Here is a 144,179-nt window from a genome sequence, read left to right as displayed (position 1 = left end):
TGAAAATGTCTTTATCCTGTGACTGTGCAAAGCTCAACTGTGCAAGCACTCAAGCGACCGCGGCCACTCCACTACCAATTTGTTTTCTTCAGCTCTCCTTTTTAATACTTCAATGCGTTTCATATAGATTTTGTCGTAAAGCACAATCAATACCTTCATGGAAAATTTGCGCTTAATGCTTGAGTTTTGCAATCTGCCAGGAAAACAAAATGGGGCAGAAGAAATTAATAGCTGTGTGGGGATAAAAAATTTACTTATGGCAGACTAATTATTTCTAGACTCACTTAACTGATTTTATTTAATAAAATGCCATATGGACAAGGTAATGGTAAATTTAATGTTTAAGCATTAGATGGATTTAATATGGAAAGTTGTATCCATCTTGGAAAAAAAAATGAAGTTATAAAATAATTTCAATACGGGGAACAAAGAGCATATGGTGCAATATTTTTGCTCCTTTATTTACATTTACATTCCATATTATCCCATCAGTACCATATTGATTAGCAAAATATTGATCTGCTGTTTCATGAGTTACCATGTCCCACTTGTACCACAAATGTTGCACACCATCTGTGTTTCTACCACCATGAATCTGCTCTTCCATTTCCGCTCATCCATGTCCGTTTCCCCCGTTTGCACTAAAAATAAAATCGCAAGAAGGTGTAAGCTTTTCCTTGACTCACTCACACCCCAATTACCTGCCGGCACTGTCAGGCTGAGATCCTTGTAGTGTCCTTGGGTTGTGACATTTTCCTATTTTAGTTCCCTCTTAGATTTAGTAGACTGGAGAAAGGGGGCTGCTGAGCGGAGCACTTTATAAATACATCTCCTAGCCGGTTGTGGTGACCATTCTCTTTGAGCGGGAGGTTTGAGAGTAGGCGTGATGGCTTCATCCCTTGAGACACTAGATCAGGCTCCAACTGACTGTTCTAACTTACACTATCAATCTGGGTTATTGCCAGATGCTTTAGAGAGTTAGAGGCGTGATGTCGCGTAATCAGTGCGTTGCCAATGACTGCCTGGTAAACACATAAATTGTCACTCTGTGCTTACAAGAAGACGCATTACAAATTTGGGGAAATACACTACCGTTCAAAAGTTTGGGGTCACAAAATTGTTTGGGTGACCCCAAACTTTTGAACGGTAGTGTATATATTTATTTAGATAATTATTTATAGGTTATACACACTACCGTTCAAAAGTTTGGGGTCACAAAATTGTTTGGGTGACCCCAAACTTTTGAATGGTAGTGTAAATATTATTATAATAACATATTATGAATTAAATATTATAAATTATATCTTATATTGTATAAGATTATAAATAATCAATGAATATTAGTATACATATATATTATAAGATTTTTTACACAGAAAATTATATATATAATCTATAAATAATTATCTAAATAAATATATACACTACCTTTCAAAAGTTTGGGGTCACCCAAACAATTTTGTGACCCCAACCTTTTGAACGGTAGTGTATATAATCTTCTGTGTAAAAAATCTTAAAATATATATGTATACTTATATTCATAGATTATATATAATCGTATACAAATATAAGATATAATTTATAATATTTAATTCATAATATTTTATTATAATAATATTTACACTACCGTTCAAAAGTTTGGGGTCACCCAAACAATTTTGCAACCCCAAACTTTTGAACGGTAGTGTAAAGTGAAATTGTAATGGAGTATTATTAGACGTCAAATTAGATTGTGAAAACAGTTTAGATCTCATACTGGGATCTCAAAATACAATTTTGATAAAATAGAACTCAACTTCCGGTGACACAGTGCATAGTGGGGAGGAAGGCTTTTAGATGTTTTTTTTTCTTCCTGTTCCCGTAATAAAATGCGTCGTTGCTTCGCACTACAATAAGGTCGGAATGAGCCAAGCAAGTGATTGGCCCGGTTAAAATAAACAGTGCATATGGGTGCACAGATGGGCACACTGGCTATCGGAACAATAAAGGTACTTGGCAAGAAAGCCGTGTGTAGGTTCGAAACGAGCGCTAGCATCTGGGTTTTAAAAGTTGTAACAACTCGTGCATTTCATATCTCTTTCGTTTAGATTGCATGAAGGTTTAAATAAAGTTTGCTGAATCGGAATTCCCTGACAAGCTGTTTGGACAGATTGGTGGTTACCGTCACGAGCAAACGCTTGAATTGTTTTCAAAGGTCTTTTTTCAGCGGCGGAATGTTAAGCACAGTTGAAATCATAAAAAGTTGAAATAAACCATTTGAATAATTGCCAACGTTCCTGACTACCTTTAAGGGATAAATAAATTCTCTCCTCAACATTAAAATGTATAAATATGCTGCTGGGTGCACATGTTTATATTTGCATAAATAGCTCTAAAATAACTTCAGGGAAGTTACACTCGCAAAGTAATTCATTTTTATTCTCACTTGCCTCGCAGCAATGTAAGTGATATTTACAGGGCGATGCAACACGGGTTTCATTCATTGACCTGTGGCTGTTCTTGTCACTAATCATTGATGTTCTGACTGAGTGCTTGAAATATGAGCCGAAAATGAATATTTTCTACATTATATTGGAGGAATATGTAAAGATGCAGTAGTGCCTTGCGATACAACTTTAAACCGTATGTGACCAAGTTCAAAGCGCGAGAATTGAAAAGAATAGAAATGTCATTAATCTGTTTCAACCTGCTCCGGATAAAAAACAAAACAAAAATACTTGTGGGATGTTTTTTTTTAATAAACTATAATAAAGTATAATCATTACGTAAAAGGCAAAGAATTCCCTTTTGTGCAGTCATGCAGAGGCCAAAGAAGAGTTTCACAACTACTGCTAGTGACTCAATAATATTAGTTGTTTTTTTCGCAGAGAATACATAATATATGCTTGTGAGTCTGTCTACCGTATTTTTGGACTATAAGGCGCACTTAAAACCTTTTATTTTTCAGTGCACCTTATAATCAGGTGCGATTTATGTCAAATTGAAGTTGAATAAAGTACGACTCATTTGCTGTACTGGTTTGTTTCCTGTAATGTGCTGTGACGCACCTTATAATGTGCATCCCATATATGGAAATATCCCAATTTTCAATAAGACTGCGCCTTATAATCTGGTTCGTATGTACTATTTGTCTTATTTCTGAACCATGAGAGGGGGAATTGGCTTTTACAGGCAGCAATGGTGCAAGGGATATTAACCACAGCGTAAAACATTGCAGCTGTTGCTTCACTCCCCAGTTAGAAAAGATGCATTGGAGAAATAAGCAAAAGGTCATCCAGCGTGATTACCTTTTTTTGGAATACAAATCACGTTTTGTTTTCCTTTATAGCAAATCATCATGAGTATCATCAAAGCCTGCGTTAACCTTTTCATCTGTTCTTTCAAGCTTCCACAAGGGATGGCCATTCATTAACATACAATAGCACCCCATTCACATTTATTTCACTGAGACAGTACAGTTCATTTATTTATTAAATCTAGACCAGCACGGGTTCACTGGATGTCTGATCACCAGTGGTGAGAGGATACCTACTGGTTCTTTGATGGTTTATGGCAATGCAAAGTCAAGGTTGTCTTTGAAGGGTATTTTATCGGATCACCTAATAATCGCTACAATTGCACATGGAGGCGTCACATTTCTCCACTATTACAAGTCGCTATCCTTTTATCATTTGAGAAAAGCAGACTGTTGGATTCTTCTTCATCCGTTCCTCACGATTGACCTCCCCAATGATACCGCTTAGTTATTATCCGGAGAATGAAAGCCAGCTTGATGCCACTCTATTCTGTGATTAAAAACAGTACGCTGGTGCTCTGCCAGAAATCCTCTTGTGCTTTTTTTGCCTTCAACAAACAGAAGAAGGTCTCTAAACAAGGCGCTTTTCCTATAAAATATAACCAAATAAAGCCTCTGCCGCTATAAAGGGAATAGAGTCTGTAAACGAGGCTTGCAATAACACGACACATTGTTGGTATAGATTGTATTTTTTTTGTTGCCGGTTTAGCTGTAGACATTAACAACCTCTATTTGCTAATCACTGCGGAATGTTATAATATTGCTTTGTGGACTACTTCGGTGGTTTGTTGGTGTGCGCCCGAGACTCCTGTGCTACTTTCACATTCGTGGGGAGAACTATAAGAACATTGTGAAATGCTAAAATAAGTGATGTGATGGTCTGCTCTTCCCAAAATTGAAAGTGGTCCTTTTAGTCATAGTAAAAGACAGAGCTCAATAATGACTAATGGTGCCTCTAACACAGCATGTTCCAAAACAAACGAAAAGCGAGCTATAGGTACCATGGATAGACATCTTCAGTCCTGAGATTTGCTAGGTTTGCAGTTCAGTCGAAGGAAACCTGCCGTTTAGGATCATGACCTGAAGAGGGACTCTCCCTTGGGTACGTGAGGATCTTTTGTAGGGATTGAAACATTGCTGTTCTAAGAGAAATCCTCCCAGCCCTCTGAAGCCAAAACAGACAATGTAATCCTTGTTCACTAGCCATTGAGCTAATCTACTCCTTTGGGTCTTTAACCACTGGGACATTTCAGTGGGAGCTCAGAGACAGGGAGGGTATATAGAATATTTTCCAGCAGAGAAAAACAGGTCTAAATTTAGCCTCAATTCTGCCATGGGTATTGATCGCACCATTGCTACAATACTTTTTTTTGTCCTTGTAGACAAGCGGAAACACCATCTGTATTTTTTTCTTCATTAAATCCAATTCCTACAAATGTGGTGCCATGATTGTGAATTTTCATTTTTATTATTCATTTTTTTATTTATTTATTGTTGAGATTGTGGTCAGGGTTTACAGCACAGGTGTCAAACTCAAGGCCCAGGCGCCAGATACGGCCCACCACTTCATTTTATGTGGCCCGCGAAGACAAATCGTGCATCAAATTACTAGAATTGCAAATTGTCTTTACTTTTAATAATATCTTTTTTTTAAATATTTGACCAGTTTTTACTCATCCGATTTGAAAATGTTATTTGCCAATTTGTTTTGTACCTTTTACTGTATGAGGTGCTCGTACATTTATTTGGGTTGACAGTCATAATGAAAGAAGCTATGATTACAATGCGGCCCACGAAAAAAAACAGTTTGACATCCCTGTGTCAATATTTGAACATCAAAAGTCGGAATGGGATGTGGCTCAGGTCATTAACGCTGAGCCAGCATGTTGCCGTCAAAATGTCCCAAACATTATCGCAGATGTCAAAAGGTGGCTAAAACAAGCACTGTGGCCAAGAAATGATGTGCACACTAGAGTCTACTAAGCTTCACAGACTCGAGAATACAAAGCAGGATAGCATATAAGGCCTCAAGACTCATTAACTCTCTCTGCATGGCGCTATCATTTGTTTTTAGATGATGCAGAGCTACATCTTGCGATTAGCATATAGGCACTGCAGATTGGATCATATTACAAACGTGCTATTATAAAAATAGCAATGCACTCTAACTCAGATTTGAGATCACACGCCGTGTTTTTTGATTGCACCTTGATTGCTTTTCTACATGGGGATTTTGGAACTAAAAATACTAGGTCACTTTGACTTTTTGATGAAGGCAATGTGAATTTTGAGTTATCTGCAGGAAAAATGTTTGTTTTTTTATTCATTTTTATCCAAATTTTTGTTGTAGCTCCTCGACTTGCTCGCTCCCAAACACGTTTAAGTGCTTAATTACTGTTTGGGTGGATAAAAACTTTTTTGGGGGTTTCAAGCCAAAAGAATGCATTATTCATAATACTGCTCAAACAAAACAAATGTTACTTTTATTTGCAAGGGATGTATTATGTGTTTGCTGGATTTTAGTGAGTTCAAGCTTATTTTCTATTCACTCTCTGCACTATAATTTGTAATTCACAACAATTATGTTCCTGGACCATGGATGTGTTTGGAACTTGCACATTTTGGGATCGTTTTATTGAAACTACTCCAAATTGGACCTTCAACTTTCCAAAGGCTTTTTGAGTCCACATTATAGTGGTATATTTATCTTGATCAAGGGTGTGAAAGACCTTTTTAAGAACTTATTTTAAAACTAAGGTCACATAAGCTCTTTGTGTGATACACCTCGATGGGTAATGATTTATTTGAGCATGCACATAGCCTACACGTTTCAAATAGCCTGTGAACAGATAACCGAGTCTGCAAACCGTAGCGGTGTACCGATAATTCATCATTAGTCTGACAAGAACGGAAAATAATGCGGTAAAGGCAAGGTTGATGGAAAAAAAACTTTAATTTAATTTTAGCATCTGTAATCAAAACGTAGATTTTCAATGTGTATATTTGCTCTTGGAAACGTTATTATGTATGCATCCCAGGCAAGATAATCGATTTTTTTCCCACATTTCCACCAGTTGCTCATAAAGAAAACATAATCGATCTTTTTCAGCATTTTTGGTAGAATTTTACGGATTTGTATAAGTTTATTTTTATTTTTGTGGGTCATCACAACTGAGCTATCTAGGTAAAAAAAAAAAATCCCTGCTCCCCCAGTGTTTTCTTGTACGTGTTTAAAATACACAAATAATTAAATGATTTATATTAAATACAAATCAGAGCTAGTCAAAGACTTGCATTCATAATTCAAGATTTCTCTGCATTGCTAATATAAAAATAATGAGCACATTTGTCGACATGCCATACTGTTTGATACTGTACAGGCCACATAGGGGAAATTCATTGGAGTTGTGCGAGGTCTATATAATGGATTTAATTAATAGGCCTGCTCTGAAATTCAGCTGGCTACTCTAAATTCGCATCTCATCAAATGTTTTCTTCCAGTAATTGGCGAGAAAAAATACGATTCTTCGTGTAGCATTGCAATTAACCATTGATCTTTGGTTTTGTGAATGAGCGTATGTAAGTCAATTTTCATACATCTGGTAGGTCAGTTGCTGTGCGACCAATTTAATTCAGGGGCGAACTATTCCGACATTTCAAGTCGTCTTCAATAACTTTGATAAAAGGGATATAATTGAGATTAAATAGGTCAACTCAGCCAGCCTTGGGGAAATGATACTGTCTGGGTATTTTATATTGCCAGAGAAGCCCATGTCAGGGATGCCAGGGTTCATTTGTCAATGGTATAATAGTACATGTGTCCAGTTTATTAAATGGCCTGATATTGCAGAAAAGTTTGAAACAGTTTTGAAAGACACCTGTAATAGATTGGAAATCATTTGTGAGTAGGAAAAACATACCGGAATTTTCGGGCTATAAACCGCACCGGACTATAAGCCGCACCAGCTAAAATTCGTGATTCAGGGTTTTAAATTCGAGGGAAAAGTAGAAGCTTATAGTCTGAAATTTATGGTACATCTCATCTAAAAATGAATCAATTAATACACTTTAATTTTTTCGTCATACATGATTGAGAAATGTCAGTCAAATTCCCTACACCTGATTCAAATGGTCAGAGGTCTGCAGAAGCTGAGACATAGAAAGACATTGAGGACCGGGAGTTGGCTCCCCACGTCTGTCTATCCATCTGTCCAATTTCATAATAATAAAAAATATGGAGGACGATGGGGTCAGACGCTTTCAAACTAGTAAATCTAAATCATTGAAATGGTTCAAGCCGCTATGCTCATTTTTCAGACTGCTTTGCACATTCGCATTCATCACTCACATTGTGCTACAGAAATAGTCTTTTTCCACTGTCTGACCCTGTGTGATGAAGCAGACTGATTTCATGTGCAGCTAAAATAGTTCCCTCAGCATAATCACTTGGCCTGTGACTGTGCTATGAATGTGGATTATCAACCCCCCCCCCCCTTTTACTTTTCCCTTTTAGCTATAAAAGTGACTATTTGGACCAAGTCATTAAATTTCATTTTTCTTTACACAGCGCCGAAGATTGGCGTTGACCATACAGAGCCGACACACTTAAACAATGACTCGCCCAGAAGATATTTTGGCAATTTTAGGGAATAATAGGTAGGGCTAATATGAAGTAAAATTCAATCAGACTCAATTTATATATTCAGCGATAAAAATCAAGGTGTGCTTTTAGCAGAGCAGTGCTCGCGTGTCTCACACAGCGTCCCAAAACTACATTATAAAGGCATGACTGTTTTTAATCTTGACTCAAATGAATAAACACAACATTTGTTCCAGGGGTCCAACTTTCCCATTTACTGGATTGCAGTTCTTATATAGTATATTTGTTTTTTGCGGTATTCATCATACACGCTGTGTCGACATTTATTTTATGAACCACTTACTTTAGATTAAACATTAAAGTACATTTGTGGAATTCCAATTTGTATTTATTAGAAGCAAACTCACCGTGCCGGTCAGGCATTGCGCTTGGAAGTTTTCTATACTTTCCTATCACCATAAAAGAAAAACAGCATTCCGTGTCGATGAGCGGTGATGTCATATGGCTCGGAAGCTACCATCCTTTAAATTTACCGATGTTGTTTGGAAGCGATATGACAAACGGAAGAAGAAAGATGATAGGGGCGAGTGAGGGCTCCGGTCATCATATATTTCAAAAGAAACAAATGCCTCCTGGGAGACATTTGTTCGTAAAAAACAGTTACTTCACTCTGTGCAACCACATCACGCAAGACTCGGGTAGAAAAATGATAGCGAGGAAAAGGGGAAAGAAAAACTATGAGTCACATCGCCCTAGGTCACAACAACCCTACTGCAATACCAACCTTGGACCCTCAGAGCATATTGGATACATAATATGATGTAAAAATCACACCAGGATGTGACACGTTTGATGTTGAAACAACGTGGGTCATGTTTTCCGAGAAGACGGAGAGCATTTCACCGAGGCGCCGATTCCGTAATCCGACGGTTGGGTGCATTCATAAAGGTTATCCTTCATGACATTTTCTCAAAATTGACCATTGTTGTGGGGTGCAATATTTTTAAGCAACCTCGAATGACGGTTGGAAAAGCGAAATAATAATTTACCGCTTCTCCTGGGTTTTCACCTGTGAAATATTGGAAGTAAAACTTGTAAGAAGTTTCGACAAGAATACAAACAACAAGGGGAGCCCAAAAATAGAAATATCTTTCTATCGCTTCCGCAAGCCGGGCCAGATTGCCCAAGATCCCCTTAGAGCCCGTCTCATCTCTTGCCTTCCCGTTAGGTGGACTGGGAACAATTTGTCAAGTCATTTTTCCATGTCATGGCTATAATTCGGCTCGACGGTGGGAGCGGTGTGCCGTGGTTTGTCCAGGTCTTGTGCTTTTCCATCGTGCCAAGTCAAAGATGTTCTATCTTATGAATTTCTTACAACGGGATAATTCCAAGCACCTAACAGCTATGACACAGTTTTATGACACAGCCAACCCCACCTCTGTGTTTCTTTACAAAAGAAAAATGTCTAGTTTGCCAAAGGCCTGTAAACAGGCCTCTTGGTCCTGCAAACTCCTTTTATGGATTATAAAATTTGTGCTATCAGTAGTTTGGAGCACCTGGAGCCTCACCGTCTTTGCACTACCGAGAGTGTGTGGGTAGGAACAGGCATCATAGCTTGCGGCTTGCACAGATAGATGGCTGAGGTATATCTAGCAATTACCCAATGGCGCGTATACAAGTCAAGGCGACTGTATTTATTGTAGGAAAGAATAACAATGTATTTTTGTTCAACCACGGAGATTACGAAATAACGTAACATGACAAAACTAAGATTCTGGGAAATTCTAAGTTTTTGCTTTATTATGTTTTCTTTCAATTGAGTGTTATCGTACTTACACTACCGTTCAAAAGTTTGGGCTCACAAAATTGTTTGGGTGACCCCGAACTTTTGAACGGTAGTGTATATATTTATTTAGATAATTATTTATAGATTATATATATAATCTTCTGTGTAAAAAATCTTATAATATATATGTATACTAATATTCATAGATTATATATAATCTTATTAAAATATAAAATATAATTTATAATATATAATTCATAATATTTTATTATAATAATATTTACACTACCGTTCAAAAGTTACGGTAGTGTATATTATGAAAGTTTGGTGGTTGCAAAAGAGGAGGCAGGTTGTTCTTACTGCAGTGCAACAACAGCCAAGCAGGGACTCAAAACATTATTAAAGAAATCAAAAACCACAGACGAAAAGTAAAAACACTTAAAAATCTCAGTGGATACTGATTAAGGTCATAATTGTTAATAGGAAACAGAAGCAGAAACTAAACATGAGACCGCTGAGAAAGATACAAGGGAAGCCTGTTAGCGGATTGGCTAAGGTAAAACGAACAATCCAATCGGAAAAAAAGCAAAACTTAAAACATCACTAAGAAAAATACAGTCCCAGCTCCAAAAAATTAATACTCTCAAAAGGGTCAAGGCACGGGCTTGTATCAGGATGACTTGTAGAACTTTCAAATCTATCCTGAACTAGAAGTCTTTGAAACTGGACTTACGTGCGCAATTGTAAAAAACACCTCAACAGCTCAAAGGGCAACTGATTTTTTGGAAGGTCCAGTTAAAATACTGTTACAGAAACCAAAAGACGTAAAAGCAACACAAATGCTTCACAAAAGCTCTTGTGTTAGCTAATGCAGGCAATTGTGAACATTGCTGCAGTTTATATTTAGTAACATTGTTGAGCTGTCTCCCTTCAGCCGACCGACCTCATGCATTATTGGACTAAAAGCCACAGGAAGCGTTTGCCTCTTAGCGTCACCGCACATATGGCAGAGTTCGGAACCATTCGGTGTACTTGACACGCGTAATCGTCAAACACCGCGCCCTTTCCTCTCCGTGCTTAATATTTCAAAGGGCACAATCTCATGTTATGGGACAGGGGCCAGGCTCAGCGGCAGAGTGCAGACCCCGAGCTCAGATTTGAGCGATGGCTGACACCCCGGAGCTGCCAGCTGCACTGCTTCCCTGCCGCCCAGAGCAGATCCATCACAACTTGCCATACTCCACTGGCACTGGCAATATTACAAAACACAGGTAAGGGGGGGGGGGGGTAGATCATTCCGGCCCAATGCCATTTCTATGACAAATTGATTCCTGCTCGTATTTCCTTCAGTTTCTTTATATTGGCACCTTGTATTTGAATATTTTGATATATATTTCATTATAATGTACACTACCGTTCAAAAGTTTGGGGTCACAAAATTGTTTGGGTGACCCCAAACCTTTGAACGGTAGTGTTTATATTTATTTAGATAATTATTTATAGACTATATAATTAATCTTCTGTGTATATAATCTTATAATTTATATGTATACTTATATTCATAGATTATATATAATCTTATACAAATATAAAATATAATTTATAATATTTAATTCATAATATTTTATTATAATAATATTTGCACTACCGTTCAAAAGTTTGGGGTCACAAAATTGTTTGGGTGACCCCAAACTTTTGAACGGTAGTGTACATATATATGCTCGTATTTTCTTCATTTAGTTTATATTGGCACATTGCATTTGAATATTTGAAATATATTTTATAAAGTGATGGGTGTGATTTTTGATTACTGTTTAGAAAATAAGCTTTGATTGAAAAAAAAAATCCAAATTGCTTATAAAACACGTTAAGTTTAGCGTTCGCGTCTCACGGGCCTTTGATGTCAAATGAAAAATGTTCCCCCCAAAATATTACGTTGAGGTTGTTCCCCTGGACGTTTGTGTGATTAGTTTCCATCCTTTTTGTTGCCTTCAGATCCAAATTCTCCCAAGCTCGGACTCATGAGACTTGCGCAGAGTAAACAAAGCTTAAGAAAAAAAAATTCTCATATGATTTCGTTTTTTAAAGATATCCGCAAAAATTCTTCCAATCGGTCATCGATCAAAAAAAGAATGAAAATACTATTTTATGAGGCCATCAAACCAAACATAGCGCCTCTTCCCAAATCCCCCATCGTCCAAATTTATTGACAGCCTGGAGTGTTGTATTGTAAGATCACAACCTATAATGCTGTAAAATCCACAACAAAGTCAAAGGTCACAGAAGTCGAGTGTTTTTCCATCAATAACTGATTTCCCAGAGGAGCTTGAGTTCATTATTTCAAATTTAGTTCAGTTGGACATGTGATCATGACGGGTTCAAGTCATCATGATTCAAATTTTGAAGTGTATTTCTTTAAATGTTCACAGTTGAAACAAAAAATAATCATATGAATCGCAATTTTATTGTGAATAAGCAGTAAATTAAAGGAAAAGAAATATAACAATTAGACGGGTATTCCCCGTGGTAGAGTGCTGTTCACCATTTTCCACAAATCAATACTTTTAATCAGCAAATGTGCATATGTGTACTCAGACCGAGAATCAATAGAGTGTTCTTCACTTTATTCCTTTTCAAACATTAAAGTTGCTCCATTTAACATTTACACCCTTCGCATCCAGTCCGCAGTTTGTCTCGAGTATTCCGTAGTGGTTAGAAAAACAAAAACAACAACACCCATGGGCAGGATTCCATGCATAAAAACATGTATGATAAATTATGGACTATTCCTGAATAATTAAAAAGAAAACGAATTCGAGGTGAAGGCGATGTGAGATGTATAAATCAATACAAGAAAGGAGAAATACAACTGACTTAAATACTGTAAATACTTTTTTTATTTTTTATTTGCTGCACTTTGAATTGAATTTGTTAGTGTAGAGGGAAATGTACCAGCAGATGAAATCGGCTGAACAGGCAATAAAAAAAAACACAAAATATCGATTTCTGGACTCCCTCTTAATAAGACGGAGTCACAAGGATGAATTAATTCACAAATGAGCGAAATTTGGTAGGGATAGTGAAACACTCAAACGTATTTTTATTTTCAACATCATATGGACCGTATCGAGTCTGCCATGTTTTTAGACGGCAGCCATGGTCTGAAAAAATCAGATTTTGAAAGTTGGCCCGTACTCAACTTCCGTCCTCTTCCCTCCATCCAATTGCCGGTAATATTTCAACACACATAATCCATCACTGCTGGCCTCATTAGTTTAGAAGGAAAGTCTCTCTTCAGAAAATACTTCAAAAGATAATTACACATTGTCGCTGCTTTTGCGAGCGACTGCTGTTATTAGGTGGAGGGGTAACACCGACTCAGCTGAACCAGACCGTGTAAAACACTCGAGGGGAAGATGGAGGTTTTAGTACGATAATGGCTCCGGCGTAATGCTGTCTAACACCTAACGCTCCATTGGGTGTTTTGAGACAGGCCCTCCCAGGTAGTGGCCATATTTAATTGTCAGTCTTACACATCTCATTATAACTAATATATATATTTATTATATATTTTTTAATTCATATATATATATATATATATTTTTTAATTGAGATTTCATCAGTTATGATAAATGTGACATTTCATAAAATGAAAAAAAAACCATCTCATTATAACTAATATATATATATTTATTATATATTTTTTAAATCACATACACTACCGTTCAAAAGTTTGGGGTCACAAAATTGTTTGGGTGACCCCAAACTTTTGAACGGTAGTGTAAATATTATTATAATAAAATATTATGAATCAAATATTATAAATATCTATAAATAATTATCTAAATAAATATATACACTACCGTTCAAAAGTTTGGGGTCACCCAAACAATTTTGTGACCCCAAACTTTTGAACGGTAGTGTATATATATTTTTTTATTTATTTAAATTTCATCAGTTATGGTAAATGTGCCATTTCATAAAATGAGCAGTTGTTGGACTGGTGTCACTCGTCATTGTATTTTTTTTCAAATGCTCAGTATTTACATTATACATGGTGACAGTTTCTTCCTGGAATTAATTATTTATCTCATTTGCATAGTTACGGAACAAAATGTACAAAAATCCAAACAAAGAGGTTGACCCTTTTCCTAACCTACCAAAAAAACATAACAATGTATGATGATTAGCATTTTGTTTGGTGCATAATTCAATATAACAGTAATAAGCTATCCGAAGATGATTTAAATGTAAATTGCAGGAATCTGGAGTTAGCGTGTTTAGGTATACATCTTAATTATTCTCCAGCAGTACATTTTCTAATATTTATAAGTCGCTTCCGTCGTGTTTTTTAACATCAAGTAGTTGCAGTAAATTATGTGTTGTTGTTTTTTTGTACAGGCAATCCATAAAGACTGACATTTATCATTAGTATTCATTTCCAAGATATTTATGAAGATTTGCCTGCACAGCTGAGTAGATTTGCATTTTTTTTTCCCCATGAAGGGCAGAATGATTTATTTTAAAGCTCAAGACATCCTTCAAATATTTGTTTAATGGAATATGAATCACATTTGCACCTGGGAGATGAATGGGAGCAGTGTTGACATTTGCAGTTTGTTGTAAGAGCATCATTTGCAATTGATGAATGACGCAGAGTTGGAACGGGGTCAATAACAACTTGAACATCAGCTCATCAACGACTAGTTTGTTTATTTGTCACACGCAGCTTTTTAAATGATTGGTGTCACTCGGTAATTTTCTTGGTCTTCCTTAATATTTAAAAATGTTGGAAATAGCTCAATAGCAGCTCACATAATTGAACTCAAATGGGAGAATTAAAAGATAGTGGCACATTAACACGAGGATGAAACGGTGCGTGACATTTCGCCCATCATTTATAGGCTGAGCAATTTATGTAACCGGGGTGACGATTAAAATAGCTCCATTTTCTCCGACGGGAATGAAATACACTACAATTTAGAAATGATTGTTGGTTTGGGTTTTATTGGACAGAAATTAACTTTATAGTGTTGTTCTCCATTTCAATTTAGAGCATTAATAATATTATACTTTGCAGGTCTCACATTTCAGTTGGTAAAAGTCGTGGACACCAAAATGATTATCATGGTGTCTAATGGAACATTAAGGAGAAAAGACAAAATGTCAGGAATACCAAAAGAGTTTAAAGCAATGCTGTCATTTCTAAAGGACAGTAGGCTGGACTAAATTGAATTAAATGACGAGAAGGGGAAGGGGGGCGTCTCAATTACACTCCGCAGAGAGTAAATCAAAAAATCTGCTATGCCTAAGGATCACATCTGACAGATGGAATTAATAATTTAACCAGATCACATTGTGCACTTCTGCCTTATAATACTGACATTAATAGCTCTGTTTTGTACTCGGAGTAAAATGGATAGCACCGGACTACGATGCTTTTCTTTTAAATTACCGTATTTTCCGCACTATAAGGCGCACCGGATTATAAGGCGCACCTTCAATGAATGACCCATTTTAAAACTTTGTCCATATATAAGGCGCACCGGATTATAAAGCGCACCTTCAATGAATGGCCCATTATAAAACTTTGTTCATATATATGATATATACATTTGGCCCGCGGACCAGACTTTGGACACGCCTGCTGTAGTGGCTCAATATTAGTCCATATATAAGGCGCACCTGATTATAAGGCGGCTTTTGAGAAAACTGGAAGTTTTTAGGTGCGCCTTATAGTGCGGTAAATACGGTAAATTAAAGGTTTGTTTTATTGGGGGGGGAAAGAAGCACACATACAAATTGTAGATTTGATTCATTAGTGAAACATATCTAATGTATTCTGCAGTGTCAAAGTCTGATAATTGCATTTCTTAAAAACAGAGTAATCTGGCGGCCAATGAAATGAAATGGGATTGTTGCGGATTATGCCGGAAATAAAGAAGAGGGGGTAGAACGCATTATATGCAGATTACACTAAACCCTATAATCTGTTTGTCCTAAATGAGCTTTGTTCTTTATAAGCAAAAATCCATCTGTCCCTCAGGAGACAATGTCTCACTGATGCCATCTCCTAATTGTAGTTTATTGAAAATGTTGGCGACACTGCAAACATGAGGAATGACACTGTTGCATCCAGCACAAAAAGGAAGAAATATGCTTTACAGGCAGCATTCAAAAGCTAAATTGGGAATAACAAGGAGCTTTCTTTTCTTTTTTTTTTTACCAGCCTATCTTCTTCTTTGCGGATTGACACATCAATCTGATAGTAAAACTTGTATTGTTGCGGTCGTGCGAGTCCAAGAGAAATTGTTTCACTCGGATTCTTGTATTCCCACCTGTCTCCTATTGATAAACTAAAAAAAATAAATCCATGACTCCCTTATCTTTTTATTTTTACAGACTAAGTATTTACACTTCCATGGCAACACGGAAATCCAGCCAGGCAAAAGGTGCTATAATGGCGCTCATTTACCAAGTTAAGGTTTTGCAGCACTCGGGTTGGATGACAGTTTAGTCGATAACTGCGACATTCACATTTAATGACTTTTTTTTTTTTGCTGTTGTGTGCACAATCAACATATTCGACTGTGTTCTGTCATCATATTCGATATATCTGTCCTTTTTTAGGGTAAATTTGGACAAACAACCAAATGGATTTATTTTTTTTGTGTTGCTGATAAGACTGTCGAAACAGGCACCGTTCAAAATATTGCCGTGTGATGAACGTGTGGTTGTAAATGCAAGTTTGAAAAGAGACTTTTTGAAGATTGCACACGTTTCCTGTTGGCATTCACAAGAAAGTTTTTTTTATTTTCTTCTTTTTATGTAGCTGCTTTTGGTAAAATGTTCAAGTGTTGAGTCAGGTGTGATGCACTAAGGTGTAATTTGCACAGTGGAATCTGTGTGTACAATATGCTTGTCGCTTCTAAAAGGTTTTACTTAAAATGTATGGCTGCATCATTTGTATAAAAGGCTTTTTCAAGTGCTAAAAAAAAAAAAAGCGCAGTACGTCTGCAGAATTTGGTATTATAGACACTCATCTTTATTTTATGAATCAGTCAGTGGAATTTATGGGAAATGCACTTGACTATAAAACATCACAGTAGACTCACTCCAGAATTGAAGGACATTTTGTCCATCAATACATGCACATAAATAAATGAATAAATAAATACAATTTTTAAAAAATATCCGTGTGCTCTTGTGTTGGGAGTTTGATATTTCGAGACAGTCGCATTGAGGTCAGAGGTCATGAAGGGAGCAACATAATGAGAATGAATGGTTCCGTGTCTCTCTGGTTGGTCGTTCAAGTTCTGAGGGGCCACGTACCCCACCGCCACAATTAATGACCACCTCAGTCCTTCAATCTTTGAACAAATGCTCTTTAAAGGTCATTGTAAAAAATGCCCCAGAGAAAAAAATGAAAAGCAGGCTGACTTGACTTGTGCTTAACACCAATGCAATGACATGTAAGGAAAGTAAAATCGCCTATTTAAATAACCTTGCTTAAAATAGTGGAGGGTGTCATTAATCTTCATGTCATTGCCAAGGATAGAAGAGCAACTTAATCAGTGCTAATAGGAATTTCATCTCCCACTATACCCCAACCCGTCATTTGGTGATGATGAGTCACTTTGTCTGTGCTGCATGGGGGGAAAAAAGAAAAGCCCAAAAAGTTCATCTAACAGTTGTTGCTGAAATTTAGAATATGATAGAACTGGAGTTTATTTAGACCCTGATTTTGGAATGTAAATCACGGATCGCAAAGTTGGCCTTGAGCTTCAAATGTAAACCTCGGCTTCTGAAAAGGAGCCACCAAGCAGCGTGCGGCTTTAAAAGGCTGCTTTTTGGTGTCTTTTGGTGTGGGTGGGAAAATTCTCGACACTATATATTGAATATACAATTAGGAATTAGCTTTAAATTCAACGACACAGGCCCAGATTTCACACTAGTAAGTCTATTTGTGTATTTATTTATTTATTACTTTATTTATTTATTACTTTTTTAAATTAATGTATCTATTTATAAATGTAAAATATGTGCATCTTTTTTTATAGAAAATGTGACAATATTCATTCTGGGTAGCCCTGTTGGAGGAAAGATTGAAATGTTGAGACATAAAGCAAGTGCTTGAACTGCAAAAATGCATTGAGCACAATCATCTATCATTCCCCGGAACCTATTGGACTTGGTCCTTCAGTGTTGGATTTGCCTTTTTCCATTCTTTGTCTGTGAGATCTTGAGCAATTTCAGGGATGGCTGGCTCGGAACACATGTTTTGCCTGAGGGGATTGAGTTATGGGGGACAAGTGCAACTCTACAGCTACAGTAAGTAAGACCTCCGAAATATTTCTGACGGCGTCAAGTCGTGTTTGTGTGGTGCAACATGTAGTTAGTCATACATAACCAATGTTATGTCATCAATCAGTTTTTTTTTTTTTTTCAATCAGGAACAAAGCTGCAGGTTTGTCTTCAGTTTGTGAGTTTAGTATCGAGATAAAAGTGCGAAGCCACAGTGATGTCGTACTGCCAAAGAATTTATGGGAAATCAACACGAAATTAAGAAGTGAAGAATATACACCTTCTGCTATTGTTAAGCATTGAGGTTATTTTTATAAAGAATGAACACTTCTGTAATAATTGAGAGGTGTTGGAAAAAAGTGAGATCCACAAGGGTACATTGTTGGGCGCCGGCTAATTGCTTTTGTTGCAACAGTTGATTCTCCTATTTGGATATGACCTGTTTTAAAGTGGAGTTTGCATTTAAAACCAAAAATAAGCTCCCACTTTTCTCCTATTTATTAAAATTATTTGACAGCTTGACTTGGGAACAAGGAATTTCAGTGTATTGGATTATATTCACCTTGGATGTCCACTGTACGTATATTTGAAAGTATTTCAAATGCATGAAGGCATTCCGCAATGAAGTGCACAGATGTGACAGAGCACAGCTCAAAAGCCTTTTCACGGGAGCAAAGTCCAATTCTTTGACCATGCAACCAACTGCAATGTTTTCATCTCAAGATAGCGTGTCTGCCAGGTGACCAAAACCAGTGAAGGGATCCATTGTGAGCTGAAAATTGGCTGCTTGACTCTTTGACTGTCCTTTTGTATCGTCTTAGACAATGTCAATAGAGCGGTTTTCTTTTCTTTTGTGTTGTGCCAAATCTGTACGCCTTCCCAAATGCCGGCTTACTTATAGGCCATTGGTAATAACCAAAGAGAAAAGAATATAATCTTTTCCATGGAACAGCTTTGGTCCACTCCAGCTATCCGTTGCAGTCCATATTTTCCTCCAAATATTCTCTGGTTGCCCCCCTTCTCTTCATGGAATGCTGGAGTCAACTAAAAAGTTATAAATAAATGATTAACTAACACCGAACAACTTTGACTATTCATCTTTAGTTGCTGCTGTTCTCCATATTATAAAATGACAAAAAGACAGGCAAGTATAACATTAACTTTATCTAGTCAGTGTTTTTGACTTTAAAATAAAACATCTGATGCAGTCTAATGAATAATGCATTATTGTCTCAGGAACTAAGCCCCGAAGAAATGAATGCCTTTCCTACCTGTGTGACTAAGTGTGAGAAAAAATTGTTCGTGCGCTCTAATTAACTGTATCATAGCTCTGCCAAAAAAAATGATCTTCAGATAGAACACCCAAGTCTGCGGGGAGAGAGGTGAGAAGCGCTGAGATTCTGCATAAATTACTACAGTACATTGTACAGCCAAGCCTCTCAATAACATGACCTCATTTTTCTATACGTAGGGGATTTGCCAGCACCATCTCTTTTAATGTCATATTTCCGTGAGAAGGGAAAGAATACGGAAACAAAGCACGTAAAGACAACAAGGTAAAAGGCAGGTCATCGGTGATCCAAATCTGCCGAGTGAGGTGTCATTAAGTCTCTTCTTCAGAAGATTCCGTGCACTAGACAGAATGTCTGAGTGATTAACTGGCTGTGTGATATCCTACTTGTCTCCCACATTAAAGAGATTTCAGGATATATCCGGAAATAAGCCGTAAGAAATTAGGTTATGTGTGATGTTGGATTCTCTTCGGTGATTTAATGGAAGCGTACAGTCAGTGCGCTGTAAATCGTGACGACAATGAATGTTGCTTGATTAAAAAATAAAATAAAAAGGACTTTGTTGTTGTGTCGGTTTTATTTGATGTTATGTTGATCATTTTGATACGCAGATCTTATATTTACCGTATTTTCCGGACTATAAGGCGCACCTAAAAACCTCAAATTTTCTCAAAGGCCGACAGTGCGGCTTATAGTCCGGTGCGCCTTATATATAGACCAAATAGAGAATGATAGATGGATGGAACTTCACCTTTTTAAGCTAACTGATCTATCTGACTATTTTGTACTTATTAAAGTAAGCTTTACATGTTTATTTTGTGTGTTGTGTGATATTAACATGATTGATATATTGTTATTGTTTTCACTATTTCAAGTTATTATATTGTGATTGCATTAATGGTGCGCCTTATAGTCCGGTGTGCCTTATATATGGACAAAGTTTTAAAATGGGCCATTCATTGAATATAGTCCGGAAAATACGGTACTCTGGTCAAGGACAAAAATGTCAACGGGAGAGTTATTCTTTTGACTCAGCTTGGTTGTTTTGTGTTAATGTGCTACTCCAGTACCGGGATTTGACATACCTTGTATTTTTTTATATAATAAAGATGATAATAATGTGTGTTGTCATATTTCTGAATGAAATTCATCCATTATCTTTCTGCCTGCACCTTGATCACATTTACCAAATTCCAACACGTGCGCCACAACTTTGACCTGCTCCAAACTGCTCTAAAGTCTAGTCTACTTTTCATCACCAAATTGTCAGGTACATCAGGGTCGTATAAAAAAGAAAATACTGTGCATCGGAACGGCTAGCATGACGCAGCGCGGTCTGCCAAATTGATGTCCTCTGATCAAATCAGTGCAATCGCACTGTGAAAGGCTTTCCCTGCGGTCTAGTTAGAGAGCCCGGGTATCGTTACAGTCAGCGGCCCCACTTTTACCAATTCCAGTTACCTCCATGTTGTTTCTGAACCGTAACAAGATTTCAGTCCTAGGCCCTGTGGAGACACAGATACATAGCTGGTTGATCTACTGTTATTTCTCTACAGACTCATTCCGGCTTGAGCCATTTTATTAAGCGCAAGTGGATGTTCTTTCTGGGGTCACTCAAGAGCCACAAAAGGGATCAAATCCAGGTGTGGTTGATCAATCAGCAAAACCAACAGAAAGCACTTCAGCTTACAGAGAAGAATATTTCTTTTCTCCAGAAAACTTTCTTACTCAACTCTTTACTTGTTTGTCCCCAAGAAACTCTCCAATCAACAAGCAAATGTATGAAATGCAATACTTCTATGAGAGTCAAGTAGAAGTTAATTAAAATTGTTGTAATTAGCCCTGGAGTAGAATAAGCGGAAAAATGAACAGTTTGTAATGTCAAGCTTTGAATTCGGAGAACAATTGTCATGCCTAAAGCAAGGAGTGCGTCTCAGATAGACAATTGCAAACTTTTTGAGCTAAGGTCTTAATATCCAAACACGTGTGACCTGGCAACAGTAAGCAATAAACACGCTAATTCCGGAGAGGCTAACTGACAATTACGTGGAACCAAAGGAGAGTCAGTGCCTTATAATGTGCACACCATAGCAGCAGGCAATGAAGTTGAGTCCTGCAGCCGCAGTTTTTTTATGCCTACTCCCACCCACAACTTATAAAATATTAAAAGCCTATTTTGATTACAATAATTCTCACTTCTCGCATTTACATATAAAGTGTTTGGAGTCATGTATGCCACCGCTTAAAGGCAGTGTTGTGTATTACGGCTTTGGGCCGTGTTTTCAAAAGAAAAAATGGAAAAGTTTTCAATAGAAAAATAATGACATTGTGATCTTGAATACTTAGCCTATAAATTATACGATGTGTGTGATACGCAGTACGAATATGGAAGGCTGGCATTTCTAAAGTAAGAAAAGTTTTGATTATATATGCAACTTTAAAATTTGTTTATAATCAGGAAAAGATGACATTCCGCTTCCATCTGGATGCTTCCGTGTTGTCATTGTAACGGTACAGACATAGACTTGATTAGTATTCCTTCCCCTGTCAGTATAAGCCTCTGGCGGTTTTCCTAATGCGACTGTAATGTTATGCCGGCATGCGTTAATTGATACATCTTGATGGGAAATATGTTTTCCACAATGACAATGACCCCTGAGATTTCAAGAAATGTAATCAACAAGTTGAAATAATGTTGGCTGATTTGTTCGACATCACCAAGCATTAGCGTCGATGCAGCTAACATGTACTCGAATCACAATGTGACTATTTAATATAATAATATTTCATTCTAAATCAATCTTTCCAGTCATATTTTTTTTAAAGTCATCAAATCCAAATTTTCATTAGTCTCAGGCAGATTTATTCTTCTCTTAAATATTTGTAGGTGACTTTTTGTGGCAGTGAAAGCTGCGGGGTGTCCCAAAATCTAACTTGTGTGGGAGCATGCAGTCGTATCTATTGGACTTCCAGCAAAGTTATTATTTCATCAAAAGTCTCCTGGTGATTTCATTTCCATTTGAAACAATCTTAGATCATAGTAGTAAATATAATTTGAGCATCGATCGCTAGCTAACTCCAACAGTGCAGGCATATTTAGAAACTTTATAGCAAGTACAACACAATGCACTATAAATTTATTGTGACCTCGTCGGTCATATATACAACGAGTAAAACTGGATGTACTACCCCAACACTGTTTTTACGTGCGCCACTGTGTACGCACGGTAGGACAAGCCAGCCAGTTGTATATTCAAATAGACTCAGTGAAGGGCAGCTTTTGTGTAGGTATCGTCTCGCTGGCATTGAAAGTATTATAAATATGAGAGTGTCTGGCGTTCCATGACAAAAGACAAATAGGATGCGTAAAAAGTCAGGCATGAAATATTAACGGCAGCTACTGGTAGAAGAAAGCCTTCAACGTTAAAGATGGACAACTACAAACACCAACACATCAAACAACAACGGAACAATATATATATATTTTTTAAATATAATTTGAATAGTCTTACTTCATGACAATAATATAATGGTTATTATAAATGACATCCAGCAGATATACCGTATTTTCCGGACTATAAGGCGCACCGGACTATAAGGCGCACCTTCAATAAATGGCCCATTTTAAAACTTTGTCCTTATATAAGGCGCACCGGACGATAAGGCGCACCATTAATGCATCATGTCAGATTTTTAATCCAAATCAAATCATTCTCCGATTTATCTTTTTTACTTCAACTTCAGACGCAACAAATTACTTTAACACCACAAAATAATGATCCATAGTCTTTTTGATTCATAATTTTCAGCGGGCCACTTATGATTGATTTCATGACACAATGCTTCGGGCCATTTTAAATTTAGGAATTTGGTCCATATATTAGGCGCACCGGACTATAAGGCGCACTGTCGGCTTTTGAGAAAATTTTAGGTTTTTAGGTGCGCCTTATAGTCCGGAAAATACGGTATTCAATGAACAAATTTAATCGTTTCAAAGTGGTATTTTGTAACTAGGGTTACGGTTTGAAAGTTTCATAATTTACGACGTTTATAACTGTAGTCAATGTTCTGGATGATGGATGCACCTGTCAGAATGTGTGACACCAGCTTTCAAAGTAGCACATTAACAACAGCATGGTAGCGGCAAATAAAAAGCTACCTCAGACTGAGGCGCTGCTTCTTGCAGCACGTGGCCAATTTCCCTGCCATAACGTACCTCCACTCCTATGGACTATATTTAGTTTTAAATCCCGTGCAACCAGGGAGTCTTTCCTTACCACTGGAGAGGATTTGCCGCTCCTCTCAATATATAAAGAGGTTTTGCAAGTGCGACTGCATCTGTAAAAGGCCACCAGACAAGTCGTGTAGTCCTTTGCCACTGTATAAATATAATTGAACGGAATTGAATTGCAAATCGGAGGCTGTGCCGCACACGGTGCCTGTCCGTAGCGTTACTGCGGTAACATTTAGGTCACATACTAACAATGGAAGGCACTGGTGGTCTCGTTGTTTGCTTTTGACATTTTTTTTTCCTCTTTATGAAAAACACCCTCACATGCCTTCTGCGAAGAAAAATGAATAAATCATAACAGACTGTATATTTATATAACGTACACACGGACATGCAGACATCTTCCTTTTTCCACTTTTTTGGATGCTAAGGCCGTGTTTTAACACAATCTCGTTCGGCCACATTGACAAAAGTGCGTAGAAAAATAATGTGCTTAAATTGTACAAACAAACATTTAAGTATATTACATAACAGTCCGAAATCTTACAAGGACAGCGATGCCTTAATCCTCCTCTTCTTTAACAATTGCATAAATATGCTTCTATTTGTTTTATTTATTTCAGTTAATCACATTTAATGAGCAATCTTGCATCCTTAATGTGAATCATTACAGGAACAATGTACTGTGTCTGACCCTGCACCGGTTTGAATTTAAAACAAGGCGTAGTTGTCATGGTACAAATATATTTTGTTCCCCGCTGCAGTTCTCTTTGATATATATCCATGCACCCTGCATATGCATGTACACTACGGTACATAAAACATTTAGTTTTCCTGCCTATTTTAGCAACTCAGCTCATTTTCCCCATCTGGACTCTTTTTCATCTTGACCGCATGACACCTTCCAGTCAATCATAGTCGGTAGCTTGTTACACACAAAATACATCCGCAGGGAAACATTCTTATTTTCCAGAAGGCGACCTGCTGTAAATACGTGATTTTGTTATACCATCTCTATAAAATGTGCCTGCCAGTTTACTTACCGTAATTTTAGGACTATAAGTCGTACCGGAGTATAAGTCGCACCAGCCATAAAATGCCCAAAAAAAGTGAAAAAAAACAACATACATATGTATATAAGTTGCTCCTGAGTATAAGTCGACCCCCCCCCACCCAAACTATGAAAAAAATGCGATTTATAGTCCGAAAATTACGGTACTACTTTACTGTGATTGAGGATTCGACAGACTGAGATGACGTTTTGCATTTCTTCTGACAGTTTGCTGACAGAAAGTTGACTTAGACCAGCTAAAAGCAGGTTGAAGTTATGGCGCAGGTTGTTTAACATGGTTTTGATCAAGCAGATTAAAGTCAACTTGATTTTAAGGCACGGACATGTTGTTATTTGAAGCATTCCTAAATGTTCATATCATGCTCCTTCATTTAGCACCAAATGATGCATGAAGCCCCAAAGACATCAGGTTGTAACTTGAACTTCAAAATGCGTTCTGCTCCAAAGTTTTACACGATGATACAGTTGTATCATTTAAAGATGTAATTTTGAAGTCTCTCTGAAAAGAAGCGCCTGCGCCAGTTGGCAAGCTAATTCCCTCGAAACATGCCAGCACCTTTTCATAAGAAGCCCCCCTCTCTTCTTCATCCAACACACCCAAGCGTCTTCCCATGTGATATCTGGAGACCTCACAGCATTACGCAAGACTCATTTGCATGTCCCACATCTCTTTGCAAGACTCTCATTCATCATTAAAGACATCACCATTTTTTTTTTCTAATAGATGAGTGATTTTAATCAAGCGTCGCTCCAGCAGAAATCAGAAACTGCATTCTCGTGTCTGCGACTAGGAAGCTTGCGTTCCGTGTAAATATTAGGTGCGGATAAAGTGTGACCGTAAGCAGAAAAAAAGGCAAAGCAGGTTTCTGCGAGTCAGCACTTTGATTTTGCTTGATGTGCTTCATTTTGCGGAATACTGTAAGCGTGAGAGAGAGAGAGATACATTTGCAAGTGACAATGTCGATTTTCTTTGGGGACATTGAACTCTACAAATAGAATCATCGGGGCTCTCATCTGTGATGGTAGGAAGAAAAAATGCGTGTCTAGGTGGCAGGAACGTCAATTGTTCGATTGTGACTTCATTTGAAGTGGAAATGAAAAGTTTTCTACAGCGTTTTCCTCACTAAGGGTCACAAGTACCATATTTTCCGCACTATAAGGCTCACTGGATTATAAGGCGCACCTTCAATGAATGGCCCATTTTAAAACTTTGTCCATATATAGGATATATACATTTGGCCCGCGGACCAGACTTTGGACACGCCCGTTGTAGAGCTCAATATTGGTCCATATATAAGGCGCACCTGATTATAAGGCGCACTGTCGGCTTTTGAGAAAATTGGAGGTTATTAGGTGCGCCTTATAGTATGGAAAATACGGTACTAGTTGGAAACTTGTGTCTAAATGAATCTGCTTTTGAGAGAATTGGAGGTTTTCTAGGTGCGCCTTGTAGTGCGGAAAATGCGGTAAGATCTGATTTTGGGCAAGTGGCGACGTACTACACCCCGAACTGTTCGCCACAGATCGGAAAGTAGAAATCACACACTATTGATTTTCCCTTCGCGCTACATACAGACGTCAGAATTACACAAAAGAAAAGAAAACTACGATCGATCCCAATCTTCAAGGTTATGAGCAAAGAATCTTTTTTTTCATTTACCCATTCAACAATGTGCTATTTATCCGTCAAGAAACGATGTGACAACAAGGTTAAAGTGTGACATTGACTTTTTCGTAGGATTTGCTTCACTACTGCATTTCGCCGCCTTTACTAGAAACCCAGTGGGATTTAAACAACTCAAATTCTACAACTTTCGTTGGGAACCATTTCAAAACAGAATAAGTGATGGAATTCTACAATTTAGATTGATACGATCAAATGCTAGTGGCTTTAGCATCTTTTCTAAGGCTACTAATCACATGAGAGCAAGCTTCATATATGTTCTCAAGAAAGATTGCTGTAAAATGGCACACAGTTGTTTTTATCTCCAAGCAACCGAGCACTTTGAGTTCTGATTGGACATATCTTGAAAGGTCAGTTCCAAAAAGTTTTTTTTATTTTTGGTGGTGATGGCTTTATTTTACAATACTGAAGCATCAGTCAAGAGTGACATTTGATTTGATTTTACAACAGCGGATGGAATTCGGTCGAATATGTGGACCGTGCTTAAATATACAGACCATATCGGGAAAGCGACTGATTGAAATGAAATCAATGAAATAAAAATGACATCGTCAACATTGTTTTCTACTTCACTCCACATTGCTACAAGCGGAGAGGAAAGCAAATGGAGCCATAAAAATGAAGCTGTCACCGATAGCTATCACTTCTCCAAGTTGAGCGTGTCAGTGTAAAACAATTGGAGTACATCGTAGAGCACAATAATGAAATGCGATCTGATTCTCTTACATTTGTTGTAATAAAATAAAAGCTGTTGTTTAATTCTTCTGGAAAAAAACAAAACAAACATGTGCTTTGTCGACTCCAGCAGCAAGTCCTGCATCAACCAGATGGCTGTGAAATTTTGGATGGGCACCCACACCCCCCCAGTCTCGTCATTGAAATGCATACGAGTGATTAAACGTAACAAGGCGCCACCGCTGAATCGCAAACAGTCGACCTAACATGGTCGGAGCATTTCAAGCAGTCCCAACCAACACGGTGATCAAGCATAGGTCACGTTAGCATGTGCTCAGCATTCCTTATTACAGCAGCATCTAGATTGGCCGTTGGGAGTTCTTCGCTACTGCAGGAGACATTCTCTGCGGTGTTTATCAACAACCCCCACACACACCCTGCATGCAGATGTAACAATGTGGAAGGCACGGAACGCACTCGACTTCATACCGCAGCCTTAAGTAGACAGCGTTCACACTCATTCGATACCAATGACGACTATAGACGTTACGTATGCGTTAGAAATGTGATGTTGGTATGAATGAGTAGGTTGTTGAAATGATTTGGGTTGTGCTGGATTGATTTAAAAAATATATATGTGCTGTCATGTTTACATCAGCATATTTGACATCAATTTTCATGCTTGTACTGATCAAATGTTTTCAAAGCACAGTGTAATTGTAAAACGGAATTTATTAATGCAATTTTGAAGGTTCTGGAAACATTCATTCTATCTAATGAGGTACTTATTATAGTGTATGAATTAAGTGTCAGCATTTTTGCCAATCCTGCATATACTTTACAGCCATGGGGAGTTTTCTTGGTTAAACCTTTAAGGCAGCTGCGTTTTAGGCTGTCAAGTGATCCCAACATGTTCACAGCATGAAACTAAGTGGTGTGAGACTTTTAGGCTAAGATGGAAGCCTGGTATCAAGACCAGGGAAAAAAAGTGTGACTAAAGCAACCTGCTCTATGTTAACAATTTCAGCTTAACTACTAAATGTCATTTTCTGCTAACGTCTTTTTTGCAATGAAGGAATTGGCGACACTAGTCACACTTCTGCATGTATTCTTTGATTTCCACGAAATATTTTAAGTTTTGCTTGTCACTAACACTAACCAGTACTTTCAATCAAGGAAAAGAAAATGTTTATCCTCAACTGACCCATGATGACCCGGGGTGGTGTTTCGAGACCCAAAAGAGAACCAAAATATGGTGTCCTGCAAGAATAAAAAACACTTCTGAAAGAAACCAAAATGCATCCATGACAGGATCTTGAAGGATTGCCTTGATTTCCTCATTCTTATGTGAGAGAGCCAAGGAGAGACAGAAGATCAATAAAACTACAGAGCAGGATGGCATGAGCAAAAATCTTTCTCCAAATGAAAGTCTAAAAAAAAAAAATCATATCCGAGAAAAACTTCAACACGTTAAAGGTGACGTGAAAAATCTAAGAATGTTATTATAATTCAATTCAAACAACAGAGCTGTCCCAATTGTTTAAGTAATTGAATTAAAAAGACACTGAGAAGCAGACAGTCTCTGTTGTCATACTAAAAAAATAAAATAAAAAACAATCAAGCCATCTTTCACATCAGGCATATGTAAACTAGAAGACGCCGGTAAATTAGGTTTTTTTTTGGTTTAACATGCCAAGCATGACGACAGCAGGAGCTTTTTGTTTGTCTGGTTACTGATACTTGCACGCCCCCAGAGATTTATCGTTTCCATGGCTACGGACGTGGGTGATGCTGTTGGGGACTCGAGGGAGACCTTGCACTTATGCGGGTTCTGTTCCACCCAGGGCCCACATTCCCCATTACATCTGGTGTTCTTGGAAATTGTCATCATTTACAGCCAAAAGATCATATTTACAACTGCTGCTGCATGGCTTTTTTTCTTTTTTTTTTTTAACATATTTTGAATGAGTGTCTTTTGTTATCTTGTCATTTTGAAAGTGCAGTCTGTACAATTGAAACCAATTGATGACACCATTAGCATCAAATGTGATTTTTTTTTCTCTAAAGGTAATTATGGAACTACAATATGATGCACTTAGCTTTGTGTAAAATAGCAATATGGCGATAAGTATATACTGAACTTGAAATTTTGCTGGATCTTGCTAAAGAAAAGCAGCACTACCTGGCCATAAGGGCTTTTACCACTTGTTGTTTGAATACTAGTACCGTATTTTCTGCACTATAAGGCGCACCTAAAAACTCCAATTTTCTCAAAAGCCGACAATGCGCCTTATAATCAGGTGCGCCTTATATATGGACCAATATTGAGCCACTAAAGCAGGCGTGTCCAAAGTCTGGCCCGCGGGCCAAATGTATATATATGGAGAAAGTTTTGAAATGGGCCATTCATTGAAGGTGCGCCTTACAATCCGGTGCGCCTTATAGTGCGGAAAATACGGTACGTATATGCAAGGACACAACCATTTCAAGTATCTGCATGATTCAATATTTTCCAAACAGTTTGAGTGGAATTTGACCTAATTTAGCACATGACGGCAATAAAAAAAAATAATTAAATGTCATTTTTGCACCCTATAAGGAAATTCAATACACAAATAAAAACAATTATAGATAATCATATTTTTTACCATCACTGTCACATCCGCAAAATTTGCGAAATATACTGGAGCACCTTACCACAATTACTGCGGAAGGAACGTGACGGAAAAAAAAGAAACCTCTTCATTTTCATGTTGAAAAGTTAAATGAAAGTAAAATGATCTTGTCATTGCCTTTCATAACCACAGTAAATCATTCACACTCCACTCAGTTTGTAGTTAAGGAAGTGGTTAATTCAATATAATTTTCCATTATTATGGTCGTGCAGACCAATCTAAATCGGCAACACGTCGGCTGACGCATCTGAGGAAGACTGGAGACACGGTCCAAACAGGTAACATCTAAAAACGTTTCGCTTGTCTAAACAAAAGAAATATAATCTAAGTCCAATTTGAAAAAAAAAAACATGTTCTTTCAAAGCATCAACTGTAGTTTACTTTTTTGGCATGGAAACTTGGCGCAAGGGTCGACTACTCTACCACGCTTGCCAGTGTCTGCGGGTGCCTCGGTTTTGATCCATTATCCATTATCAACATTTCTTCGCACGTTCACTTTCAATTCACTGGAAATTTATGACACACTTTGTAGGTAATCCAGTTTTTTTTTTTTTTCTTTCAAAAAAAGAAACGTCATTCATACTGTCATTGTGGAGAACCACAGAGAAAATGCGTGAATTACAAAATGGTGCACTTTATAAATACCCTTAATCACAAATATGTGTATGTTCCACTTTCTCAAAACCAGATTAAAAAAACATGTGATTTGATCTTTTCAGCAGCAAAAAAAAGACTAGACAATCCAAATGGAAACCCAACTCACCCGAAAAAATGTAAAAAAAAAAGTGAGCCATTGTCATATTTGAGCCATCACTATAATTAAGTTGTATCCAACTTTTTATGTCATCGGAATTGACACATAGCTACAAAGAAGAGTAAAATGAACGACTCAGTGTTTCCAGACACACATTAAAAATTTCCAGATTTTGAGGCGACCGACAAATTCTTGACTTTGTCACGGTGGTGGTGGAAACACAGTATGGGTTACACGGAACCGTATTACGCTTGCATCCTGGGACCACATTCTGGAAAGTGTTGAAGACCAAGACGCCTTTTTGAATATCGCCCAAAAACTATGAGATGATGAAAAGTCATTGTATCTTTCTTTCAAAGATGAAACTCCCGCCAGCCATGGTTTAACGAGAGGCCGGCAAAGATGTTTGCTGACGAAAGTGTGAGACGTCTCCACTGATGCCAAGCAGCCAGCTCAGTGGTCTGGGATGGAGGAGGAGGAGAGGAGAGAGAAATCGAGCCGCTTACAGTGGGTAATATAACTCCAGTGCTGATGGGGAAAATATGACACAATGCAATATTCTCTTTGGAATTAATTCAATGTCTTTCCTCCAAGAGCGTCTAATTTAGTGCCGCTTGCCTTCCTTACCACCTCCCACACTCTCTCTCTCTCTCTCTTCTGTTTCCATCCTGCTCCTTCCCACCACCACCACCACCACCACCACCAGAAGGAAGCGGCGCACATTTTCTCTGCCTTGGGCTTTTGTTAGATTCTCTTTGTGGAGAGTGCAAAGAGAGGGAGAGACACAAGACTCGAGCCTAGAAGTCTGATTGAGAGGAACGAGAACTTGGAGAGCGAGATGGAGTGGTTATGGACTTCAAGTCCAGTGAGTGGTGGATGGGGGGGAGGCTGATAGAAAGGCTGTTTTGAAGAGGTTAACCTCATTAATTTCGTGCTTATGGAAATGTTCAGGGCGTGACATACTATAATAAAGCTTTGTGCTAATGGTACATACTCAGTCAAAACGCTTACTCGTCACATTTTAATTTGAGGCTATTTTCTGCATCACGGACGCTCCCCCGTGTTTTTCCCCCGGTTGAGAGAATAAAATCTTTGTATCCTTCAAAAGGGGAAGCATTGCTGTCAGGCAAGCCGCCCTGTCAACGCTCCAATTTTGGAAGCAATGAAAACATGGCGCTTCATCTCAATGGCAAAAAATAATCGGAAAAAAAAATAAAATATGAGAAGGTCACCGCGTTTTCCAGTCATCCTAAACGGGTCCCCGTAGATCTTAATGAGGATGGATGTGAGCTGTGCGGGACTGAGTGGTCTGAGTTCAGCCACTCCAAAAAAAAAAAAAAAAAGCCAGCGAAGGGCAAACAAGGCGAGGAAAGTTGAGTTAGAGGAGGGAACGATGTTTCGGATAAAAAGGATTTAGCTGAGGGAATATCGTCAGTGCGTAAGCTGGAAGCAGGTTAAAGGTCAAACATCCAGTGAGGAGTATTTTATTGCTTGTAACTGCAGAGTCCAATCCCATTAAATTATTTGGGGAAAGTTATTTGTCATTAGTGAGAGTAACGGATCTTGTTTTCTGTAAAAATAATACGATTATAAGGACAGACGGCGGTATCGCATGAAGGTGTCGGGGAACATAACTGGCCACCTGGGATGATTTATTGGACTTGACTAAGTGCATAAAGTTAGAGGTCTATATCTGCATGGAACAAAAGGACACTCCGTATCTTTCATGATTCATGAAGCAGAGATTGCGAAACACTCAAGGTCACGTTGATAACTATGCAATGTTGGCTGATGAGGTAAAAGTAAGAGTTGGAGGATGTTTCCCTCAACTTAACCGATTTCACAAAATGATTAAGTGTCGCCCTGCAACGTATACTTTTTCCAGACGTCTTCATCTTAGTGTAAATAATACATCGGACGGAAAATGAATCATAATAAATACATGCAAATTATCTCGGTAATTACTCTGCATGATCTAAACTTTAATTACAGTACCCGCTGCAGGTTAATGGCCTTGTAAATTTCCAACGGCCAAGGTGTGAAATCATTTAAGCCCTGGTTCTACATTATTACAATGGCCTGTGAAGAAACAAAGGAAAATTGTAATGAAAGCTTAAGACGTATTTAAAAATGAATCCAAAGCAGACAACTGAATAAATAAATCGACCCCTTCCATGTAATTCTGAACACAGCCTGTTATTGGAATTTTATAAACTACACGATAGAATCCTAAATATTGTTTGAGTGCTATCCAGTTTGCAGCGACATGACAGGTAGCAAATAAGTCAACGTGGATGATTGGGGTGCTAACTTTAGAGTAAGTGAGGGAGGTTTCGAGGGAAAAATAAAAACCCAATGATCCAGGCTCCTTGAGCTTGAACGTGTTACGACAGGAGAGAGTGGAGAAGTCGTTTCCATCATTGAGACATTTACCCTTCTGTACTGATGTTTCCCCTCTGGGAGTTACAGAGCTGCTGTTTGGTCTTGCTGTGATGTATAGACTGCACACACATGGAAGGATGCAACAGACGCCAATGAGACGATAGTAAAGGTAGTAACATCTCAACATGGATGGAATGGGAGCTCACTCCGCTCCTTCAAAATGTTGACATGATACTGTTGGACTGAACATTGGAGCAGGATCTGAATTCTCCTATAATTACATGAACGCCGTTCACCCCATACAAATAATAAAATCGGTGATGCCACGTTTGTTTTAGTATTGCAAGAAGTTCTGAATGATAGAAAAAAAAAAAAAAGCCCCACAGATTTGGAACCTAAAGCTGTATGTTGTAAATTGATAGGATGGGTGACTTTAAAATACCTCTAATATTAAATGAGTATTCAAATAAACAAAAATGCTATCTTTAATAATTTGTAAAAACGAAATATAGATGTACTGGACAAAGGATCTTTTTCTGGACTACTGAGAAAAATGAAGGGACAAACAATTAAATAAATAAATAAATCCATGAATGGTCCATTTGATTATTTTCTTCCTTTGGTAATATTTTGGTGTCTACCCTGATCTTCAAAAATCAAGAATGACCCACAACAAATGAACCAAATACGCCATAGTACTTATAAAAGATATCCAGAATATCAACTAAATAAATAAATCCATGAATAGTCCATTTGAATATTTTCTTCCTTCGGTAATATTTTGGTGTCTAACCTGATCTTCAAAAATCTAGAATGACCCACAACAAATAAACCAAATACGCCATAGTACTTATAAAAGATATCCAGAATCTCAACCAAATATGCCATTGTTGTGACCACGTTTCTCGAATTTATTTTGTAGGGCCAAACCGGAAATGCTTTTTCACAGTATACCACCTAACTTGACAGTGCTCTTGGTGAGTTGCGCGCAAGTACGCGCACCTCTGTCTCCACTCACTGCGGTAGTACCGGGCCAAGCAGCACCAAGCAACCTCGCAACCACTCCACTCCAGCGCAGAGGAGGACTTTATCACACAGGACCTATTCTTCCGCTCTACTGTTCTCCTGGGGGTGACGGAAGGATAACTTTGAATTGATCTCGTCGTGATCCCCCCCCCCATCCTTCTCTTCCATCTCTAACGAAGAAGCACGTCTCTTCTGAGAGGATGGGACCGCTCCTCCTCTCCATCGCCCTGTGCGTGAGCGCCGCTGTCCCGCAGCATGCGATGGGTAAGTGGGGGAGAAATCTTTCCACTTGTTATTGCATGAAGTGATATTTGTTGCAGAATCAGTTTTTGTGCGTAAATAAAATTTGCAACCCGTGCGTAATTGGAATAAGACCAGCGGTTATTTTTAAAGTGAGTCTCGTCAACGCAATAACACGGTTGTTCTTTTTCAGCCGAGGGGCGTTTGGAAAGCATATGTCAGGTGGAATGCGCTCTCATCCCGAGCTGGGTTAGGTGTCACTGGATAACAACCTGATCAGACACAGAGATGTCACTTTTAATTCCCCCTCAAACTAAATTGTCTGGAAGAGCGGGCTTTGGGTTGATTTGATTTTTATTCATCTCATAAAACAGGGTGAACAAAAATAGATCGCTCAATGAAATCACATGACTTGTATCTAACAATAAAACGGGGAAAATATGATACATTATGACCCTTTTTATCGTAGCCCCTTTTAGAATGACTTGAAGTGAAACGTGACAGCTGCAAGTTGTGTTTTTTCAAAATATTTTTGTTTTTCCAAATTTCCCCGTTCTTATTTCCTCTATTTGTTTTTCCAAATTTCCCTGTTCTATATCTCGTTTACATCTGGGCACCTTTTGTTCCACATTTCCAACACTCCCAATTTTCCCAGAAAAAAAAAATCTTTCTCGAACGATTACAACTTGGCTCTTGCAGAAAACATCGGCAATTATTCCCATTCCCGCATTTTCACAAAACGATCTTATTTCATTTACCTTTAAACCTCCTTCCCAATTTTTTTTAACCTGTAGCAACTGTTCAGCTCATCCGAGGCATCTCATCAGCATTCGGTTTCTACAGGAATAGCATTTTCTACTTGGTTATACAGTAGAGCTGGAGATAAAACATCCTCCTCCATCTTTGCCCTCCAGTTGTGTTGTGACAGGACCGCGTAAGCGTTTCCAGAGTGAATATTTTTCAGTCAGTCAGAGTCAGGGCAGGGCAGGCCTACCTGTGGGATTGCTGTAGAAAGCAAGCGTATCTCTCTATGGAAGTGGGTCATGACAGCCTCTGTGTCTGTGCTCATTTAGTAACATGCACGCCTCGGGAGTCACACATGTTAGACAGATCGAGTTCCGGAGGCTTCCCGAGTCTCTCGGTGTCAAACGTGCGGTCGACTCTTCTGATGAATGTTGACTTGTTTCAGGAAAAAAAAAAAAAAAAAAAGCCCAATTAATTACCGTTGTCTTACGCCAAAAGGGAGGAAAACACAGAAGCAGCTGGAGGATACTTCCAAGCAGAAATCCCACCACATGGAACTTGGTCTCATTAGGCATTCTCTTTGTTGACACCCTGCACAGACTTTATTCTTTGCTTGAGGTGACAAGTGTCCTCTGAGAGACAGACGCTAGCAAACACCCTTTGGAGGATATCACCGAGTGTTTTTGTCCTCCAGAGCAAATTGATGGGGTGGAAGCGCTTCGCCTTCAGGTAAAACAGACTGCATTGTTTTAGAGGAGCATCGCAATACGTCTCTTTCTCCGCTTGGTTACTGGTGCCGAGTCGCACGCATTGTTTAGGAGCACGACGGCGCCCGTGACCCCCCTTCCCCCCCGCCGGTCCGTGAATGCAATGATGCTTTGTTTCGAAAGGCTGTTTTAATGAATATTATGCATCTTGTTTTGGGGTTCTGTCCTCACATAATGGCTCTGAAATTAGAGTCTCTTAGGCAAATGGACGGCCATCTGGAAAAGCGATGTTGTGGTTGTTTGTTATTGATGAGTCATGACAAGTGGTGTTGCTTATGCAAGCGTTAGCCAATAGAGGCTTGTTAAACACAGCATGACATGTTTGGTGATCATTGGCCTTTTAAGTGCATGGGCAGAATTAGTTGCTCACATTTTCAAACGCTAAAAAAACAAAACAAATGGCTAGCGGGTACCACACACAGAGTAAATTCATCTGTATGGTAAGCATTCTTCACACTGTACTATAAATATAGCAGAATCATGCACTAAAATATTCTGACGGTATGATCAGAGGGGGAGATTTTTTTGACACTTCTAGACGACGATCCACTGGTAAGCTTCAGCAATGGTTGCTCTTGTAAGCGCTGCATGTTTCAGATGCGGACCGTTTTGGGAAGAGAGTTTGACATCCAAGCTTCCCACTGAAATACGCAAATAGATATGGATATTCAGTAGACGTGTATTTGTAAATGTATTGGTCACATTTAAAATGAAAAGGTGAGGTAAACCGGTAATCGATGATGTCACAAATGAAAACGACAATAACCGAGGAAACGCTGTATATAAACTCGGTGTCAAACTCAAGGCCCGGGGGCCAGATCCGGCCCGTCACATCATTTTATGTGGCCCGCAAAAGCAAAATTCAATGTTTCTTATTACAATACCAACACTGAGATATTGCAGCATTTTTTTGTGATGATCCCAATTTCAAAATAAGTGGTTGAACTTTTCTGTTGCGTCTTGTGATAATATCCTCCCATTTATTTCTATTGAAGTCTTTAATGGCCCCACGAGGGAAAACATAACTCCGATGAGTTATGACACTCTTGGCGTAGTGTAAGCACAAAATTGTCTCCACTAGCAGCATTTTTGGTCAGCAAGCCATGGTACCCTTCCAAAAATTCCAAAAAAAGCCAATTAAGCCCGTTTTAGCATATTCCAAAACAAGGTATACCGTAAAACCGGGAATTGACCCTGTCTTGGCTTGGACTTTGAGTTGCAACCATGAATTAAAAAAAAAAAAAAAGATTAAATGTATAGCAGATGATAGCCATCTTTTTAAAAGCTCATTATATTCAGGCTAGGGAAGGTAGTCCAGGTGACTTTGAATAACAACGGTTCGTGGCCGACCTCTACGATGTCCTCCGCTCCATTTTTAAAAGTCACGGTCTTCAATCAGTCGAGAGAGGTCATCCCCAGTGCCAAGGTTACTTTTGCCATAATGATCAAAAGGAGTCAAAGTCACTCATTGGAGGACAAGTCGTACTTAATGCTTGATCGGGATTTATGAGTCAATCTTCATAATGCCATCCCTCATCATTGGTCAGTGGCTTCACTTTTGATCAGGACTTGAGTCCCATTAGGATTTGAAGGAGATGTTATTTGTCTGTGATGCTGACAAGTTAATGGATACACTGCTATTTGTCTTCATGCTGCTCTTTTTTTTTCTTTTTTTTTGTGCCGCCCACATTTCAAGCTTGACTGATTAGAAGGACAGTAGAGGGACAGATTTGGAGAGTGCAAGGACACATGCTGAGGAGGTGCTTATCCCAAAACTTTATTAGGATCTGAGAGAAGGACGGCTATAATAAGATATTGGAGTGAGCAAAATTTGGACTTTTTTTGATTTGAAGTTTTTCACTAGAATTTAGCACTGCATGTTTTGTTTCCTTGGATCGCATAAATAATTACCGAGACAAAATTTGGACTTTTTCAACCCAAAAATAAACGCTCGTTGCATAGTCTTAAACACTGCATGTTTTGTTTCCTTAGATTGCATCAATAATTACAAAAGAAAGAGAGGAAGTGAACTTGAAAAGTTATTTCAATTAACGTATAAAACTTCAAATAAAAGGGGAAAAAATGAAATCAAATCAAGGAAAATAATCATCATGGCTACTTATCACACTCCATTATCAAGTAAAAGGCCAAGGGTTCCAACAAGCCATGGGGACTATTAAACACGGAGATAAAAGGGCTAAATGGACTAGCGCCCGGTAACTTTCGCTCTATTAAATTAAACACACATCGTAGCAAAGTGAGGTCAGGGCAGGACTTGCTCAGGCCAACTTGTCTCTCCTGACGTGAATCAAAGATCTTTGGTTGAAATAAATTCTATTTCTTTGTGCTCCTGTTGAGTATTGACATGTTTGTTGCGTTAAACGACATCAATCTGCCATCACATTTTCTGTCGCTCCTTTTGTTAAATGTCTTTGGGATGAAGTGGCAAACACACAAACCACTTGCCCAACAATTCTTTGGATCGGCACCAGATACATATCTGGAGCCAGTTTGGCTCATACAGAAGCCACGGATAAAATGTTTTCTGTGCGTTTCTGATTCATGCTGGTCAGAAAAAAGCAATTAATTTTTTTTCCCGTTCTTTCTGTCTTGGTTTCAGTTCTTTGTGATCATTTGTAGAAGAACTTCCATCTCTTTAAGGTTCTTCTGGGGAAACTCCAATGCATGCTTGTCTGGTAGGAAGGTACAAACGATGGGAGGTGTCCAAGTTTGTAATGAGGCTAAAAAGACTCTCCTGGCTCATGAGCAAACTAGGGCATCTGTAATGAGCTTTGGGGGTGGTTGTTGGGGGGCTTAGAAGTAGAGTGACGTGTTGTGAACCTGCCACAAGCTGCAATTCGACAACACTTTGGAGAGAGAGGAGCTGCGCAAATCAATTTATATTTCCAGTCATTTAAAAAAATAAAATAAAATAAGGTTGCAGACCTGGACTGGTAGGGTTAGGATTACCATGAGTCTTTCTACAATGTAAATCCCAAACTAAAATGATACATTGTTATCCAAATACTCGTACTAGGCAGTGCCACACTTTGTTAGTTTATATAAACTTTATTTTAAGTTGTCATATTATGACAAAAAGGAAGTTTTGCCGTCGGAAAATAACATCGGGGGGAATTAAATGACTAACAATTCTGTTTGAAATCATTATTAGGTTTTTGGATGTGGCATGTTTTTCTATTAAATTCACTCTACTTGTCGCATTTAATAAGGATGAAAAACATAGCGCCTTTTGCTTGGCAGGATCAATAACTGATACAGACAACAAACATGTCAATCTAAATTCATATCACCCAAAATGTTTCAAGTACACTACCGTTCAAAAGTTTGGGGTCACAAAATTGTTTGGGTGACCCCAAACTTTTGAACGGAAGTGTATATATTTATTTAGATAATTATTTATAGATTATATATATAATCTTCTTTGTAAAAAATCGTATAATATATATGTATATTTATATTCATAGATTATATATAATCTTATACAAATATAAGATATAATTTATAATATTTAATTCATAATATTTTATTATAATAATATTTACACTACCGTTCAAAGGTTTGGGGTCACCCAAACAATTTTGTGACCCCAAACTTTTGAACGGTAGTGTACATTTGTGGACGGTCATTGTTGGCTGTCATTCATCTTTTCCACATGGTACATCTAAGCTGTCTTTAATCTTCAACTTGACTTTAGACCTCATTAATGATTCATTCATCTTTTTTATAAAATGCGTTTTAACTTGACCCTATTTCTTCATTTCACCTTTAATCAAAGTGCTCCTCACAAAGTTCCTTTTCACGAGAGACTCTGAGACCAAAATGTATTGAGACCAAAACAGGAGGTAACTATGACACGCAAGCGTTTTACGCTACATTTAAATCCTATTTGGGTTCCTCTCACACCGTCCACCATTTCAATATTCCAACTGCTCTGTTATATTTAGCTGCTTCTTAAACATTTTGTAGCTTGTCGTATTAGATGCAACATGCTCGAGTTGCCCGAAGATCAATGGTGCAACTCTAATTACTAACATCAGAGATTGCGTTTTATTGACATTTGTTATAATGTCAAGTTTTTTAATTGTCTATTCTTCATCTAGCCTCATTTAAGATACACGTGCCATCGATCCAAATAGATGTCGTGTAGTGTTTACAAGCATGCTCTGGAACTTTCAAATAATCTGTGCCTTTCAATATCGGTCAACTGGGGGGGAAACAAATGGATGACAGTTTTTAGGTTCAGGTCGTTTTTCTAAAAAGCTGAAAATACTCCCGAGCTCACACTCGAATGCTTCTCTTCTGACACGGACGGATGAGCTATTCACATTCAAAATGGTGTCTGCTGTGTTCTATTCACTTATTTAGTGAAGCATCAACAATGTCTTTCTAATTATTGTTGCTATTGTTTTGTGTGCGTGTGTGTGAGTCATTTCACAGCCAGCCAGCCACCCACTCCAAACCGAGATGATTTAATGTTAATAAGCACTGGCGTGATGCTACAAACACCTCGAAGGGTGACATTATGTGGGAGATGGATGTGCTATGAGCATCTGCTTTGGACTATTTGTGTGTGTGTGAGTGTGTAGCTTCTGTACACAAAAGTGACAACTGTTGCCGTACGTTAAACTAAATTGTCAATATATGCAGATTCATTTAGACACAAGTTTCCAACTAGTACTGTATTTTCCACACTATAAGGCGCACCTAATAACCTCCAATTTTCTCAAAAGCCGACAGTGCGCCTTATAATCAGGTGCGCCTTATATATGGACCAATATTGAGCCACTACAGCAGGCGTGTCCAAAGTCCAGCCCGCGGGCCCAATGTATATATCTTATATATGGACAAAGCTTTAAAATGGGCCATTCGTTGAAGGTGCGCCTTATAATCCGGTGCGCCTTATAGTGCGGAAAATACGGTAAATGATGAAAAGCACCCTATCAATTTAATGAAAACAAGTCTGTTTGTAAATATGCATATAAATAAAAACGAGTTGTATAGAAAAAATGTTGATTCGATCGTGCAGGCCAATTCAATGAGTCCGTGCCTGAGTAACATTACAGACGTTAAAGAGTACAAGCAGATGCTTAACTATGTCGCCACAATCAATAGACGCTATTGAGTTTTTAAAACGACCTTTGTTATTTTCCGTCTGACACCGCCCGCCGCTGCCTTTAATTTATGTAGGTGGAATTATTGCAAATGAAAAAAAAATTCAGACATGTCAAAGTAAAACTTGATCCAGTAATTATAGTCTTAATCAGGCAATTTAGATGATTACACATAATTGCTTCATTTCTAAATATGAGTGAGACTTGAAATAAAAGCATCCTAATTATGTTTTTTGTGATAGGAGCCGTCATTTGGCAGATTTTTTTGCTTGCAAGTAAAAGACTTGAAATTGAATTTACACGCAGCGATAATGCTTCAAACTAGATTCGATTTTTGGGGGGATTTGGTAAAAGGCACACTTTGAGATACTCCCTTATTGGGCTCCCATGCCGTGAAGAATTTAGTTAAAAAGTTTGACTGCTTTAGATTCAGGACAAGAACGACTTGGACTTGACAGACACAAACAGGATTTGTCTGCCCCAGTGAGCGCTGTCTAGGCTGCCAGCATTAGCAGTGACAGCCGACTGTCAGTCGTCTCAATACGGCTACGATCCATTAGCCGGATTGTTTTTGACATGGCCATGTGGTAAGTTGCCATGAAGGTGCAAGTCATGAGCTTTATAGCGTCTCGGGACCTCAAAGTCAGTCAAATCCAGTCATCAGTGATGGGTTCGTCGCTTCTGTCCAAGCAAGAGGAAAACCTTAGAAGTGAGGTTGTATGTCATAATAATGATAATACTAATAAAACTCAATAATAATGAACTAAAATCTGCTGTTTTACTTTGATTCAACAGAAAGATGATGAATGTGCTTGTAAAAATCTGAAAATAGTTAAATTCTGAGGATCTGGACAAATATACACACTTAATGATGAATCAAATATTATATAATATATATTATAGTAATAACAAATAATTGCTAATTTAGCGATTCATCTTTGCACCTCTGTGATATGACTTGACTCCTTACTTTTTCTCACCGCACATTTTATTTTTCATGTCTTTTTTCTAACGGTGGATATTTTCTTCTTACGTTGTTTGGCAGTTAAGTATTTCAGCTTTTTATTTGCCTGTACCGATCATACAGTTTATCAAAGTGATCATCAGACTCATGATGAATTATTTCCTATGGTGAGGATTGTTTTGATATACACTACCGTTCAAAAGTTTGGGGTCGCAAAATTGTTTGGGTGACCCCAAACTTATGAACGGTAGTGTAAATATTATTATAATAAAATATTATGAATTAATTATAAATTATATCTTATATTTGTATAAGATTATATATAATCTATGAATATAAGCATACATATATATTATAAGATTTTTTTACACAGAAGATTATATATATAATCTATAAATAATTATCTAAATAAATATATACACTACCGTTCAAAGGTTTGGGGTCACCCAAACAATTTTGTGACCCCAAACCTTTGAACGGTAGTCTATATTCTAAATAAATTAAAGTTCCACTGCAGTTTCACCCGAGCCCCTAAAAAAGCCCAAACCTTGACGCAACAAGTGTCTATATTTTTTTTGTTTTAACATCTTCGTCATTGAGTCCATGCAAATGTAGCATTCTGTATCATGTTCCCTGGACACAGACCTTCCTATCTCCACTCAACACATTGGAAGACGTAGTATCAGCGCCATGTTGGACGGACTGGCTGGTCCCATTTAGATTACGGATGTTGTTCCTGCCTTCTGGCTATCAGTCAGATAAAACCAATATGTCCCAGGATGGACTGGTCTCGTGCTTGAAAATGGATCCTCTCCGCTCATTGAAGTCATTCGTCTCTTTCTTTGTTTCGTTTATTTCTTAAGCACAACGTATGTTGGCATGGTTCGCACAATTGAGCCATTTGTAAGCCTCACTCGATCAACTGTAGCTTTGGGTCCGATAAAAGCTCATCTGCCAACTAACTAAGCTCACCCAGAATTGTGCCTGCCAAATGGACACCGTTTCAGTGCAGTTCATTTTGTGCACTTGAAATACTGAGAGGAATAGATGCAATTCAGCTCTATGATTTATCAAGGCTGAGACAATTTGCTAAGGCCGTTGTATTTTTTTTTCTCTCTCTAAATGCAGTCTGAAAGGTATAAACCGGTAAATCTGCATAACGGTCATTTGGGTGAAAAGGAGGTTAAAGTTAGAAATGCCAGAAATAAACAAATATTGTCACGTTGGGTTATTTCATTTCATGCATTTTTGCTTTCAAATGCCATCCCCGAATGTATCTCCAGGACCTTTTATCTACCGTATGAGGTAAAGTATTGTAAAATAAGTCATGCAATGCCCTCCTCATGGGAAAAAAAATACAAAATTAAGATTTCAAGGCAGATAATGGGTCCGCTGTGTGGAATATAATGCATCCTTGTGATTCACCACTTTTATTAGTCGGTAAAAGGGATGAAGCAAACGTATTTATCTTTCCTCCGTCTTTCCATTTACTGTATAAATCTCATTTGCACTCCGAGGTGCCATTATATTGGTTTTATCTTCACAAAGAGTAGCTGCGCAGGGTTGTGTGTGTTTCTGTGCGTGTCCTCTTGACCCCTGTGGAAAGAGCCGAGCAGGAATGTCAGAGAGAAAACCACACTAATATTTACCAGTTTTATCCGGACATATGTAAGGTTTCGTTTTTTTTTTTTTAATGGAGATCTCGTGTGTTTTGATTCACCACCCCACCACTGATCTGTCATCCCATTTGTCAGATTCCCTTGTTTTTTCACGAGCGTCCAGTTTTCTGGCCCATTTCGGAGCAGTTTTATGAGCGATGATAGAGATAGAGGACTGCGGTAATGATTGTCGATAGGCCAAATCTCAGCCACTGGGCTGGAGTGGTGCCGAGCAAGTCGGCGGCTACAGCTTTGGAGCGAGCTCATGTGCCACAGGGGTTAATCTGACATTGGTCCAGAATGATGGGTACATATTAGTCCAAGGCCTCCAACCAGGACATGGGATAATTGCTTGGTGTAAGTGGGGCATGGAAAAATTTGGCAGGATTTTGAACGTGGGAACCAGGTGTGTCCTTTTTAAAGTATGCACGTTCTCAGATTGCATGCAAACTGTTACTCCCCATATGTGAGTACATATTGTAATTAATGTTGGCTCAGTAGTAGTCAGATTAGTGCATAGTGCAACATAGCTGAGATGCTGGATTTTCCATCTTCCCATCCTCTCACCATCCGTAGCAGCAGATGGCGAGGAACCAACTTCAGCAGGTGGGGGGATTTTTATGCTTGATAACATGATTTCCATTGATTTGTGTCTTGTGGGCATGCACAACAGTGTCTTACAGTGAGTTTGTAAATCTCGGCTGAGCTTCATCCTTCTTTCTTTATAGTGCCAATCATAGTGTAGCAATATTCTCTGATGCTTCCTTTCAATTGAATTGTAGATAGGATAGGATAATGATAACGTGAATATCACCATATTGTCGGTCTACATGTGTTGCACCTCTGTTAGCGTATTTTCAGGACTATAAGGCGCACCGAACTATAAGGCGCACCTTCAACGAATGGCCCATTTTAAAACTTTGTCCATATATAAGGCGCACCGGACTATAAGGCGCACCATTAATTCAGTCACAATATAATAACTTGAAATAGTGAAAACAATAATATATTGATAATGTTAATTTCACACAACACATTTGGCCCGCGGGTCAGAATTTGGTCCATATATAAGGCGCACTGGACTATAAGGCGCACTGTTTGCTTTTGAGAAAATCTGAGGTTTCTAGGTGCGCCTTATAGTCCGGAAAATACAGTAGATGCTATATGCTACCCTCAGTAATTCTCTTTCGTTTTACAATTAGTTTGACAAATATTAATTGAGCCTTGCTTGAAACAGCTTGACGCCTCTTTTTTGAAGTTTTGTTTACTATCTGCTCCGAAGTGTGTCGAGTCCTCACGGAGCACGAATATCTAAACTGAGTCGGATCACTTGTATGGTAAAACATCACTGTTGAACATAATGATCTCGTTTGGAACTATTTTGAAATCCAAAGTAATGGCAGAAATATCTCAAAGGATCATCTTGTTTGTTTGTTATTAGTCTAACAGCATTCAATACGACAAGCACCGGCTAAAGGTTTCCACGTTTGACATGACAGGCAGAATGAGAAGAACAGCCGGAGAAACAATTATCCGACTTCATATCGACCCAAATTAGGTGTGACTCGCGACCACTGACCTGGAACTGGACTTGAAGAGAAAATAGGACAGTATGATGAGGAAAGTCACGCATGAGACCACACAGCTTGTCATTGCTCATGACACAATTTGCATATCATCTGTATGTCGAGCTATATCTAATCTACATATTCTTGTCCTCTTGTCTCAGTAAAAGGAATATTTGTCACAATAGAATATTTGTTAGCTTTCTTAGGCACTTTGTACCTGAAATCTTTTTATCCATCCAATCTACATTTGCATTGAAAGTTGACAGTAGCGGGAATATAATGTGCCGAGTCGGCTAACCCTTTCATTTTATTTTCAACAGCAATGCATCAGATAAATGGGCTCTATTTCAACTTTTCTTTATGTTCGAATGCCTACTCGCCAATTTACAAATAGACAATTCCTTGCTACTGTGACCCACTTTGAATTTAGCTACAAAACTTTGAAAGGGGGGAAAATAGCTTGGCTGAATGTGGAACATGAATACAATGAGAACAAATGGCCCTCACCTTTTTGTGTTGAATTCACTGTTGGTTTAATACACAAATTCAATGTGATTACTGAATGCCGTCTCATTTTGTATGAAACCAAATCTGGATAGGTATTATCAAACCCATCTTGGGCTAATAACGTCTGATTATAAAAGATGCCAGTCTTCCATTATGTACCAAGAGGCTCTACTGTTCAAATTTCCAAAACCTCTTCAGTATCAATGCAGTGTAATTTATTACATGCTCTCATGGGTGCCAATCTGGCATCTCACAAAAAATGAGAAACCAAAGAAGAACACGCGCCTGAGTCATTTAGTTACTTAACTCAAATTCCACTCCGTGAAATACAATTTAAATGTCTTATTTTATTTTATACATACACTACCGTTCAAAAGTTTGGGGTCACAAAATTGTTTGGGTGACCCCAAACTTTTGAACCGTAGTGTAAATATTATTATAAAATATTATGAATTAAATATTCTAAATTATATCTTAGATATTATTATAATAAAATATTATGAATTAAATATTCTAAATTATATCTTAAATATTATTATAATAAAATATTATGAATTAAATATTCTAAACTATATTTTATATTTGTATAAGATTATATATAATCTATGAATGTATACATATATATTATAAGATTTTTTTACACAGAAGATTATATATATAATCTATAAATAATTATCTAAATAAATATATACACTACCGTTCAAAAGTTTGGGGTCACCCAAACAATTTTGTGACCCCAAACTTTTGAACGGTAGTGTATATTGCATTACCTTTGACTGAAAAGCATGTACGGTACATTATTATATACGTGCCGAATAAGCCAAAAAAAAAAGTTTTTTGTTACAAGAAGTTTTGAACTCACATTTATTCGCTCTTTGACAAAGACTTGAAAACTTTCTGACTAGAACTGTAATCAACTTAAACTTTACTCAAGACTCTGATTATCGAAAAAAGAAAAAAAAAGTCCACAAGGTAATTCATGTTATTATCGGCAATTTTTTGTCGCTCACGATCAGAATCAAAGGGAAAAAAAACACACCTTGTTTTGAAGAGACCTTTAAGAGTGGTGCTGTGACATTTCGGTGACATTTTGTCTCTGACAAGACTCGGAGAACGATGCCGATCTTCAGCGTGACCCACGGCTTTTATTACGCTTTGACATATTCCGAACCGTTTTTGCCTTTTCGTGCATCTTAATCCGATCAACTCTAAGTGCTTTTGTCTGACTTTGTCAAACGTTGATGGGCTGAAATGACAAAATGGGAGACGCTCACAGCTTGAGCACTTTGCAGCCCCTGCTGGGAGTACTGATGTCATTTTGGTGCTTCGGTGCCAACGTTGATCAGTGGAGGTCAAGGATGGGTTCACTGAGCTTCTGAACCGCAACTGTACAAAAAGGCGGACTTAAACCGGATTTGACACATTTAGGCCATGTTGCATTTGACTGAGACGAGGCCGATGTCTCCCAAGGCCCGTTAAACGTTTGTTACGTTTAGCATAGAACAATGTGGTCGATGCGTCGGCCCTATGGAACCAGAGCTGATCCGCCGATGTAAGTGTCGGTTTTTCAAGACGCCGGTTACGGTCGGTTAAATCGAAGCCTTGTGAGACGCGCTTGTTTGTCAAGCATTAAATTAAAACCGCTGCTTGTGTATTTGCTCCTCTAGCTCAATCCATAACTTGACCTATATTTCACCGGGATCAGGAGAAGTCAGCCATCCAGTTGGCAATATTTTGTCTGACCGTTCTGTGACCCACCATAACGATGTACAGTTGGAGGAAACAGAATTTAGTAACAGAATCAGTGAAGCTGTTGGGGAATTTTACACCAAGTCTTAGTTAGGAATGAGAAAAAAATGATATGACAATATTGGTCAATATTTTAATACACTGGAGGTCAAGCTATACTATCAGAACCTATATACAGTAATTTTCAGATTATAAAACGCTATTATTGCACAAGCTTTGAAGCCTGTGGTCCAGTGCGGTTTGTCTATGGATTATTCGTGATATTTGTAATATCGTAAGAGTATTTGTTTTGGTAAAACAGGTAATAGAAATGAGGATGTTGCATTTAAAACACCTGCGGCTTATAGTCCAGGGCGGTTTATACACTACCGTTCAAAAGTTTGGGATCACAAAATTGTTTGGGTGACCCCAAACCTTTGAACGGTAGTGTAAATATTATTATAATAAAATATTATAAATTAAATATTATAAATTATATTTTATATTTGTATAAAATTATATATAATCTATGAATATAAGTATACATATACATTATAAGATTATGTACACAGAAGATTATATATATATAATCTATAAATAATTATCTAAATAAATATATACACTACCGTTCAAAAGTTTGGGGTCACCCAAACAATTTTGTGACCCCAAACTTTTGAACGGTCGTGTAGATGAACAAAACAGGATTTTCCCCTCCTTTTAGCTGGTGCGCCTTATATTCAGGTGCGGTTTATAGTCCAGAAATTACAGTAATTCACCTTGAATGTCTGTATTGTAATCGCTATAGTGTGATTGAATTAGAAAGGCAGTTTTTAGAAATGAGCCCGTCCATGACAGCTGTCAGCGAAGATGTACGAGCGCCTAACCCATTGTTTAAACCCGAAAGCGTCTGGTGGCATATCTCCGAAAGGAAACAAATATTATTTTTCTGCATTAAACCACCTGACATGTTCTGGCGCCTGATTGATTGAACTCTCTTTTCAGCCGTGGAAAAAAAATCACAACGCTCTCGCTGGACCGTGCGCCAAGTCACATCAATCACAGGGCGCGCGATGGCTGGAGTAGTTGACATTCAAACAGGAAAGCTGCCTCCGTTTGCCTTCAGACATGCATCACATGGTCCAACATCACACAAGGAACATGGAGCAGTGAAGGAAAAGATTACTGACTTCCTGTGGAGATGTTGTGGGACGACATACATTGTGGTTACGACGCTATAATAGGATATGTTTTTTGTATTTATATTTTTAAACCAGAAGTATGAGTGGGTTCGGCACTTATGGGTATCGGGTATGTGTATCGGTGATTAATCACTGAGTTGAGTTAACTTTTATTATTAATGTAGAGTATAGGAGAATTGTAAATGTTCAAATTAAATAAGTTGCAGTGGGTAACGATAATATTTGTACAGTGCCTCTGCCTCGTTTTTGATGAACACTTAGGCCTGCTATACCGCTGGAATGTTGCCTAGAGTGGTGGTACTTGGTGAGCCAAGTCTTTATTTAGGGTGGCACTTGCTGTTGAAAATATGCAAACCGTTATATTAGAGCGTAACAAAAATAACACAAATTATAAACCACAAAGGCAAAATATGTCATGTCGGCTGGTTATCATTCCTGGACAAGGCAGTAAATTAGAAGTGAACTTGTATGTTTTTTCAATTATGGAAAATTGGGGAAGATTTTGTTGTCACAACAGTCCAAGGAACGGTCGGAAATACGTTTTCGGATATTTTGGGGTGAGACCCTTTTCATGCTTTTCACGTTGGCCTGAAGGTGTCATTTCTTTTCTGTGATCCAGATTACACCTGTGGCTCAAATAGACCCCAAATATTCTTGATGTCGAGATGTCTACGCCTTCACATTTCCATGAGTAAAAAACAGAAAGGACTTCAATTCAGTCATTTTATCATTTTTATCATTACATTTTCCGGCTCATGTTGCCATCCACTTCCATAAATCAAAGTGTCAGCAGATCAATCATTGTTGCTATTTACTATTGGTTTTCTCTTTAAAACCCTTAAAAACATCTTGGCCATTCAGAGCATCTGTCAGACGGACAGACACCAATGTGCCCTCCCAGCCCTTTCCTATTTTTTTCTGCTTTATGCATTCTCCATTAGCGAGGTGTCAGCACGCTTTGGTGGCGCTATAGATCGTCACGTCAAAACATGGCAGAAAGCTGTCAAGCAGACTCCCTCGGCAGGCCGAGCGAGCCTCCGTGATGGCTCTTACACAGTTGATTTGCTGCCACTCTCATTATTAGTAACACTTGGAAATGGAACCACTTGGCTGGGATTACCTTGTTTGGAATTCTTATTCAAGAGCTAATTCCCAAAGGAGAACAATAATCTGCTTATTTGTGATGTTAAATTGTATGTTTTGAGGTTTCTTTTTTCGGTGGAAGACGTATCGTGAATGACTGGTTCATATTACATTTTTTGCTTTCTGATCCTGAAAGGGAAACCCTCAAGGTATTGTCGTGTATGCCTTCATCGCCAAGCAGATGAGAATTCTGTATTTCCTTTTGACGATTTGGACAGTATTTGATGAACAGATTTAGTTTTTTTTTTAAATTGTGTTCAATCGGTTTGCACGTCTACCTTATACCGTAATTTTCGGACTATAAGTCGCGGTTTTTTTTCATAGTTTGGGTGGGGGGGGCGACTTATATACATATATATGGTTTTTTTTTCACTTTTTTGGGCATTTTATGGCTGTTGCGACTTATACTCCGGTGCGATTTATAGTCCGAAAATTACGGTAGTTCTGATGTTTGGGGTTCAATTCTCGACTGTGGCCTTATTTTGATGATGAAGCAATCTATATACTTCCAAAGCATATTTTTGTATGACATGATTTGGATTCTTCTGTTCTATAACCAATAAGTTGCTTTTTCTTTTTGAACGCACTCAACTACAAGTCAGCCATTTGCATCGCATTGATTTATAAAAGGAATAACCCTCACTCAAGACCTTGTCATAAAACAGATGCTGCACATTTGCTCGGATTGTAATATAAAGTAGCTCGGAGCTAATTCATGTATCATATGCTCCGCTTTCAATAAGTTGTAAAAGTCTCAATGTCTTGATCATCACCATTAGCGATAAGAGGAAGGAGGGGGTGTTAAATATGAATTATCAGTCTCAGCCCGAGTTGTTAATCATCTTTAGCTTTCCATGTTTCCATTCTTTCGAGCTCTCCAAAGCACAGATGATTAAGAGCTACCGAGCGTTCTCGACATCGAAAACGCTGAATTGAAACAATGGTGGTGCAAAATGTGGAACAGCACGCTGTTGTTTTACGACATGCTTTTGCAGTAATTCATTCTTTGAAAAATGTGGATGTGACACACATTCAACACACAATTCTGCACACATTCGTAATGTCTTTTGCTTTTAGATGTTTTACTTATAATTTAGTTACCGTATTTTCCGCACTATAAGGCGCACCTAAAAACCTCCAATTCTCTCAGTGCGCCTTATAATCTGGTGCGCCTTATATATGGACCAATATGGATTCGTGGATGAGGACTAATTTATTGAAGTAATCTTTAGGTGTTTATTTTGTGTGTTGTGTGATATTAACGTTTGAGCAACGTTGAGTTATTGATCTATTGTGATTGTTTTCAATATTTCGAGTGTTACTATAATGTGATTGCATTCACGTTTGAGCAACGTTGAGTTATTTATTCTATGCGCTTTATAATCCGGTGTGCTTTATATATGGACAAAGTTTTAAAATGGGCCATTCATTCAAGGTGTGCCTTATAATCCGGTGCACCTTATAGTGCGGAAAATACGGTAGTTCAAAGTTTTAGAGAAGGTTAAATTAAGTCTACATGTAAAAGGTTTTAGTGGATTTTAGGTTGATCCTGAAATGGTCTTAACTGCACCAATTTTTTATTTTATTTTTTGCATGTAGGTCCTTGCCACCCAAACCCTTGCCACAACAGAGGGGCGTGTGAGATGAGTGAGACCTACAGGGGGGACACCTTCATTGGATATGTCTGCAAGTGTCCACCAGGCTTCAGCGGGGTTCACTGCCAACACAGTAAGTTGAAAAAAAAAAATCATTCCATCAAGTCAATGGGTTTGGGTTAGTAAATATGTAACATGCCAATGAGCAAGCTCTCAATTATTCCATCCTGATCTCTAATGATCATAGAAGAACATTGATATCAGATAAGTTGTCATCATGTTTTGATTAAAAGACATATCCCCACAAAAGGGAAACGGGTAAAGTCAACATATGGGTATCACGTTATTGTATTTGTCTCCAGCCAAAACAAAACTCATCATCATTCAGTTATTGTTCTCTTTTAAGCCCTCAAGGTTGCGGGAAGCTGATTTGAAACGGGCTGAATGCACTAATGGCTGTCAATTTTCCTCGCAGTCATTACACTTCAATGGGAGAAAATGAGTGAGCGAGAGAGTGACAATACTTCATCTGGAGAGACAAATAATCAAATCTACAGCTCTATGGCAATTAAATGATAAACAGACGTGAATAATTGCTACTTGGTCGTCTAACTTAATGCTGAGGGATATTATCAGACTTAAAAAAAAAAAAGATTCCCAGATTGAGATTTATCTGATGTAGAAATGTAACATATGATTTTGTGAGAATCTGCTCAACATTTTAAATCAACTATACACTCGATCATTTTTTGGGGGACATACACTACCGTTCAAAAGTTTGGGGTCACAAAATTGTTTGGGTGACCCCAAACTTTTGTAAGGTAGTGTATATATTTATTTAGATAATTATTTATAGATTATATTTCTAATCTTCTGTGTAAAAAATCTTATACTATATATGTATACTAATATTCATAGATTATATATAATCTTATACAAATATAAAATATAATTTATAATATTTAATTCATAATATTTTATTATAATAATATTTACACTACCGTTCAAAGGTTTGGGGTCACCCAAACAATTTTGTGACCCCAAACTTTTGAACGGTAGTGTACTTGTATCGAGCACGAGCACCTGTTGAATTCAGCAAAGCGTCCGTGTTGTTTCTAAAAAGTGATTGCCGCATAATCAACGTCAAGCTATAAACGTCATTGCAGAGTAAAGTCAACTAATTGGTTCAGTCGCTAGTGTATCCGCATGGAACAGTCTTTTCTTTAACGAGCTTGTATATTTCGTCAGGCTATGAATACGTCTTGGAAGCATTAGCAGTAGTTAAATATTAAACCGAACGCAAATCCCGCATTTTAAAAGCAGTTGTGGATTTGAACTTTAACACACTATCTTCCGCCTTTTACTGCATTTGCTTTATTGCTCTGTCAGAGCTAAATCCAATTTCACACCTTTGAACATTATCCTTAATGCGTGCATAGCACATCCCGCTTGTTAGAGCTGCTTTATGAAGCTCTGCTATAAAAGTGTCACACGTGGACGAGAAAAATAACTAGAAGCTCCCGAGTTTCCGAAATGAGCTGTACCGGACTTGGATTTAGGGAACGGGGGATCATTTCAATTTTGGGACTCATTTATGGACATGACAGTTTCTACAAAAAGAAAAACTTGACATTCAGTTTATTTAATAGTCCTAATAGGCTTCCATAAAAACGTTCACCACCAGACAGCAAATTAGCTAACGTTATGTATTCGTATGAAATTCATATTTCCAAGCTTAATATTCAATTCAAGGCTGTCTTTAGTCTGATGGATTCCATCGTCTCAGCCTTCATCCTCACAGTCCTTCATCTTTTGTAATAGTGTGTGTCATGAACCAGAGCTAGCCGACCGATATCGGGAAAGGAGTCAAACATCGTAATGAACTGTCACCGCGTAAAGATAGCAACTGATTGCCTTGCTTGTCATGTGGGTGCCAAATCATTTTAAGGGGCGCATGCTCTAAGTTTATCAAGGACAAATGAAGCATAAAGAGATTTTTCCCCAGCAAGTGTGTTATTTTTTTTCCCTCCGCTCACCGCAAACCGTAAGTCACGCTCAACATGGCGGCGGCCTGTTGAACAAAAGAAATGAACGGTGCAACCTGAATTGCTGATGGTTGTCTTTTTGATGGCGGGTGCTGACTACGGACTTTTCGCCATTCCTCTCGGAACACGTGGTAGTCGGGCAGAACCGATAAGGACTAGCAAACGTGAATGAATAAGACAGAGAACGTATTTTGCTCATCGACAGCCGTTATCTCGGCTCTTGCCACAGGACAATCGCTCCGACTTAAATCTGCTGTGCGCGGTGACTTTTAATCAATTCTTTTGCCACAGATCACAGGCTACCTTTCATCAATCTGTGCTGATGCGTCTGTACTTTTTCCCTTTTATGTTCATTTATATTCTCTGCAATGTTCACCGCACTGCTGACATCATGCCTCGACTGGAATTTGAAGTTCGGTAAAAAAGTCAGTGAAATTAACTTTCTGCTCACATTGGTAGGAGAAGTCAAAATGGTTAGCCTGCTCAGATTTCTGGGGAGGCGGAAATACTCGGAGCTGACGTACGGGTTACAATCAGGATGGTATTCATATTCGTGATTCCGAGAAATAGACTTCAGTGTGTCCACAAAATTTGTTCGCTATTCATCTAAGCTGCTTCATTTATTTAAGCGCACAAGCCAAGGATTTTCACCTCATCCTTCCAGTGATCATGCTGCGGGGGAAGGATTAGCTAAATTGATTAAAATGTACAGCTAAAAGTTGGAAGAAATGTTTGCTGAAGGAAAAAAGTTCCTATGTAAACAGGCTGAAGAAATACTTTAAGTTTCAGTCAGGGGTGCCTTAGGTCTGTTCTTGTTTTTTTTTTTTTTTAAATCTGACTTTGGGTCATAAAAGTTGTGAAGGATAATGAATATTATGGTAATGTGCACACCAGTTTTGTTCTGCCTCTGCTTTGGCGACAGCTCTGGCTGGAGGCATTAGGGTCTCTGTCTCTCTCAAAGCAAATCCAATAATGTAAATAGATCTCCAAGACTGTGGTGAAGTCGTTTTTTTCTGCTGCCTTTTCTCATTGTCTATTTTAGTAGAGCTAACCGATTGTTTCTCGTCGTCAAGATTCAACGGCATCTCTCTTGCTAACTGCTATCAACACCAAAACAGAAGAACAGAAAATATTTATATGCAAAAATAAAGGAATTGGCTATCGTAGGATACACTAATAATCACAGAAGAAAAGAAAATCTTAAACTATATTCAACAATCAATCAATAAGATATTCTCCAGTGTTTGAGAGCATAACTACCGTATTTTCCGGACTATAAGGCGCACCGGACTATAAGACGCACCTTCAATGAATGGCCCATTTTAAAACTTTGTGCTTATATAAGGCGCACCGGACTATACACCTCATCCATTAATGAGCACCATTAATGCATCATGTCAGATTTTTAATCCAAATCAAATCATTCTCCATTTTATCTTTTTTATTCCAACTTCTGATGCAACAAATTACTTTATAATCACAAAATAATGATCCATAGTCTTTTTGATTCATGATTCATAGTCTTCAGTGGGCCAATGATTGATTTCATGACACAATGCTTTGGGCCAGTTTAAATTTAGGAATTTGGTCCATATATAAGGCGCACTGGACTATAAGGCGCACTGTAGGCTTTTGAGAAAATTTTAGGTTTTTAGGTGCGCCTTATATTCCGGAAAATACGGTACTTCCTTGAAGATTTCGATTTCTATTGGTAGTGAACACACAGGCTTGCCACTGTGCTCAATTACCGTGCCATATAGATCTGTACGGAGGTTACGACCGTTTTCACATACCGCAACAGCCCACCCACTATTTTTACTCTTTTCAAACTGTGGCCAGATACATTTACAGGAAGAGATGAGCGTCTCCAGGGTGAAAAGTTCCACAGTTGACGAGATATCTCAAAGGGTGACCACAGTCACGCAGCCAGACCTCTAGACATCATTGAACAGCCCACAGATTGGCTGTTAATGGTCTCTGAAGTTCAATACGGAAATATAGTTAAGGTTAGCCTATTTACGGCTTTCAGTCAACCGTACGCAGCCAAAGGAAAAATGTAATTATGGCTTGCAAAGGAGTTGTTGATCATCTGTGGAAAGTTTTTGTTCCAACATGGCTCGGAAATTGTGCAGTGGACTGATTAATAGTTTTATTTGATTAAAAGCGACACAGAGCAATAGAGAATGCTAAAATAGACAGAGTCATTGCTAACAGACCCGTGAGAACCAGAAGTAGCGGTTTCTGACGAGAGCAATAACCCGTACAGTGTTCAAGCTCCTGAGAGTCACAAATGGAATCACAAACATTTGCACTTTCACGATGTAATCAGTCACGGTGAAATTTTTCTGACAGGAATTTTCACAGTTGTTTCTCATGCCATGAGCTGCTAATTCAAAGTACCATCTTATTTATCTTGTTGTGGTTGAACACTAACCTGGAATAAATGACTGAAATGATGATGAACCTACTTTAGAGCGCTTTTGTGTGATTGGATACTGGAGTGTGTTTACAGTTGTGTGTGCCAGATCATAATACTGTCTACATATACAATATATATACTTCCGTTCGAAAGTTTGGGGTCACAAAATTATTTGGGTGATATATAATCTCCTGTGTAAAAAATCTTATAATATATATGTATACTTATATTCATAGATTATATATAATCTTATATAAATATAAGATATAATTTATAATATTTAATTCATAATATTTTATTATAATAATATTTACACTACCGTTCAAAAGTTTGGGGTCACCCAAACAATTTTGTGACCCCAAACTTTTGAACGGTAGTGTACATACGTACATACCATGCAAATCTTTATATTTGAAAACGGTTTTCCATGTTTCAACACTGAACAAGACCAGATAAGTGGCCGTTAGTTTTGTAAGCGGCGATCTTTTAAAAAAAGCGTCTTGTTTCAATAACCGTCTACGGAAAAAGCTCGCTGCCCTCTTGAAAAAAATAGAAAAGTATAGAAATGTATTTCACATTTGCTGTCAGAAAAAGAGGCAATCTCTTTTCCCTTTTTAAAGAACCCACTGAAATGAAGCAATTCTTCAACCTTTCCTCTACTCTATAGCTTTTTGTGAAAAAGTTTGGCCGATGACTTTACATCCCCCTTGGCTTTAATTCAGCTACACTGTGACCTCCTGGCCTCTCCACAAACGAAGGACCTGCAGGACCTGGAAGATGGTGACAGCATCAGCTCAAAGGCATTTCTAAACCCTCGCTCAATCCTGCCCTAGGCTTCTGTCTGGCATTAGCAGCCACACTGATAAAAGCTCGACCAAACAAAGCTGCGTTCGCTCCAGACAATCACAGTTAAGATGCTCACAAAAAAAATAGGTTGTTATACGTAAACATAGATTTGATCCATAATACTATGTTTTAATATGAAAGCATAGAACATTATTTAGTAGTCCTCCAGAATACATATATATTAAGAATATTTAAATCGGATAATATGAAGTCGAAGTTTATTTTTGAACATGAGATCAACCAAACACAAAATCATTTTTCACATTTTCACATAATTCCATGTTATGCCAAAAAGACAAATAAATCAACATGTTCAAAAAAGGAGAAGGAAGAAGCTATTGCTTAATATCAAAGCATTCAAAGTTAAGGTCAGTGAAAAAATGAATTATTCAAGTCAAAGTGATTGAAGTCTGTTTACAACTTAGTTTTTGAATTGAATCCTTGGTCTCTACATTCCTTAAAATCCATCCAGTTATTCTCCACTGACGGCTTTCAGCATCACATTCGCGAAGAACCATTTTAAAGGGCTTCTAGAGTGCTTCTGCGATTAACTCCTTTGCAAACTAATCCTATTTCAAAAAGTCCTCGGAATACCGTACACCTTTCTTAATCGCGCAACCACAGTTTCATGAATAACGATAAAACTCACCTTCGTTCGAGAATCAAATATTTTCTTCTATTCGATAAACATAAGCACAACACGGCCACTGTCATTAAGCTTCCAAACTGGTGATGATCAGCTCCACCCAGACTCGCATAAAAAAAATGTCGGGCGTCTGATTTGCAAATCCCCCTTAATAAATTCATGGCGTTATCTAGAGAATTGCAAGCTTTTCTGTAGCGTCTGACTGCGAGACCACCATGAATCACATCAGCAGGGAGGCTTTTCCGGGCTTAAACCGCACTGTTTAAGGAAGTGAGATGATTACTTCAAACAAGCTTTGAGTAGTCGGGGTCAGAGATTAATTACATTGTCTGCTTCATTCCTGACGATCACCGAAGAGAGGTCAAACAAACGTTCGTAGCCTGAAAGTCAAAAGGCGCTGCTTGCTTCTTGTGAAACTGAGAAGTCTCTGCCGTGGGTGGCCTCCATTTATCTAACGATATTTACTTTAGCTGAATACACTGTTAACGCATAGGGGAGGAATTGGAGAAAAAAAAATGCCCGGCCATTTAGGAGCACTAGAACAGAACTAGGTCTTGTACGAATTCATCGTATTTGTTTATTTTAGGTTAGAGTAAAACATATAGTGGTTGACTTGCCTGAGTTTAGTAAGCGGACTACGGTTTCATAAAATTTTGTTTTTAGGGATTTAAACAAAAAAGGGATATAATTGTTACATTATATAGATATAAAATCAAATGAATGTATTTCACAGGAAAACAATTAAAATGTTTGCCTCGCTCCCTGAAAATAAAAGCCACGCATTGTTTTACTTTGGTCGGTCTCACAATTCCATCTATATGCTAATCTTTAATCTCAAAGAGGTACTTTTCTACTGTGACCTGGATGAAGTGGAAGACAGATTTTCTCCAGCCACGTGTCCACAGCAGGTGCAGGCACTGTGGAGGTCATTGCAGTCCAGTCGAAAGGTCACCGCAGAGTCATACCCATGCAGACCTGAAGGCATGTTCCCGCTCCCCGGACACACCGCAGCCAATTTACGCTCACGGCCAGCCTTGCTTCCTGACATATAGCACTATTCATTGCTCTCATTATTGTCCAGCGGAGACACTTTTCGGAGAATAATAGGAGCTGAGGTAAAGAAAGGGACTTTTCAGTGAACTGTTTCAGAGTCAGAACAAGGACCCAGAGAGCAGTGTTGCAAATAATGTAGCTGTTCAATTAGTTTTTACCTGCAGTCATAACCTTGACCAAAATATTGCTTCCTAGCAAAGATCCTATGTTTTCTGCATACAGTATAATAGGCTAGTAGTAAGAAATGTACTGTATTTTCCGGACTATAAGGCGCACCTTCAATAAATGGCCGATTTTAAAACTTTGTCCTTATATAAGGCGCACCATTAATGCTTCATGTCGGATTTTTAATCCAAATCAAATCATTCTCCATTTCATCTTTTTTACTTCAACTTCAGACGCAACAAATTACTTTATAATCACAAAATAATGATCCATAGTTTTTTTGATTCATGATTCATAGTTTTCAGCGGGCCACTTATGATTGATTTCATGACACAATGCTTCGGGCCAGTTTAGATTTAGAAATTTGGTCCATATATATATACGGCTTTTGAGAAAATGTTAGGTTTTTCGGTGCGTCTTATAGTCCAGAAAATACGGTAACCAAATTCATCATTTCACACTTCAAAATAGCACAAAGTGAAATTTATTTCCCTTCTATTGACAAAACAGCACTTCATTAACTAAATTAGCTAATAGGAGCGTATCGTCATCCCCTCGCCGGTGTGCTTTTTCATTCGAAGAAGTCTCCTGAAGTGGTTTATATAGCAACTCACTGGCTTCGTTTCCATCATATCTGTTAAGGTTCTAGCTCGGTCTGTCATGCTGTCACTCTTTCACTGTCTCCTTTTCATTCACTGCTTTTAGTACTACGTTCCTTGAGGCAATCATTCTCCCCCTTATGATTTTGCGCTTGTGAAGTCCTGGTTCTGATCTCCTTGGGGGCTTACGACTGCTCATAAAATGAAGGTAAACGGTACAAGTGCTCACTGCTTTTCTCTGTTGTGGGTTTGACTCCGGGCTATTTTTGTGATTTGCCCCCCCACCCCCATAACATTCGTATTTGAACCAATAGTGTTAAAAAAAAAAGTTCTATGAACATAAACGAGTAACTAGTGTATTGTTTTGTGCTGTGGTGAAATAATTCTGTCACTCTGTGGGTGGGTGCTGTTTTCATTTTTCTCCTCCATTCCAAGGACCAAGGCCTGAGAAAAATCAATACAAGAGGCTATTGTTATCATACGTCGGTGTTATTATGTATCTTGTGAGCTGTACGTTGGCAATGGTTTAATGGTCAGTCAGGTGGTTGACAACCTCATTTTGCTGTAATACAATTAACATGAGTGACACTAAAGCCTTTTTTTTATGTACCGTATTTTCCGCACTATAAGGCGTACCTAAAAACCTCCAATTTTCTCAAAAGCGCTTTATAATCAGGTGCGCCTTATATATGGACCAATATTGAGCCACTACAGCAGGCGTGTCCAAAGTCCAGCCCGCGGGCCAAATGTATATCTTATATATGGGCAAAATTTTAAAACGGGCCATTCATTGAAGGTGCGCCTTATAATCCTGTGCGCCTTATATATGGACAAAGTTTCAAAATGGGCCATTCATTGAAGGTGCGCTTTATAATCCGGTGCGCCTTATAGTGCGGAAAATACGGTACATAAAGGCTTAATGCTAACAGTGGTGTTTATTCCAAGTATTTACCACGCTGTGTAAATTGGGTTCTAATCATGTCTATTCCTGTACAACATCATTTATTTCCAAAGATTGTTTTTCTATAAAGTGAAATGAATGGAATAAATCACAATTCAATAAATCTAGTTTACGGTCCACAGTTTGTCCAGAATAGCCAATTTGCATAGCCATTTGAATTTTCATTCGTTCTAATTTTTATTGGAATAAAAATGTGATTACTGTGAACCTATGTTTGTGTTTTCAGATATTAATGAATGTGAAAGAGAGCCATGCAAGAACGGGGGCCTTTGCACTGATCTGGCTGCAAACTACTCCTGCGAATGTCCCGGGGAGTACATGGGGAGGAACTGCCAACATAGTACGTACTTGCTTTGTTCATCATCGTAAACTGCTTTACATCCAACTACTTCACACAACTTCATTTGAATTTAATTCAAAACACATTTGCAAATTGTTAAGATAAAAAGCATATTCATAAAACCACATTAGACCCCCAAGCATAAAGTAATGACATGTTCAAACAGTACGACGACTCACAACCAATTTGTTTTTCTTTGACTTAAGTGCTCCCCCTTGGCTGTACAGAGAATGAGAGCGAGCTTCTGCTTTATCACGAGTGGCTTTCTCTTTTACAAAATGCTCAGTAGCTCAAAAGGAACTTAGTGTGTTTCTTACGCTTCTTCTGAGGATTTTTCCCACTCACTCTGAGAGCAGATTAGGATTAATGTTCCAGTCCACTCGCAAGCGTGCGCCTCCACTGCACTGTGACTCACAAATGTATTCATCTGTTTTTCTATCTCACGGCATGTCTACGGTTCACAGAAAAGCATTCCGGGGTTACTTTGCAGGTGTCTGGCGGAGAAGATACAGTACGCTTCTTCTGGATTATAATACATATAGCTTTTGTCAAAGGGTTACATTTCACTTTTCTCTTTTTAGGCTTGCCAAATGATAGATTTCATTTTGTGCCGTAAGTTTGGCAGCACCTCTGTTGTACGATTGATATCATTTAGCATACATTCATGTCATTTAGCTTTCTAACGGGTATTTTTTATCCAGCCTCACGTGTCACATATTGATGCCGTTGTTGACACCTGCTGCCTGGTAGATGTGATTATTATTATTTTATTTATCTCGCCATCTGCCGCGTGCTCATTAGTATTGCTCGGCTAATTTGTCGAGGCTGTTGGTAGGGCTCGCGCGAGATGGAGCCAGGCGTCGCACGGCGGCGCCGCCGTTAGTGATGAGGGCTGTCGCAGATCTGATGTATGCTCCGGGGCCAGCAGGCCAAGGCTCGGGGGCCGGCTGCCTCTGCTGCTCTGATAGACGACTGGCAGGCAGATCATTAAGAGTAGCCGCTTATGTCTGCGAGGTGAGAAGAACCATGGGTTTGCAAGAGTGTCTTGTTGGTTGACTGCTTGACCACAATTTTGAAGTGATTACGATTCTGTAAAAGTAGTTTTTGGTGAAAGACTTTACAAAAGGACTCTGGGAGTCTCCCAAGTTGAGGGTCAAATGATTTGATGTGGAAAATCAGATAAATAGTGCAATACCACATTCGCCGCCGACATTCTCTCATCCGTCTGGAATTATTGAGTCACACACACACACACACACACGAAAGGTCATATGAGGTGAGATGGACTTACGACGCTGGTATTAAAAAAAAAAAAAGATATTACTTGCTCTCTTTGTGTTTCCATTGCGTCCCTTTGGACAGTTGCAAGACATTGCTGGCTCCATGTTTGTTTTAGCAGCTGGACATGATGTGCTTGACTTATTTCTATTCGGTCGTTCTTCCTTAACACCTCCTTCTGGGCAACATTTTCTTCACAGCTGTATGCTCAGGAAGGTCTGTCTTAGGACTCAAGTATGATTTGTATGTGTGTCAGTTCTTTAATTAATTGCGAACAAGTTTTCTCTCACTGTGGGTTGACAAACTTGCAGACGTTTCTGACTTTGGTTACCGTATTTTCCGCACTATAAGGCGCACCGGAGTATAAGGCGCACCTTCAATGAATGGCCCATCTTAAAACTTTGTCCATATAGAAGATATATATATTCCATATATAAGGCGCACCTAATTATAAGGCGCACTGTCGGATTTTGAGAAAATTGGAGGTTTTTAGGTGCGCCTTATAGTGCGGAAAATACGGTACTAACGATTAGACAGTAGCTGTTATTCTGAGTGCAGAAATATCGCCAGGAATGTATAAGGTGAGCTGGAAATATCTTAAACAAAAGAAATCAATCAGCTGTTTATCCAGCAGAGTCGAAAAATGTGTTTACAAATGTATCCTATTTTTCTTACGTGCCTGTAAGATCAGCACGACTGTTTGCCGCAGTCGTACATTCGGTACCTTTGAGAGCGAAAATATGACAACTGTTCTACTGTGCGTTCTTTGCTCAGAATGCTCTGGACCACTGGGCATGGAAGGCGGCATAATCTCCAACCAACAGATAACAGCTTCCTCCACCCACCGGGCTTTATTTGGCTTGCAGAAGTGGTACCCGTATTTTGCACGCCTCAACAAGAAGGGTTTGGTGAACGCGTGGACTGCCGCTGAAAACGACAGATGGCCGTGGATTCAGGTAAATACACATCGCGTTCGGAAGAGATGAGTCACTAAGCAGTTGGATTGTCAAGTCTGAAATTAAGTTTCAATGTTGAAAATGGGCTTTGAGCAGACATTTTTCTTGCTTCTTAATCCATTTCTTGGATTCACCTGGGTGATATATTTCAGAAGTAGTCTCTTAAACTTTCTTATCCAGGAAGTAATAATAATCATAACGTCCGTTGATTCAAATAAAGCGTCTATCCATCCATTGCTCGCACTAAGGATACATGGAGCAGTTGAACTTTGAACTATGACTGATCACCGGATTACAAATTGAATTATATTTGGGCCACCAGTAATATGAAACGTTACTATGTGATCCACGACATGCCAGTTATCTCTTTAAATTGTCAATTAAAAAAAATACACTGTACCCATAACCCTTTAGCAGAACATACAATTTAGCACATCTCTATCATTCATACAGAGACATAGAATTGGTACCTCGAGGAAAAAATGAGAAAAAAAGGATTTGTAGAAGAAAAGCACGAAGGCTACATTAACGCGAGACGAGGTGTTTGGCACATGCAGAGGTTGTGGAGAACAGGACATCAAACATTCAGGCAGTTTGTTTGCCTTTAATGATGTCATGTGGGATGTTGAGCGGGATGCTGTAGGCATTGTGTGTTTCTTCTTCATGTGGGTTCAGATAATTGGAACATGAACGGACGTGGAGACTTATATCAGTGCTTTGGGATTATTCTGGGGCTGTTTTTGTATCAGAAAACTATTTGGCTGACTGTCTATAATGTGCCACGGTAATATTGACAGATGATAACCTCGTCTGTGATGAGATCAGATTCTTCCGGCTATTGGAAAGTCTTGTTCTGGTGCAGTGTGGCATCTTTGGAAGCTAGTCAGTAGACATTTTTCCTCTGAACCTCAACAAATGAATCACAAAAAGCAACAGACTTTGAATAATACATCACAGCGTTGCCTACAAGCTCGCATGCACTGTGGTTGTTTGTGTTGGTTCGTGCACTTGTTTCTCCTCACACATCTATGCGGTTGTGAGTGTTGTTTTTTTTTCAACAACTTGCTCACACATTTGAACACTCCAGGGAAATATACTACACGTCTGACCAATATCGGTAAAATAGGGTTTTCAACCGGCGCTGTTGGGGGATTGAAAAAGCCCAAAGCGCGTGTGGAAATTCATGCATAATTGAGAAGATGTTAAACAGTTAATGGAATAATAGACACACGTCAACATTTGCTGGACGTGAGCTGTAAAAGGAGTTTTATTTCCACAGGCCTGTATAAGATGATAAAAAAAAAAGAATGGACCAAAATTGTGGGCAAAGATGACTGACTTGGGAGTTTTGCCATATGAACTGTCATTTTGATCTTTTTTTTTTTTTTTTCTTGAAATGCAAGGGTTGTATGGTGGCAGTAAACTCATCTTCAAAATAATCAGCATTTTGGTATTTATAGAAAAATATTTGGAAAAGAGGTTCCAAGCATGTCTTTGCCAGTTGAGATTTTCTTTCAAAATAAACATAAGCAGATTCAAAACAACTACATATATCAGTTTTCACCCACTAGCTTAATGCTAATGCTAACACATAATTGGAAAATTGAGTGTCATGACAGAACGGATTAAACTTGATTTTGATTGGCTATTAACATTCCTATCCTTTCCATCCCTTTTGCTTACTGCTTATTCTGTGCAGTTACGAGGATCTGCCTGCTGATTTAAACATACATAAAACATATTTTTGACCGTGGAACAGAAGAACAGGAAGACTTTGAAGGATCTGAGTTGAAATTAAAACCCCACAAACTTGTTGCTCTTTTAAATACATCAACTTCCATTTTGGAGGAAGTGATTTTTTTTTAAACGCGCACATTTTTTTTTTTAATCAATAATTTTGATAAATATGCAAACAAAATTGGGAAATTTTGGTTAACTGCCTCTCAATTTTTCATTGAAAATGGGTCATGCATGCAAGTTTGCAAGCCACCATCTCAGCAGGATGCTTCCAAGGGTGCCTCACTCGAACAAATATATGCATCACTATTAGCACTGAAGTGTCAGAGGTGTGTTACTGAGTGCTCATTAAAAATGTGAAGGATCACCCCAATTACCTTGGCAGTGGCCTTTTAGTAAGAGAGCTTCTAATTAGTGAAAGAAATATACGTCTCTGTGGAGGGGAAGCGAACAGAAAGACGGCCTGAATGGAAACCAGAGGGTCACTGCAGCCATGCGGCTCTAAGTAGTGTCCTTATAAATAATTAACTTAATAAGTTGCTCTGGGTTTGTAGAAAAAAAAAAAAAAGTCCTATATTAATACTGCAAGAAAGCCTTGTGCGATTGTGGCTGACAATATCGTACAAGGTTGGTGATAAAACAATAAAATGATTAGCTCAACTTTTTGCATTGTTTAAATCGAGCAAAAACTTTGGATTATTTTTCATGACTTTTGCTGCAGAAGAATTGGTGATTTTTTTTTCATTTAACAGGTGTGGCTGTGCCATTAAAAACACAAACTGGAACTTGAACATGAAAAAAAAAAAATCATGTATCCATTTTCAGTCAATTCAATCTCGTAAAAATGTTAAAAAGCTATTTAACATGGATGCCAAAGAAAAAAACGTGTCGTGTATCGGTAATCTTTCTGTGCGCTCCTAACACATTTCTCCTTTCCTTCTCTTTAACTCATCTTCTTCTACTATTTACATGGCACCATATTGGCAGTCCACACAGAGATGGCAGATTGTCTTTGGAATGGGAGGATTGATTAAACGTTCTATCTGATCGCAGACTTTCTGTAAAGATGGATGGCCCCGACAAGGGAGATTGAAGCGACTGCATTGATTTCTATGACTTCAATTGACGCACAAAGCCCCGTGAAGCCTGTCATTTCTGGCATTTGCATGATTTACTTTTTGTTGTCTTCCTTTTCATTCCCACAGATTAACCTGCAGAGGCGAATGAGGGTCACGGGCCTAATTACCCAGGGAGCAAAACGAATTGGCAGCCCGGAGTACGTCAAGTCATACAAAGTGGCTTACAGTGAGGATGGGAAGACATGGAGGACGTACAAAGTCAAGGGCAAAGATGAGGACATGGTGAGGAATACACATCTGCACAAATCACAACTGGAGGCGACCATGTACGGTGTCTCTATTTTCGAAGCTACACGTTGCAGTGAAAGGTCGTTCACTCAGTCAAGGGCAGGGCAGAGGACAAGCAGAGATTGCTGTTTAATTAGCTAGCAGACACAGCACTTATCTCGCTACCTCTTATCCCCTTCACTTTTATAATTTTTTTCAAGTAGATTTTTAAAATATATTTATCATACGTATATTTAATTTAATTTAATTTAATTTAATTTAATTTAATTTAATTTAATTTAATTTAATTTAATTTAATTTAATTTAATTTAATTTAATTTAATTTAATTTAATTTAATTTAATTTAATTTAATTTTTTATTCCTGACAGCAACTCGTGAGCAATAATTCAGGACACATACTAAAATGATTACTTTTGAATAGACAATCTTACATACCTGGATTTCAAAGTCAAATGATTTAACATAAACAAAACATTAGCCTCATCCACAGTATTAGCCTCAATAATATGCTAGCATAAACTGATGTGATATCACAGATGGGCAAAGAAATATACGGAATAGAACTTAACGCAAATAGCTGAAGTCGAAAAATACGGTAATGTAAAAGAATCCGTGGAAACTGTAATGGCAAAATTCACTATATCGGCTATTTATATAATACCAATATTCTAGATAGCACTCTAAAAAATTGCAAATTTACAAATACTGAACAGCATATTCGTGATATCGTAGCTGGGCGCTTAAACCGCGAGATGTTTTCAAGCACATTTTCCCGTCAACCGCAAATGCTCTTACAGTGAACGTGAAGCTTGGGTAAACGTACCATTTCACGGTGCATGAGTCCTTCGAAAAGGAAGCGTTGTCAGAAGGAATAGTTCTATAATTGGAGCACTAATCTAAAATACACGACTGTTCTTATGAATTACCCGCTCAAATCGTGCGAGAAACGATCTATTTTCGCAATACTTGGAGCTCATTGACCTTGAGGGAGAGCAATTTGTAGAGAGTTAAGTAGACACCGGAGACATGGCGCCAGATAGACTGCTACATGACGGATCAGTACAACTGATCCGTTCCGGCACCCTCGTCACCACCGTATTGCTATACGTCTTTTTTTATTTTCTCGTCCCGTGTGACAGATTTTCAGAGGAAACGTCGACAACAACGCTCCGTCAGCCAACTCCTTCACTCCACCCATTGAAGCCCAGTTTGTGCGTATTTATCCCCAAGTGTGCCGAAGGCACTGCACCTTACGCATGGAACTGCTCGGATGCGAGGTGACAGGTAAGTGACCCGATCGTAAACTCACTTCTTTTAATATTTGCAACGTGGCCAACGGAAAACAAAAGGAAATCCGCTCTTGTCATCTCCAGGTTGCTCTGAACCACTAGGGATGAAGTCTGGTCACGTTCAGGACTACCAAGTCACGGCCTCGTCCGTCTTCAGGACACTCAACATGGACATGTTCACTTGGGAGCCTGGAAAAGCCCGTTTGGACAAACAGGGCAAAGTCAACGCTTGGACTGCGGGACGCAGTGACCAGTCGCAGTGGCTACAGGTAAGAAAAGCCCAGATTTCCATTTGGAAGATGGTCTTCCGTACTCTGACAATTCGCAAGTGGCATCAGCTAGCCCTGCCTTTCTAATGTCTCCAACTTCCCATCGTTGAATGAGCGCCGTTAGCTGAGGTTTATTATCTCCATCAAAGCAGTCATTCATTTGTTTTCATTACAGTAAGTGATGGGCAAATATGTCTCCTAAAACAGGAAAGCTATACCTCTAAGTGAACCATTACCCCCCCTACGCTTTGTGTTTAACAAAATGAGACCAATACATTTTAGGATTATTGTCCATTTAGCAGCATGTCTTCATTTATATGATCTGTCGCGTGGCCGTAATCCTTTTAAAAAGGCAAAAAAAAAGCCGATTCCTTTTCAAGCCGGCCTCCCCGCTCCAAGTTCAATCTGTAAAACCGATAGCGCGGAGGGAACGGCAATGTGGATCATCCTCCGAGGGAATTGAAGATCAGAGTGATTTCTTTGATTTATTGGCCTTTCCGCCGTGACCGTCGCTCCATTGGTGCATCCTGCCCGTGGACTTATCCGGACCTTATTAGATTGGTCGGGCTCTCGTCAGATATGTTTGTGATTACACTGAAAGCTTTTGTTGGAGGTATGGCAGGGTGCGTACCAGACGGGTACTTAAGCCGGCCGCATCCTGGCCAGAGCGCTCGGAGAAGCAAAATTGATCGTTGTGGGTAAAAGAAAACTTGTCTCATATTACATGCTGTGCCTGCAGGAATGTTTAGACGCTATATGGTTGCGCTAAGAAAAATCGATGCTCGCCGACAAGCTTAAAAAGAGAAAACATTAAGACTTGTGCATTGTGTGCTGCGCGTTCGCATTCCTACTTCAGCTGCTACTGAAGCGGACTAATCAAGAAGTTATCGCTCTTATATGTATTGAACCTCAACTCATCTGTTATCTTTGTTGTGCCACCGTCGCAAATAATTAATTCACGTTCCGAAATTCGTTTCAACCTTACAAATTAATGAGATAAATCATCCTTAATGACAAGTTAAGTATTTCAATTAATCAAGACACCCAACATTGTTCTCCGAGCTGCAAATTGTTCAGGCGCTAATGGCAAACCGGACTACTTGATGCATTCACTTCACTTAAATGGGAGAAGAAGAAAAAAAATCATTTGGTATGAATTTTTCTTTAGGCAGCTTCCTCGCGTTCTATTGGCATTTACATTTTTACGGTCTTGCTTAGATTTCCTCACTTTGCCGTCATTGGTCTTAATTATTAAATCCATGTTTATACAAGTGCTATTTTTTATTCAATACTCTATAAAAAAATGTTCTGAAGCTCTAACAGATAAAAGGTAATTCCATTTGATTGGGAATTACAAGCGAGGTCACGCAACAAATTAAACTCATTTTTCAAGTCACCGCTGGAGATTTGCTCCAACGAGACGAGGCCAGCGAGGAAGAAGGTGGAAGGTTAATGACAGGATTTGCAGGAAGTCATTTCGGCTCTTACATCCATTTTTTTTTTTCTGATTACGACAACTAGATCAACAGTTGTATTCCCAGCAAAAATGTCTCGTTGGTTAAACGATGAAAATACCCACCGTGATTACATCAATCGAGGATAACGGACAGTTCAACCATGTGATTAAATATTTGAACAGAACCATTTGTTGAAAAGCCCATCTCGGCTTTCCCCAAACGAAAACAAACTGGGCGCTGCCAACAAGCTCGAAAAGGTTCAACGGACGAGAAGAAGCATGGCTGTTTGGGATTTGTCCAAGACGGGGAAAAAAAAAAAAAATCATCGCTCAAGATGTTTTAAAGAGGGAAGCTCAGGCTTGTCAGATTGAGCTGCCAAGTGCTCCAGCTGGTGGAAGGAGATTATTTTATTATACACTCCAACACCCTGATTATTTTCAACTTTCATAGTCTCCCCGTTAATGCAACGTGCACCTGTTCTACGTGACCCCAAAACAACTTTTTACATCCAACGTCCATTATTTTATTTAAAGTAGATTTGTCTGTCGGTAGCTGTCAGCTCAGGTTGGTCGAACGGAATGGTAGAACTCTCGATCACGTTTTTCTCGCATTCTTACAGATCCCATGAGGAACCATTAAAAAGACAGATAAGGTCTAGGAGTGGTTAATAGCTATGTTTAGACTTTGTAAACAACATTAAAGTCACTCGTTTCAGGCGAATCCGCAGTTGTCGGTGTCATTAACATCTGCTGTTCACACGAAATTTTGGGCTTGGCTGTTGAAATTCTTCAACAGCTCTTCTTTACTGCCGCAACGAGGGCATGTGTCGCTGGCTGGCTTGTACCTGCCATTTCCGAGAGAACATCAGGTGTGACGCGTGTTTGCTCAATGTGACAGATTGTACGTGCCAGTGGCAACAAGTGTGAAAGTGCGAGAGGAAGGCGTTTACTCATTAAGTAGCTCTGATGGGAATTTTGGGAGAGCGTTGAATTCAGAAACTTTTAAATTTTATTGATAAATAAATGAGATCTGGATATATTGTATAGAATTTAACACAATTAATAATATACTATTATAATAATTTGAAATTTTATATATAATTTAGCATTTTAAAAAATGTTTACATAGGTGAGACTATTTTTCAAATCTCAGCAAAAACAAGAGATAACCGTATTTTCCCGACTATAAGGCGCACTTAAAAACCTAAAATTTTCTCAAAAGCCGACAGTGCGCCTTATAGTCCGGTGCACCTTATATATGGACCAAATTCCTAAATTTAAACTGGCCCGAAGCATTGTGTCATGAAATCAATCACAAGTGGCCTGCTGAAGACTTTGACTCATGAATCAAAAAGACTATGGATCATTATTTTGTGATTATAAAGTAATTTGTTGCGTCTGAAGTTGAAATAAAAAAGATAAAATGGAGAATGATTTGATTTGGATTAAAAATCTGACATGATGCATGAATGGTGCGCCTTATAGTCCGGTATAAGGACAAAGTTTTAAAATGGGCCATTCATTGAAGGTGCGCCTTATAGTCCGGTGCACCTTATAGTCCGGAAAATACGGTACTCAAGGGCCTGAGCAGTTACTCTGCGCTGTTTTGCTTTGTATGACTTTGTCAAACATTGATCCCTATAGAAGAACAAACCTCAAGTGTTAGGAAAAGTAGATGAGAGAAATTAACACCAAAACTTCCTGAGAATTAATTAGTCACCTTTAATTAAAGCAGTTTCACAGTAAATGTGCCAAGTCTGAAAAAGGATGCTGTCGCCAAACTATTTTTTTTTTTTGACAGTGATAATCACAACATCTTATTTGTGAATAAATTACACCTATAGTGAGCTGGCTTAATTTTGTTTATAGAAGGGCCTTTGAATCGTTTTTTTTTTTTTATATAACCCAATATAACGATTAGGCTCAGTCTGTTCATCCCGTTTGTAAGTCTTCTAAAATATGTTCCCATCATAAAATTCAGAATGCCCTTTGCGGAATGGATGACTTGATATCCTATAAAACGTAAATAGGCCATCTGTTTGCAAGTCGCAGGGACGACACACGTCGCTGTAGATGTCCCACGTGCTACGGAGACCTCAGGGAACAATACGCTTTTAATGTGTGACTGATTACCGCTTGGTCCGCGTCTGTGAGCATGCCGTTGTAATCAAACCGCCTTTTATCAGTTGGCGGATACTTTGGCACTTCTTCCCGATCTAATCGTCACCTCAAATGGAGCGCCGTCGACAACAACAAACTATTTCTTTCCATTAGTTAGACTTAGCTTGTTTGTTCCTTCCATCCACCGAGTATCAAAAAGGCTTTTAAAGTGAATCGGGATCAAGTTGAAAAGCAATAATTATGTTTTATTTTGAGAACGGGAGCCGACATCTTTGTTGACTTATGAGGAAAGCAACTGAGTCATTGTTTGACTTCTTCCAGATTGATTCTGCCGCCCCCCTTCACACACGTAGCCACAAAATAAATTAATATATATATATAAAATCATATTTGTTGGCGAATCCAGCCTTTTTCTTGTCACGCTGTATTGATCGAGTTGGACAGAGATAAAGGTGCTTTTCCCGTGTGGTCTGACTCTTCATCAGTTTTTCAATAAATGCTTGGTTTATTCCACTGACTCCTCATGATTTGAACACTTTTTCATTCCACTTGTACTATTCGGTTTTATTGCAAATCATAACAGTTGAGATTTTGTCATTGATTCAATTACGATATTCAATCGTGTCCCTGGATTGCCGATGACAACATACACGTCAAATGTATCTATTGGTTTATTTCTCTTTTAAGAAGAACAACAGTGGGGAGCTAAATTAGTCATGAGCAAATGACAAACAAAAAAAGGTGGCCGATAGCTAACCCCGCATATTCATACAACGTTAAACACTAATGACTAATTCTACTAAAGCAGTCTTGTGTTTGGTGTTAGAAATACCTCCTGAAATAAAACCAATATTTAGATGGCTTCATTAGTGGAAGCTTCGTTACGCTACTTGCTTTATGGCTTTTTACGGCTTTATCTCAAGAATGCTGGAAGTTTTTTTTATTTTTTTATTGATTTATATAACATTCTCTTCATTAGACTTCTTTCCTCCTCTGTTTTATTCAATTTCCCTACAGCCAGTATGATTAAATTTGCTACCAAATTAGATTACGGAATATACGGCGACTCCATCTGCTGCCTTGATTCACTTACGTTGGAAGGTTTTTAGCATCCTTTGAGTCTACCTATACATCCGCTTAAATGTTTTGTACGTGGCTGCTGGTGTCTGTGTAACTTTTCATTATCCAAGGACGCCATCTTATCTTTCCACAACACATCCATTGCACGCCTCTATGCCACACTTGCTCTCCACCTTCTCGTTGCTGGCTCTCAGTTGAACTTAGGGCGTGCGTATCTGTTTTATCTGGTGATGATGGATTCCACGAGTGCTCTGCCAGAACTGTCTGGAGTGCAACGACCTGAACTAGAATTAATTTTGGATTTTGCTTTCATTTCCATTCACCTTTGTACATTTCGATATCCTCGCGTATTCATTCAATGCTAACGTTATTCAACACAAACAAACCGGCTTCACGTGAAGCTTACCAATACTGGTTGTTAGCATGCTAGCATAAAAAGCTAGCGCTATACCACAGGTGTCAAACTCAAGGCCCGGGGGCCAGGTACGGCCCGCCACATCATTTTATGTGGCCCGCGAAGACAAATTGTGCAAATTGTCTTCACTTTTAATATCTGTTTTTTTTAAATATTTGACCAGTTTTTTCTCGTCTGATTTGAAAACCAGTTATTTGTCAGTTTGCTTCGTAGCTTTTACTGTATATAAAATGAGGATCGTAATGGCACTCCGAAAGAAGCTATGACTACAATGCGGCCCGCGAAAAAAATGAGTTTGACACCCCTGCGCTACACAAACAAATATCCACAGTAATATTTTGTACAAAGAGTCTAAAACTGCACTTTTACAGTAACCATTTTTGGAGATTACAAGCATATTGTAAAGGCAAAGTAGACTTGCCCAGCTATTTCCTGTAAGAAAATGACTTCTGAAGAATCTCCAACAAAACAGGACATCTTCTACGCGGATGAAATGCAATTAACACAAATATGTGACTTCAAATGGAGGGTTTCACCGTACTTATCAAAGACTCCGAATGATCCAAAATCATGTCGACCGCAGGAATATTTCAAGTTTGTGAAGCGTACCTTTCTTTGGATGTGTCCTTGTGTGTGCTGCAGATTGGATTCTAGACAAGGACACACATCGGAACAGACTTCTTATTGTTAATATCGTCACAGTATCCGTCACATGCTCAGCCACGGTAAACATTAAGAAAAGAGTGAAATCTACCGGGTCTCGCTCTCAGGCAATATCTGGGCCATTTTTCATTTTACTGACATACTATGAAAGTCACAGATGTTGTTCTCCTTGCCGTGAAAGCTTTAAATGACCCACAGCATCATGCTTGATTTCCTTCCTGTTGGTGTTGCCATGGCCAATTCCCTTCATCTGTTCCCGCAGCCATTTCGAGTAAACTTGACAAGCTGAACTGGGGCTCCATCTGTATTGTTGCAGTCTACCATTAAGTGGCTCTAACAACATCAGGCGGAGGGCTGAAAGGTGTGTCCCCCATTGTCGAGAGAAAAAAAAAATATATATATATACACTACCGTTCAAAAGTTTGGGGTCACCCAAACAATTTTGTGACCCCAAACTTTTGAACGGTAGTGTATATATTTAGTTAGATAATTATTTATAGATTATATATATAATCTTCTGTGTAAACAATCTTATAATATATATGTATACTAATATTCATAGATTATATATAATCTTACACAAATATAAAATATAATTTATAATATTTAATTCATAATATTTTATTATATTAATATTTTCACTACCGTTCAAAAGTTTGGGGTCACCCAAACAATTTTGTGACCCCAAACTTTTGAACGGTACTGTATATATTTATTTAGATAATTATTTATAGATTATATATATAATCTTCTGTGTACAAAATCTTATAATATATATGTATACTTATATTCATAGATTTTATATAATCTTATACAAATATAAGATATAATTTATAATATTTAATTCATAATATTTTATTATAATAATATTTACACTACCGTTCAAAAGTTTGGGGTCACCCAAACAATTTTGTGACCCCAAACTTTTGAACGGTAGTGTATATATATATACAAATTCAATTTTAGTTTGGTATGCTTATCGTATTATTTTGAGTCTTGTCGCAAAAGGGGAAATAAATGGGACAGTGATTTTATGATTTTCTTATGATTTGTTCAGTCGAATCTCAATGCCATAGTACAATACATTTTGTAATACAAAACGATAATAGCTGGCCTGTGCTGTTCATTTCTACCTCCAATTGTGAGTCTTGTGGAACCAATGAATGTGGAAATGACTTAATGGAAGTATTTTCATCGTGAGGTCCACGATTAATAAACCAGCATAACCGCTGCACAATGGTTTATATTTTGAAACAGCTTATGAGCACACGATTGAATGCCAAGGCAGCGCAAACAGTTGCGGATGGAACGTGACAGTATACGTAACATGAAACACTGAACAGATTGGCGTGATGATGAAGCTTGACTAAATGTGGAGCGAGTCACAAATTTAATTGAAGCTCTTTATCGAGCGTATGCTAAATTGAACTTTAGGCAAAATGCGTATCACACGCTTGACTGTAAAGGAGGAGAACCATGTGATTTACATATGGTATAATGATTAAAAAAAAACACCCAATCAAATTATTCAACAACAAAATATTTGACCATTTAATCATAATTAAAAACACTATAAAAAAAAAAAACCAGACAGACTCACCAGTCAGCGTTTGTCATTATTGCTCATATGCTCCAGAAAGAAAATTTTAAATAACTTATTTTATCAATAATTAATGCATATTTAAAATATTCTAGGCACACAGTAGAGACCAAAATATGTTTGCTCGGAATAACAGGTAGACCGAAATTGCGCAATTGCGCCAGTGGCGTATAAAGAGGGAGTGTGGAAGTGATGGGGTTGGAGAGCAGGAAGGAGCTACTGTCTAATGCATGGTGATGTCCGTGCCATGTAAAACTGTTTGTGTGCTTGCCACCATTTGCCACTGTGTTTTCTCCTCATATTTTATCCCCCGGTTTACACTTTTGGCTCTGAGATGTGCTTTGAACAAGCAACCAGCTGACTTCATTGTAATGTCCTGCCAAAACAAGTCAGGCTGATGTGTTACATTCTATACTGACTACTCACACATTTGGCTGATGTCACAGAAATGATATTTCAGACGTTGCCAGGTCGGTCAGCATCACATTTTTCAGCATGTGATGAAGGCACGGGGAGGGGGGATTCAGCCTGCTGCACACTATTCATTCAGTAGGAACGCTGGTGAGCAGTGTTGCGGGTCGCTATATGGATTGTAATTCAGCCCACTACATCAAGTGCCTTTTAAAACCATTCAAGTGTTTATTTTTATGCACTTAAAATGAAGAAAATGAATTAAATGTAGTTATCCCGTGCAAAATATATTTTCAACGGCGGTACGGGAATTCATGATTCATTAGAAAGTAGTTTTGATGGCGAGACCAGCCTTGTTTGCTACACTGCAGTTATCTCCACCAGGGGGCGCAAGGAAAACTAGACTATTACTTTTCTTCAATTATATTGTCAGGAGTGGTTTTCTGTCGAAGTTGAGAATTACACATTGAGAGCTAATCATGTTGCACAAACCAAAGAAAAAAAATATTCACAGATGGAAAATCTAAGCAGGAATGCACGTGGACTTGTTAATTGAGTGATAAAGGCATCTCGTCACACCTCGATCATTGTTCTACGATAACTCCATGTGCATGTAAATTAAAAATTATCCCAAAAAGAAGCCACATTATCATTTGTAGAAATGATATTCCAGTGTGGTCCTGATCAGCTGCTTTATTTCTTTCACCAGAAAGCTATTCATTACGACCTCCTCTGCTTATGGGCATGATCCATTATTATGTCTTTGTCCAGCATGGTCTGAACTAATGAAGGAGCACAGGTTTATTTGTTTGGCGCAGCGCTAAGGCAAACAAAATCCATTTATTATGTTTCGGGCTAATCTGTTTCAGCTCATTTGATTGATTCACGTTTAACAAGATTGACCATAAGGAAATGAAACATTCGTGGATGTCTTGCAGTTTGTTTCTCCTTTTAAATACCAGACACAAGGTTTTGTTTTTGGGATAATGCAAACACAGTAGTGATCATCACTTTAGAGTGAATCTATTTTCACTCCAAGGGTTTAAAGCTGGCACAAATTCGACTTGGGAATATTCATCGATGGCCGGGTCGGACAGCAATCAAGAAAATTGTCATCGGGAAGGATTCCAACGACCTTGAAATGGATCTTAAATTGTCCACACTCGTCTGTTCTGTTTGACATTAATCTGAAAAATAAAATCCTTCTAGATTATTGGAACTGTGTTTATTTAGTGTTTTCTCTCTGACTGAAATTGTTTGCCTCTGATTTGTATCTATTTTGTACATTTATTTTTATCTTCAAATGTTTTATTTCTTAACTACTCTATAAATAAATTTTACCGACTCCATTTCACTCAGGCTATGGTTGTACTGTACGTATGAATGGCATTTTCCAGGCTGCCTGTTTCGATAAATCAAAAAATTGTTTATATATATTTTTTACAAGTTCTTGTCAGTTTGAAGCCGCATTTGTACCGTGTTTGTGGAGTTAATGGTCCATAGCATCATTTCTTTCATGCTTCCGGGAGTTTTATGTGCTCTGAACTTTGCACTGTGACTTAGTGGGGAACATGCATCTTCGGCACGCACGCACGAATTTGCTGCAGGCTAAGAAGTCTAAATGAGGCTTCACCACTTACGGTTAAAGCGGCACAGCTAGAGCGATGCTGTCAGCAATATGTTACGTGTGCATGTGCTGTATTTATAAGATAGCAAAAAGCCTCCGATTGCCCTCGCTGCATTAATCTGTTTATTTTGCAGCAGCAAAGCTACAAAGTTTGCCCGGCGAATCTCATGCTAATGAGCGCAAGAGTGTCTGTTTGGCTCAAGTGTACAAATGTTGCTCTTTTGCCCACAATTAGGGTCACTTGTGTAACAATGTTGGTGACAAACATTAGCAGAGCATATTTTCTCATTTTCCACTGATGCAAGAAACATGAAATGGATTCATCTCAACAGTGTTTAGTGATTCCTACAAGCTCGTTTAGGCACAGGAGGGGGGGGGGGGAGCAGGGGTCCGACTCTAACAAGCTTATCTCGCTCACAAATTTAGTTTAATCCATCAAAGTGCTGAGCGCTGGTGTTGCAAAAAGGTGCTTTGGATTATCTGACCACTACCCGCGATAACAATTACGCGTTTCGATTCAAGGGCGCCTTTGTTTGGATGCCACACTTGATTGCTCGCTTAGAGTAACATCAAGTCTACCTGTGCAAATGGAAGAGAATTAAAATGAACATGCCCTAGCAATAGCTTCCTCGTTAGCAATACCTTTAACTCATTCACTGCTATATTCCAGATTGGTTAATATTTCAGATTATGTCAGTACCGTGTTTTCCGGACTATAAGGCGCACCTTCAATAAATGGCCCATTTTAAAACTTTGTCCATATATAAGGCGCAAATTTGAGGTTTTTAGGTGCGCCTTATAGTCCGGAAAATACGGTAAATGAGGATAAGAGTGAAGCAGAAGGCGGAGCCTATCCTAATGTTTTATGAAAAGATTATTTTTAACCTACACTGGGTACGGTTTGGATCCGCTGTCAGCGCGCTGTGATCTGCTCTCGTGGATGTAGGCTAGGCCAATTAGTGTGATGTATCTTTCCTCACCGTTGTATATTCAGCAAAAGGATTGCCCACCTTTGTAGCTCTTGTACTCTCTTGAGTTTCTAAATTTGTCAGCTTGGTCTCATGTGAGTTGCATCGTCTGTTTTTCCAGTAAAAAAAAACAAAAAACATTTTAGCACTGGATTGGATTACACTTAAAATTGGTTCCATCTTGTGATTGAGATCGTGCGACAAAACAAGGCACACAATTTTATGATTTGAAAAATATAATGGAAGCTTCTTTCATTTAGAAGCACCTTTTACATTATATTAGTAAAAGCGACCTTTGCAGGAAAACAAACCTCAAATATCAATAAAAATGTTTTTACTTCTAAATCATAACGCACTATAACTTTTCATCTCCTTGTATGGAAAAAAAGAACCTATTTGAAATGAAACCCCATCAACATTTTGAAGCTGCATGAGATTTCCAGACTGCTTAGTGAAGCTTGTGAACTTGCCCCTGCTGTTCAATATCTGTGAATAATGAAAGCCATCCCTCTTCAATAATTCTCTCATTGCATAACGACAAAAAAAAAAAACACCCAGACATGCAAAAATAATATTCTTCTAATCTTGTCAGCGTTTTTCCCAACTCTGCTTCACTATGTCTCTCTTCCACTCATGCAGCTTCTTTTTTTTTTTTCTTTAGGTGGACTTGCTGGTGCCTACCAAGATCACAGGTGTAATCACCCAGGGAGCGAAAGACTTTGGCCACGTGCAGTTTGTGGGCTCGTACAAATTGGCGTATAGTAATGACGGAGAGCGGTGGAAAGTGTACCAAGATGACAAGCAAGGAAAGGATAAGGTATGGAACGTTCACTCAACCTTATGCATAATGCACATATCAGGGGGTAAAAAAAAAAAAAAGTATAATTTCAAATACATGCTCATAGATGGAGGCCACACTTAAGTTTTGAATTATATATACCATTAAAGATGAAGACATTCCAGAGTGAGCAAAAAAAAAAAAGCATTAAAAAAAGAAACACGAAGCTGATTAAAATGCCCGACGTCCATTTTGTAGTCTGGCGGAGTCTCTTTTCCACTTCGACATCTTCTCTTCCAAGCTTCAGACTGACCTAGACTCTGCTTTCGGATCAGATAAGACATTTGCATCAACCAAGCTTGACCAGTTCCGTTGAGAAAAGCTTGTTTACGGCCCTTCAGTCGAGTACACGTGTCGCCGCCAATCGGCCTCGGCATCGGAGGCGGTGGGGGCGGCTGTGTCGATACGGCGAGAGCTAAAAACCTTTGTCTTGCCCATGCTGTTTACTTTTCTGTCTCTCCGTGTTACGGACAGATAAGCGCTGCCTCTTGTGATTATTTGTGACTGAGTGACACCATGACGGTGGAAAATGGGGAAATCTTTTGAAGACCCTTAACGCATTGAGCAAGTTGAAATTAGAAGTTTTGCAAAGGTGTGGAAGGTAAATTTATGATGGGGATCAATTAAATAGAAAGCAGACAATCATGCAAAGTACAATGCCATCCTTTATCCTTAAAACTCTTGGGTTAAAAATTGGACCGTTATTCCAATTTTTAATGCAAATTGGTTTGTTTTTACTTTGAGACTTATCTATGATGAAGGCATGTAGTTATAAATAGATGTATGTGTGATACTGAATTAAAATTTACAATGGAGGAGTGCTGAAGTAATGCAGAAATATTTCTTTACCCAAAAGAGTGTTTTTTTTATGCTTAATTATTGAACAAAAAGTAGTTACTGCTATGAATGTGGGTTTAATTCCGTTTTTTCATCCAAATTTCGTTTAATGTTTGTTGAGGGGGTAAAAAAACACACAATTTTTAGCAACTTTAGTCTACCGTAATTTTCGGACTATAAGTCGCACCGAGTATAAGTCGCACCAGCCATAAGATGCCCAAAAAAGTGAAAAAAAAAACATATGTATGTATATAAGTCGCTCCTGAGTATAAGTCGCCCCCCCCCCCCCCCCCCCCAAACTATGAAAGAAAACGCGACTTATAGTCCGAAAATTACGGTACTTTTGACCTTCACGATGATATGCGCAACAATATTCTTATCTCACTTGAATTTTAAAAGCAATCTCATATTTCAATGTATAACCCACCTCCCTCTTGTTATTTGGGCGATATACTTCAGAGCAAAACAAGGACAGCCAGTCTGCCAGCGTGTGCGTTGTGTATTAGAGAGGAGGGCTTGTTTGGAGGGCTGCCGAGAATGTCAATCAGTTTGTCCCGAGAATGAGCGGGGGGGGACCTTTCACAAGTATGATTCTTCAAGGTGTCCCCCCCCACCCCCACCGGTTCAAGTTGCTATTAACGCCAGAGGACACATTTGACTGTTGGACTCCAGTGGCTCCTCCTGCCATACCACGATAGTGGACTTGACAGCATGTGTGTGTGTGTGTGTGTTTGGTTTGGGCACGGTGTTAGATGCCTCTAAGTATTCTTCTCAGCCGCTGCCTTCAGCTCTTGTGTGGCGGCAGCTAAAGGCAGTTAGATGGAGATTCAGAGAGGAGCCTCTGTCAGAATACAGATATCGGCAGTCAGCAGCTCATATTGGGATTTTTTTACTGAGGACACCTTGTTTGCCTTTCCTTCTCAAGAGACGTGTCACATGGTGACGTTTCCATAATGATTCACTGTATGGTCACATATCTTAATCAATGGGTTGATCAATCGGGCTTTCATTCGGAATTCTAATTCTGGACCAAGACATTTCTGAGAATTTTCTGCTTTCAACAGTTTGGGGAAGGCCCTATTTTATTCCTGCACAGCGCAAAAGACAGATATTCTCGCATGACCAAAGCTGAATCGTGATTGGCTGTTACCTGAGCAACTGTGATGTCATTGAGATGGATGAAAAAAGGGTGGATTTTACTGCTTCATTCATATTCCGAAAGCTCAACATTAATCAGATTGCAATGTTTAGATTACCCGGGCTGGACAAAACATTCGAACATTGTCTTTCCCAAGGCACACAAGGCCTCCCGTGAAGATAGCACTGATACAAGAAAACATAATCAATAATTAAGTTAATAGCTAGGTTTGCAGTTCCAGGGTCAGTTTGGAGTAAGAATTTCAAGTTGCACAATTGTGTCTCTTTTCGAATCTTCCATCCAGTCCTGATTACTGGAGTTTGCAGATCCCCAGAGACGAGATTGCAAATTGGTTTGCAATTAAGGATTAAATTCAGTCTTGCCTCAAGCTGATTAAAGATATTTAGGGGGCGGATATGCAGCTTCATTAGGAACATTTCATACTGCACATTAAGCTGCAAATTTTGCACTTATAATGAGAAAGTATAAGTCACGACCTACAGTCATCCCTTCTGAGCTAAAAAATATGAATCGGTGCAAATTTGGGTTGATAAACTCGTCCGTTGTCGTTACGGCATTAAAGCGGAGTTTTTGATGAAATCATAAAGTTGTGAAATATTACTTATGGGATTTTTGCCAACCTCGTCTCAGGACACGGATAAGAAAATGAGAAAATGAAATTTAATGGTAAACACTCCAAATTTGGCAGCAGGAAACAAATTCAAACAGGATGAAGTATTATATGAAGGCACAAAGGGGAGGAAGTTACTTTGCATATTTGCTTGCCAAGAAATGTTGTAATCCTTCTGGGGGCTTTCATTCGTACATTTACAGTAAGTCATTGCTTCATTTACAATAAACAGAGAGTTTAATTAACTGATACATTTTATCAACACCCATCATCTGCAGATAATGTATGGAGAATTAATTGGAGATCATTATAAAATGATAATATTGCTTCATGTGTTAAAAGGGCATATTTGACAGAATCCAAATTAATCTTAGAAAATACTAAAAAGTTATTTTAGGTCATAAGTCATTTTAAAAATTCTCCAAGCCTGTGGGTTGTCTATGATCATCCGTTTAAACGATACCCCCGTAATATCAGTGTTCAGAATTTAAAAAAAGAAAATGAAAATGAGCCTAAAAATGTCCCATCGTTCATCATTTGTTTGGATTTGGCCCACTGCTCTTTTCCATTTTGCACAACAGTGAATCCCATTGCGTTCCAATTAAACGGGCATAATCATGGCTTTTTAATTGGAATGATCATATCCTTCAATGAAGCTACCCCCGTAGATTCATTTCCTCTTAATAAATTTCAGTCTACTGTCAATTAAGCACTTACCAATGCAATGCTGCATCCTGCCTGTTTGTAAATATTAGTTGGGCCCCGCACTGTTGTTTAAATGTTTATTGCTAGCAAAGTGATTCGTAAATTAATTATCAGACTTAATTTAGCTTCCATTAGTTGCCTGGGTGATTCAGTGGCTGCAGTGCCAGGTACATGTGAGCGGGCGACAATTGCTATCAGCATGCAGCACAAATGTTGATTATATTTTGCAGTGCCAAGCCAACATTAGAGGAACTTTTGAAATATTTTTCAGCGAGTTTCATTTCTGTAAATAGTTAAATAAATAAATAAAAAACACAGAAGATGAGTGTTACAATCGTCGAGGCATAACAACATGCTGATTTAAAATTCACTATGGCAAATGTTAGGGCCGAAAGTGTTGTGCTCTATTTCTTCTTTTAAATGTCACTTTTTACATTTTACACAACTCGCACAAATAGTTTTGCAAAAAAATAACCATTAGTCTGCAACTCCTCTTTTGTTTTCCTTGCTCATGTTCTCGTTTCCGTTTTTGCAGGTCTTTCAGGGCAACTTTGACAACGACACGCACAGAAAGAACGTGATCGATCCACCCATCTACGCTCGGTTCATCCGTATCCTTCCGTGGTCGTGGTACGGAAGGATCACTTTGCGTGCGGAGGTACTCGGCTGCACCGTGGAAGAGTGACGTCCACGGGTTCAACATTTCTCCCGTCTTAACGGTATACCGGCGTATGCCAACTAGTAGTGGAAAAATAAACTGTGCAACTTGTAAAAACAAAAACAAAAAAAATGAGGAATTTAATTTACAGTAGTTTTTTGTTTTTAAGAATTTGTGAAGGGTCACCATTTTTGAACTATTATTTGTACAATAATTTAATGCTCCGTTCTTTTTTTATGTCAATTTAATTTTCGTTACAGCGTGATTCTTGCCTTTTTATTGTTCCTGAGAACTGTAAGATACATGTTTGGGTCCGGGTTTTGGGGGGGGGGGTCTGGGGTCTCAACGTGGATTTGCCATACAAACTGTTGTACAGAGTCACTTTTTAAACAAACTATGTGTCAGCCATGTTGCATTGGCACCCAAACACACACACACGCACACACAAACATATTGTCAAATATATTCTTTCTTTAAATTTGTCAGGCCAAGCTTTCACCTAAATGCGCACTCGCATTACTGCATCGAAGAAAACACTATTTAATGCTCTTGTATTATATGTAAAAGATTAGGAAACTGCATGGTGCGTGAATAAAAGGACTGCTTCATACGACAAATCAGTCAAAAACTTCAGCCGGGAACGTAATGACTTCTTCAGTGTGTCGTGTCGATATGTAAGCTGAATTTATTAAAAAGCTCAGGATACACAGTATGCCACTCGTAAAAGCCGAATACATTATCTGTGCATTATTATTTAACCACAATGGTTAGTGAGTAAGCGTTAAGTCCATTAGTGAACCATTGACTTTGATTATCTCTTTTTTTGTAAAGGCGAGCTGCTCGATGATTTATACAGCAACACAAGCGATGATCTGACACACTTGCAATAACCATGGTAACAGTTCACAATACACTCTTCAAACTCAATAAGGATTATGTCTTAATCCGAATGAGATACTTTCTTTCAAACGGCAATGCAATTACGATCTCATAGTGAAGTATTTTGTGGTTCTCGTTAGATTTGTCACAATATTTCCAATGTGCACTACGATGACAAAACATCAATGGGAAACTAGCAGTGCATTAGTAGGTAGTGTGTTGCGGAATTGAGAAGCGGTTAAAATATCTTTAGAACAATCCCGTTCAGAATGCAAAATGGTGTTAATGGCGTCAGCCTAATTGGATGTTCTTGATAACGGCTTCCAATTAATATTTGTTCAAAACGTTTTGAGGAAGTGAAAGAGCTCTCGTGTCACATGACTGATCAACTTTAAGGAATTGATTTGCTTATTTTATCTTGTCCAAACGTATCATATCCAATCTTAGATTGCACTAGAGCCTGAAATGGAAAATGAATATGTATTAAGAGAAAGTAAATGATTTAATTGAATGTTCCAACCAGTCGTTTCATTCACTTAGCATTCAAATTTTGCGATGTGAAAATAAAGGAAGTCTTTGTCCAAACAAGCACAGCAAATAATAATAAAAATAATAGTAATAATATCTAGTCAGACATTTTTAGCTGTATGAACTGTTATTGTGTATAATTACAATATTTACACATAAATAGCATTCTTCATAGACCGGCCAAATAATGACTATTTTTATTTGAAAAAAAATTGTTTCCTGCCAAATCTTTTCATCCAGCATCTGGTCCTTGTCGCCCGTGAGCAGATTTGCATGAGGAGTTTGAAGTGTATAGTACAACGATGTTCACGGCTACATTGAGTTGTTGCATTTCACACAGGTTTTACTTTGCACTCACTAATGATTGTCTTGTGCGGTGTACAAGTGGGAGAAAATGAAGAGAAACTCATCTTGTCTTTGTATGTCTATGTCATTTGATCTGCTCAACCTGGGTGTCCTTCCAGAAAATGTAATTAAGGATAATGCTGGTTAGGGTCAAGCCAGTTGAGGGATACCAGATGTTGTGTACAGTTAAAAAAAAAAAGAAAAGTTGCTTCAACTCCAAAAATCAGTTCAGTTTGACAAATAAAACCATATCTGTGAAGGTTTTGTGGTTGCGTTTTCTTCCAATCATCATCTAAACTTTTTAATTGTCCAAATATTTCTGGAGCACTTTTTAATGAGTAGATGAACAAATGTTTGGCTCAAGTCTTGCAAATAAGCAAAAAAAGGTCTTCCAACATATAAATCCAGATGGTGAGGCTCATCTTGGTAAGGTCACAACACTCCCATCAAGCTGACTTCACTCAAACTATTTACTAGTTGGAGAATAAAATAAAAACACAGCTGCATGCATATGTTCCCCAAAAATTCTTTTAGAGGAAATTTCACCTCAACTTGGCAAGGCTGCAGGCAAGCGGCTGCAGCTCTGGGGAAGTCACTGCAGGTCTGATGATCTAAGCTTACTGGCTCCAGGCAGCAGCTTCATGTTTACTCTCTATACTCTCACAGAATGTCAAGCTGCTTATTTAAATTGCATATCCCAGCCCTCCTGATGAATTATTTAGTCTAGTGTACATTTTTGCACAACTGAAATGGAAGTAGTTACTTCAGCCAATAAATAAATAAATAAATAAATAAATAAATAAATAAATAAATAAATAAATAAATAAATAAATAAATAAATAAATAAATAAATAAATAAATAAATCGATAAATAAATGAATAAATGAATAAATAAGATAATGAATGAACGAACGATTGAACAAATGAATAAATACTGCCCCTCTTTCAGCAATTATTTCGAGGAATACCTTTTGCCCGAGTCATATAAGTAAGTGTTTTCTTATTAGAGGACTATTTGTGGCTGCTCTATTACCCACCTCTGGTTTCTTCATCTGCCCAAATGGACCGGAGTGGGTAAAATAATGAATCAGAATTGAAATCAAATGAACTTAGGAGTGATAGTATGAAGGGCCCTTAATCAAATTTTAATTAGGTTTCCCCCTAGGTGTGATCCGTCTCTGTATGGTTTCAAGAATTACATGCATAGTTAGCTGTCTAAAATTAGCACATCCTTTCAACGTGTAAACTTATTTGCTTGCAAGCTCCCACTTGAAGTGCATTTTGCTATTTTCTGCAAACAAGCCTGTAAATATTCCCATTCATTCTGGTCATTTCATTCTCAGGGCATTGAATCGATCGCACGGTAGGAAGACAGCGGTCTTATTCGACGCAAGAGCCTCGGGCGCTGCACGGGTAACAACGAGAGAAAAGCATCGTAAAGACTGATGAGGGAGCAGGCGGATATACGGAATCGACTCGGCAAAGCCAGATGTGCTTCTGAAATGCTTAATAATGTTTGGACATCACAAAGAGTACAGGACCAAAACAAAACTGAGCTGTGTACTTTCAAACCTTTTTGTAGATTTTCAGTTTTATAGAGCATATTTAGTTTGAAATATGCTCCAAGATCAGAGTATGATTTCTAATTTGGGTCCAACCACGCACAGTACATGCGGCTGTGGATGCTTCTGAGCTTTTATGGATCCTCCCATCTAGGTCGCTGTTTCACTGCGGAGCAACAATTGGCAGATTCACGCAGACGGCAGATGTGCCACATAAAAAGACCGCGAGGTTAGCGGAAGGGAATAAACACTATTTAAAAATGTGCAACAATGTGACAGGCTGCTCCCAAAAAAATAAAAATGAATCAAGCCATTCTCTCTGCTCTCAAATGCTGTGGAGATGTCCCACGCAACTGTCAACAGGCAAATACATTATCCATCAGTCCTTACGTAGGTCTCAGTCTTTGCAAATGTTTTCAGCCATTTTCTTCAAAAACGGAACCAAATCCACAACTACATTTAGAACCAAATCTCGGAATTCACTATACAGGGTATTTTCATATATTTGAGTTTGTGTGGGAGTGTAATCAGACATCTTCCAAATACTCCTTAATGCTTCTTAAAGCTTGTCTGGAACAATTCAGAGCACATCCACTAATGCTCTTTAAAAAAAAAAAAATCTGTGATGACAACATCCATCTTACGGCTGAAATGTAGAACATCACAATAGCAGCTGGCATTTGAGCTATATTTAGTCTCATTTATTATATGGACTAAATTTGTCTTTGTGTCGCTTTGTCACAATCAGTATTGAGGGCGAGCAAGTTTTGTGTGATATCTGTTTATCTTGTTTGTGTTGTCTATGGGGAGAGTTTTTTTTTTTTTTTTTTTTGGCAGAACTGGGCCAATCTTGTGCCTTGTGCTCACCTAATGAAAACAATTCAAATGTTATTTTGGGTTGACAGACATTTCGTGCATTCAAATGGGACAAAGATTACCATGAAAGCCACAAGAGACTGTTCTTCATTCATTATTCGGGTGATCTTGACTATTCTTCAGCAGAATGCCAATGCGGGGAGAAAACACAACACGCGTTAAGAAAACGCTTGTTGGGGAAAGGAACGAGGCAAGGGCATCTTGGGCGCAATCGGAAGCTTTTGTGCATTATTTCAAATAACCTTCACTGCAAAGCACGTCCATACTCTGCAAGGTAATTTAGACTCCATCTTTTCCCCGATGTCGCCGAGATAAGGCGGAACTTCTGCGGGGATCTCTGCCAATCAACTGGTAAGAAATACCTCCAAGGGCTTAGCAAGTGGCCTTGGTTATCTCAACTTAACTGTATTTCCGTGAAATATTTACATGATTGCATCAACATGCAACATTTTCCAAAATTGAGAAGAACTTCAAATGTCCAGCTGTGTATTTTTTGTCATCATGGGTGAACGGGAACCCGTCTATGTAAGAGGTGCGAGACGGTACATTCGGAATTGGTCATCACTCGAAAGCACGGCATTTGGGGGCGGGTCCAAGCATATTTCAGGGGGGCAGTGCCCACTGCAGCCTCCCCTAGCACCGCCAGTTTTTAAATCGCATTTTTAGGACAAATGAACATATTTCATATAGCTTAGTTACCATAATATATGCAGCCATAGTCAAACAAACACTGGAGAAAACAGCCTAGCATCTTTTTCTGTCGCTGAGGTTCAGCCTTGTCCAATCAAAACTAATCACCAAGTGGCAAAGTGAAGTTGAACACATACAAATGAAGCCAGAACTCGGAAAGTTAAAGTAGGTAAATGATAAGGAAGGACATATCGGGCAGGTTGGAAAAAGAAATTGTTTTGATACCGCCAACCTCAGCGTGTTCCACTGACATTCAACACTAATGAGGACTTTCCACGCAGTATTCAGCCCTACTCAAAATCTCCAAGATATGCCATACGACTGATAAGTCTCGAGATGAATGTTCGCTCGGATTGGGGAATCACTCCTGCGGAGTGAATCAGATCATCGGAAGGGGCCTACACTACAGTGCAGCCTAATAATATTCGGAAATCCACTCTAAATCCCGAAACGATGGCATCTGTCCCCCGCAGCTGTCCTCGCTGGCTCTCATCTGCTGAGGTCAGGCCACCTACTATAACCATTTTTTGTTGGCTTGAGGCAGGAACATCTACAGGAATGATGATGCCAGTAGTCGGACAGGCGAGGTGTCGCGGCTGATGGATTTCTATCTTTTTGTTTGTAACACTGCACTTTTTTTTTTTTTTTGCTTAGCACCGGGCTCTAATGAACATAAAGGTCAAACAACATCAGAAACTGCACGTTAGATGAGAAGCATGCCAACAACCATCACATTGTGGCGACTTGACTACTTTCCAGGCGGCAAGGATGCAGTTGCCGGACTCACAGAAATCATTTGTTGAGAGAACGTAATGAAATTATGAAGAGATCTGATTAAAATACTTTCATTTAGCAATATTATATATTTTTTTGTTGACATCTCAGTATGGACTATACCGTACTTTCCGGACTATAAGGCGCACCCGACTATAAGGCACACCTTCAATGAATGGCCCATTTTAAAACTTTGTCCTTATATAAGGCGCACCGGACTATAAGGCGCACCATTAATGCATCATGTCAGATTTTTAATCCAAATCAAATCATTCTCCATTTAATCTTTTTTATTTCAACTTCAGACGCAACAAATTACTTTATAATCACAAAATAATGATCCATAGTCTTTTTGATTCATGATTCATAGTCTACAGCGGGCCACTGATGATTAATTTCATCACACAATGCTTCGGGCCAGTTTAAATTTAAGAATTTGGTCCATATATAAGGCGCACTGGACTATAAGGCGCACTGTCAGCTTTTGAGAAAATTTTAGGTTTTTAGGTGCGCCTTATAGTCCGGAAAATACGGTAATCTAGATAATTGTTTTGTTACATGTTGTCATGTTTCATGCTAATTCCACTTGATTTGATGACATTCATCGTAGAAAAATAAAATAATGAATTCCCTAATTATCACACAAAAGACGTGAGTGAATGAAACTGCCATTCAATATCCTTTTTTCGAGTGCACTCAGTGGTTTTCTGTCAATTCTTTAACAGGCAACCTAGTCGACATTTAGTAGCCAAGGTGACGGGACAAGCACTTTGAGAATGATTAGAAATAGAATTGATTAAAAACCTGGAATGATTCAATTACAACCATGATGGAAAATGCCAAGTGTTCCCCCTCAAACAAGGTCACATGGGATTATCTCCCATCTCACATAACTGCTCCATGATGTGTCATAATTTGACAGATGGAGAGAGCCTTTTGTGCCCAAGTGTCAATCCACTCACAATAAGACTCGCGGCTTACGTTATTCCACGTTTTCATGATGATTGAGCGATTCTTGAGCAATCATTTCGGTTTTTATGTACACCCCTACGGATCTCTTGCTTTATTTCTTCGTTGTTTTTTTTTTTTTTACAACAAATAAAAATAAAACGCTCCCCGCGATGTTTGACAAAATTCAATTACTGTCTTTCGCTTGGGCGACATGTTTACAAAGACAGTTATTTGTATTTCACTCAATACAAGAAGCTGCGGGCTTTGAGTGGATACAAACAGTATGAAGCCACATGGCTCACTGTTTTATGTTTGATGCTGGAGGGCTCAAACAGAGAACCTTTTTGCTGCCCCGCTGTTGCATGCAATACATCTAATCATTTATTCCCTCGTCCAAAATTTCATCTAGATTTTATGCATTCATTCTCCAACTTGATTAATATTTGCGGCAAATGGTGGTAATTAATCGGAGAAAATTAGCTGCACATATCAAAATCCCCCCATTTAGGTTCTGACGGACACGCGTGGACTATGCGTTTGCTGTCGTTCGCATACACAAACATATTTGTGATGTGAAAGGAACTATTATGAAGCATGAAAACTGGTTGTCATGGAACTTAATCTCATTTTTAATGAGATATTTGTATGAGGCGAGCAGCTCCGCAAACCAATCTCGGTGTTACCAAGATGAATTGCTGCCGTTAGCTAATTGTCAAAACGCCATGTGCTCTTGAAGATGACTTTTTTGAATTGAAAATGATATGAAACAAAACAGAGAACATGCACTTTTTTTGTGTGTGCTGTCTTTCCATTTTGCTCACGTTTATTCCTCCATACATTTACCGTATTTTCCGGACTATAAGGCGCACCTAAAAACGCAAAAATTTCTCAAAAGCCGACAGTGCGCCTTATAGTCCGGTGCGCCTTATATATGGACCAAATTCCTAAATTGAAAGCATTGTGTTATGAAATCAATCATAAGTGGCCCGCTGAAGACTATGAATCATGAATCAAAAAGACTATGGATCATTATTTTGTGATTATGAAGTAATTTGTTACGTCTAAAGTTGAAATAAAAAAGATAAAATGGAGAATGATTTGATTTGGATTCAAAATCTGACATGATGCATTAATAGTGCGCCTTATAGTCCGGTGCGCCTTATATAAGGACAAAGTTTTAAAATGGGCCATTCATTGAAGGTGCGCCTTATAGTCCGGTGCCTCTTCTAGTCCGGAAAATACGGTATATGCAAATTGTATCTATTGAGTTTCCCACGCAAATGCGATAAAACATCCATTCTCAATATGCCGTTTTACAAATTTAACAGGAGGCGCCAAATCAGCGTGGGCGGCCAAAAGGAGAACGCACATCAGTCATAGAGCACAAAAGCAAGCGAAGAGCGTTAACAAGCCAAAAGCGCTCCGCCGCATTATCATGCCAAGCCACGTCGTCTTTTGAAGCAGTAATGAGGAGAAATGGCCGGGTTATGCGGAGAAGACGAGTGGCGGGGGGGGGGGGGGAGAAGGCCCCCAATTCACCTCAACTGACGCCAGAGATAAGAGACGGACGGATAAAGATTAAGAACTCGCAAGAAAGACTAATCGAGAGGCACACTTCCCGATGTCAGAACCTTTTGAAGCTCGCGGAGTACATCGCCTTGCGTGTCGTATATTTCTGCGTACGCCCGAGCTAATATTCTCCATTTTTTATTACTTTTAGAAGCCGTCTCTTTACAGTCTTTACACCCAAGCCACCAGCTTCCGAGGATTCTCCGCTGAAATATTTTAGATCCCCCTTAGTCAAATGTAATTTTTGGATTGAGATGTTTTTCAAAACTCTTTAAAACAAAACCAAAAATAAAATGCAAAAAAACGACGGCGCTACTCCTACCGCCGGGAGTAATCAGCCCAAACGACATTTGGCTGATCTAATATCTCGGTTTTACAGCAAATTAAAATATAGCACCATTATTCCAGTAAAACCAACCGTGAAGAGTGAACGAGATGCCACTTCCTGCAGTGACCTAATCTGAAGCATTAATCTTTCACAGTTAATAAAAAATATCATCAACAACTTTGAAGATGATGAATGCGCTTGACTCGAGGCGTCTCTCCCACACACAATGGAGGACAGATGTGACCCTGCCAGCGAGGAGTTCTCGGAGGAGGGGATCTTCGTCAACTGCTTGCGAATACATTATATAAGGCCGTTCTTTAAAACGTCAACACTTGCTGTCTGAGTTTTTTTTTTTTTTTTAATTGCAGAGGCGCCATTATAGTGCAGCCAAGGCTGAGGGGGTTGCAGCTTATGGTGGGTGGTAAGTTTCCACTGTGGACTTACAGTAGCGCCTTGTGGTATGAGTTTGATTTATTTTGCTGTAATGAACTGGCTTACGTTATTATTATTGCTGGAGGAGCGATAGCGAGAACCCCGTGTTGTGCCGTGCTGAGTATGACATTTCCGAATGACTTTAAATGCATCACTACCCGTTGGGCTCGTTTGCCAAAAGTTGTGTTTTTGTAATCTAATCAAACTATTATCCTTGATTTCAAAAGTAGTAATCCAACAATCTGTAAGAATATGACGAAATGATTATTTTTTTAACTGAATAAATAGAATAAAGCTTGCCAGATGGCATTTTTAAACTTTTATCCCACAACTTCTTTTTTCATGTACAATTCAGTTGTATCTAGGGGAAAATAATAAGGAATAAAAGCTTTGTTATTTTTGATGAACACTTTGGCCTTTTACATTACTGTATTATAATGTTGGTCATTATGGCACTTGGAGAGCTAAGTGTATTTTTAAAGTGGCACTTGTAAAAAGTTAGAAAGCTGCTGCGCTATTTTGGAGAGCTAAGTGTATTTTTAAAGTGGCACTTGTAAAAAGTTAGAAAGCTGCTGCGCTATTAAGGTCAGAGCAGGCCACTGACTTACCCATTAAAATATTCCTTTTCATTAGCCCTCCAAAGTTCCTCTCTTGCTTTCATAATATAAAAAAAGCTTCAGGTCGTTTCCTATCTGGATAAAAAGTTCCATCCTATCAGTTATCTTTTTTTCTTTTTTTTTTTTTTTTTACATTCCTATACAGCTCACAATTCATTTTGCTACTTTTATCAAGCATCACATCATCAATCAACACAAGCAAGCCTGTTCCATTGGTAGTTGTGCCCCGTGTTTGACATATCGTGGTCTTTTCAGAGAAAAATAAATAATGGCTATTTTCTACAGAGTATTCCTCGTTTCTGTTGACACAGATAATTTTTTTTGTCTTTGCAAAGGAAATTACGCCTTTATCTTACTGCGAAACACTGCATAGGCAATTCAAGACTCGCCGAAAGAAGAAAATGGAATATTCTTCATTTTCCTAGCATGCAAAAGGTGGGGAGGTTAGGGGTCATCCCCGCCCATTCATCTTTAGGCAGGCATGTAAACGATCAGGTTCTGACTGTCATCCGCAAGCCCCGCCCACTCAGTTCCCACGTGCCTGGGCGCCGCAAGCTTGGGGTTCACTCCTCTCTTTTCACGTCCATGTCAGTGTAATATTTTCAAAGTCAAGCAAGCCTCTCTTTTCTCGCGTGTAAATGTCTTAATGTTACATTCAGTGGTCCCTTCCCGTCTTCTACATAATGCATGGCTGTCACCGGCGCTCTGTCTGAGCAGCCAACTCTGCGCCGGAGAGTCTTCTGACCTTTAGAGGACTTCTCATCCAAACTGGATAGTCAAACAATTCAAGATCTCACATTTTGACACAATAGCGTGACGACACGTCTAAATTCTAAATAAGGAATTCATGTTAGCTTTCAGCCTGTGCTAACGCTTTGACAATCTCTGAACTAACAGAACGTAAACACATTTTGTTATCGTCCTTTTGTGTTGATATGGAAACAAACATCGACTATCCAACTGTTTTAACCGCACCAAGAAAAAAAACATAATATGCTTTAATGCCTTTGCAATTGCTGCTTTATTAGGCACACACTGATTTAAATGATAGGTTCCAAGCCAGCTTCTGCGCTGGCTGAACGGTCTGAATGGCCTTTCCAGTGGGTGCCGTGGAGCCAAACACACGCGTTATTATATGCAGCTCGAGCGGGGATGCTCAATGGCACACATGGATAATTGGTAAAATCTCACAGCCTCCAGGCATGAATTGTGTTTGTCAACAAATGAGCCTCTGAAGAAAGAATCTTATTGCAACGCTCAGCATCTGGCCCAGTGAAATTTTCAATCCACTTATTTCACATGCATATGATACTTTGGAGCGATGCTGTGTTTATTTTACCTATGTTTATTTTCTTTTTGAACAGACTCGATGCTCAGTCTTCACACAAGACTGAAACACCAATGCACAAACTCTCATGAACATAAAGACAGTACAATAGGTTTGTGCTTCACAAATACAATTACCGTAATCTCTGGACTATAAGCCACACCCGAACGTAAGACGTACCAGCTAAATTTCGGGGGGGATCCTGTTTCGTCCATATATAAACCGCACTGGATTAGCCGCAGGTGTTTTGATATTTCATTTCCATATATAAAAGAATATGCACAAATCAGACAATATCGTAAAAGTCATAAGAAATTCATAGATAAGCCGCACTAGACTATAAGTTGCAGGGCTCAAAGCTTGTGCAAAAAGTAGTGGTTTATAGTCTGGAAAATATGGTACCTTCATTCATTGGACCTAGCTAGATAGCTAACTAGCTAAAAATCTAAAACTTGATTAGATAGATAGATAGATAGATAGATAGATAGATAGATAGATAGATAGATAGATAGATAGATAGATAGATAGATAGATAGATAGATAGATAGATAGATAGATAGATAGATAGATAGATAGATAGATAGATAGATAGATAGATAGATAGATAGATAGATAGATAGATAGATAGATAGATAGATAGATAGATAGATAGATAGATAGATAGATAGATAGATAGATAGATAGATAGATAGATAGATAGATAGATAGATAGATAGATAGATAGATAGATAGATAGATAGATAGATAGATAGATAGATAGATAGATAGATAGATAGATAGATAGATAGATAGATAGATAGATAGATAGATAGATAGATAGATAGATAGATAGATAGATAGATAGATAGATAGATAGATAGATAGATAGATAGATAGATAGATAGATAGATAGATAGATAGATAGATAGATAGATAGATAGATAGATAGATAGATAGATAGATAGATAGATAGATAGATAGATAGATAGATAGATAGATAGATAGATAGATAGATAGATAGATAGATAGATAGATAGATAGATAGATAGATAGATAGATAGATAGATAGATAGATAGATAGATAGATAGATAGATAGATAGATAGATAGATAGATAGATAGATAGATAGATAGATAGATAGATAGATAGATAGATAGATAGATAGATAGATAGATAGATAGATAGATAGATAGATAGATAGATAGATAGATAGATAGATAGATAGATAGATAGATAGATAGATAGATAGATAGATAGATAGATAGATAGATAGATAGATAGATAGATAGATAGATAGATAGATAGATAGATAGATAGATAGATAGATAGATAGATAGATAGATAGATAGATAGATAGATAGATAGATAGATAGATAGATAGATAGATAGATAGATAGATAGATAGATAGATAGATAGATAGATAGATAGATAGATAGATAGATAGATAGATAGATAGATAGATAGATAGATAGATAGATAGATAGATAGATAGATAGATAGATAGATAGATAGATAGATAGATAGATAGATAGATAGATAGATATGCCATAAAGACGTTGCTCGTGTCAAGTCCCTGCAGCCATTTTTTTTTCTTCCACTCATCACCACCACTTTCCGGCTCAGTGTCCCCCAAATGCATCCCATTAAATCACTCATCTTCCAGTGCAGTCAACTGTGACAATAATTGGATAATGACTCATAGGTAAATACTTTCTTGTTCAGCCAGATGTATTTCCTTTCATTCCCACAGAAGGCATTGTAGATTTATTTTTCTTTTTTCTGCAGCTAAAGTTTCCAAGACAACCTGAGTGCAAGAAAATGATGCTGCAGTTTGTACTATGAGACCTTAAGAGTGAAGCTGCTTATCTGTTAAAAAAAAAAAAAAAATGTAAACAACTCAGCAGTTTGTTGGGTGCTTGTCTATTTTGTCACATTTCACCAAACTACAAAGAAATCAAGAATTTATTTTAATAGGGATTTTTTGTTGTTGTTGTTGTTGTTCCCCGTGGCCTACTTGACATGCCTCTAAGCGATTAAGCAGCAAGAGACCTCAGGTCATGTGAAACAAGCTGCTTGGTTATTCTCTTAGCATGGCCAGAAATAGCTAAATCACCCTTCACGCTGTTAAGCTGCTGCAGCGACCCCTCCCTATGATATCATTCTGCTTCAGTGATGTCATCTTTTTTTGCATTTTAAAGACTGCTGCATTATTGTTTTGATTCCTTATTGCTTTGTTGAATTAGAGTGATTTTATCGATCAGTTCAATCAGAGGTTGGACAAAGTGCCTGAATGTCAACAGTTTCATGCGTCCTGATGTTTAGTAAATGCCTTTTTCGGTTCTCCGCAGAGGGAGGTTTGGATGTGTCAGTGAATTGTAACTTCACTTGACTTTCCTGTATAACAATTTACGGCGAGTTTGAATCGGAGCAATTTGCAGTGCAATTATTCTCGAAATCACTATCGTGTCAATAATATTAACCTGGCTTTACCCAAAGAGCATTCTCAAACGCTTGGTTCCCCACGAGCTTCTGAGGACAGGTTTGACCTTGATTTAAATAGAACATGTCCACTACACCTGATCGGATTCTCTCACATTGACCTGGTGTCTTTGCTCCTGGATATGCTGCAGAATGTTCAATAATGCAAGCTGGAGTACGAGAAGGTGCTCGTGGAGGTGCTTTAAGAGCGTTCTTCAATACCACTTCATTCCTTCCTCGGCAAACAGAGTTGAAGGGGTTAGGCGGGAACTTTTTTTTTTTTTTTTTTAAACACACTCCAACAGAGAAGAGAACACACAAGTGTTTGGAAAGTTGTTCAATTACACTATGTGGCCGCAATGCATTTACTTCACCATCAAAATGATCGTATTTCCCACACTATAAACCGCTACTTGTTGCGCAAGCTTTGAACCCTGCGGTTTATACTCCAGTGCGGCTTATCTATGGATTTTTTTATGATATTGTCTGGTTTGTGCATATTTTCTATTTTATATGGAAATTAAACATTAACACACTTACAGTTTATCCAGTGCGGGTTATACATGAACAAAATTTTTTTCCCCGAATTTTAGCTGCTGCGGCTTATATTCAGGTGCGGCTTTTAATCTAGAATGACGGTATGTCACTCCTGTCTGTCCATCTATCAGTCTACCCATCCATCCATCTATCTGTTCATCCTGAGGCATTTCCAGTCCAGCCTCCTCCCAGTGGGACGTCTCCCGGAACACATCAGCAGGGAGGCGTCCAGGACGCTTCCTAACTAGAAACCCGTGCCAGCTCATCTGGCTTCTCTCAACGCGGACGAGCAGACGGAGAGAGGCAACACAAGTCAAAAGAAAATAGTGGCGAGGAAGCCTTCGTGTACTGTATGTCCATGTAAAATTGGCATTGCTTGTAGATTTTAAAAAATTACATTCATATTATCAAGCGACACCATTCATGTGGTGGGTTTTATTTTCTTGTTTTGGAATGACTCTTTTATAGATGCGTCTGACTACACCCTGCCTGCCAAACCTGAAGATATTTAAGTGGTGAGTCAAGTGTCCAATGGTGCCATCTAGCGGTCAATACCTCACCCTGCACTTAACTTCATTTACTGAACCTTTCTTTGTAAACTGCAGCGTTCAATGCTGATGTGTTAAAACCCTTTCAAGACATCACAATTATGTTATTTAATCTGATATCACTCAATAATATCGGTCGTTTGTTTCATCAGGCGAGTGCCACAATACAGAGATGGTGAAAGTCATTATGCTCAGTAGAGAAACGTGTGTGGAAGAAAAAAAAAAGTTCCAAGTCAGTACTTTGGTGAATAAGGAAAATAAACAAAATAAATACAGCGTCTGAAGTGTCATCATTCACACTATTTGAAAAAAGATACAAAAGTCCAGAGACTGGTTAAAAGCTGAAATGGAAAAAAAGGTCCTCCACATCTATCAAGTATAGCACGGGAACTGAGTATTTGTACTTTTTTTCTCCTTTTGTTCTTCCCCACCACTGACAGTATCAGCAGCGGAGAATATATATGTATGTTTTGCTTCCCTTAATAGATGCACTTGAACTCAGCTCGGGGCACTCCATTCTACTTTGCTCTTATCTACTTCAACGCAAAGACAAAAGGGCGCGTACACCACTACGGGTAGCATCTCTTAGTTGCATGTTGGCTAATGGGGCTGAATGTAGATGTTCTATCACTGTCTATCTCCCCGACCCCCTCCCGAGAAATGCATCAATTCATGGATGGATAACATGGCCTTGATGCATCATAGGAGATAAAGGCTTAAATGGTGTGTTGTTTAACCGTCGCGTTCCCTTCATCTCCGTGCCAGACTGAGGTGGTCCTCATTTCAGTTTCCAGCCCCCGCAGAGATGAACGATATCCCTCGGCAATATACATCACGACTAATATAGAGGGGGGGGGGGGGGGGCGGTTCAGTGATTGATGATGTGCTCAGGTCAATGCGAGCAGCCAATCACAGCTCAATAAAGCTCGTACTGAGCCTGGAAGTCTCAAGCTGCCACTAAAAAGAGACTTTGTTACATAATTGGAGGATGTTTTCTGTCACACCCTCAAATGAAATTTCAAACAATCTAAGCTTAAAAGTTTGTGAATTATATTTGTCTTTAGACAAACTGGAATGATTTGTAAATGGTACGCACACAAGTAAAGATTGTGTAGGAATATTTGGCCATTATTTGGCTTGTTGTTACTGGGAGGGGGCATTGACACAGCTGTTTGAGTTCTGCTGGTGTGTGTGGCCGAGAAGCGACAGGATGTCTGTGATTTCCTTTTACTGTCACTGGTCTGTTGAAACGCGCAAACAGATGCTGGCTAGTAGCGAGGGTGGAAAATGGGTCTGCATGCACACGCAAGAATGGAATTTAGCTAGTACTTAGGGATTGGCTTCTGCTAACACTTTCCTGGCATCTTGGTTTTATTGCCGAGAGGTATCTCTTTGTATGTGGTATGTAAAACACTCCAAACAAATATTGTCCTACATTGCACAGTATGTACTCAGCTCATAAAACACAACTACTTAACAGGTACAGGTAGCCACGTGTTTACAAATAAAGATAAAGTACTGCTGGTCACTCATTGGTTGAGCAAATTTCCAATTAAAAAAAAAAACCACAAAGTTTCTAAGTTAATTTATCATCTCACGATATACATCAGCAATAATGCGTCTAAAATGTAAGATTAAAAAAATAACCTACAGCTGTTGCTTAAATAATATACTGCCATCTAGTGGTCGACTGTGGAATTGCAAAATAATCTGAGCATTATGGAAACAGTCATAGAGACAGGGGGGGGGGGTTATACTAATACTGTAGTCAACACCCAGATGCTAAGAAGCAATTATTAGATGCCCTCATTCTATATTATTGTTGTTTGTCGAGTTGGACCTCTATAAATCGTGTTTACAAAATTATCATAGCAGCAGAGTAAAAAGATATTACGGTAAAGTAAGCCTTTTCTCGAGGTTTGTTCAACAAAGCAATGAAGGGCTTATTTGTTGCCTATTCATTGTCAGGTTTCCCAGCAGGAAGAATGTACATAATTACACAGAGAGCGTCAATATTGAACCAAGCATCCTGCCTGCTCGCCTTCCCAGAATAATACGGAGCACCTTTGCCCTTTCACAAAAAAAGCCACATCCAGGCAATGCCGGCGTTCCCGAGTGAGGTGTCAAACACTGCACGTGATGATAATTATTGCAAAGATACTTGTTTTTGCATTGAGTGGTTAATTCCACTTGTTGCTTTAATACAGGATGCAAATTGGAACCATTTCTGCTGGACTTCTGACCCCGAATGAGCATAACGGGCTCATTCAGTGAAGTCTCCTCACGTCCTACAGCTGGCGTTTGTGCTCGCTCTCACTTACAGAAATAAATTGTCATGGGTGTTGGAGTGAAAACTTTAGTGCAAGTGGAGAGGAGCTTATAAAAAAAAAAAAAGATTCCAAGTCCAGCTCATTCTCTGCGGCGTCTCAACTCAGACCTCATAGATCCACTCAAGCTTTGAGGTTGTATTTTTTAGAAATTTTACAATACAGTTCTGCTATGGTCAGCAGAAATATATATATATATTGAAATAGCTTTGAAGTTCGAAGCCCTGTGGTACTGTATGTATATTTGACAAGCACAAAGTAAGCACATAAAATGTGTTTTCTCTTCCTTTTTACTTTCATCTCTTGTCCACATGGTTGTCTTAAATAAAAAAAACGTCTATAGATCTCTGCAGAACGGACTATTGGCGTCTCCGATGAAAGAAACATATTGTTATTGCTTTGAGTCACATATGAGGAGTGGGAAAACAATGAATGCGTTTCAATCTATCTGTCCGTAAAGGGAAACAAAAATGTAGATTCTAATCTACAACAGAGATTCGCCAAGTGAGCGAACTCCCCGTAGTGGTTTGTCGCAACAAACGCATCTCCAGAATCAACTAAAGACTAAGCTAGCATTAAAACCCAAAACCAGTTGACATTAGCCACAGTTGCTAGGTTGACTTAATGTTGTGTCACTCCATTTTAGCAGCTTGTTGTTTCATTTTTGCGAATCCACAATCACTTAGTGCCATTGACGGTTATAGACGTCAAAGATATGAAGCGGGTTGGAAAGTGAAAGAGTTCAATTCCAAAACAGGAGATAAATGTGCATTTCAAGCAGACATGTTGCTAATGACGTGTTGCTTCTTAATCCTTTAAATCAGGGATGTCAAACTCGTTTTTTTGGCGGGCCGCATTGCTTCTTTCGGACGGCCATTATGACTGTCAACCCAAATAAAGGTGCACCTCATATTCTATACAGTAAAAGCTACAAAACAAACTCGTTTTCAAATCAGACAAGTAAAAACTGGTCAAATATTCAAAAAAAAAAAAAGATATTAAAAGTGAATACAATTTTCAATTCTAGTAATGACACGAATTTGATGCACAATTAGTCTTCGCGGGCCACACAAAATGATGTGGCGGGCCGGATCTGGCCCCCGGCCCTTGAGTTTGACACCTGTGCTTTAAGTTAAATGATAACAACTTCGTTGTTAACCAATCAAGCCAATGTTGATGTTTCTTCGCTCTGATATCGATTGCTTGTCTTATGGCAAACGACGGATGGCTATTCCGCCATTGTTTCAGCGAAGCTCCCTTTTGTTTTAATGACAGCGATGCTCGGAGATGTTTTTTTAGGTGGTACTTGGTGTTTTGAGAACCACTGCTCGAAATATACCCTTGCAAAAAACAGGTAACCTCCTTGTCACCTTAATGTTTGAGCCTTTGGTTGCACCTGGTGCGTATTCCATCTTCGTCCCATCTGGTGGGAGACGTGGGAGAAACACAAACAAACAATAGGTGATGGGTTTTTTTTATCTATCAAAGACGCCAGATGTTCTCCCAGTCACCTTTGTGAAAGACGTTTTCACAAAACCCCGAGAATTCTACAGTGCGCAAAACTTTCACAAAGCATACCTATCACCAGGCACACACATGGGAAATCAAATGCGCTCATCCTTTCCAGCGCAGTCCTTGTTGCTTTTTGAAAAATGTGTGCAGGAGTCTCTCTAGAGTGTGAAATTACTCCCCAGGGAGTACAAAAAACAGGCAGCAAGCCACAAAATGTCCCCTGGATTCCACTCAATGTCCCTCATTTGTCAGAAGTCTACAGCACATGGGTTCCTTTAAATAAAAAAAATAAAAATAATTCTACGGTGTACTATGAAGCGTTCCTATTCAAGCTGTTTTTCATTGTCATGTTGCGAAACAACCTTGTAACCTTTTGGAGTGTACTCGCTTTGACTTAGTTGCCTTGACTTGCCTATATGTGACAATTTTAGAGGAAGAAAGAATTATTGATGTTCTTTTGTTGTTAAGGGGACGCATTTCATTACATTCATTTTAATGACTGAAAAGGAAGAGTGAAATTGGTGGGGAGTCGAATCACTATGTCATTATAAGCCCAAGGGGAAAGCAGTGAAGGGTTTCTTTTTGAACTCTGCATTTGTTTTGAAGTTTGCATCCAATTAACCAGACTAAGTCACTTCCTTGGGCTAACATTTGCTAGGTAACATGTCGAACACACACTTTGGAAGCTGATTCTCATTTGTACTGCCTTTTGTTTTGTTTCTTGTTGGACCTGTAGTATGTGCACTGAAAAGAGAAAGCATATATATATAATATAAAAAAAAAAGAATACATAAATAATGTGTGTATATATATATGTACACTACCGTTCAAAAGTTTGGGGTCACCCAAATGATTTTGTATAAATTTATTTAGATAATTATTTATAGATTATATATATAATCTTCTGTGTAAAAAATCTTATAATATATATGTATATTTATATTCATAGATTATTTATAATCTTATACAAATATAAAATATAATTTATAATATTTAATTCATAATATTTTATTATAATATTTACACCACCGTTCAAAAGTTTGGGGTCACCCAAACAATTTTGTGACCCCAAACTTTTGAACGCTCAACTTTTATTTATTTATTTATTTATTCTTTTTTTTTTTTTTTATCATAACAAAACATCCAGATGCTTCCACTATAAGTTGAAAGCTGAAATCCAAACGTGCCAATACCTTTAACGTCAGTTGCTCATTTCTCAAAGTTATTTGCATTCCTGTTGTTTTTTATATGCAGTCAACCAAAACACATTATGCCGTGTAAAAATGAGTGTATCGAAGAATCGGTTTATATTTCCAAGAATCCACAAAAATAAGTAGTTATTAGCCAGAGGAGGTAAATGGTGCTTGGCTTGAAATCACATAACACCTTGTTAATGTTGTAAGGCAATTAAACTGCTTCTCCCTTGCTGCTGTAATGTTACTCACTGTGTTAGTAAATTCTCAGTATACTTATGATCAATCAAAACTTACCGTACTTTTCGGACTATAAGTCGCGTTTATACTCAGGAGCGACTTATATACATATATATGTTGTTTTTTTTCACTTTCTGGGGCATTTTATGGCTGGTGCGACTTATACTCCGGTGTGACTTATAGTCCGAAAATTACGGTATATCAAATTGATTGTTTGAATGCCGTACAAAAAGAATCCAAAGTAGGTCAATATTTCTTATCAAAAGCTTCTCATATTTCTGATTTAAAAAGCCATAGATCCTCAATGGGATTTTGCATTGCGTTGTTAGCAATAAGCTAAAAAAAATGACATCACGTTACATGGTTGAGTTCAACACATACTTCATCTGAGGATGGCATTGAACAGCTTGAATGTTCTTTGTTAAAGAATTCATCATTATCCACAATAAATGGTTTGCTAACTGTGTAGGCGAGTGAGGCATGTGCCAAGTAAGAGTTCATTCTATTGCCATGTTGTACCACAATCTGTTTTCATTTTTGTTAACTGTTTGACCTTGGCAGAATTCTCTTCTCTGACTCTTATTAAAGAGTGCTAGAATTTTGCAGGAATCACTTATGTAATGTTTGGACGGTCTATGAAATGCACATTTTTCACTTTTTGGCCGTGATGGATGTCCTTTCTTGATGAATTATTTGTTTTTGTCTTCATTTCGGGCAGCCATGAGGGAAACATGGCACTGAATGCGTCAGGTCGCCGGGGCTCCTTATAAATCTTCTCGTAAATGTTCAAAACAACCTTCACAATGCAGATAATGCGCATTAAGTCATTCCAGAAATGGACGACAATGTAGACACTAATTTTTATTCTATTTTTAAAGAGACCATTTATTTTCATAATTATGTTGTCAAGGAAAAGGGCAGAAGTTGTCTTCCAAATCTGGAGATGGCCCACCAAGCATTAACATGAGCAATGTTTGACTCGGTTTCCAACGATTCAACGAGCGAATTCTACACCGTAGCCCACGACACCACACTTGCTGGCTGTCATGAGATAAATAAGAGTGCATTTCTCAACAGCGCCGCTCCGCATGCCGATATGGCCCGATTCCTTTCCATCTGAGTTTCACTGCGGAGCTGGATTTGATTTTTATGTGATGGACTATATGCACTTTTATCACACCTCTGAACCAATCATCCGTTGCATGGAATAAACCCTGATGCCCAAATTGCAAGTCTGTTAACAGTTTTCCGCATTTGGCTTAACGTCAACCAGAGTGACAAGAACAAAAGGAAAATGGAGGAACGACACTAATCACCACAAATAATGTAGAATAAAAGCATTATTAGCTTTGTCTCATAATACGAAATCTTATTTGTAATATAATATAATATAATATAATATAATATAATATAATATAATATAATATAATATAATATAATATAATATAATATAATATAATATAATATAATATAATATAATATAATATAATATAATATAATATAATATAATATAATATAATATAATATAATAAGTCTTCATCTTATTCTTATATATTATAATTTTATTCTACATGTGATTTGGGTCAAGTCTGAGCTGTTTGACATTTGACAGTAACAAGGATATGACATTTGGGGACATTTCCTCGAGTGACCCAAAAAAAAGGCCGAACTTTCTATTGCTTGTATTAACAAAACTAATCATTTCACAATATTATAAAAATCAAGAAAAATCCATAGATAAGACGTACCGGACTATAAGATGCAGGTTTAAAGGCTTGTGCAAAAAGTGGTGGCTTATAGTCCGGAAATTACGGTCGTTCCTATTTGATGGGTACTTTTTTGGGAGGATATTCTTCACCCGTGTGAATCAACTGATCTCGACAAAAAAAAAAAATCACTCTGTCTGACTGTTAATCATTCAAGCTCAAGAATAAGTCGCTATGTTTTTATATCCCTGCCAATCTGTCAAAACTACTTTTTATACACACATAAATCAGATAAATGTCCCCACAAAACAGATGAATACAAGTCCCATGAGTCCTAAAGTGGTAGAGGAAACATATGGGACCCCTCAGAAATAAGTGGTACCAAATGTTTATGTAACAATGGGTCAGTGTGCTGCAAATGACCTACAGTGAAGCCATTACCTTAAACTAGTATGCACTAGTATGAAACTCAAACTTAGTATGCATGCCGCGTCTGCATAAAGACATTTGAGCTTGTTACAACGACAGGAGAGGAAGGTTGAAAAAAAAAAGACGGGATCATTTAAAGAAGTGTGAAACCCTACATTTTTACTCCAGGGGCTTATATTTGCCCGCTCCCACCAATTTATTTAACACACTGGCCCTACTTAACTTGAGTGGGGACTCTGCAATGAGCTCTTAACTACCAACTTTCTTTGATTCGTGGTTATCATGCCTTATCACTTACCACGTACTCCGGCTACTACTGACAGAATTGGATGGAAAAGGCCCACTTAAAAAGTTTTTAGTTTTGGGTTGTCATCCCCATCCAGTCTGAGTGACGAATCCACTCCAGGGAGGGGAATATTCATATTGTTTCTTCAAACATAGCCCACCATGTGGAAACTATTGTCATGATTTTGTCGCAGACCCCCGGGAAAACTAAAAACTTAGATGCTCGTTTAAATCCGGCACTAAGGACTAACCATGGACACTGATGGTTCAGGGACAGAAGAGCTGGGATTTCGGTTCTGGGATCTCCCCAAAAAGACGCGGGTATTTTCCAAGTCCACAAAGCACGTAGATTGATTGGCCAGATTTCCATGGACACCCCAGAAGGCAGAACGTATAGCGCAAGATTTACGGCTCATAGAAATACTTGAAAAGATCTCAATCATAGGTATATTTTTCAAACTGTTCTGTTCCGTTGTTTCTACGGCCAGAATGAAAGCCACGCGGCTCCTCCTGAATCTGAGATTAGACTTCCTGAGAATAGTACGATTCCCTTTTTGGCATAAAATACCTTTTAAAGCACACAGCCTGATCCAAATGGGTTGGTGTATTTTCTCCTTCGCAGTTCCTGGTTATTTATGTGACTGGCAACGGACGAGACTTTTATGATGAGCAGGAGAGAGGACGAGTTGAGGATTTTGGACGGGAAAGGATAGCATTAGTGGGGATAACATAACACAGTGGACAGAACCCGAATGCATGTGTTTAATTGCAGGATTGAAATTAACTGGCTTGGATTTCACTGCTGAACTTTCGGATCATAACTTGGGGAAAGTTAAGTGCCTATACGCAACTCGCTAGTGAAAATACAGTCGACTGTTTTATGCGGTGCTTTGTGATTTCCAACATGTGCTTCTTTAGTTCTGAAAAACAGCGACAGCTGTGTGTTGTACCACAACGCCGTCACCTTGTTTGAGATCTGCGGGTGAACTTTCTGCTTGTGCGTTAGAATGGTCGGGTGGTCTTTAAATGCGACCCCCCTGAGGAACCTCTATTTGCATTTGTTTGTATAAGATGAAAACAACCTAGAGTGAGATTCATCTTGTCTGGGAAGAGGACATCGGGGTGACTGGGTGGCCCTTTTAATTCCTACGGTTCAATACAATATAAGTATCGATTTAGTATTATTTAACATTCGGGGTCTGATTCTGTGTTCGACATTTGACCGTCGTGTTGTTATTCGAAAGAGATAATTGAAGCTGTCATTGAGTCACTCTTTGGACACCATTATTTATTATTGCGGGTAATTGGGAGTGTGCTGCGGCTATGGATGATAATGCCGTCATCTTACAGTTAAGTGTCAAAATTTGAAAAAGATTGTTTGCAAACAACGGTCACAAAAATAAACATTGTTGAATGAGGCTTTGAAATTTACACTGTCGGCCATTATTGTTTATATTATACAGAAACAATAATATATATAATATACATTAATATGATATATTTATATCATATTCATAGATCGTTTTATTATATATTTTTTCACTTTTAAGTGTTGTGCTGAGTGACAAGTGAAACAGAATGTTCCATTCCGCCGATATATCTCATTTTCCCCCTGATTCATTGTCACTTTCATCACCCCCGTCCGTCCCCGCCCCAATGAATAGGCATTCAAGCCATTTACAAGCCTTACTTCATTTGATTATTTCCTGCCAAACGCGGCTCTCGCAGCATGATTGAAAAGAAGAAAAGGTTCGAACTAATCCATTCCACTCTCATTTTCTCTCGCTTTCACACCGCCGCCGATTACACAAAGGATCCTCTGTGAGAGGAGACTCGGCGTGCCAGTCAACGGAGAAGTTGGGGGGTGCGCAGTTGTTTGCATCGCAGCCTGCTTTAGGGTTAAAGTCAACATTGTGTCCGGGCTCATTCCGGGTATACGTGACTGCACACCAGTCTAGGCCCCGCCCACCTATGACCTTTATTGTTGTTGTTTGGAGAAATGCTGAAAAGGAATATTTACAACTTGTACACTGGCCAGCCACAAAATCAAATCCACTTGGAAAATTTAATGACACTCACAATAGAAGAATTGTTAGAGAAAATTGCTCCATTTTAAATAACTGCCTGAAAGCTATTGATTTAAAAATCTCGCTTATTTGATGGAAATTTGCTGCGATGAAGAGACTTGCCTGACACGCTCTTGGTAATATTTTGATTTCTTTGTTTAACAATATGAGAAAAGCAGCGAGTTCAAGACAATAAACTGTGTTAGGCAATATGATTAGATTGTATCCTTAGGCACAGCATGTATTTTGGAAACAGGCTCTGGAATAATAACACGAAAAAGAGAACTACTGTCTACATTATCTAATTGATCAATTAGATGATGGATTCATTTCCCTCCATTAGCCCTGCTGGGTAAGTGTCAATTTGATCTTAAATTTAGACTCTTATAAAATACAATATCGATATTTCGACCTTGCTACTGGCTTTCATTCGGCTGATTACGAAACAAGTTGTCTTTGTTTGTGTAATAACCGTGTTGTTTTTTCAAAGTAATGTTCTGGTTTTGTGATGAATCATTGCATGAAATGTCCGAATGGAAAAGTAAAAGCATGTGACGCTCTTGATTGTGCCGTAGTTCAAGTTGGGCCAGCGTCTGCTTGCAATCAGCAAATGCATGTTGAGAGCCTACTTTGTTTGGAGTTGGACGCGCTTCCCGGTGACCCCACGCAACAACGCTTCATTCATCGGCCGTGATAATTCTCTTTGGTTTGTTTCTAATAAACTGTAAACATTTCGTCAAGCTGTTTGACGTTTTCTTTGTTCACAATTTCAAATGAGCCACCCCGCCCGTTTTCTTGGCTCCTTCTTTGGTCCAAACTTTGAATTTGACTTTTTAACACACACTTAAATAAAAAGCACATGCTCTCAAATAGTGGCATTGTTAAGGATTCAGAGTTTTTTTTTTTTTCTTCAATTAAATCGGTGTGAAATCCATCCAAAGCCGCATCACCGAGATCTTTGATGACCGAGTATTTATGTACGTCATAAACTGGGTGATAATCACTTCGCAGCAGTAAAAGATAAAAAACATTCAATAGGATTTAGATTTAATACTTTCGATATCGCTTTTTCAACATACTAAACAATACTTGGCAGAGAAAGAAAGAGGTAACCGCGAGAACAAGGCTAGAAGTGCTCAAGGGCACACCGAGAAACAACGCAGAATGATTTACGATAAAAAAAAAAAATCCGCCCACACTCATTACACAACACAAGGATAAACTCACTTTGGTTAATGAAAGCCTTTTGATTTTGAATGTTATGGTTCTGTTTTTGTTTTTCACCTCAACGCTTGCTCGTTGAAAACATTGCTGTTTCCCAATATTCCAGCAAATCATTTGACATCTGACATCATTATGGTCATCATTAAACACAGACATTTCTATCATTGTCAATTGAAAACAGTGAGTGGTTATTGTTGTCAATTATCGTTACCACGACTACCAATGCAACAACATTTGCCTAATTTCCGCAGCGCTTGCCAAACCACTATCACACCCGCCGCCGCACTGTGGAAAATGCTACACTTAGGCGTATCAGAAACACCCATATGTATCATACCCGTGGAAAGGAAAAAAAAAAAAAGTCCATATACGGCGTACTAGAGTAACGATCCGTATATGTTCCATGGGAATCTCCACGTGTGACTCATTCTTATGGCAGCCCGGACTCTATTACGGGTCCAATGAATCAACTTCCAGTAATACAAAGTACCTCAATATGTTTTTTAAACTATAGCTCTTCTGTAGTCGTTTTGGCATGACTCAGATTTACTTTGAGTCACGGTTTAAGAGTCGCCGTTTTTTAAATCTGTGTTAGTGTTTTACTCTTTAAATCGGTCTAGAGCATGTTTTACGATCGATTTGAGGTAAATGTCGACTATTAATCCTCCAAATTATGAGTTGATGTCAGCAAGATTTAGGACTGATAAAACATCTGAGTCATATCACAAGGAAATTCTTAGGGCTTAAAGTATCCTGAATTTAAGGAATCTTCTTATATTTCATTGACTTCGCAAAAAGACAGCTGACAGTTATTCCACTTTCCGAACAGCAGGCATCCATCCGACGGTAAATAAAACGCCATTGACAGCGTGAGTCGATATCATGAGCTGTATTCCCAGGTGTAATATTTTCAGAAATTCTCTCACATTTTTTTCTGCAGCTGTTGCTGACACACCCACGGGTGACAACTTGGCAATATAGAGTCGATTCAACGAGCCGGCAGGGATACGAGAGAAGCCAGCTACGTCCGCTTCTGACATGCATTTATCGAAATACTCGCCCTATTTTCTCATGACGTGACACTTTTAAAGTGTAATGCACAACATAAATTCGCTATAGTGGCCATTTTTTGTTAGGTAAAACAATTTTCACCGTCTACTACACTGAGGATTTTTTTTGTTGTTGTGTGAATCCATGAAATAAAATCTGGATCCAGATATTATTTGAAGTAGACAATAAAGGAGTCTGGATCCATTGATTTTTTTTTTTGTGCAACTATTTCAAACGGAAAAAAATGGTGCAAATGGAAGGCATTTTCTTCCAGTGCTGTAAGTAGGCCATGAAAACCAGTACCGAGTGCCAGCTCACTCTAATTGGGATACTAAGTGGTATAGAAAATGGATGCTTAAGTGGATGCTACTGTTCATTCCACCCACCGTGGCCAATCTTCAGAATGACCCAAGGACCCTCAAAGAGACCACCAACATGCAATGAGTCATCCTTCCACATCTATACTTTCTGCCTTTCCCAGTTCTTCCAACACGTAGCAAAACGCAGACCAGCTGTGCGAAGCCATCGCTGGCCCGCTCGACTTTTTATTATCCAGTCAGCACATTTGCTTTCTTATTCCACGCACGCCCTTCAGCCGCTTCTCTCTGCCTTGTTAGCAGCAAACAATACACTATCCTGTATTCATCTTCAGAAAAGCAGATGAGAATAATGACAAACACATGCCCGGCGCTGGCTGTTATAAATCTGGCAAGCGCTTCATAGCTCAGACTTGCGCCGCTTCCACCGTCACCGTTAAAACTTGACGTAAGCGGCTCCCGCAGGACACGGTTGTCCCGGTTCCCCGGTGATCCGAAGGCCAGCACCGAGAGAGCTGCTTGTTGTTATGCAGGAACTTTACAAGCCAGCACAAACCTGGAACCTGAATCACCCGATAGCCAGCTGTGAATGTGCTCACGGCCTTGAGATTTGACTCCGGTGCAGTGGAGCTATGAAAGACACTTTGGGTGGAGCTCCAAGTCCGAGACATCCGCTATAGATCAAAACCATCCAGTTCATTTTGTCCCGTTAAATGTACACACAAATGTCGAGAAAGGCTTTGAGTTTAAACAAAGATGCGGATTATTATATTATATTATATTATATTATTTATTATCATCCCTTGAGGAGGTTGGTCCTCGTTTCGCAGTGAACCACAAGAATATAAAGATTCCTACACATTCATTCCAACTAACAGTAGTTTCAAATAACATGAGAAGCAATTTACGATTACTGGATTCAATGCGAATAGATGGAGGGAGTTGCGCTTCCAGCAAAAATAATGGAATATTCACTTAGATGCTGATTTACGTGGAGATGTTTCCCCATCATCGTAGCCATGTTCCCGTCAGGGTTTGAATGAGTTGGGCCTTTTGAACCTTTTTCGGAACTGCACGTACCGTTGTTGGCTGTTCGTTGTACGTCTCCGCAGCTCCAAATGCGTCGACTTAAGAAATCCGATGAGTGATTTGTCATCCTTGTGCATTTTTCAAGTCCTGGTTTCCTTGATGACTCACCACTTTTGGCTATCCATCCGCTTGTCCGTGGGTCCTGCTGAAGCAATGAAAACGTTTATTTATTTATTTCCGTCTCAATAAGTATAGGTCAGGGGTAGGCAAGTCTGGTTCGAGAAGATCTGGCTTCTCCTGCTTGTTTTAGAAGTTTCCCACGGACCGGACTTGCCTAACCCTAGCATAGGTGAAATGTGTTGCTGACTTAGCATCTGACCCTTGTAGCATCTATTTCTTCCAAAAACAACATAATTGATTTCTAATTATCAGTGTGCTTGCGTGTAGTGTTTCTTTGCGGTGTTGGAAGTATCGAGTATACAATGGAGGTCCACCTCGCAGTCATCTCAGCGGGCTTTGAAAGCCTGACAGATAGACAGGGAAGCCAGAGATGGTGACAGATAGCGCTTTAGCTTATTACAGCTGTGCTAACTCAAGTAGACTGTATCAAATGACTTATTTGTTCAATTGGACCGGAAAGCTTTCTGAGAGCAGCTTTTGCACCATTTGCCATTTTTTTACAGACAAACTGGGTGGCTGGAAAACATTAAGTGGAGTCACGCAAACTTTGCTATACGCCGCTCGCAAATCAATGGCGGGAGTAAATGTCGACCAAATTCATTGCATGACATTTTTGCCAATGAGGAAAGATAATTTGAGTGTAATCCCAAAAATAAATTTTACTCATAGTTTAAAGCATCACTGACAATTGCTGAATGTGATGCTTCCAATATTTTGGGTGTTGGGTGTCACCATTCAAGCTAAAACCGTTGAACTCATTGTGTTGTCATTGCACCTTCTGACTAGGTAGACATATTGTATTTTCCACTGTCACTTTTTAGTCAAATTCCCTCATAAAAGAATATTCACGAACACAAAAGAATAGTAGGGCCACATGTTCATTAAAAATTAGATTAAAAAGTTGAATACAACTGTGAACTCAACCCATCTAAAACGTCAAATCTGTCCGACCATCATTAGCCTCTAATTTACTTTTAAATCAATTTTATTTGAATTGATTCTAAACCTGTCCTCATGGCTCACACAATCAAATACATTGTTGAGAACACGCCAAGCCAAGTCTTCCATTCAGCCAAGATGGAGGAGGGGGATAAGCTCCAGAAAATGTGCCAAAGAGCCTCAATAGAGCCACGCATGATGATGGTAAGGGGGAGTGGTCTCCACCGTACAAGGCTTCAATAAAAGCCACTTGTGTGGACCTCTGAGGAGCCCAAACTTTCCTGTAGCATCAAAGACATCTATCTGCTGCACCAAAAGGAAGAGGCTCCTAAAATTATTAAAAAGAGGGAAAAAAAGCAGATTTTTTTTAAAATCCATATTACCACTGAAGAGGGTCTTTCGTGTGGAAGAAAAAAAAAAAAAAAAAAAATGACAAGTCTACTTTGTATCACGATATTCTCCTTGACCCTGGTTGGCAGCGTGTACAGTCTGCCGACACACTCAGGTAAGATTCCAATTTTTATTATGTGTAAAATGATGATGTCCTAAGTGAATGAGCCATGTCATGAGCAAAGTACTTCCGCACTGCACGAGGGTCAGTGGAGCAAAGGTTTCTGGGGTAGTAACACGCAGACATCGGCTCATTGACTTTCTACCAGGGATAAAATCCCGCTTGTTGCCAGCACGCCCCAATTCAGACGGAACCACGCAATTTAAGTTACTCTGTGAAAATGTCTGATGGGGGCCAATGTAGTTGGTAGTTTGAAAAGCATCTACTCTAAAATAATGAGCTTGGTTAGATAATTTTGTTAGATACAATATTATTGAAGTGTGTTTTAATTCATAGTAGTACCTAAATATAAGGTTCCTTCAAGGTCCAATGCAAGTATATTGAATATAAAAGTTAAATAAAACAAAGGGTGTCTGCAAACCATGGAGAAAAAAATATAAATGTAGCGGATTTAATGCACTTTCATCATCCCCAGCTTGCTGACTCAGATCTCACAGGCTGGATAGAACGGCCAACTTTGTGCTATTCAGAGTTGTCTGAGGGAGTGACAACACTGGGAAGAAGAGAAGCTTTTTTTTTTCCCTGTTCAAATGTGAGAATGGTCCCCACAATGACCAGTGGTGTGTGTGTGTGTGTGCGTGCGTAGTGGGGACCTAGGGGGCGGGGCAATGTGAAAACATTGGGACAGCTGAGACTTTGCTTAAGCAGTATTAAATTAATACCACAGGAAAACTCCAGTCGTTTTTTTTTTAATATAAAATGTATTTTAATTGATCTTTTGATTGTTATTTCAACCTAAATAGAATTTATATTTGCTCATTTAAAAGTAGCACCCATAGGGATCAGCAGTTATTTATTTATTTATTTATTTATTTAATTTTGGGGGGAAAAAACTTCATATTACGAAGAAACAGTGAGTCCCTCCTGTCTGTTAGCACTAATGCAAGAGTACAGTGCAGCACAGTCCAGGTAAAATTTTATAGCGCTTGTGAACAGCACATTGTCCGTATGCTCACAAAAAGATGTCTGCCGCCTGTCCTCCACTTAGTGATTCACTCCCACACTCAAAGCATTTTGGCAAACTGCCACGGTAGCAGGCATCCCGACAGAAGCCGAGTTAAGATTAACGACCCGTCTCCAAAAGGTATAGAACCGCAAACTGAGCAGCGGCCCAATGACGAGATGAGTGCTGCTTGTAGGTTGTGTTGGCTGCCTTGGAAATGGCTTCAATTCAAATCCAAGACTGAAGTAGGGTTTAGGTTACCAGATTAGATGCAGCCGCATTTACTTAGTAAATTATGAGGTCGATTTAATATGACAGGGTGTTGGGGATTGCTTCCACACTGGGCTGGAGCCACTTTCTATATTTGTGCTCATTATTCAGTACAGAGAGCGTGTATCGTAATTAGTGAGGAACTTCCGATGTGCAATGTCTGGCCCAGCTTGTTAATTATTCCTCCATATTGACACAAACAGGCCAGCGCTAAAGAAGAGAAAAGTTTTGAGTTGGAGCGTTCAAGCGTCAGATTTGGACTAAGGTAACGCTTGTAAGTTAAAACAATGAAGCACACGGTTCCAATCACTTTCTAATACAACCTTTTATCCCGGGAGAGCAAAGTGCTGTGTAAGTATTGGCTGCAGCTGCTGAAGATTATTTTTTCCCCTCATTCACACGTAATGTATTTTTATTCACAGATGTGTTTTTCCAAATTAAGTTGGAATGGTTTGACACTTCTTAATAATTCATTCAAGCAATCTCTTGCCACTGTTCCCGAGCAAAATGGTCAATAGCACAAATTCAACTTTCCATGAATCCTATGAATCTATATTACCGTAATTTTCGGACTATAAGTCGCACCGGAGTATAAGTCGCACCAGCCATAAAATGCCCTAAAAAGTGAAAAAAAACATATATATGTATATAAGTCGCTCCTGAGTATAAGTCGCTCCACCACCCAAACTATGAAAAAAAAAAACGCGACTTATAGTCCGAAAATTACGGTAGTAATTCTTTTCGTACCACCGTTTGAAGAGATTTAGGAAAATGTATCAGCGTCACACCTATATATAGCTTTTTTTTTTTTTGTTAGTTTATATTTTACATTGAAATCCTGTTCAGTTAAAAAACAATTCAAAACAAGCACTGGATTTCATTGACATCTTTATCGACTAAATAATAGATGAAATTGACTAGTGTGTGAACGACAATCACATCTGGCGAGTCCATCTTGAGTGACGTCACCGTATTCCGTTCCAGGAATTTTCCAAAACCGGTTGGTCGATGGGAATCCCTCGGGTTTTAAGCACACCTCATGAAACGGGTACTCATGCAGAGCATTTATGAGACCTGGCAAAGTCTTCAGTCATTCTTGGCACCACAGACCCCCAAAAAAAAAAAAAACTCAAAGATGCAAAGGATGTTTCCTATATAGTAACCTACTTGGCATGTTAAGCAGTCAAGTCTGTTCTGGTTTAATTTGAGCCAGACTGAGTGTGGGAGCGGTCGGTCCGTGAGCATGACAGCTCAATATTAACAACGTAACAAGCGTTAAACAATATCCACATATGTCGACTTTGCAGCCACAATAAATCATTTGAAGTGCATTAGAGCAGATTATCTCCAAATGGGTTCAAGTATACACTACCGTTCAAAGGTTTGGGGTCACAAAATGGTTTGGGCGACCCCGAACTTTTGAAGGCTAGTGTAAATATTATTATAATAAAATATTATGAATTAAATATTATATTATATCTTATATTTGTACAAGATTATACATAATCTATGAATATAAGTATACATATATATTATAAGATTTTTTACACAGAAGATTATATATATAATCTATAAATAATTATCTAAATAAATATATACACTACCGTTCAAAAGTTTGGGGTCACAAAATTGTTTGGGTGACCCCAAACTTTTGAACGGTAGTGTACACATGGGCTCCTTCTTTGCCCAGTGAAGAAAAAGTCCAGATATATCTTCTGAGTGGCAGACTTTTTCCAATGTCAGTCATTTCAATTTGACCCACCACAGAAAAATGGTGTTAACACCTCTGCCAAATTGAAATGATTAAAAAAAGAAACACACGCACGTAAAGTACGCTGAAATCTCTGAAGCCACACATCAGAGTCTTGAAAAGTCAATGTGCATTACAGCAGATTATTTATAAAACGGGTTCAAGGATACTCGTGGTGCCAAGAGGAAATATTAAGCTCAAGATCAAGTATTCCAAGGAACTCTTCAGCTCAATCATGTCCTTCACAACTTGTTATTAAAATCTAAGACTCGCCGTTTCAAACCGGCTCACCGACTCCAATTACTCGACTGGTTGGTTGATGGGCTGTACCTGCGGAGCCAGGGGTCAAGAGGTTGTGTACATTTGCCCATCTGGGGGCTATTATTGCCTCGAGGGGGTCGGGGGCTTGTCTGCTCCAGACTCACTTATCCAAGCCCTGTGAGGTCTCAAAATGGTGATTACAGAGGTTGTGGGAACCCACAAAATAAATTCACCCGCACGTTGAGGGTTAGCTTGAGTGTTTTGTTAGTCAGCTGTTTTAAACGAAACATTTCTAACATTCTGTGTTCCTTTCTAGTTAAGATTTTCGCCGATCTTGGAGGCAACGTTACTTTGCCGTGTCGTATGCCGGAAGAAAGCTCCAGCTTCTTTAGCGTCGGTATCCGAGTGAAATGGACCAAGCTGGCAGAGGACGAGGCTCTGAATGAAGACGTGTTGCTTTCCATGGGCTTCCACAAGAAAACATACGGGAGCTTCGAAGATCGCGTCTACCTGCGGGAGTTGGATAGTGACGACGCTTCCTTGGTGATAACGGACGTTTCCATGGATGACGCCGGAACGTACAGTTGCGAGATCATCAACGGGTTTGTCGATACCATCCAAGCTATTGCCTTGGAAGTGAAAAGTGACATGGCTGACGGTAAATAATTTGGATCTCGGTCTGTTTTTTCACACACATATATACATTTGGGATTGCGTGTCTATTGAACAGGTTCAAAGCGGCGACCCACTCTTAGATCATAGTTTTTATATGGATAGACCAGGGGTGTCAAACTCTTTTTTTCGCGGGCCGCATTGTAGTCATAGCTTCTTTCGGAGGCCCATTGTGACTGTCAACCCAAATAAATGTATGAGCACCTCATATTATATACAGTAAAAGCTACAAAACAAACTGAGAAATAACTCGTTTTCAAATCAGACGAGTAAAATATTCAAATATTGGAATTACCGTATTTTCCGCCCTATAAGGCGCACCTAAAAACCTAAAATTTTCTCAAAAACCAACAGTGCGCCTTATAGTCCGGTGCGCCTTATATATGGACCAAATTCCTAAATTCAAACTGGCCCGAAGTATTGTGTCATGAAATCAATCATAAGTGGCCCGCTGAAGACTATGAATCATTATTTTATGATTATAAAGTAATTTGTTCCGTCTGAAGTTGAAATAAAAAAGATAAAATGGAGAATGATTTGATTTGGATTAAAAATCTGACATGATGCATTAATGGTGCGCCTTATAGTCCGGTGCACCTTATATAAGGATAAAGTTTTAAAATGGGCCATTCATTGAAGGTGCGCCTTATAGTCCGGTGCGCCTTATAGGCCGGAAAATACGGTATTTTCATTTAATATTTAATAATAATAAAAATATATTTTTAAAAAAGATATTAAAAGTGAAGAAAATGTGCAATTCTAGTCCTGACACAAATTTAATGCACAATTTGTCTTCGCGGGCCACCTAAAATGATGTGGCGGGCCGGATCTGGCCCCCGGGACTTGAGTTTGACACCTGTGATCTAAGTAATAAAAGTAGCGACTCACTATTCAGGGTCGTAGGGAACTGAATTTGACAGACAACCATTCAGTGTCACATCCACAGCGTCACTGAAAACCTTCAGGTGTCAGGTGTTGCCAGAGCGAGTCAAAAGACAAAATCATGGCAGCAGATCTTTGTTGTGACAACAGGAGTTATGTCTTACTGAGATGGCATCTTTTCCGCCACAGGTGTTGTGTTCCCCTACTTTCCACCTCACGGCCGCTACAGCTATAATTTCGACGAGGCTGTGGAGGCTTGTTTGGATCAGGACGCGGTGGTCGCCACCTTCGATCAGCTATTCAAAGCCTGGGAGGACGGCCTGGACTGGTGCAATGCTGGCTGGCTGTCTGATGGTACCGTGCAATATCCCATAACAAAGCCTAGAGAACCATGCGGTGGTGCCAACAACGGACCCGGCCTCAGAACCTACGGCAGGCGGGACAAATACATGGGCCGCTTTGATGTGTTCTGCTTCACCGTGCCATTAAAGGGTAAATATTCCATTTGTAAATCCATGTTGTTGTTTTTTTAAACAATGACTTCTAACCTTGACCCTAACCTGTGTGTTTTTTGTCATTATCCACAGTACTGGTTGATTACTAGCACTAGACTATTATTAGTACGTACAAATACCGTAATTTCCGGACTATAAGTCGCATTTTTTTTTTCATAGTTTGGGTGGGGGGGCGACTTATACTCAGGAGCGACTTATATACATATATATATATATATGTTTTTTTTCACTTTTTTGGGCATTTTATGCCTGGTGCGACTTATACTCCGGTGAGACTTATAGTCCGAAAATTACGGTATGTACTGAAATGTACTTACGTGCAAAAGTAAAACATAAAAACGCCTTTTTACTATTAACTCAATACAATACTTGTTTTAAGCGGTATCTGTTGTGAAATGTTGGGAGTACAATTTTAAAAAAAATACTAATGTTGAGTACAGAAGTCTGAAAAATCCTTGTAATAACTGTGAAAAGAATTTATACTTTATTACCTCTCAACACTGGTGATGGAGGAGACAGGAAAAGGTGGGAAAAAAAAAAAAAGAGTAAGAGAATAAACAGAGACGAGAGCGACATCTGGCCAGCAGATTTGGCCCACACGTGGACCATAATTCATTGCTGCACTGAGTGAATTTAAGTGTCATTTTGTCTTGTCTGTGTAATTTGTAGCATGACACATCCTCGGTTAAGACAAATTTATGGCGCTAAAGAAATGTTCCCATTTGTCTGCTCCAAACAGGACATTTCTACTGGCTGACCCAACCCGAAAGACTCAACTTCGTTGAAGCCGTCCAGGCTTGCGTCGACGATGGCGCCGAGATCGCCAAGGTGGGTCACATGTTTGCCGCTTGGAAGCTGGAAGGCTACGATCGTTGCGACGCCGGCTGGTTGGCCGACGGCAGCGTCCGCTACCCCATCTCCAGACCTCGCAAGAACTGCAGCCCCACCGAGGCTGCCGTGCGCTTTGTCGGCTTTCCGGACAAGCAAGAAAGGCTCTACGGTGTCTACTGCTTTAGGCCTGAGCCCTGAGGAGCTCGGCTGAAGCCATGACCGCCAAAGAGTCTCATCAACCGCAACTCCAAAAATTACATAATCTTGAGTCAAATGAACATTAGTACATCAAAAAACCGTGGTTACCGTTATCATATCATATGCAATGATTGATATATGCATCATTGACTTCTCAGCGACAAGGAGTTGGGGGTCCCCTTCTCCACAAAGTAATTATGGAAGGCTTAGCGCTGCTATGATCAAAGTGCAAACATTGAAACCGTTTGTTTGTTTTTTTTATACAACATAATACAAGTTTGCAATATATTCAGCAAATGTCAGCTTGCACAAAAAGTAAAAGTTCGACTTTGGGTGTGCAGTTTACGTGTTGTATTGCATCTTCGATGCGGTTGGTCTTGTTTGTCAAAGGGGAAGGTCAAATGAATGTACACAACTTAGACTGTGATATAAGATAAGATAAGTCATGATTACAAATCATGTTTTTGAAATCGAAGATCATTGACAAACCTGGAATTCCTGAATCGGGAGTCTCTATATTCTCTTACACATTTTCTTCTGGTCCATCATCAGTGTTTTATACAGACGGAGGAGAAAATGTGCCCAATTTTTTTTTACATTTCTTTCTGTCTTTCTTTTGTTTTTTGTTTTTTTACAATTCTGACAGCATTTTCCTACGAAACAATTTGAAATTAAAAAAAAAAAAAAAAACATCTGATCTGTTCTTTTGTTGAGTTTTTCTTCACACAATCAACATTTGTTTGTTGTATAAACCCAAACGGGCAATAAAGAGCTGCCATTTTCAAAACTGCCTATTTAGAGGCCGCACACATCCTGGCATGGACCCCGCTTCATTGAGAAGATTTAAACAGCAATGCGCTTATTTATTCTATGGCTTATTTTAATTTGCAGCAGGGTGGCTGGGAATTCCCTCGGGTTAGACAAAAGGAACATTGGTCTGTCTCAAAGGCAGTCTGTTGCAAGGCATGGGAATGAGGTCAGCTTTAGGTTGCTACCGTCGTGAAATGCCAGCTACGTATACCGAAACGGCTTGGTGAGAAGCTCTATTGATGCAAAGTCTACGTGACACAAGGGAAGAACGGGATTCAACCATAAATATATTCATGCATGTTAAAAAAAAAAAAAAAAAAAATGATGGGCTACTAACAATTTAGGCAACTTACAAGAATGATTATGAGAGTAGCCAACATATTTTCCTTTTTGTTGGTCAAAATCCAAATTGATTGATTTAAAAGAAATGAAATGATCATTTGTCTTGTTGAGGCATTTTACTGATGTTATTTCAATTCATTAGGACCAACTTATACAATATAAGGTTACAGCTTCAAATTGAAGGTGTCAACCTCATTTTTGTTGCACGTGTCCTTCAGATTGCCATTATGACTCTTAACTTCTTGTAGTATAGGCTACAAATCAAACTGATGAATAACTAGTTTTGAAATCAGAGACGAGTAAAAATTGTTCAATTATTTAAAAAATTGAATGGTAGTGAAAATTGCTAGTAATATCTCTTTTTTTTTTTAAGTAAAGACTTACTTGTAATTTTAGTATTGACACATGAAGTCTCTGCACAATGCACATAAAATGGTGTGGCGGGCCGAATCTGGCCCCCGGGCCTTGAGTTTGACACCTAAATGTTTGAAGCGGGGCAAAAACACTGTCACTTTGCAGGAATCAACACTTGCTAGACTATAATTTAAAAAAGTGAAGGGGACTGTTTGAATCTGTGGAAGACTAAAAATCACCTGAGATGGCAAGGTGAGATTGCAGGTGAAGACTTCCAGGTGCTGGAATCACATGCAGCATGTCACTTCTGCAGGAATGCCATTCTGTTGAAAAAGCCTTGTAAATCAATTGGCTTCTGGAGGCAACTGTTTTTAGTCCACTTTTGCTGTAATTCCAAAATGCAAAGTTTAAACACTAGTTTGACAGAATCGTGTCCACCACTGCCAGGAATGGAAACTCTTGCTCTACCCACAAGAAAAGCAAATAACTGGGCAATAGTACCGCCTGCTGGTATAAATGCAAAATTGTCTTTCAAAAAAGACCTTGATAAACCATTTCCTCATTTTGGCTTCTGAAATGAAACGTTACAAGTACAGGATTTTCATCTATCCATTTTTATTTCTTTAGTGAGTCCAAAAAAAGAGAGGTGAACAGGCAGACCTCTTCTTAAGAAAAAAAAAGAAAAAATGCAAACATCCCAAACATTCACAGTGTGGCACAAGAAGGAAAATGTTATAAATATAAAAAGGATATTATGTGCACATTAAGGCTATGACACAAAGACATTCACAGGCGAAAAAAAAAATCATGTTTCCACAGAAAAAAAAAGAAAAAATCCACTTGTAAATTATTACATCTTATCCATATTATTTGATTCACCGCCGGTCGTAAAGATTTTTGGTCATCGGTGTGATTGTGGCTGGCATTGATTTGTCAGGTCAGTAACGAAGAAGCCTTTAAGTAGATGGGAAATAAATTATGTGCGTCTCTGCTTAGACAGGTGTTACGTTCAAGTCTTCACAAAATACATTCTCTCAGTAACAGGCAGAGTGGAGCTCAGAAGCAGCAGATAGGGGCAACATTTCAACAGCATTTTATTGTTTGTAAACGTGTCACAGCGAGAAGCCATGCAACAAGGATGGACTTTTACTCGGTATCTTTGAAAGCTACCTGCGCTAACGGATCGATTCAAAAAAGGTTGAATTGAAAACAGTCAAAGCGGTCGACAGTTATATGACGTACTATTCGTCATTAGTGATACTCCCAATTATAGCCTTTGTAAAAGATCAGGACAGCGTTGAAAATTCATAAGCGCTATAAATTCACAAAAGTTTCGTCAGGACCACTTACGGCGAGTTTAAAAGGTTCAGGTGGAATTGAGTGACATGGTTGCAATTTTTTTTTTTCATGTAAAATTGTCCTTTTGTTTTCATTTCCAGTAGCCATTTAAAACTATTTCTTCACACAGGTGAGCGCGTCTCTCGATAGCAAAAGTCTTTAAAAGGCAAGATTCAATTGTCATCCTGAATGCAGGTCCTCTTAGCTTGTCTGTATTCCCCTTTGCTTGTTCCTTTTTTTTTTTTTTTGCACGCAAATTTGTCCCAAGAGTAATCACATCCTCTTGCGTTTGTGCTCCGGGTTATCTCTCCGTCCTCTGTAACGCTGATGATGGAGCGGGAAGACCTGCTGATCCGGCCATTGCCTAAAATTGTTGACGCTGTACAGCCTTGTGTGTTGATGTGTCCTAAAGAAGCTTCTTTGGTAGTTGGATGCTGCGATGGCAAATGTGAAAAGTTAGCTGGAAAGAACTACGGGTTGAATGTGAAGGAATTGTTCGCTCGACTTACGATTCACGCAGGCGATTTTAGGAACATCCCAATGTCCGTCGCCCTGACAACGGATGGTTGGGCGGTGCCTCTGAATGTATCCTGAGCTGCATTGGTACCTCACCAGCGAGTTGACCTCGTAGCGTTCGCGTTGCCTCCCAAAGGTTCGGGCGTTCTCCACCAGGGGGGGCTGGCTGCATGCCACTGAGGAGGAAACGAGGTGAGAGATTGGAGAACTGATATGCTGTTGTCTGTGTGAAATGTACCTGTGCCCTTCTTGCAAGTAAAGGTCAGGTGGTAGTTGCACGGAACGTCGTTCCACTGGCCGTCCTCGTGCCAGATCATCACCACACAATCCTCTCCCGAGGTGAAGAAACTGTCAGGCTGGCTGGGCCTCCAGTTCTCGTAGTGCTGCAATTCAAGAAGCACAGGGTGAAAATCATTTTCATGGAGAAGTGATTCTCCTTAATGTCCGCAAGAGGGCGCCTCTGCGCGTAAAGATGGATATGAGGGTTATAAATCACCAAAGGGTCATTCCAGAAGTGCAAAACATTTTCCCTCCTGCTCCTTAATTGTAAATAACTAACACAAAGTACATCAACATGCCCTCATTGCGTAATCAGAGTTGAAATGTAACTTTTGTGATTCTTAAATATTATTGCAAATACTATTAAAATGCCAAATGCCCCGCCCCCTTAATGACCACGTATAAAAAACATAACTTCTTTGTATTGATTAAAATTTTAAACAAAAGCAAATACGCTCTGAATTTTTATCTCTTAACACACATGAAATTATTGATTTCTTGAAAATATAACAAAAAATGCTTGCTTTTTTCAAAATCTTTCATGATTCATGCCAAACGCTAAACCACGTTTTAAAAAAACATTCAAGTCCAATAGAATTTTGAGCATGATAATGATCATTAAACCCCAATTGCATATGTGGGGTCCATGTAAATGGACGTCAAGAGTTGAAGCGTTGCCATAACATCACACAGTCTGCATGCTTAACATTACAAATGTTACTCCACGCATGTGCTGCTCATTTACACAACATACACACAGCTGGAACGCTGCGGGGTACCCGACGTGCAATCGATGCGACCTGCAGTCTTTCAGCGCATTGTGAGTTCAAACGACCTCTTCAAAGATGAGACCCGCCTTAGCCCCCTCCTCACACACCCCAACCCCCGACCCCTACAACAAGTCTTGTCCCTGGGCCGTGCTACTCTATCATTAGGCTTTCCAAACACGGCCACTTCCTGCTCGCCTGGCCGCTAAGGTAACAAATGTCATCAACCGTGCACAGCAGGTTGCTAGCTTACTCAAAATAATCAAACAAACTGATCAGCCACACAAGTTTACGACAAACAAAACGTTTCAAATTGGAATTAGTATAAGGGCCACACTGAGAATAATTTAGAAAAATTACAAAAATACAAGGAAAAAATATACACTACCGTTCAAAAGTTTGGGGTCACAAAATTGTTTGGGTGACCCCAAACTTTTGAACGGTAGTGTATATATTTATTTAGATAATTATTTATAGATTATATATATAATCTTCTGTGTAAAAAATCGTATAATATATATGTATACTTATATTCATAGATTATATATAATCTTATACAAATATAACATATAATTTATAATATTTAATTCATAATATTTTATTATAATTTACACTACCGTTCAAAAGTTTGGGGTCACCCAAACAATTTTGTGACCCCAAACTTTTGAACGGTAGTGTACATTCAGGATTTTTCTCCTATATTTAAGTGACATTCATATTCAAATACATATGACTAGCTTCCCATAATGTTAGCTCTACTTTTAAAAATCAAGGCTCGAACACAAGTTTGCTGAACACCTAGCCCTACTACGCTACTGTAGTTCACCGTTGATCACGATAGTAAAGAAAAAGTGTCAACAAGCCGAGTATGTTTTTAACAAATGTGATTCCATCGAGTGAGTGTGACCACCCATGCGGACCCCCCATCTTGCTTTGTCCATTTCTCTGTCTTTCTGCAGACGGGCACAGGTGTTGTCCATCTGTGTTGTCTTCCTGCCTGGTGGCCCTTCCTTCCACCAGCCGGAGGAGGCCTCGAGGGGTTGCGAGGGGGACACTAAACCATACCTGTCTACGCCTTCCAGACTACACTCTCTATCCCCTCCCCCAAAAAGTGTCACCCTCATTAGCTGAGAAAGCATCTCAGTGTTAAGATGTACCAGAAATGTTCTTTCCCGAATCTCAGTGACTTCCCATCAAGTCGTGCTATCCCGAATGGCTTCTTCATATATTGTCAGGCTCACACTGTTCCCAGTTCATGAGAAAATCAACAGTGCCTTCTAATAAAGGATGTTCCTCTCGACACGAGTGCATCTGTCATTGACATGACGTCCAAATATTTAGACTGTCGCTCTGCCATGTTTGTTGAGGGGGCGAAAAGAAGTGCGTGAGAGTGCAACCTATCTTACCGTGCGGCTCCCATCAGTCCAGTGGAAGTCACTATCAAACATTTTATCATTCAGGCCGATCCACTGGTAATCCCGGCCGAGACCTACCGACCGGAATAGATAGCGGACGAGATGTTAGGAACCGTTTATAGAACGAAACAAAATTTCCAAACTGTGCTGCTCAGACTTACGGTTGATAAATTGTTGCTCCAGGTGGGAATGGATGCTGGTCAGGTGAGCCCCTTGCATGCGGCACTCTCTCTCTGCTGTATCCCAGTTTCTTCTGCTTGGGAAATACTTGTAGCACTGGCCCTGAAACTTGTGCCAGCCATATTCACACGCCTCCGTGTCTGTAAGGAAGGATAGCAAAAGGAATTGAGGACGACAAGGTATCTGTGGTTAGCCCTTCTCATCAAGAAATGTTATACGAGCAAAGTGTTAGCACTAATGGTGATTCTTCCGTCGAAATATTATCAACAAAAGCCACTCTGTTAGTTTAAGTCCTTTCATTTCAGTGCAATTAAAGACGAATACAAAAGCAAATATCTCTCTTGAGCAAACACTTCGGAAAGAGCAGCTGCATAGTGTACACAATCTGAGGGTAATTCACTGATGAGTGATTGCTTGCAAAACAAAAGGCGGAGAATAGACACTCCAAAAGTGCCTGTACCCCTCCCCCCCCCAAAAAAAACACTCGGCTCAGAATTAAATAAAAAAGCTAGCTAAAAAAGACGATACGAACATAGCTTTATTTTATGCTCTGAACTAGACCAATATGCTTGAAACCTGATCGAACATACACAAAATAATAAAGATACAGAATACCATGTAAAAAAAAAAAAAAACTTACCCTCCTCACAAAATAGCCCAGAATAGCTCGGGAGGCAAAGACACGTGAAGCAAGCCAGCCCATCAACGCATGTCCCTCCATTACGGCAAGGGTTGGACTGACATTCATCAATGTCTAAAAAAAGAGATATACTATTTAGAAACCACAGGAGTCTTCAGATTTGATGCTCACACTCCATGCGTACATATTTCCTACCTATTTCACAGTGATCGCCGCCATAGCCCGGTGCACAGCTACATGCTAGCACGCTGCCGCTCATAAGGCAAGAACCTCCGTTCTGACAAATGTTTTCACCACATGAGTCAATACCTGCAAAAAAAGAAATGACCTTTGTTCAATAAAGACTTGCTTAATTGTATTTGTTCCTGAATATTTTTCAAACATTAAGAAACCTACCGGAGATTTCAACAGGCTCTCCTACAATGGTGTCCCCCCGGGGATGGTCTGGAACCAAAGTTGTGTCCTTTTCTATGTCACTGTTTAGTTTGTCAGCCGGTTGGGTGGGGTCCACTGAGAGGAGATTCTGGTTTTGAGCTTCAGCTGGGGTCAAAGTTCGGTCCGATGGGTGAATTGTAGATCCAACATTCCTTGACTCCACCGTTGATGCAGTAGTGGTAGCATCTAACTTCAAGACGGTGTGGATTTCATTTGATCCTGAATTTGTGTACATTGTTATATCTGTTGGATTTATACTTTGATTGTCTTCCGGAATGCTCTCCACGATGTTGGGATTTGATTCCTCGTATTCAGGGGTCTCTTTATTGAAATCTTCGTAAACGATATCAACTGGGGCTTGGGTTACTCTGACATTTTTCTCAGGAGTTGGTTCGGTCATGGCGCCACTTGAAAAGTGTTCATCCGTAAGGTCGGTTGTCGTTTTTCCGGACACGGGAATGGTGACTGAAGTTGGTGATAAATCTAAGGAATAAGAACGATGGGTGATAGCAATCTCTGACTGGGCTTGCTCCAATGATTCTTGGGGAGGTGTAGGGTTTTGTTGGGGAGGAAAGGTTGTGACGTAGTGTATCAAAATACTTTCCTGTGAAGGTATTGATCCAAGAGGGACTTGTGAAATGTGTTCTGCTGCTTTTGTTGTAGCCACTCCTTGTTGGTTGGTATGTATTATATCAATGGGTTCTAGTGTGCTTATTATGTCAGTGTATTGTGTATTAGTAGAAATTCCGGGCATACCAGGTGACGGGGTTGAATACATCTGTGTCATGGGGATCTTAGTAGATGTAAAACCAGATGTTTCTTCATATAAAAATGACCCTGTTGGACTGGCCAAGTCTGCATTGTAGACACTCGGTATGGTGACCCCAGAACCATCTTCTTCTGTTGATGTGATGAGACTTGTCTCTGTTGACACAGAAGGCTCCTCATTCTTTGAGGAACTTGAACTTTCACTAGATGTAGCTGGTGCCCTTGTTGAATTCAAAGAGGACAATTGTTCAGTCACATCTAAAATGAAATCTACTGGTGGGGTTGTAGGGCTTAAGAATGAAGATGGGAGGGTACTTGCCGGATACTTTCTGGATGCGCTACCCCACGTGGGGCTTTGCTCACTTGGGCTTTCGGGAGAGGTTTTAAATGAGACGAAATTGGAATCTGTCTGTGTAGTTTCTTCCTGTGGTTTTGCAGACTGAATAGATTGTGAAGTTGATAGAAGTATTTCATCCTCCCCACTACCGGGTTCAGGCAACCCATCTAAATGTGACATTGGTTTCGGCTTCACTGTTGAAACTGTCAGTCCTTCGTTACTTGAGGTGCCAGGAACATCGGGTTCAAAATTGGCCGTTGGTTTCACGGTACCGGAGAGAGATGACCAAATGCTCGAAGGTGTAATACTATCGTCAACGGCACGAATGATTTCAGGCTTCTTGGTGTTGAACAGAGACGAAGCTGGTGATGTTACTCTATCAAATGCTGTCAGATCTATTGTTGCCGTGGTTTTAAGACCAAACACATTTTCTACTCCAGAGCCTTCATCTGAGTCAAATCCGCTCGACTCTTGTAGAGTTACTTGACTGATAAGTGAAGTAGACACATGTGCGAGAGGCGTAGCAGTGACTGAATGTCCAGAAAGTTGTGAGGGTGATGTTTCGTCAGTCACACTTGCGGCTGTGGGCGATGACGTTAAGAAGGTATCTTTGTCCTCACCATCCATCTGCTTGAGAACTGTCATTGTATGAGTATCAAGTGAGGAAACTGGTTGTGATTGTGTTACGTCATTGCTTGGTTTGACAGATACAGCTGATGATGACAGTGTTTCAGTGCTTGCACTAGAAGATTCTGAAGTTAAAACAGTTTCCTCAGGATATGCTTCAGACGTGGTTGTGGAGTATTCAGGAGAGGTTGCTGATGCATGTGTAGGTGTGAAGAAGTTTATAGCCTCATTTCCTGAAGCCTCGGGCTCCTCGGTCACTTCCAGTTGTTGCAACATGGTGATTGGTGTGAGGCCTCCTGCCTCTTCTGTCTGAAAGGTTGGGTGAAATGAAGAAGAGGGAACGTTGGAAATGGTATCAGCATCAATGATGATATCAGTGCTAGGGATGAGTTTAGCAGACTGGCTTTCCTCTCCTGTGCTGTGGGTAACTGTGGAGAAGGGTTCATCTTCATCTCTTGTATCTTCTGTAAATAGGATTGTTTTGTTGGGCGATGGTGTCGAAACATGCAGCACGATGGTGGATGTTTGGTCTTTAAAATCAGTATTGGAAAACTTCTCATCTGTAGTTGAAGTGACCGAATCCAACGTTTCGCTTTCATCTGTTGCCTCTCCAAATGTAACGTTCACAATCACAGATGGCTTAGAAGTGAACCTCTCTGTGATTTGGTCACCAGAAGCCTCACCTTTTGTCAAAATCAAATCTGGTGTGAATTCATCAGTTACATGTGGAACAACTGATTGGACAGTTGGCATCACATACGATGTTTTAAGGTTCGGTTTAACTGTGCTGAAGAGAGAAGGTGCTGCAGTCACAGTAGACCCGGGTCCGCTAAAGAGAGAAGATTCCTCAGTGACAACAAATTTTGGATTCTCCAGTGGTACTGTTGTTTCTTGGCGGGAAGGTACGATAATTGTTTCACTTTCAGTAGAAGTCCTTTCATGAGATGTTGTAGCCCAAATTTCTGTGGAATGTTCCCGTATGCCATCCTTTGTTGTATTCTCTGATCTTGTTAGTGACTCAGGTAAAAAGATTGTTGATTTTTCTGTAGACTCCTCATCAGTTGAAGTATCCTCAGAGACAGCAAGCAGAATAGGTGAAGAACTGATTTGACTTGCAGTGGTGTCAAGCGCAGATGGCGTTGCTATCGGTATGGATGTTGTTGATGTGTCCAAAAATTCAGAACCCGAATTGTCATCCTCAGTGAAGACACCACTCCCGAGCTCAGTTACGTAAACCTCATTGCTAGTCTTGGAAGGTGCTTGGGTTGATTCCCATGTGGACTGTCTGCTCGGTTGAGTTGACGAATTATATGTGCTCTCGTGCGTTTCTGTCTCATCAGTCGTTTCAATGGCGATATAGCCACCTGATCCATCTGAACTCATCTCCAGATCATCTTCTTCAGGGGAAAGCCCAGAAGTCTCCATATCTACATAAGTGAAAGTCTCTTTTGAGGGAAACACAGAGTGACTTGGGATTTTCATGCGTTGAGTACCTTCTTGAGGATTGGCTGAAACACTAAATATATTATCTCCTGAACTTTCTTCATCAACAGTAGCTGATGGTCTGATGGTGGTTTTGGAGAAGGTGGTCTGTTCTGTAGATGATGTCATTTTCTTAGTAGTAAACAGAGAAGACACTGACGTCACTTGAGGTTTTAAAGCGGTACTTGTTTGAATTTCAGGTGATGATAGTTTCTCTGTGGTAGGACTGATGGATTCTGAAAGTGAAGTCGTAGCGGCTTCTGTGAATCTGTAGAAAGATGAGACATCCGTGACAGGGTGAGATGTCGGTTCAGGGCGAGAGGTGCCAATCACAACAGCTGAGTGGCTGCTGTGTTCCATTGCACTGTCTGTAGTTGGCAAAAAAGACAAACTAGATGACTTCTCTGTTAAAATTGTTGTTTGTCCATTTGAGCTATCCTGTTCTGGACCGGCATCAAATTTGATTGGAATATCTGAAGGATTTTGTGTAGCCATAGGTTTCTCTGTATGACTCATGTTAAAGGTTTCTGGAAACACCGAAGTAGGTTTATCAGTACTGTGGATGGAGGACAGTGTTACTGATGCTGTCGAGGCTTGACTGTTGTGAGCTTCTCGTGTTGGAGTCATTGCTGGTGTCTCTGTACTGAACAGTGACGAAACAGTTGTCATTATTGACGTCTTCGTAAATCCATCTGTACTATCTCCAGAACTCTCAAAATCTGTGATAGTGGCATATGATTGGATTCCAAGTTTAGTAATTGAGCCAGTGTGGGAAGGAATAGACTCAACCATCATGCTGGATCCCTCATTCATGTCTGAAAGAGCAGATCCAACTGGAGTTGGTTTCTCACTACTTAAAAAGGACGGTGCAGAAGTAACAAATGTGTTTGAAATGTCACTCGTTGAATCACCATGTGGAGTACTCCTTGCCGATGTTCCTGTAGCAAACATGGGAGCAAGTTCTCCAGTTGATTCATCACTTCTGTCTCCAGAAATCTCAGAGTCAGCCGTGGTAACTGATGATGACTTAGTTTCATAACTTTGCGTTGTTTCAATTGACACTGGCTCAAGGGGATTTGTACTGTACAAAGAAGTCTCTTTCGTAGAAGTCTCCTTTTCTTGAAGTGGCAATTGTGTTGGTCTGTCTGTGTGATACAATAAGAAAGATGTAGGCGATGAGAAATCTTTTTCGATCATCCTGGTTATTTGTTCACCTGAGCTCTCTTCTTCAATATCTGACAAAGTCGGAATAGTCCTCAGCGGTAAGGATGAGTCCTCAGTTTTTCTGACAGGTTCCGAAGGTGATACTGTCATTGATGAGGTGTCAGTGCTAAACATTGAAGAGGAGGACGTTGTTACTGAAATGAATGACTCTCCAGTAACATCAATGAGAGCTCCTGAGCCTTCAGTGGTACTGACTTTTGTTTCAGGTGTCATACTAGATCCACCACGTACGGACGTAGATGACCTCAAAGGTTCTGCTGTTGGTTCTTCGGTACTGTAGCGGGTTGACAGGGCAACGGAGGTGTTTGACAAAGTATCTGTCTCGTTTCCATTGGATGCTGTTGCTGCTGGTGTATTGGTAGGAAACACTGAACTAGTCATTTCCGTAAAGTCCTCAATGGTCTCCCCAGAACCATCTATGTTATTGAGAGTGAAGAACGAGGACACTCCAGGTTGGATGGTTGATAGACTCAGAGAAGAAACAGAGTCAACCGTAGTCGTTAGACGACTCGTAAGTTCATAATCAATGTCCGGAACAGTAGACACTTTAATGGATGAAACCGTTGGAGACGCTGCCATTGTGATCTTAAAGACAGAGGTCACAGAAGTGGACAGATTTTCTGTAACTGATAATGTTTTTGCTTCATGGCTTTCTGACGTTTCATTGGGCATTCCTCCATGGGCTTGTATGTAAGGAAGAGATGAGGAAAGACTGTCCTTGTCAGCAATTGACAACTTTGTGGGTGTCTCTGTGTTGAATACCGAAGACAATTCTGGAGATGCAGTGACTCTACTGGGCATCTCAGTAGATGGTCCGGGGTTATCAGTTCCATAGATTGAAGAAAAATAAGTCGTGGACTCTCTAGTAGGACCAACGTTGTGTCCCGAACCTTCATTCAAATTGGTATTGACTAATGATAATGATTCAGGTTCAGGTGTTATACTTGATCCGATTACTGGCTCAGTGCTGACCTCCTCTTTCTCGGTATTTGTGACTGCAAATGAACTAGTGGGAGATTTTGTTAGTGCCTCGGTGGTGGACAGAGTAGAAGAAGATGTTTGAATGAAAATGTCTTTGCTTTCATCACCCGAACCATCGAGATCTACTGGTGTCAGAGCAGAAGTTGTAATGTGATGAGATACACGAGTTGTTTTTGGACTATACAGAGATGATGTAGCAGTACTTGAGATTTCATCCTTACGTGATGATGTCACGGCAGGTGTCTCTGTACTAAACATTGAAGAGACAGTTGTTTTGATTTCTGACACTCCAGAAAACTCATTGATTGTGTCTCCGGAACTTTCAATGTCTGTTGCCATTGCAGGCATCATGGTTGTTTGATGGAAAGATGGTAACGACTCAACCAGCACACTGCTCATAATTCCATCATCAATATTTGGAGATGTCTGATGGAGCATGTCTTGAGTCTGTTCACCTGAACCATCTCCATCTACTGGGGTCAAAGCCAAAGTTCCCTGACTCGTTGATGAACTTGTTTTTATTTCAGAATCCACTTCAGTTGTTTTTTCAGTACTATGTAGGGATGAAGCAGTTGTTAGAGGTTTGTTCGAACTGTCTTTCATCCGATCATCATGCAATGTTTTGGTCGGTATGATCTTTGAGTCGCCACTAAAAACATCGGTACCATCTCCAGAACTCTCTGTGTATGTGGTAGTATGGATTGAAGCCACTTCACTCCTCATTGATGGGCCATTGATGGTTGGTATTGGTTTTGTCACATCAGAGACCAGGGATGGTTTGCCTGTAATTGATGTCATGTCTGGTTCATGGTTTTCTGCTGTTTCATGTGAATTTTCTTCTTGGGAGTCAATAGTGTTCAAAGGTGAACCTGTGGAAAATGTTTCTTTATCCTCAAAATGCAGGTCAGTTGTTTTTCCTGTGCTTAACAATGATGAAACTGTAGAAGATCCTGGTAGTTGTTGAGACAGCTCAGTCAGCTCGGCTTTGGCTGTTTTGGAGGGCATTGAATTGTTTTCAGGTGTAAGGGATGCATCAACAGTCTGGCTTTTTTCATGCGACATTGAAGAAACAGATGTCGTCATCTCTGACACACCACCATCAACGGCATTTCCAGAATTCTCTGTGTATGTGGTAGTACCGACTGAAGCCAAGTCACTCCTCATTGTTGGTCCACTTTTGGTTGACGTTGGCCGTGTCACATCTGTTTCCGCTTTATGGCTTTCTATTGTTTCATGTGAGTCACTAGTAAAAGGTAGACCTTCTGGAAAGGAGCTGCTGACAGATAATGATTCCGTTTCAGGTGTACTAATTTCATCCCCTGATCCATCACCAAGAAGTGAGGTTTCCTCTGTCAGTTCGGAAACAGGAGTCTGAACTGGTTTTTCCTTTGTCTGATCCGTTACAAATTGAAGTTCCTCTTTGAGTGAGGATAAAGTAACTGCATCTGAAATTTCTGAACCAGCAGAGAATTCCCTGGAGACCATGCTGGGCGGTGTTTCTGTGGCCATCATTGTTATGCCAGAACCAAAAGATTCTCCTGTGGGTATTTTAGACTCATGGATATTTGTGACCGATGTTGAAGTCTCTGTGCTGTAAACGGAAAGTGTACTTGAGGTGGAACTAAATCTAGAAGATGGCATTGATGTTGGATTATCAGAAAAAGAGGAAATTGTTGACATCACTTGCAATATGTTTGGTTTTGAGATTCCTTCAGTATTGCTCGTTTCCCCGTCGGAATCATTCGACAGGGGAATGTACACAGTCTGGAGAGAAGCTTGAGTGGAATCTTCAGCAGCTGGTGAAGCAGTGGCGCTTTGGATTTCTACTGTTGCCTCAGTTATGTTTCTGTCTGTGGGAAGATCTGTAAAAAGGGATGGATCCTCTGTTTTGTCTGTCTGAGTCACTTGTGAGTCACTCATCATAGTTGTGGGAGCGCCCCTGGACTTGTCTCCCTCTTTTTGTGTAGTTGTGGTGATGACAGTGAAGGTTACCTTATCTGATAAGATTATTTGGTTGCCTTCTGTTATTTTGGTCAGTTGCGCTTCGGATGGTGATGCAGTCGGTAAGAAATGAGCAAAAGTCGTTGTTAGTAACATCCTGTCTGTGGTTTCGGAGCTAACTTTCGGTGTGGTTTTAAATGATGTGGTGTCTCCCGGAGTTGCAGTTGGAGCAGAAGATTTGTCGCTCTGTGTGGAGCCCTCTTCAATTTCAGAAAAACCGTCAGGGAGTTTTGCTTCAATTGTTGGAATATTATCAGAGTCAGGGTCATCTGGGTTTAGTTTGCCTGTGCTTGAGAGGAGCCTTATCGATTTAGTGAAGCTATCTGCTGGAAGGTTGGCCCATCCATTACCCAACTCTGTGGTAGTTTCTTCATTTCCTCCTAAGCTTTTCATATTTGTCACAAATTGGGTACCTTGGGCTTCTTTGTCCTCTGGACTCAGCGGATCATGCGTTATCTCATATTTTCCATTAATAAAACTAACAATTGGAGAGGTAGTTACAGTGGCAGGAGATAAGTCTGGGTGTCCGCTCTGGAGGACAGGCTCATCATCGAGACCTGAGGCGTTGGAATGGTCAGGCAAGACAGGAGACTCAGAGTTCTGCAACTGAAGGATCTGATCATCTGCAATAAGAGAAAGGAAAAGGTTAAGGAAAATGTGGAATGATTTTTTTTTTATATAAATAAAACAAAAACGGTAGATGACCAAAACAATATTCACAATAATCAAGTGTTACAGTCCAGCAGTATTAATATATAGTTAATTCAAGTGAAAAACTTATCTTCTATGTGCCCCCACAAATTATTATTGGATTGTTGGGATAAAATTAAGATGATTAATCAACTCATTTTTATCCTCAGAGGGGCAGTTTAATATTTGGAAATAAAAATGAATGAAATGCGGATTTCATCTGAACACAAACGTAGAAACTGCTATTTGGAATTGAATTATTCCCAAACACATCATAGACTGAATTTTTTCTCACGTGGCCTCCAGCTGTCCTGGCAGCGAGCGGAGACTTCAAAGAATCGTCAAAGAATCGAGTATACTATATCAGTAGCTTATTTTGGGCTGTTCCTATGCAACCCAGACAAGACATGCCTCCAACTTTTTCCAGAAAGGTTTCCCACAAATCCTGAGGGAGCAAAACGTGTGTGTCATCTGAGCCGCATGACATGATGTAGACGTAAAAGTAGCTGGAATCGCCCATTTTTCTCACGTGGCCTCCAGCTGTCCTGGCAGCGAGCGGAGACTTTGTGTTAGCGCTGACATCACCACTTGATCTCAGGTCCAGTGTGAGCTACATAAGGGCATTTGTAAGCTGCGCACCCTTACTCCAAGACATATGCTTTCTGTTTGTCTTGTTTCTGGGAGGTGCGCTCACAAGGAAAGAAATTCGACAAACATTGTAGACATTGGATTGAAGCGCAGTCATACAGTCTATACAGGAAGACTTTCTCTGTAAGCACAGACATACGTACATACAGCGACTGGAAAGTGACTGCTAGTATTCCGTTAAACATAGCAAGAGCGAAGAACCTAGAGAACAGTTTCCAAGGGAGCCAAATAAGCAATAAATCACAGACGACTCAGAAAACCATTGTGTCATTGTTGAAGTCAGTGCGGGCATGTTTGGAGATGTGGTAGATCCTGAATTATAGTGTGGACACCTGAAATTCAGAAGTGAGCTTCTGGTCAAATGTGTTCCTGAAACGTTCTTTTGAAAGAGAAGCTCTTGAAGACATCACAGACACACACAAGTCCTGATATCTCAAGTCAAAGCAAATCGAACTTCAAAAGAGAGGAAACAAAGTCTTGAATCATGGAACATACTCAACATTCAACTTTGTTCAGCGTTAAAGATGTTTGAGGTCTTACCTGATGTGTTCTGCTTTTCCTTTGTGACTGTCGTTTCCCCCGCGATGCTGCCGCTGTCTGCGGTTGAAACCGCCGGAGCGGTTGTGAAGAACTCAGCATCAATGTTTGCCGTCGTCTCAACCGGTGTGATGACATCGCCAATTTGCTCTGACATCTGATCGGCGGACTCATCCAAAACACTCGTCGACGCGTCATCTGATGTCACGTCTTCGATAAGAATGGGAGCACCCGTCCCGGTTGCTGATAGACTTTCTTCTAATGTCGCGACATGCTGTATTAGGACTTTGTTCCCTGTGGTCGTTTCCAGTGGTGAGGAGGTGATGGTGCTGATGTCCAACTCAGTTCCAGCAGGCTTGGTGTCACATATAAAAGTCGTCCTGGTGGGGATGACAGTGGTGGTAGGGATGTCCGTCCCATCTGTGCTGAGATCCTGTGATGGTCTTGTGACAGTAGCCGGCAGAACCTCTACCAGTAGACCTGTCTCTATCTCATCAGTGTGGCCATCATAAAATGGAAATTGTGGTGCTGAGTCAGTTGGTGTCGAACCGAAAACTTTTTCACTCTCAACTCGGGTTGTCGTGTCAGTGAAATTAGAATTGAGAATAGTTTGCTCCGTTTCTCCCTCAGCAAACATGGGCTCTGTGCTCGGAGAGGCATCTCGTAGCACCGCCTCACTTTCAATCGTACTGATCTCGATGACCGAGTGATCGTCTGGCTCTTCGGATACTGACTCTGTCGTGTCAGTGTTTCCTGTTGTGATGTGGAGCTCTGGAAACGTGTCACCACGATGGGGAATTGATTCGACAAATGTTACATTATCATCTACAAAGTCGTCAATGTCTGGGTCTACTGGTTTTAGATCATCGATGTCTTGGTCTTCCATTACGGTCGGAGCCACTGTGGTAAATAACTTCTCCTCTTTGCCTGCTGGAGTGGGTCGTGGTGGAACCATACTGGTAGAGAACATAGATGGATGATCTGTAAGAACTGGGTCCACTTCAACTTCTGATCCAATTTCAGAAGTAACTGCACTACTCTCAAGTAGAGGAATGATGGAGGAGCTGAAGGTGGTGCTTGTGTCGTTGATCACAAAAACGTCCACGAAAGAAGTTTGGTTGACTATCTGTTTCCTTCCTGTAAAATACAAACAGTATAAAAATTAGACAACAAATATTCTCACAAAATTACAATAGAAGTATAAGTATAAAATTCAGAGACAGTTTGTGGGAATGAAGCTGCAATTGAGCCATCTACCTTTGAGTCTAATGTGGCCATCAAACTAATAGACTGATGGGTCATTTAGGTATATCAATTTTGCTGATTTTCCCTAATTATTTGAAAAAAAAAATAGGATTGCTGCCTATAAGCAATACACCCAGTTTGAAGAAGAACTCTGCTTCTCTAAACATTTCCTCAGGTCCCCAGAACAACAAATGTGACTCGTCGAACAGAACATAAACATTTACACCCATCCTGCCCTTTTACTGTGTAAACTCTTTACACAATTCATTAGCGCTTGAACCTTTCTGGTTTTTTTTTTCCCGGTTGTCAAAGACAAACCCAGCTAAAAAAAAAAAAATGATGGTTGTAGATGACCAGATGGCTTTTATGAGATACTGCGTAGGTATCGGTAGCATCAACGTTGTTCAATATACAATTAAGCAAGCAGTGTAGTTGACCTAGTGAAGCATAAAAAAAAAATAACGCAAAGTTTAGATTAGCATGCTGGCTCGCCCTCGGAAAGCATTCCAGTATTTCACGAGGCCTCTTGGCAAAATCAAGTGCCCGCCCCTGTTTTCAATGTTCCTCCCATTGCTCGTATCCATTGACTCACACACGAAACGTAGTGACAAGCCTTTCGAGAGCTTTCCTCAATGACACATAACTTGTGTAAACACATCTTTTAACATACGCATATAGTCTCTCCATCCTGGTGAAACTATTCCTGATGTCAGGTACGAGACAGGATTTTTCCAAACAGGAAAACAGAGGCAGCGTTCAAAAGCAGTGCATTATCTCACTGTAAGATTTGAGCTGTTGCTATTACTGACGCCTTTGTTTTGTCCGAGGCGATCCGGGAGCCAATCAGATGGCAATCACGCCCTTTTTCCCTCCATTCCAAGTTGGAGCGGGTCCTGACAAACAAGGCCGCTCAGATGGGGGCGTAAATACAAACGGCTGACACGGAACACCCAACGGGGAGGCTGTTTGTGTGCCCTCTGAACTCCGTGGAGACTTATCACCACGAGAGTCAGGCTTCCTCAGAGCACTAAATGGCCAGGCAGGGGACGGCTTATCTGCCCAAGCTCTCATTTGTAAAGATGGAAAGGCCGGGTCAAAGGTCAGCGAGGATGACTGAATTTAGAAGTCCAGCGGTAGCTTTGTCCATTATCCAAATGTCTGTTCTGATAAGTATGAGTGAGAATGATGGAGCGAAAAAGTCTCTGACAGCGGAAATGAACGGAGAAAGGCAAAAAAGGGAGGAAGATAGTGAGCCTAAAAGGGCTGACAGGTGAGGGATTCCGCCGCTTCTCTAAAAGGAACCTATCAACAGTTGTTTGCTTTGCCCTGAGGGCGCCGATTAGTCGGGAATTGTCCCAGTCGGCTAACTTCCAGTGAACCACAAAGTGTCACCCCTGTTGAGATGTATTGCCGTAGGTCCCTTCTCTTCCCGTGGCACAACAATGACCTCATTGGTACGCATACTTGAATCTATAGAACAGGACAAGCCCTGAGATCACATAAGACGTGTCACAATTGAAATGAATGAACTGACATGGAAGCTACGGCCAAAGACAATTGAACCATGTTTGAATAGTACTTGAGCCGAGAATGTGTTTCAGATCAATCAACGTGGGATAAGCCCAAAGGAAAAAGAAAAGTCTTGACGAATAAACTTCCAATTAAATTACTGGCCAGTTGGACCAATCATTTTTAAGTAAACGGTTTGTCATCATTAACTCTCCCCCTTTGGCTATTTTTTTTTTGCAGAAATGGACCAGGGGAAACAAAAAAAAAAAGCTAGTGACAACTGGACACTACCTGCTAAGGATTATATACTTTTAAAAGTTTGTGTATTTTTAATTAATGCGAACCTTAATGAAACTCATGTATCAGAATCTAACGTAAAAAAAAAAATTGTTTTGTACCTACAAGGGAATGTATAGGGGGAAAAAGTGAAAGGGTAGGGACTGAATAGAAGATGAGATCATCGTCTGGGAGGTTTTACAAAAACGTCTGCACCTTCAATCCCAGTTTTCAATGAAGCCAAATGGGAACTGTCAACGCCACCCCAAACAGGTAACGCCATGTTCCACGAAAACTCAGTCAACACCACGGGCTCACCTTTAAAACAGTACGCTCCCAGTTGGGTTGTCGGTTCCGGGAATCCGGTTCGGTTCCGATAGCGGTACATGGTTCGGACCCCTAGCAGGCCTCCCCCGCACTGAATTTTGGGTACAGAAACGGGATGTCGCGCGCTGCCGTCTGAGAGCCAGCCGTAGTCACACCTGTCGAGACCTCGTCGCCACGCGGCGTGGAGCTGGCCGGTGGTTGCCAGCTCGCTGTTTCTCCTCTTACATTCATCCTTGGCTTCCTCAAACGACATTTTCTTGGACACGGGAGCGTAGAACACATCACCTGGAATGACGATGAATATATGTTGGATTATTGTTTACGATTGTGAAATGCAACTATTCAGCTCACTTATTGACCAACGCACACTTTTGCTTCCAGGTCGTCGTCAAACTACAGCCTGAAAGTGGACGACGGGCTGAAAATATGTTTTCATTTAGTCCAGGGTGTAACATTTCAACCAATCCCATAACATATTAATTCCTTTGATTTACGATGGCATCGATATCCACCCTAGGAATGTCGCCCATCCTTAAAGAATGACACATATGAAGTCCAGAAGGTTCCGACGGCTCTTGAAAAACTTTGGATTTGATTTCCTTCACCCTTTTGGAATTGGATTTACAGTAAATGCGCAATCAAGATTAAAATCTATTAAATCAAACCGGTAACTTTGTATGTCAACATACAAAGATGACAGTTTGCTGGCTGTCGGTTTGGGTTTTGCACTCTGGCTCACACCAGCGTGTGCATCTGTTCACACAAATGATGCAAATGTCATTTTAAATGGCTCCATTTGTTGCAATGGAATATCTCCGCTAAATAATAGAAATGGATGAAAGGAGACTGGGCAAAGATTTAAAAAGTCATTAAACGGCTCTGTTGAGTTGGATTGAGCTTGTCAGCAGTTACAGTCTGGAACATGAGTGTAAGAAAAACATGGAGGGAAAATGATCAGAAACAATGCCAGATACTTTCGCAACACCATTATCACATTTTTTTATTTTTTTTTTATTGGCCACTACAGAGAGAGTGTCGGATAGTCGTCAAAGTTTTTTTTTCTTACCGTAAAGTTTGTCCACATAACAGTATACGTCATAAGTCTCGCTGGCTTTCCTGGTTCCGTATGACCTCACACCAGGTTTATTATGGAGGTTGCCATAGCAACCCTTTCTGGGTTTTATGATGGGGTATCTATGCACACAGGTAATGGAAGATCTGTTTTACATTGCTCTGATGTGTGTACAAATGGTCATTTTTAAAACAGGTTTGAAGTACCTCACGGTCTGGTCAGCAATCCAGCCAGCATCGCACTGATCAAAACCGTCCTCGTATGCCGCATTCAGCTGTTCGTACGTAGCGATGCTTGCGCCGATGTTGTGGCAAGCCTGGACTGCCTTGTTGTAGTCTAACGTGTACCTGCTGATGTTGGCACGGTAGTGAAAGACCACACCTGGACGCAAAAGGGAAATCTGTTCATACAACACGATGGATTCATAACTTCATCGGAATCTCCAGGCGGAGACTTTTAGCTTGCGTGTTATCTCCAAATAACCATTATAATTACACTACCATTCAAAAGTTTGGGGTCACAAAATGGTTTGGGTGACCCCAAACCTTTGAACGGTAGTGTAAATATTATTATAATAAAATATTATGAATGAAATATTATAAATTATATCTTATATTTGTATAAGATTATATATAATCTATGAATATAAGTATACATATATATTATAAGATTTTGTACACAGAAGATTATATATATATAATCTATAAATAATTATCTAAATAAATATATACACTACCGTTCAAAAGTTTGGGGTCACCCAAACAATTTTGTGACCCCAAACTTTTGAACGGTAGTGTATATAAGTGGAGTTGACGTTCGTGTTACGTAAAATTACAACTCAAGTCAGGTTCCATCCTCAATCCTTTCATCGAGGATCTCAGCTTGGTGCTTGTCCCATTGTCATATCAATATTTTCTGCGTGAGTCCAGAGTACACAGAAAAAAAACAACTTCTTACCATCAACATTGAGGTCAACTGTATCGCGGGAGTCCTCGATGCCGTACATGACCTCACAGCGATACGTGCCCGCATCGCTCGCGAGCAGCTTGACCATTGTCAAGGAGGCATCACCCACATCTTCAGGGTGACTGGCCACGGATACCCGGTTCATGTAGCCGGGTCCGATCTTGACGACCCCATTTTGTGCCACTAACACCGTTGACTCGACGTCTCCTTCTATTTTGGTCCATTTGATGCGTAAGTGGTCTATGGAAAAACCCACGGTGGCGTTTGGGTTTGCTGGTGACGAGGTTGAAATACTTGAGAAGGAACAGGGAAGGTTAACCTTCCCGGAGAGGGTTCCAGTGACTGGCCTGATGACTGATAATGTGTTGCCGACTGTAAGGGGAAACAAAATCATCATACGAGACAATTAGGGACATATTGAAATATGAATTTGTCTCTGAGGGTCATCCATATACTGTCAAGTCTTTAAGGACTCTTTTGCATCGATAGTGTGTGAGAAAATTACCGAAACTGTCAGGAACATCAAGTCACCCTCGGAAAGTTACACCTCATCTTCTAAATGACGCCCAATTTTATAGGGACTGTTTAAAGAACATGTTTCAAACCCAAGGCCCGGGAGCCAGGTGTGGCCCGCCACATCATTTTATGCGGCCCGCAAAGACAAAATGTGCATCAAATTGTCTTCACCTTTAAAACTCATCTTTTTAAAACAGTTTACTAGTCGGATTTGAAAATGAGTTATTTGTCAGTTTGTTTTGTTGCTTACATTGTTATATCCTATGAGGAATTCATACATTTATTTAGGTTGACAGTCATAAAAGAAACTATGACGACAATGTGGCCCGCGGCAAAAAATGAGTTTGACACCCCTGGTTGAAAGTCTGTCCCAAATTGTGAGCAAACATGATTGCTCAAGCGTCAGCAATTAACTTTTGCTGCCAGTCAAAAATAATACGCCGTTTCAGACAGGATCTAGTGACTGTTACTAGGCTCCTGCTGATATATCTCGGTCCACTTTCGAGTCGGCAGGCAAAGGAGACATCAGACAGACAACCAAACACAACTTGGCAACTGAATCACACTGACTCATGTGGGGAAGACGGAATTTGCTGCTTTTTTTTTTCCTTTTTCGTAGGGGTTGCGAGCGGGGGTAAGAGGGGGTGGGGGAGAAGTGAAGGGAATTTTGTGGAAATGGCGGTGGGACTGCCTTCCAGGCATGAGTGTGCACAATTTAACAGAAGGCCTTATTAGGAGGAGAGGTGAAACCAGCTGTTATTTGCAGACTGGGAACTCGCTATAATTGAAAGGTGTCCCTCCATCCTCAGAGACAGACAGACAGACAGACCAGGGGCCATGAAGAGCCTTGGGGGGGGGGGGTCAATGAGTACCCCAGGTGCAAAGGTCTTAGGACACACTGTCACCTTGGGAAAGCTCTCACATGATGGTTTGAAGTGGGGGTGTCGAAATGATTGCACTGCAGTTAAAGGGCCACATCCTAACTAATTTGATGTCAAGTGAGCTGGACGAGAGAAATTATGGCACAATTAACCTGTGTTTTATATTTCCTTTGGACACAAAAGAGGAAGTTTTCTTTTGTTTGTTTAGTTATTATTTCTGCTTTTTTTTATTATATTTTTCTCTGCTTTTTAAATGCATGGATATATTGAAGGGAATATTAAATAATACTATGGAGACTTTTTTTTTTTTTTGCCAATAATAAAATATTGTGATAACTAAAAATGTCACAAAATTATAAAACATTAAAAAAATATTTTTTTTTTTACATTCTGGGCCGGATTGAACTAGTTGGAAAGCCGGTTTTAGCCCGCATGCCATATGTTTGATAATGCCAGTTTATATATAAAAAAAAAAAAAGATGGTTAGCGAACTGCAAGGCATCACGGGGAACATGTGGCACACGGGTAAATGTGACCTTGCCAAAACGAATAAGAGACAAAAACAAAGACAGAGAGTCAAGCTCAGGAGATGAGAAGGGAGAAAAGGATGTGCCCGAGAGGAGCATCCAGGTTTGAAACCTACCGCTTGCACTTGCTGCTTCACAGAGACAATAAAGCCACAGGATCTGCTTTATATTTACCATCTGTTGACAAAAAGACATAATTGGCCATTTAGAAACAGGGACATTTGTTCTTGTTTGTTGTGGCTTTTAAAACAGTATTCTCTTTCAAAATAATCATTTTCAGACCAGCTTGGCAGGAGTAATAAAAGTAGCAATTTCAAATTTCAGTTGCTTTCAGGATGCTGGTGTCCAACTCAGGGCCCGGGTGCCAGATCTGTTTCTTGTTGATTTATTATTTTCATTTTAACTGAAATTTTATGTCAAAATGTAAACCATTAACACATTTTCCCCCTGAGGTTGGATGAAAATGAGTTTGAAACAGTTGCAGCAAGGCTCCCTGTGGGGTCAGGCTGCACATGAGGACTGGCCCACCCACCGCCCGTACACTCAAGTACACTCTTTAAACAGAAGTGATGCATTGTTGAAGGAATAAATTGTTACTCTATATCAATATGTCAATAAAATTAATAAAATAATAATAGATCAATTACTGTTCGTTTAGGTTTACGGATAATGCACTTTGAGAAAAATTAAAAACATTTATCAACAAGCTGTCACTTTATTCCCGCCCGGCTCGTGCGCAATACAAAAAAGAAAACATTCGTGAAGGTTATCCGAGGACAACACAGCATCGTTGGGTGGCTCCCTATGAACAATTAGCTTTTTATTATTATTATTATTATTATTAAACATGTAAACACCTCACAAAAGTGCCGCATGAGAAACCCTTAATAAGCTTTTCATTTTTAGGACCAATAAAACGGAGAAAAAATCCCAGTACCATGTTATAAAAATTATAATTGCACTTACGGTGAAGGTGCTATTACTCCATAAAATGCCCGAATATCTCCTTAAATCCAGTATATCCCAGTGCGTAACTTTCGTGCGTAAACGCGTCACCAAAAGAGCGAGCGCGCTACTCCGTCGCTCTCTTTTGATGCTCCGGAGCTTCGTGGAGTTGGTCTTGGTCTGCAGAGCGACAGAAAGGCTTGAACTGTCGCCGATGGACGAGTTGACTTGAGCTTTTAACGCACGCTGTTATTTCCTTGGTGTCGGAGGAGGAGGAGGGGCAGAAGAATGTCCATCGGGAAAGTGAATGAGAGAGACAACTTGGGGAGGAGAGAGGGTGGGGGAACACTTCATTTGGCTCTTGAGGGACGACGCATCATCGTCCAGTCAGGCTCGAGTTTTCCCAGGTAACATCTGTCAATAGGGCGAGTCCACTCTTTATTACCTGACTTTTATGGGCCAGTCCAGAATTGGAGGATAATGGAGGTCACGTCTCATCCTCACGCCATGACATTTCAAACGGTCCATGCAGAAAAACACAAAACTAAGTCTAAATAGCTGATGAGCACCACTAAAAATGGAGTTTCTCACTTTGTCCTTTCCTCTTGCTCACAAATTTACCTATTAAACGTTTTTAAATCAGCTTTATTTCTCATGACTTTTCCAACAAATGTTTTAAGGCATCTAAGGGCAAAGATAGGAAACTGGTGGCCCGCGGGCCATATGCGTACTCTGACCATACTCTGAGCGGCCCCTTGATTAATGAAAATAAATTTAAAAAAAATGAGTGGGGGGGACTCTGTATGTGCGAACGCAACAAAAAGCACAACATGACGAATAAAATGTCTCGTAAAAAAGTGCACCGTTGCTGGTCAAGCTGTGCGCGCACCCCTTGGCCATGGGTGCGCAATGGAAACAGGGTGGTACAGTTATGTCTCGGCTTCAAATTGAGTCACAACTTCATGTTGTTGCCAGCATGTGCAATTCTGTCCGTTACCAGGAGGAGGGAGGGAGGGAGGGAGGGAGGGAGGGAGGGAGGGAGGGAGGGAGGGAGGGAGGGAGGGAGGGAGGGAGGGAGGGAGGGAGGGAGGGAGGGAGGGAGGGAGGGAGGGAGGGAGAGAGGGAGGGTGGTAGGGAGGGATGGGTGGGGGTCTTCTCAGATACTTCAGGTTTGAGCAGTGGTGGGAAGTATTTTCTCAGTAAGTTTTTACATTTGAAAACTTTCTTATTCCTTTTTCTGTCAAATAGAATTATAAAAATGATTATAACAAAGAGTATAATAGAGAAAAGTTGATGATGGTGGCACAATGTAAAAAAAAAAAAAATAGAGCGAGAAACTCATGTAACTGAAATCTTTCAGTTGTGTTATCAAAAAACGAATAAAAAGATATTTTCATTTTTTACTCGACCTATGAAGAGACATGCATCAGAAATAGAAATGAATAAAAGCAAAAATGGATCATCTCATGATGGGAATTACAACGGAACATTAGTTTTCACATGATTCCATTTTCAAGATTAAAAATTCTGTCATACTTTTTATATTTGCGCTGGCTTTTCATCTCCAAAACATGTGACTCGGACGTTGTTGGA

The 144,179-nt window shown here is 39.3% G+C and overlaps 3 protein-coding genes and 1 long non-coding RNA gene across 4 annotated transcripts; 3 read left to right on the top strand and 1 right to left on the bottom strand.

Moving 5' to 3' along the window:
- Window positions 1-33,733: 33,733 nt before the first annotated feature.
- Window positions 33,734-82,787, top strand: LOC133154718 (EGF-like repeat and discoidin I-like domain-containing protein 3). Its single transcript, XM_061279635.1, has 9 exons — window positions 33,734-34,040; window positions 51,026-51,154; window positions 59,982-60,095; window positions 62,148-62,329; window positions 65,272-65,427; window positions 66,574-66,718; window positions 66,808-66,992; window positions 77,995-78,150; window positions 82,018-82,787. The coding sequence occupies exons 1-9, from the start codon at window positions 33,977-33,979 to the stop codon at window positions 82,165-82,167; spliced, it is 1,281 nt and encodes a 426-aa protein (XP_061135619.1). The 5' UTR covers window positions 33,734-33,976; the 3' UTR covers window positions 82,168-82,787.
- Window positions 82,788-104,529: 21,742 nt separating this feature from the next.
- LOC133154179 (uncharacterized) lies at window positions 104,530-107,053 on the top strand. Its single transcript, XR_009714434.1, has 2 exons — window positions 104,530-106,671; window positions 106,895-107,053. It is a non-coding gene; the product is annotated as an uncharacterized LOC133154179 (long non-coding RNA).
- A 4,253-nt stretch (window positions 107,054-111,306) lies between these two features.
- Window positions 111,307-118,648, top strand: LOC133154110 (hyaluronan and proteoglycan link protein 1-like). Its single transcript, XM_061278553.1, has 4 exons — window positions 111,307-111,563; window positions 115,170-115,511; window positions 116,597-116,899; window positions 117,662-118,648. Exons 1-4 carry the CDS (start codon window positions 111,488-111,490, stop codon window positions 117,949-117,951), a joined length of 1,011 nt encoding a protein of 336 aa, XP_061134537.1. The 5' UTR covers window positions 111,307-111,487; the 3' UTR covers window positions 117,952-118,648.
- Window positions 118,649-120,052: 1,404 nt separating this feature from the next.
- LOC133154212 (versican core protein-like) lies at window positions 120,053-142,971 on the bottom strand. Its single transcript, XM_061278746.1, has 15 exons — window positions 142,608-142,971; window positions 141,758-141,818; window positions 139,709-140,089; window positions 138,958-139,132; window positions 138,746-138,873; window positions 137,671-137,964; window positions 134,326-135,459; window positions 124,989-133,070; window positions 124,788-124,901; window positions 124,593-124,706; window positions 123,934-124,092; window positions 123,764-123,846; window positions 121,550-121,694; window positions 121,305-121,487; window positions 120,053-121,229 (listed from the first exon to the last, which is right to left on the bottom strand). The coding sequence occupies exons 2-15, from the start codon at window positions 141,816-141,818 to the stop codon at window positions 121,069-121,071; spliced, it is 11,214 nt and encodes a 3,737-aa protein (XP_061134730.1). The 5' UTR covers window positions 142,608-142,971; the 3' UTR covers window positions 120,053-121,068.
- Window positions 142,972-144,179: the final 1,208 nt, after the last annotated feature.

The sequence above is a fragment of the Syngnathus typhle genome, linkage group LG5, assembly GCF_033458585.1.
Source record: "Syngnathus typhle isolate RoL2023-S1 ecotype Sweden linkage group LG5, RoL_Styp_1.0, whole genome shotgun sequence".
NCBI lineage: Eukaryota > Metazoa > Chordata > Actinopteri > Syngnathiformes > Syngnathidae > Syngnathus > Syngnathus typhle.
Note: the sequence above shows the minus strand (reverse complement) of the source record. Positions and strands in the feature narration are given on the sequence as shown.

What these genes read in the sequence shown, in the direction of transcription:
- LOC133154110 (XM_061278553.1), top strand. Translation starts at nt 111,488, where the DNA reads ATGACAAGTCTACTTTGTATCACGATATTCTCCTTGACCCTGGTTGGC. An exon ending in GAAAAGTGACATGGCTGACG is followed by an intron (nt 115,512 to 116,596) that starts GTAAATAATTTG and finishes TTTCCGCCACAG; the next exon opens with GTGTTGTGTTCCCCTACTTT. An exon ending in CTTCACCGTGCCATTAAAGG is followed by an intron (nt 116,900 to 117,661) that starts GTAAATATTCCA and finishes TGCTCCAAACAG; the next exon opens with GACATTTCTACTGGCTGACC.
- LOC133154718 (XM_061279635.1), top strand. Translation starts at nt 33,977, where the DNA reads ATGGGACCGCTCCTCCTCTCCATCGCCCTGTGCGTGAGCGCCGCTGTC. An exon ending in TGTCCCGCAGCATGCGATGG is followed by an intron (nt 34,041 to 51,025) that starts GTAAGTGGGGGA and finishes TTTTGCATGTAG; the next exon opens with GTCCTTGCCACCCAAACCCT. An exon ending in ACCAGTCGCAGTGGCTACAG is followed by an intron (nt 66,993 to 77,994) that starts GTAAGAAAAGCC and finishes TTTTTTCTTTAG; the next exon opens with GTGGACTTGCTGGTGCCTAC.
- LOC133154212 (XM_061278746.1), bottom strand. Translation starts at nt 141,818, where the DNA reads ATGGTAAATATAAAGCAGATCCTGTGGCTTTATTGTCTCTGTGAAGCA. An exon ending in AGTTGACCTCAATGTTGATG is followed by an intron (nt 139,133 to 139,708) that starts GTAAGAAGTTGT and finishes TTTTGCGTCCAG; the next exon opens with GTGTGGTCTTTCACTACCGT. An exon ending in TTATGTGGACAAACTTTACG is followed by an intron (nt 137,965 to 138,745) that starts GTAAGAAAAAAA and finishes TCGTCATTCCAG; the next exon opens with GTGATGTGTTCTACGCTCCC.